Here is a 144179-nt window from a genome sequence, read left to right as displayed (position 1 = left end):
CCCTTTTGGAAACAAAGAACAAACAAATCCAAGTAACTATTACATTATCAACATTCTTCACAGATCACAAATTAGAAACCCCAACTTTGTTGTGGTTTTTTTCTGCAGGTACACATCAGTGCAAATTCCTGGAGCAATATGGTTTAAGCTGCACAGTGCTATGAAGTAGACAGTGGAAGCACTACATAAAATTTGCTTTTCAGATTTTCTTATTCTCATAACGTCATTGTCCAGTTCACTGGGTCTCCAGGAAAGTTAAAGCAGCTGCTTCAACTTCTGAATCTTCAGTCTTTCCTGAAGTCAGAATAATGCTACACTAAAGATATGTTTAAACATGTATTCTTATCACAGGTCTTTTGGAAAAATCTTAAGATGTATGAAATATTGCTGAACACTCATTTTTCTCCATAGGCTCATCTGTCCAAAGTCACAGCAGGCTATTTAAAATTTCAGTTGCTTGTAACAGAATGGTAGTTCCTGCACCACTGTGATGGAAACATCTGGATTTTATTCCAGAAACATTCTATGGTTCCGGCTGCTAAAACACTTTTTCTTGCTGGAAACTAGGCTGTGAGGATTTAATTCTGTTCACCTGCGAAATTCCATTCATATGACCTTTTCATTGAAACGCACAGGCAGCATCCTTCAAACCGAGAGGAACTGGCATTAAAATGAATCACAGAAGAGAGAGTACATCACTGTCACGTTGCAGACACTTTGAGACCTGTTGAGAACTATTCTCTTTCAAAGCAAAAAATACAAAATGCAGGCAAAAGCAAAGCAAAACATGAAGAGTTAAACTCTTAGAATAAATTGAGTATATAAATACATGTCCTGAAGTAGTCCCCTACTTTTCCAGAAAAAGCTCACGAAGTATGTCATACTAGTACTTACATCAATTTAATGCAGAAGGTAAATGCAATACCTTAGCCCCACACACAGATTAAATTGATGCCAAACAAGAAACGTAAAGCACATGCTTCCCATTTTGCACAGGCAGAACAACATTTTTATGTATGTTCCATCTCCAGGGGCACTCAGGGTGCGCAGGAAGATATGCACTGCCTGTGTGGTGTTTTTAGCGTGTAAAGAGTCCTCAGTCATATTAAGGGATGGGGAGGAAAAAAAAAAAAAAAGGAGAGGGCATTTTCTGGTGAACTTGCCACAATTTTGGCTGGCGCCTGGGAAACAGGCAGCCGAGAGGAACCACGTCCCATTACACTGACGGGCAGGCAGGCAGCTGCCAGCCTCTGCAGGGACCCACTGCCGCTCTGCGCTGTCCATACCCCTTTGCACATCCGAGGTGAACACTGCAATGGCTCCTACGCCACTCACAAGGAAGCCGCACGCTGCTATCGCGATTAACACCGCTGTCACGACCAGGGCCGCCATGCCACCCCTGTCGGCGCCCGCGCCCGCTCCCCCCGCGGCCCTTCCGGCAGCTCTGCGTCACTTCCCGTGCGGGCCGCAGCGAGGAGAAGATGGCGGCGCTGGGAGAGCCGGTGCGGCTGGAGCGAGGTGAGCGCAGCTGCGGCCGAGGGACGGGCGCTCCTGACCGCTCTCTGCTGCGGGCGAGCAGGGGTGGTGGAGCTGCTGCCCGGGCCCGGCCCTGGGGCGCGTTGCCGGGGGTCTGGCCCGAGCCCTTGGGACGGCGTTCCCCGGCCCCCCCTCCCCCGGCCTGAGGCCTCAAGGAGCGGCGCACCGCTGTGCCGCGGCCGCGGAGGAGGCGAGAGCGGGCAGCGATGGCGGTACTGCCCTCTCCGGCCCGCCGCAGGGCTCCTCTCCCCTGGAGACAGCTGGAGAGCAGCCGTGCGGTAGCTGCTTTGAAAGCGTTTTCCTTCGCTTCTGGTTCTCTCGGTGTGTTGGTGGGACTTGCTTTTTCGGCTTTTCTTTATGCAGCCCCCGAAGATTTTTCTCGCGTTTCAGTTTGTGGCTGGGTTTCCATAGATGCGCTCGCCCCAGACCTTCTGTAGATGTCTCTGCTTTGCCTTCGCTAGTGTCAACACTTCTGCCAGCTTTTTGCTCAACCTGCTAGCGCCTTGTGTCTGTTTCTCTCCTGGGCAAACCTGCTCTTGAACACAGCTGAATTCTTAGCTTTAAGTTCAGTCTGTTAGGCGGTGTCTTAGCAATAATGATTTACTTGTTTTTATAGAAGACAACTGACACATGCAGGGGTTCCTCTACACTTGCTCATGGTTCTGCCTAATTCTGTTACCCTCTCACATTTATGTTTTCGTCCTGATTTTCCAGTTTATAGTCTTAATTTGTATTGTTAATACTGTGTAGTGTATAACTAGAATTAGTAGGGAAAGAGATAAAATACAAAACCTGGTTGGGTATTTTTTCTGTAGTATGCTTGCGTCTTTTATCCAGGGCTTTTACGAAACAGTGATAAACTTCCTTCAGGGTGCTTCTTCAGAACTGTGCCAGGTCCGCGGTAGCTCAGTGAACACATGCTTGTATAACAATACATATGATTGGTTTATTAGTGTGTTTTTAGGAAAATAGGGATCGGAAAATGGAATTTAAATTGGAAAAGAGTACTGAGAATGAGAAATCCTGTTTTTTAAAAGGAAAGCAACTAAGTAGAGTGTAGATGATTGGATGAACCAACTGTTTTCCCACTGCCATTCCCATTGGGACCACTGCTCACAGTGCTAGATGCTTTTTTATAGATGTATAACACGCTGTATATACCCACTTTATTGTGTTTGGTACTATCACGTGTTACCTACCACTGAATTCAGTTTTTCTGTTTGCCTAACCCTCCTTCCCATGCCACAAGTGAACCACTTGTGTGAGAGAAGGCCTGTAAATAGTGACTTATGTAAGGACTTTGCTTCCCACTCTGCAGCTCATCTGCCCTCCCTACTCCAAAGCTTGTTAATTAGGGCAGCTGCTTTGGCAGTGGATTAGTTGCTCTTGGTAGGTCTGCGGAGTTAAACCTCAGGCAGCATCCTTCTCCACCTCATTACCCTGCCACTATGCTCTGTCCATGAAAACAAACAAATCTGCAGAGTTACTTAGGGATCAGTCGAACAAAGGAGCTATTTAGTCTTCTGGCACATTGGTCTTTTTAAGAAAAGAAGAAAAAGGGAGCACAGTGTAATGGACCTACAAAAGCAAGAGCTTTATTTACAGAAATAAAGAACCTCTGTTAATTGTATGGGGTTGACTGCAGATAACCTGATGATGAATCATCATCAGCTTGAAAGTGAACATCACTAATGTTGTTGGCATATAGCATAAGAAAAGAGAGAACACTGTAGAAAATGAGCTGATTTAAAATGGTTACCGTATGCTTACCATCAGGGCAATTGAAAATTCTCCCCATCTGTTCTCTCCTCCAAGCAGCATTGCAAACACCAGTACCCAAGTTCACTGGAGGGCAGGGATGAAACAACATTTAACATTTCAAAGTTATTCTTCTGGTTTGGTGGTGATGTGTGATAACTCTACATACATCTTAGGAATCCAGACTATTTGAACATAAGCAGCGGAGGTGGTTAATCAGGAGTATCTATGAGGACGCTGCATTTTTCCTCTTTCTGTGTTTTGTTCACACATGTGCTTGGAGTGGTGGCATCTTGCTGGCTTTTTTTCCACATTCTTTTAGTTTAAATGTATCTTCTTTTTCAGGACTTCAATCTAGTATCCTGTGATCACAAAAAATGATCTGTGAGGAACAGGCAACTGATATAAAAAGGATGAAAAGGTTAAAAGAAAATCCATTTTTTAGTTATGTGTGGATTCCATTTTACAATGAGTTTAATGTTTAATCACCTACCTCTGGAGTTATTTCTGCATCAATCCTTGTTGAAATCCATCACTGAAACAATTCTGTAGTGTTCATTTCAGTCTCTGGTGCTGAACAGTTGGGTAAACTATTGTGTTAATACAGTGAGGAAGACAGGTTTCAGCTGATCATATCCTGAGCAGTAGTTCAGGAGGAAGAAAACTACATCAGCAGAGCAGTCAAAAATCTTTTCTTGAAAATGAAAGCAGATGTGTTTTGTCACTTGTTCCCAGCCAAACTAGTTCCTTTCCAGAGCAGGATTGCTGGGAGAGATTGAATCTTCAGCTGTTGACTGGTAGTGTCTAGTGCAGTTCAGTAGGAGAAAGTTATGCTCATTTCACTTTCAGACTGGTATAATGATGTCCTGTCAACAGGGTAAAACAAAACAACTTGGAGAAAAAAGTGTCCTGGTAATGGGATCCATTGCCTGTATCTACCTGAGCCAGAGGTGCAGCGTGATAAAAGGAGATCTGTAGAGTGCTGAGGACCCAACTTTTATGCTGTGTTTGTTTGCTTTGGGTTTTTACTTTACAGCAGCAGCTTGGTCCTTTGATCTGAAAGCCCTTTTTTATTAAAGTGCATCTTCTGCTTTAGTTTCATCTAAAAGGAATCCAGTTCAGTGTATCCCAGTCCCTTTTTGACAAGCTGATTCTGTGCTCTTAGTCTGTGCTTTATGAAAGACACAGCTGGTTCCCAAACTAGCCAATTTTGCCTTAGGGTATAAAATGCTATGTAGTTAAACATTTTGTCTGTTAGGAGATCCAGGTAGGAAATATATCTAGTTTATTGATGAAACATGGAGGTCAAAAAAAGTGGAGAAATTAGCAAATGGAGTTCTGGGGTCTTCATTTCTGCAGCTACTCTTTGGATCAGTAGATTGCTGTCACCCTTTAGAATTTCCTGCAGTATCCTAATCAAAGTGTTAGATAACAAGTTCATGCACCTTACAGCTCAACATGGTTCATGGACCACAGACTCGAGAACGGCTGCGTAGAACTGTATTCTTTATGAGCACGAAATAGTCATTTGTCTGCAAACATCTGCGAGTATTTAAATGATAGCTGTATTGTAATTTACATACTTACTGGACTTTTTTTCATTAATATATGGAGTGTTGCGGATTGGAAGTGCTGCTGTTGCCATTTGTTCATCATTCTACTTCAAGCTGTTCAGTGCGAGACTTCATGAAATTAAGATAATTTGTACTGCTGTTGCTGAACACAAAGATTACTAACAATGTTGGTGATTTTGAATCATAAAAAGATTGAAAGATTAATAAACCATTACATCTAGAATCTCTTTAATTTCACCAACTATTTTGTATATTAAATGAAATACAAAATGCGTGTTAGGAAATTAAAAGCCTTAGAAGCATTTTTTTCATTTTGTAATTGTACAAATAGCAAATACACATGCTTGTGTGAAATGAGTGCTCTGTAGACTTGGGACTAGTAATAGCTAAAATTTAGGGTTTGATATTTCTTTGCTTTAGATAACTGATGCTTGTAGAGCTTGGAAATGCTTGCCAAAAACCGCCAAGTTCTCATGGCACTTAGAAACCTCAACTCTCATCTTAAATAATTTGTGTCTTCTGGCTGTAGTGATAATACTTGGATGTTCTTCCATGAAGGATTTGTTTCCAGTCCGTGGACGACCAGTCTGTGAGGTTAAGTTGTACCTTGTTTAATTGACTGCACCACCTGATCTCAGTGTAGTAGTCAGTAAGAAGTCTGACTGATAATTCACAGAAGTGGACAGAACATCACTGTGGGTTGTCTCTTGCCAGTGCACTTCACCTTAATTTCAGAACATACACCCCACTGTCTTTTCCTCTTGTTACGTAAATTCTCTCTTCTTACACTTGGCCTTTAGGAGGAGTTCGTGGCTATTGCATGTCTTCTGTGCTGATGTGATGCCATTGAGTAGACGTTCATTCACATGAAAAACGATTGCCTAAAGGTTAATTACAGAAAAAAGGAAGTAATGCATTTGGGATATAGCAGTGTCCCAGACTTCATCCTTTTCTAAAATAATCTGTGCCTTATTTATATAGTAGATTAATCACTGCTTCTTTGCCTTTGTGATAATGAAGGTAATCATTTCTATCTGCTTTTCTGAGAGACTGTTCTACTTCTGTTCAAGGACTTGTGTGATTCAGAATCATCACTAATGTAACACTTTGGAAATATAAGTGAGGGATATGAATGTATTCTACTCTTTCAGAGCTGCCGGGAGCATGTCACATAGCGTTTGATGTCGTGTTTGATGCCTGTCTTGAGTCGTACTGGTCTGGAATCAAATCCTTCACAGGGAGTTCATCTGCATTTATGAGACTATGGACAATGTAAATTCTTAGGAACAAATTTCTAGGAACTGGAACAAAGAGGTTTGGGGTTGAGGATTCTGGACTACAAAGATATTCTCTCTCAACTGAGAATATCAAAAGGAGTTTGGTTGTTTTTCTGAGCACTTTGGAAAAAAAAGATAGGCCAGATAGTTCTCAGCCCTGTTGTAGGGAAAGCATTGAGTGTACCTTTGTTGAACTAATTTTTTTAATATAAAAGGAATGTTAGCATATTTGACAATATTCTAGCTGGTTTTAACAAAATGTTATCTGTGCAGTAGATAAATGATAAAGTTGTGCATATGAAATGTTGATAGTGTGTATATATCAATGAAATACTTCAGCCTGATTTAAACTTCAAGGAAAAATCAGATTGCCTTTAAAATACACATATGGCAGTGATACCTCCAGATATGTTACAGGGCTGGATTGCTGTGGTTGATGTAAAAATAGTGGGAAAATGCAGTGTTTTATTGTAACATTTTGTAGATACATAATTTTATGCGAGAAATGAAACTAATAAGTAGGTTTAAGGTGTATCCAAGTGCACACACACACAGACTGCTCCATTAACTTAATTTAAAACAAAACAAAACAAAAAAACCCAAAAAACCCGACAACAAAAAAAAAAAAACAACTTACATTTCCTCAGGCATTCCTCTTTACTAGTGCTTTATTTTTCTGTAGACATCTGCAGAGCAATTGAGTTGCTGGAAAAATTACAGAGGAGTGGAGAAGTACCACCACAAAAGCTACAGGCTTTGCAAAGAGTCCTTCAAAGTGAATTCTGTAATGCTGTAAGGGAGGTAAGTTAACTTGACGTAAGCAGTTACCTTGAGTTAAAAAACAGTATGCTTTACTCTTTCCTTTTTGTGTTCAGTGCAAAACTCTGATTTTGTTCTTTCTAAAAGCTGAATTTGACTCACATAGCTTAATAGAAAAAGACTTATTTTTAAAAGTCCAAAAGAAAATAATTTGGGATAGTACAGGTGTATTAAATAATGACTCAGGAGCAAATCACTTTTTAGATGTTATTGGCTTCACTAAGGGCAAATCGTGCCTGACAAATTTGGTCGCCTTCCATGACGGGGTTACAGCGTTGGTGGATAAGGGAAGAGCAATGGATGTCACCTACCTGCACTTGTGCAAAGCATTTGATGCTGTCCCGCACGACGTCCTTGTCTCTAAATTGGAGAGACATGGATTTGACGGATGGACCACTCGGTGGATAAGGAATGGGCTGGATGGTCACGCTCAAAGAGTTGCAGTCAACGGCTCGATGACCGAGTGGAGAGCAGCGACAAGTGGCATTCCTCAGGGGTCAGTATGGGGACCGACGCTGTTTAACGTCTTTGTCAGTGACATGGACAGTGGGGTTGAGTGCACCCTCAGCAAGTTTGCTGACAACACCAAGCTGTGTGGTGCGGTCGACGTGCTGGAGGGAAGGGACGCCATCCAGAGGGACCTTGACAGGCTTGAGAGGTGGGCCTGTGCGAACCTCATGAAGTTCAACAAGGCCAAGTGCAAGGTCCTGCACATGGGTTGGGGTAATCCCAAGCACAAATACGGGCTGGGCGGAGAATGGATTGAGAGCAGCCCTGTGGAGAAGGACTTGGGAGTATTAGCGGATGAAAAACTGAACATGAGCCAGCAATGTGTGCTCACAGCCCAGAAAGCCAATCGCATCGTCAACCTCATCAAAAGAAGTGTGGCTAGCAGGTTGAGGGAGGTGATTCTCCCCTGCTACTCCGCTCTCGTGAGACCCCACTTGGAGTACTGTGTTCAGCTCTGGGGCCCCCAACATAAGAAACACATGGACCTGTTGGAGCAGGTCCAGAGGAGGGCCATGAAGATGATCAGGGGGCTGGAGCATCTCTCCTATGAAGACAGGCTGAGAGAGTTGAGGTTGTTTAGCCTGGAGAAGAGAAGGCTCTGGGGAGACCTTACAGCAGCCTTCCAGTACTTAAAGGGGGCCTACAGGAAAGATGGGGAGGGACTCTTTATCAGGGAGTGTAGTGATAGGACAAGGGGTAACGGTTTTAAACTGAAAGAAGGTAGATTTAGATTAGATGTAAGGAAGAAGCTCTTCACTGTGAGGGTGGTGAGGCACTGGAACAGGTTGCCCACAGAGGATGTGGATGCCCCATCCCTGGAAGTGTTCAAGGCCAGGCTGGATGGGGCTTTGAGCAACCTGGTCCAGTGGAAGGTATCACTGCCTATGGCAGGGGGGTTGGAACTAGATGATCTTTAAGTTCCTTTCCAACCCAAACCATTCTATGATTCTCTGATTTTGAGAGTCTGTCCTTACTGGCTGCTAGCAGGCTGTTACCCTCTTGGAATGTAAGAACGAACAAAGTACCGATTGCCTCTGTTTCTTTTAAGCCAAATCCATGTCACCTTGTGCATCTCCTTGAGGTGGAGCCTTGCACCACCTCATCTTCTTTCCTTATAATCTTTCGGAGATTTTTAGGTGATTGAATATGGCCTGCTATTGCTATTGGTGCTACTGCTGACAATAACACCTGGAATGATTTAAAAGATCTGTTTGTAGACACAGGTGTCATCTTAATGTTTTCATCCTATTGAGGACAGTGTGTTTATTGCTTAGCAAGTCCAAATGATTGGCAGGTAGATGTGAGGATGTGGGTTAGTTCTCAGTGTAAGCACCTCCTTAGCATTAGTGTTCTTACTGCCTCTGTGTTTTCGATACCCTTTTTTTCTTAAGATATTCAGTCAGTTGCATCAGTTGAAGGAAAATATGGGGGTTTGGGGGGAGGGCTGGGTTGTTGGGAGAGCTTTGAAGAGCTGTCCTTAAGTGATGTTGCATGCATCCTTATTGAGGAGTTCCAGCTTGAATCAAGCAAGAGAAGGTAGTCATCCATGTCTCCAGTCAGGTGTGTTAGACTGGCCATAAGCATTTCTAAATTCATGATGAGGTCTTGAATGCTGTGGAAGGAGAGAAGATTTGGGTTGAGACCTAGATATGCATGGATTAACTGAACAATAAAGATGCTGAGAGAGTTGTTTCTTCATAGTATGGTAGATTGTCGCTTGACACCTTGTAGTGAATCAGGGAGTAACTTCTTATTAGAGGTGTGTACTTTTTAATTTAGACATTTTTGAGTTGTACCTGATATTTTGTTATATTATCTAAGCAGAAAAATACCTGTTTTCCCCATACTTAAACTGTTTTGTCTCTAAAGGTGTATGAACACGTATACGAAACTGTGGATATCAGCAGTAGCCCAGAAGTTAGAGCTAATGCAACAGCAAAGGTAAAAGCCAAACTATAACTTGTGTAAAATACAGTAGTTTGTTACTTTAGAAGCAGAAGAAGATTATTTAAAATTCAGAAGGATATTATCTAGATGTCTGATAAAATAAATAAGCTTAACGGGTTGTTAAAAGGTATAAGAAGACTTGTTATTTTTCTTTCGTTTTAATTTTATTCTTGGAGTTCTAAATTTTTCATACTACTGTTGGTATCTAGGGAATTAATCTCATTTGTCTTAATATTTAAGTACTTTGAGATGATAATACTTTTTCAGCCTGCTCACTGTGTCTAGCTAAGGGGTCTATATTTAATTTCTTATGAATAGGAAAATCTTGTTTCTTACAGGCCACTGTAGCTGCATTTGCTGCTAGCGAAGGTCATTCCCATCCCAGAGTGGTTGAACTACCCAAAACCGAAGAAGGTCTTGGATTCAACATTATGGGAGGCAAAGAACAAAATTCTCCAATCTATATCTCTCGAATTATCCCTGGCGGTATAGCTGATAGACATGGAGGCCTGAAACGTGGAGACCAGCTGCTTTCTGTAAACGGAGTGGTAGGAATTGGTTTTCACTTTATGTAGCAGTAACTACTTGTTTCCACTTGGGGGCATACAGAGAATATACATGGCACAAGCTCGGTGTCGTCTTTTAATCTTGGCAAAATAGTTTCTTTTTGTCCTTGCAAGAACAACTTGCTTAGGTTTCTACAGAGTTGTGTGCATTGAGAGTTCTAGGATTATGCTTTGGTTATCTATTGCAACTGGGAACTGTACTATTTATGTCAGTATTTCAGATTCTGCGGGGTTGTATAAATTTAGTCAAAGTATTGTTTTGTGAAATAGTAACTGCTGTTATGGCTTCCTCTTTCATCCAAGTTTCATGATACAGATTTTAATTAATATAGTTTTCTGCACCTTCTAAGGTAAGTAGTAAATTATGCTATGTTGCGTTAGGGTGACCAGATTGTCATTATCCCAGTAAAAATGCTACTGCATAATGAAAGATATAATAAGATGGACCTACAAGGTGGTGTTATCTTCAGTTGCGTGGTATTTTTTTTTCCTTCCGCTTAAGTGTACTGAGCTTCAAAAACAGACGCTCTTTAGCATATTTTAAGGAGTATATGTCTAAAGTGCTGTTGTGGATATTTATTTTTAATAAGTATCCTATTCTGAAGAGCTACAATACAAAAAGCAAAACACGTGGTGACTGGAAAGAGGAGGCTATGGACAGGCTTTGACTTAAGGCAGCTGCTAGTCAAATGCATGCAAATATCTCTCAAACCCTTGCTTTTATTTACAGAGAAGCTGTATGCTAGCTTAAAATTAATGTTTTCATCATTACATCTGCAAACCCAATTTTATTTTAAGACTGAGGGTCAAAGTAAATCCTGAGCGTTTTAACCTGAGTGGGTTTTTTTGACACATGAAAGGGATAGAGACTTACTGGGTGTCTGTACTCTGGGAATTCCCTGCTAGCACAGATGTCTGACATACTTGGCTCCTGACTATTACCTGGGAGTCCAACTGTCCTTTTCAGGAGACGTAAGAGAAATCATGGCCGTAGTGATGCAACTGTCCTTGGCCTAGCCTTCCTGTAATTTTGAAGCATTGGGGGACAGGTGTAGAACTGTCTTCAGGTGAGGCCTTCCTCACCCACAGACCCTCTTAAAGAAAACAAAACCACCACTCCACCCAAAACTGAACCTGATCATCAGACAGTTCGTACAGCTTACAATGACTGCGTGTGTGTGCATGCACATGTATAAATCTATATAGCCATTGTAAGAATACAGTGAGTGAGTGCATAAAATACTGTTGAGGATGCTAACATGGTCTCAGAAGAATCTTCTTCTTCTGATGTTTACAGATGGAATCCTGTCATCTTAATACATGACAAGCATTTTCTTGTAATTGTGATTTATAATTTAATAATCAAAAAAAAAAAGATTGCCACTGCCAAGACTGCAGAGAATGTGCCTTAAAACAAGTTGGTTTTTTTTTCAGCTGGGAGATTTTGAGCGTACTCCAGAATTTTAGGTGTTTTGAGATAATTAAACATAGAACTTTACAAAACTTTTATTACCAGTTTGAAACAGAACAGCCTACACATCCACTTGAATAACAAAAATGAAAACATTCAAATGTATGTGTTGTCTAAGTCTGATAGAAGAGAAATAACTTGGGTTTTTTTAACTGTTGTCTTTCTTTCTGTAAGTAACTTTATAGTAACGGGGAAACCCTCCAATCAACAGGTACATCACCTGCCTTCTAGCTTCTAATAGCACCAGTGGGAGGTAGGCTTGGGGTAGTCCCATCATTGTGTTTAATAAGTTTGGGAGAAATAAAGTTTTGCTGATAAAATGTGTGCTGTCCAGGAATGTATATTTGGATGCAGTTGTTGAGAACCGTTGCTTAAAATTTGTAATTAGATGAATCTAATATAACCCTAATAAATTTTGAGAGTTGTTTTAGGAAAGTATTTTTATTCTGTTCTTACTGAGTTGGGTCAGGCTATTCTTAATCAGTTTAGAGGAAATTAACTTGAATACCTTGCATTTACTGAGAGACATGTGGAGCACTAAGACAAGCAACACACTACCTGTTCGCTGCTCTGTTGCAGGTGCCCAGTATGCTCTGTTTTGCCTTGTAACACAGGATAACATCAAGAAGGCAGCTATCTTGCAGTTGTCTCTGGCAACTTATGAGGCAAATTGAGGGTGACTGCTGAATTTAAAATGCATGCCAAAAGAAGAAAAACAATCTTGAATTTTAAATAAGCGTCCTCCTGAAGTTGTTGATTTTTAAGTGTAATTTCATAATTGCCTGATGTTATCCTTATTTCATTTACTGTATGTAAATACAGAATTTAATTATTCAGCATAAACCTAACCAAAAGTTTTGCACTACTCTTTTGTTAATACTAATTAGTATATTTATCATCACCTCTTATTGATTTGCTGAAGAACAAATCCTGAACTTGGGTGGCGTTGTCCTTGTGCAGTCTTCAAACTAGAATAATTCAATATTTGATTATATAGAAGCTGTACAAAAAATGGAAAAAATCTGTTTTCAGTGTGTGTCTTTACTAATATTATACTTAATGCTTTATGCTTTGCAGAGTGTCGAAGGTGAACACCATGAAAAAGCCGTAGAACTGCTGAAGGCAGCTCAAGGAAAGGTTAAATTAGTTGTGCGATACACACCAAAGGTCCTGGAAGAAATGGAGTCGAGATTTGAAAAAATGAGATCGGCAAAACGCAGGCAGCAAAATTAACATTGTATGCAATAACTTAAAGAGAAAATATATTCCATTTACATGTTATAGTTTGCTTTGTTATTCAGCTGACCCAATGACTGGGCTACAGAAGACCCTGTCCTTTTCATAGAATCACAGAATGATTGAGGTTGGAGGGACTCCTGGAGATCATCTAGTCCAGCCCCCCCTGCTCAGTGGAGGCTTGGCTAGAGCAGGTTGCTCAGGACTGTGACAAGCTGGGTGTTTAAGCATCTCCAAGAATGGAGACTCCAGAAGATCTCTGGGCAACCTGTTCTAGTGGTTTGATTTCCCTCACACTACGAAGGTCCATTCTTATGTTTAAATGGAGCTTCCTGTATTTCCATTTGTGCCCATTGCCTCTTGTCCAGTCACTGGATGCTACTGAGAAGAGTCTGGCTCTTTTTTTTACTCCTCCCTGTGCAGCATTTACACGCATTGGTAATATCACCCCTGAGCCTTCTCTTCTCCAGTCTAGATAGTCCCACTTCTCTCAGCTTCTCCTTGTCTGTCAGATGCTCCAGTCACTTAATCACCTTTGTGGCCCTTCGCTGGACTCGCTCTTGTGTGCCCATGTCTGTATTGAACTAGGGAGCCCAAAACTGGACCCAGCACTTGAGTTGTTTCACCAGGGCTGAGCAGAGGGGAAGAATCACCCCTCTCAATTTGCTGGCAATGCTCTTCCTAATGCAGACCAGGAGACTGCTGGGCTTCTTTGCCACAAGGGCACACGGTGGCTCACGGTCAGCTTGGTATGGTTCTCTGCAAGGCTGCTTTGCAGCTGGGCGGCCCCCCAGCCTGTACTGGTGCATGGGGTTATTCCTCCCCAGGTGTAGGACTTTGCACTTTCCTTTGCTGAACTTCATGAGATTCTTGTTTGCCCTTTTCTCCAGCCTGCTGAGGTCCCTTTGAATGGCTCGCTGAGAGTGTGCTCTGTCCCGTCACCTGTGGTGTTTATGAAAATGCTAAACAGTATGGACCCCAGTACAGACCCCTGAGGTGCATCAGTAGTGACTGGCATCCAGCAGGACTTTGTGCCACTGATCACAGCAACCCTCAGCAGTTCAGCTGGTTTTAGAATGTTTTCAGTCTCGGTGTGTTTCACAGTTTAAGAGGAATGTGTACTTTTAAAATGGCCTGAGATACCCTGAAAAAGCATATATGTTGATATTTCTATTGATTTTTTTGATAAATCTCTTCTGTGTCAGACCTTTAAGCATGAAAGTGAATTTACAGATTTTTCAAAGGCATTTAATAAGACATACTTGTACAATTGGCATCCCTTTTTTCCTGTTTTCTTCTGGCATTACTTAACATAGAATCTGCAGGTTTTTTTGCCGAATGATTTTGGAAAAAAAGATTCTTATGTAGCAGTATTTTGGCACTTTTCTTAATATGTTGTATATCAACTACAAAACCTAATCATGATCTACTGTGTAGCTGATAATGATACCAGATTTTGTAATGTTTTGGTGAGTACATTATTTTTACACTTCTGCTAAATTGTAATTCGTTACTCTGGAAATTGTATTACCTCGCCTGTAAATAATTTACAGTTGGTGTTCTCATATAATGATTTTGTAATAGCCGACATTTACAAATTTGCAACAATCATTCCTGTAACTTATATTATTTTGTACTAATTTTAAAGCAGTTAAGGGGAAATATGTAATTGTGTATGCAGTTCTGGATTGACTCTCTAGATGTATTTTTATATTCAGAAACAGAAGATATATTAATGTAGTGCAAAAGAATTCCAGATGTTTCCCTGACTTTCTGCTGTTTAAAAGAAATATTCATCTTAATTGTCATACCTCTCTTGTGTTTTCAGTATGTTCTATTGTAGTCTTATCTACAGACTGACTGTATTAGTCTTGGAATAGCTGGTACCTAAATTATTGATTATTACATTTATAAGAGTAAAATGTTCTGAGGCTTATATGCCAGGTTACCGTGACATGTGAACTTGTCTGGGGTTTTATTACTGACTGCTTCTGACTTGGAGGATTCTTGTTTGTACGACAGCAGTACTACATCACCATTGCTATAAAACTTCATGTGGAATGGTGCTATGGTGGTGGTAATAAGGAAATCTCCAGCTATAAGCGATTAGTGTCTTATCTCAAGCGTGGTTGATGGTGGCACGGTTTTCGTGTGCCGTTTTGCAGAAAACTTCTGGACAGAGGTCCACTACTTGGAATCTACCAGGTTTGAGGCTGTACTTGTGTGGTTTAGGTTTTGGGGGTTTTTTGTTATGGTTTTTTTTTTTAAGCTTCACCTTTTGGTATATATCTAGAATTAACTTGATTGTCTACTGGGTGTCTGTTCACTTGTATGGCAGCTATGAGTGCATCCTAATTGACTGTTAGTAATTTCATTCTTAGAAGCTTAAACTGAAAAGTACAGTTCTTACTATGGGGCTAATCCCTAGTCTTTTCACATGGAGCAGTATGATCCGTTGTGAAATAATTCAGTATGTGAAAGAAAGGAAAAGGTTAGCAATCTAAAAATGACAGCATGAAGTTTGTGCTTTGTCAGTTGATCTATTGGAAAAGAAAAAAATGTGATTGCTACAGGCAAGTGAGAAATGTGATTGCTTTCTGCATGTTTGTAAGCATGGTAAGCCTGCAAAGAGAAATTTGGATTTTAAAGATACTGATAGTTTGAAAATGCAGTATAAATATTTATCAGTTAGATGACATTGAGCACTGAATTGCGTGGTTGATTATGTGTCATAGGCCTCTTTCAAAAGGCCTCATGTTACTGATACAACCATGTTGTTGAATTGTATATTTTTATGGAACAACTGATGTTTAAAGTGTTGAGACCAAAATCACTAGTTAGACCAATTGTGGATGTGCTTTAATTTAATTGTAAAATAGTAGAGATTCGTTTTAGAGCTATATATAAATATATATATTAAAGAAAGGTATGGATACAAGATAGAAATGTGCATTTTAAAACCTGCATCCCTTGTGTTACTGAACAAAGCGGTGTGTTTTGTTACTCTACGGAAATATTTACTCTAGTGCAGCTAGAGCTGCTAAATGCAGTAGCATTTTCATTCTGAATTGTAGCATTTGGATACAGTTTGTCAACTACAAAATGTGGGGAGGTGTATCTGGGAATATAAATTGTACATGTAGAATTTAATAAGTTTTTAAATTGCAATGACAAAAAAAAATCCAATAAACAGACAACTCATTAACAGTCATCTTTAATACTATGAAAACCCTATAATATTAAGGGAAGGATGGATTAAAATATGCCAAGAAACTTGATCTCTGTTACTACTGAGCAGTGCCTGTACTGTGTTAATATGCAGTTCCTACACACTTGGCATACTTGGGTATGCAAACAGATTAAGAAGAGGTATCATTTCTGCAGATAACTTCTGCATCTATTGCTGCTGTGAGGGATCTTTGGGTTTTATCAACAGAAAAATAAAAGTTAAATTTCATGTGTGTTGTGTTTGTGCGTTTTTCTTCTGACTTTCCATTTTGAGTACTGTTTTCAGACTGCTATAATTGGGTGTTTATAATCTGTAGGGCATAACATAAACACCCTGCATGTGTGTGGGCGTCTGAAGGGAAAAACTTTAAATCTGTTATTAGTTTGTTCTCCTGATTTGCTTACGGATCTTCCCTTTTCTACCCCAATGTTTTGTGATTTGTTGGAGAAGAAAATCAGAATGCTATACAGTATCTATAATACCTTGGACCTCCTGCAGTTTTGAGACCTCCTTAGTCTCAGCTGCATAAACTCAAATGATGCATATTATTCTGAGTCAGATATTATCTTTTAATTGTTTGAAGCAAGTATCTCAAGTAATGAGATGTTGAATTTCTGTAATTCCTTGTTTAAAGACCTTGTAAGGTTGTCAGCTCCTCAGAAAAATGTGCCTGGAGTTATAAACTGAGATAAAGGTAGGAGAAAATGCTTCAATTCTGAATGTAAAAAGACTTTTTAAATGTAGGTAGGCTGGACTGTGAATTGAAAATATACGCAAAAATATTTATGTTAGTATTTTTATTTGATGTAGAGGATTGCTAACACATGAACTGGAAATAAAAACACATTTTCAATTTTATTTTAAAATCAATTTCCATGATCTGGCTTACGCAGTGGCTATCTCTGTTCTGCTAAATATGGTTCAGATTTGTAAACTGAATTTCAACATAAGGCTTGTAACACTGAACCAAAGACTGACTGAAGTTAATGCAGTTTCATAACTTATGAAGCAGTAGTTTACCTCATGTTTTTCATTGCAATTACAGGCTTAACTGATTTTAAAACAACTGAAAAAGTTTGTGGAACATACTTTATTTCTGACTTCTGATTTCAACTGTGATCTAGCAGTCAATATCCAAACAAGCTGGAAAGGTATTTTGTCCAAGCTAGTATCCCACCTTAAAGATGCGTGGACTGAGCAGAACCAAACTTAAACTAAATAAAAGAAACAACTTCAGTGCTTTACTGCAAAATTATTTTCATTTCTTCTGGAGGCTGATGCTGGATGCAAAAATGTGTTTTCATCTTAATTTAAAACAAAAAATGCTAATTTGAAAAAGCAAAATTTCTGTGTATCTGAGGCTGCCTACATATTGGCATGAACTGATGAAATTTGGCACTCCTGTCGCCCTCTTGTCCTCAATTATGAGTACTTGCTTGTGCTGGCATTTGCTGGTTTTTGACCACGTACGGAGCCATTTCAGTCCAGTAAGCTAGCAGAAACCAATGAATTGTGTTGGCAGATTTTTTGAGTCTATTCCCATTGACGTAAGCGAACTCAAAAAGCAAAGTGCATGGTCAGAGGAATTGCATTGGTGCAAGGGAAGGGTGAGACCATGGTAGACAGACAAACTGATTGGAATTACAGGGAAGCCCAAGATACAGAGCAGTCTGGGTTTCTGTGATTCTCTGTCTTGTAAAATCCTGATCAGAAGCTGGTTTTAGAGAAGAGCCTGCGTTGCAGTGCTCACTTTTATAGGGAAGTTGTCCTTTGCGTGGAGAGTCTGAGGCTAAGACAGCACGCTCAACAAAAGACAACTGAAATTCAGAAGTGTGCCTCAGGATAAAATTGGTAGCTAGTTCTACTTGTTAAAAAAAAAAAAAAAAAAGGCAAACCAAGAAAACTGCAAGAGAAGTTCCAGGGAAGCCGTTTAAAATTAAGTTAGCATTGCATTTGAAGTTTTGATGTGCTGCTATTTCTTTTTGGTTTAGAGACCCATCTTAGGTCCAGAGTGACAAAATCATGAAAAGTAAAACTCTTTGCATCCCTCACCTTGTTTGTTGGGTTTTGTTGGGGTTTTTTGTTTGTTTGGTTGGGTTTTTTTCAGTAAATCGGGTATTTTATTGGTAACAAAGGCTTAAAAGGTTTAAAATAAAATCTTCCGCTCGGACACATGCTAATAATTTCTTCCCTACTCCTCGAAGAAAAATTGCAAGACTGAGGAAATGGGATCTATTCATTCCAAACTGAACAATCCTCAGATACCTGTAAGACCTTTGTATCTGTTTAATTGTAGAGTTTGATGTATTGGTAAACCTTGCCTATACAGAAAGGCTTCTGTTAACATAAAAGTTGGAGTAAGATGGATACATTCCAATATTGCTGGGCGTTCATGTTCAGTCTTATAAAACCTTAGATTGAAATGATGTGTCCTGTTGAGAAATGGTGATACTTAAACAGTCATTTTCTCTCTCTAGAGTAAATCCCCACCCTACCTCTTTTCACCAGTTTGTTTTTTTTTTTTTAAAACAGTGTATTTTCCTGGCTGGTTAATCTGATATGATAGCATAGAAGGCAAACTTGGCTATGTAAGAGTTACCCAGGTTTTTGTATGAAGTTACTGGATTTTTTTCCATCATATCGTCAGTTTTAGGCACTCAGACATACGTTCTTCCATGTTTCTTCTGATTTCTCCCTGGCTATCTAGACAATAGATCTGTAGAGGGAAAAAAAAAAAACCAAAACACCCCACCACCACCACCAAAAAGTTGCCTTCCCGAACCGTGCAAGACTCTTGAGTTGTGTACTTCCAAAGGTAAGTAAAACCACCTGTACCTGGTTCTTATCTAATCGCAGCTCTGCTTCTCTGCTCGAGCGGTACAGTAGCATTGTCTGAATAAAATCTAATCTATGTTGGAGACTGGATGGCTAACAGCAGGGAAATAAGTCATCAGGCCTTTCACCTACTTCAAGTGGCTGTAAGTAAAAGGCAGAAGTTAGTGATTTATTGTATTACTGGCATTGCAGTAGCGCCTGGAAGTCCTGGGTTTGAATCGGGATCCTATTGTATTTTGCAGTGTACAAACACAGAGCAAATAGTTTGGCTCCAGAGAGCCTCAATCTGTTGCTAAGAAATTGCAGGTTTTGTGGCTGGTATTGTAAGATAAGTGTTTTTGAGAAGTGTGGGGGGGGGGGAAATGCAGTAGAAAATGAAATAAGACTTTTTGCAGTTTCCTCTGCGATTTCATTTGGGGCAAATTTTTTTTTCTTTTCCCCCTTCAGAGGAGTACAAAAGTGAGCCTGTCCACGACCACACAGCTTGAGGTACAAACACCTGCTCTGGTATATGTATTAAAACTCGCTATTTTTTTGGCAGGCTCCTGACTATAATCTTACTGAAGCTGAGAGCCTGCAGTAGCCGTGCTTTTTTTCAGTCATCTCCATGATAAATGTGGAGTCCCTAAGAAGTTGTATTTGTGTTGCTGTTTCATGAAAGTATTAAATGTGTATAACATATCTGTCTGAGCTGGTGCTGGCGTTAGACATGGGTCACCCTGCAATTTAACCACGTACAGCAACAGCTTTAGATAAATGTGAGGACATATTCAAATGAAATAGCAAGTGTAATTCTAATTAGACAAGCAGAATGCAACTAGGTAAGTAAAAAAAAAAAAAAAAGGATCATGATGATAAAGGATTGCAGTTACTTATGAAAAGTGATGGTTGTGTCTTTGATGTTTCTGTCATATATTAAGCATTGCCAAACAGGTATGTTGCTTCGTCCTAGGTGTCCCCCAAAGTTTTCACATTAATTTCCATGTCCTGTCTGGCATGCTAGGCAGTAATACCGTGTTGTTAGGTCATTCTTGGTGTGGTGGCCAGTGGATATATGTCCCAAGTAGCGATTCAGTGGTGGCTGGTACGTTTGCTCCCTTCCATCAGAAGTATCTTTGAAAAGTACCTGGCCCCCTTGGAGAGCATCAGTGTCAGCGTGTGTCAGTTCTTGAATCGGGACCAGCCCCTCCGCAGTGGAAATACATGCTGTGACCTTTAGCCTTGGTTGTGATTTCAAAACTTGAAGAATTTGTTTCAGCTTTTATATACCCTTCTCAATATCTAATGACAGAGAAGACATCATAAAATATTTCCAAAAATGAGTTGGCTGCCTCCAAACAAGCCAATCCCCAAGGCGGAGAAACGCTCATGGCTTCTAAAGGATTTATTTGTCTGCATTTTGTTCTGTGGCATACGCCCCATCTGCAAATACTGAAGGCAAGCTTTGGGTTAAGCCCGGCTTGGAGAGGGGTGCCGCCTGGCAGAAGAACCATGACAACCCATCTCCTGCGAGTTAAAAGCAGGACTGTTCTCTGGGCGAAAAATAGTGCTCCGGCATTTGCAGCTTTTCAGTTTGTTTTGCAGGTGCAGTCATTTTTGCATTAACCTCATGCTACAGAACAAAACTGGAAGCTCTCTGCATGGCAAGCCAGACAGAAATTATGGGGAATGACTTAGGAGTGAGCAAACAAGACAAGGATAAAAGACTGGCAGGGAGGATAAAATACGGTAACGTAGGCCCAAAATGACTAGTGTACACTTATGTCCCAAATTTTGAAGATAGCTTAGTATGCAATAGCTTAACTTGATGATAAATCTTCATTCTTAGCAGTTTGCTTCCCTCCTTCCCCCCAAGATACAAACTACTTAAAATAAGGCTGGGATTCCTCAGTTACTCTGGTAATAAGGACTCTGCCGAAGCCTGTTGAGTCAGTTGCCTTGTAACTATAAGAGCTTTTGAAAAGGACAATCTAAAGTTAATCCAACAGAAACTAAGGCACCCACAGATTAGTAATGTTTATACTGCTTCAAAATATGCACAAAAAACCCCTTTCTGTTTCACTGCAGCGTTCGAGTGAGTGACAAAGAACAATACAGACAAAAGCGTTAGATAGAGATGAGGAATCGCATGCTATAACAAAACCAAACCAACGCTTCTGTTCATCTTCAAGGCTCCAGGTACAGGAAGAAAGCAGCCTCCTGCAGTCACCTAGTTATTTCAGAGAACATGCCAAAATAAGGTATTTGGCATGTGCGCAACATGACTTCGATCAATACATTACACCCGGGAATGTTACTGGGTTTATACTAATAGAAAAATCCAACTCTGAAACCTATGGGGAGTGTATCCCCTAGGTCTTCATCAGGGATATTCTGATACCTATGACTTAAATATAAATCATTTAATTTGTTAGCACTGCAGAATTTTTGGTAACGAAAATTGTTCGTTAACAAATGGTTATGTTACGTATGTAATTGTTCCCTTATAAGAGCCCATGTGTTTCTCCACGCATATTTTTTTTTTCCAGAGCATTAGAGTTATTCTGTGGTGACGCTGGGTAATGTATCAAATCAAGTTTTCTTTGATAAAGAACTTAAACAAAAGGATTTTATTCACTCTAACACAGGAGCTTTAATAATATTTTGCTAAACAGCTTAGGATCGTGGGCATGTTCCGGGAATAATTTATCATTGAAGTTAAGTTTACTCCTTTACATTACTTGGGCTCCACTATAATTCTTCAATATAGGGTTTAAGTAGGATTTAAAGCTACATAATCCTTAAGCTGGTCCTCTGCAAAGGCAGATTTCACCCTTAAAGCACTGCTTTGTTTGGGTTTTTTAATTCCTAGTATAATGTCCTGCCTTGAATTTTATACCGGTCAGCGCTTCAGTGGCTTATAAAACAAGTTAGAAACAGGCTGCGTGACTTAAAAAATAAACCTCTTGTTTCCTATGGAGGATCTCGGGGGCAGGGCTATCGGCAGGGCAGTAGCTGTTCGCCGGGCGGCGGGGCGGGCTGGGCGAGCGCTCGCCCCCGCTAGATGCTGCCGGAGAGCCGCCGGCGGGGCTCGCTGCGATCCCTGCCTGCCCCTGCCTGCCCCCGCCTGCCCCCGCCTGCCCTCGCACCTAAAGGGCTCTTGCGGCTACTTCTCAGCTGGCCACATATCGTGAAACATGCCAAAATGCATAAAATACGTATCAGTGGATACGGACGTTGCCTTTTCAGCAATTGAATTGGCGGGCACGCTTGGCTTTGAGCTGTTAGGTTTTGTTCTTGCAGGTTGTTTTCACTATTCAGGTCTTAATAACAGTAGCTCTGTCTTCACCGAATTAGGTGTACTTCTTTGTAACCCCTTCCTTGCGAAATATTTGCTCATCATACATAAACCGTCTGGTCACGAGCTGATTTCACTTTGGCTATCATCATTCGATTTGTCTTAATGTTAAAAGTATTTTATGCTAGAATGTCTGTAGAAAATCTTGATCGTGCCATGCTTGTAAGGAATATTTTATAGAAGAAAATTAACCTTTAACACTAGAACCACCTGCATTTTAGCACCAATCATTCCCATTTCTTTAAAATGAGTGAGGGTCCATTAGCTCAGTCTAACTCGGAAACTTGCTGAATTACTGCAAAGTGCACACAAAGTTAAATGATGCTCAAATCTAAACCAGCGTATCAGGGAGGAGGCAAGTGGCTGGACAGAGAGGAGAGGTGCACAGTGTCTGCCCCATCGGGGCGTTCTGCCAAAGGCCTGCAGTTTGGGGGGGATTCATCCGAAAGCAGGAGAAGCTGGGATCCTGACCAGGAGATCAGGCTGCCCATTGCTGCTCTAGGTTGGGTGGGAGTGGGCAGGAGGGGAAGGTGCCTGAGGGACAGGTACTCGATGCTTCCTGCCTCACGCCTGCTTTCATACAGTCAGACAAAGATGTGCTGTACTCTCTACTCAGAGTGGAATATCATACTGCCTTTAAAAGAAGATGCACAACATGAATTAAAGCCGGTTTTAGCATCTTTTATTACAACAACTGTCTAGATGGAATACAGATTGACATGGATATTGGGCTAAACCCTAACCCTACTTCCTAGTTATTTTGTCCTAAATTGCTTTTTCATTCCCGTATAGTTCCCTATTTTCAGCAGATCATTGGCTAAGATAAAATTAATTTGTTATGTTATGATGCTATTACATTATAATGGGAACTGCCTCCCTTTTCTTTCAAGGGGAATACATAGTACTGGAGAATCTCCAGAGCTAATTCTAGACAGCAGAGGAGCTCACAATTCTAGGCTAAAAAAACCCCAAACAAACAAATCAAACAAAAAACCAACAAAAACTCCCACTTCTGTGGGCTGTCCTCTCTTGGCTTTGCTCTATCCAATTTACTGAAGGTGTTGGAATAAACTGCCTGGTGTTATTCGGTTGTATTTATGTATATTATGGTGTAACATCCCTTTTCTGCCCAGCTCACCGCATTCTGGAGGCAGCTTTTGGGATAACTGAGCAAGGATGGAGTCACCAGGCCAGACTGCAAAATACATTACGCTCTGGACCATCTAGGCAATCCATATACAGAAATAGTGTTAGAGGCACTGTACCATTGGAAGTTAAGTATTGTTTACATATAAAGGTAATATTTAATTATGAGTGGTTTTAAAATTCATTTTCTCTCCTGTTTTTATTCAATATTTAAGTTGTATATTTCTTTCCTTTACTCTCCATGTGCTGTTTTTAAACTACGGATCTTAGTGGTCTTGCTTGTCCTCATTAGTTTTTCCTGTGTTACAGAGGTGTAAAGTAGGTATTGACAAAGTAATTTTCTGGGCAAGCTTTTGGCCCTACCAAAATAATCCTCAATTTTTTTCAATCCAATCAGTTTTCTGAAGTCTTAAATTGTTTCTGTGTTTCTGCTACACCAAGGTTTGGATCTTTACCTTCATTTTCTTAACAAAATCCTGAACTCAGTTTAGCCTCTCTCTTTCATTTGACACTTGCTTGCTGAAGCAATTTTCACTTCTACTTCAATTGAGTAAAAGTTTCAGCCTATTTTCTGGGAAAGAGTATACTTTAATTTTTAAGAGAACTTGCTTTGTCAGTGCAGATATTCCAGACTTTGTTCTTTTTCTACTCACAGCAGCTCTTATGTGATGTTCTCTGGCATACCGTTAATTTCCTTGGAACTGGAATCAAAGTGTTAATTGAATTTCCTAGCAGTATGGCGCTCAAATAGCATCAGCAGCAGCTTTTGCTGATGATGCTTCTGTACAGCAGGCTTTGGATAAATCCTTCAGATCCATCTCTAGCCTATTGGAGTGTAAACCTTATTTTTATCACTAGACAGAGATAAATTAACATTTAAAGCTGTTCTAAACTGCATATGTTTGTGTGTTTACATATGCACGCTACGCTGGGCCTGGGCAATCCTCAGGGAGGGGAACAGCCCTTGGAGCTAATCTCTCCACGTTAGCCTTTCTGAGTGAGGATAATTTGGCCTGTGTGAAACCAGTGGTGATAGCGGGGATGGAGCACCTCACGATGCAGGACCAACACACCGCCAGCATTTTACCCCAACGTATAAATGGAAACCTCCAAGCAAATCCCATTAGTTGGCTTTTCAGGTTAGCTTTGAGAGTCAGCATTGATGTTGAAGGTGAGAACGCTGGCGCTGGTTTTGCCTGTGTCAAGTCATGGACAGGATCGTTTATCCCAAGGGTCAGCGTCAGTCCTTACCTCCCTCTGCCGGACCTCTCACCCCCTTCGGACCAATATTAGCATTAATCATTTGCACAATTCCATCTTAAATCAGCGCTGCTTTCATGGCATCAATTGGCAAAGGCAATGTTGGGGAAGAAAAATCTGAGGATGGTGTTGCTGGTTCAATACTGGTAAGCTACCTGTTTTATAAAGACTAATCATTTCTTAAAGCAAAACAAAGTTTTTATCGTAACTGAGCTTTACATTCTTGCCATCCTCCCATGGCACAGCTCCAGCCTTGCTCCAGTCAAACTTCAAATTGTATTTATTTTTGTGTCTGTGCTTCGAGTCTTAATCTGCATGCTCTTTCACATCAAACTCCCATCAAATCCAAATGAATTCGTGTCTTTGAAGTGGGGTTTTTGTCAGACTTTTGTCAGAAGCGGTTATGTTGCTAGACAGTTCGTGGCAATAGCAGAAAAAATCCAATGTCCAGATTTTTTGTAATTTTTTCCTATGTCTTTCAAGCTTTCCTAATGCCTTTTCAGCAAATGCCTGATAAAAGTTTCACAAACATCTGCCTATACATTGGGCTCTAAATCCTGAAGATCTTATGCAGTGATAAACCGATTTATGATGCTTTCCAGTTTCCCTGAAGAAGACAGAGCGTAGTTTCTCCACAGCTCAACCGAAGTGAAGCTTTCATTTATTTTTTTTAATTGACTTGATTGTTAGATCCTCATCTCCTTCACCTGGTTTAAAGCACACCTTGGGATTTTTCTCTCCTTTGCAGCTATTTTTTTTATTAAACAAGCTGATTGCTGCCCTATGCTGTATTTTGGAGGATGCTCCTTGGAATTTGTGGCATTGAGGATTGTTTCAGACTAGATTTTTAAACTATGATAATTTCAAAGTCCATGGGTACAATTTTTAGTTAAATAGGTCATTTAATAAAATGTACCCATTATTTTTCAGCTTAAAAATACCTTAGCATGTAGATCTTCGTTACGTAGATAAACTAGCTTTGCAATAAACATTACGGTTGTCCTTATAAAGGAAAATAAAATGAATAAATGCCTGCATACAGGTGGCTGCATAAGAACAGAGAGAGATAAATGTGGGCTGTTGATGGAGAGGAGAGAGCAGTGCTCCAACGGTACTAGCAAGGGAGAAGCAGAGATTGAAAAAAATAAGGGAAGTATTGAAGTTAATTTGCCAGAACGAGTTATGGACTAACTGGAAGCAGCAAAGCAGTATCATCTGGATGGAAAGGACAAGTGGATTGCTCCTAGGAGAGGAGTTTGGAAGATGGAAACTTGAGATAGCTCCAGTAAGGAAAAAAAACACCTGAAGCAGTGCTGGTAAAAGAAATTGAAAGACTGAAACCAGGCAAGGATTGAGAGGAAAAGCTAAACTATTCCAGTGTTTCAAAGGATGAAAAAAAGTGCTTTGTTATTCTGCTTTTACGAGCGATCTTTTGTCCTTTTTTTGCAGAAGGCGTTGCAGGTCGCCACTACTGCAGTACAAAGTATGCTCCGTGCTACTATTCGTCTTCCGAATGCTGTGCAGGCACCGAGGGCCCTTTCTGCTCCCATTATCTTTGGTCAGTGAAGTGAGACTATTTGCAGAGTGAATATAAGTGCTTTGCTATTTTTCTTTGCCAGTTGGGGGGAAAAAAGGTCACTTTTTTCCTTATCTGGAATGGTTTGGGTCTGTTTTGTAGAAGTATGTCTGGAAAATAATTCCTTTTAATTTTTTCCCCCCTGCTATTCTGGTTGCTACTCCTCCATCGCTGTCCCTGAGCGCAGGCACAGAGACAGTGACATGAATGTGCAGTGTCTTTGGCCCCGACAGTTGTTCGAACAACACGGTTTTGACTTAACGCGTTTCCCCTGCCAAGATCAATCAGGGAGAAGGACAAGAGATAACCATGTGTCTATATACGTATGGCAAAGCTTTATCATACATCGGTAAATTCAGTTTTGGTGAGAACTTTGTACTGCTCACAAGGTATAGGACAAGCACACAGCGAGTTATTAAAATGCCCTTATTTTTGCAGTGATGAATGATGATGTTCATACGAAATCAGTGCATCAGGAACAGGATTCCCAGTATGCAAGAGAATAATATTTTTAGTAACTAGGTAAAATAGTGTTAACATTTTTAGAAGGAAATTAACAGTTGAAAAAGCGATGAGGAGAAATGTAGGAGGTGGAGGTGGTGGCTGGAAGATCTATATTTCTAGGGTCCTCAGTGTGTACTCTACCTTCTCGAGCACCGATGATTTTAAATCTTTAGGTCTCCACTATTTACATGCCTGATCTTACAATTTCACCAGACGACCACTTTTAAGCCGACACTTTTCTTCTTTCCCCCACCTCAGTCAGCGCAAGGAAGGCGTGATTAGCCCAGACCTCAGCCCAGCGTGGAGAATGTCCTCTGCAATGTCCGTGTCCGTAAGGGCAGCCCTTGGTAAGGTCAAGTGGAAGGGCCCCTCAACTCCTGATGCCCCTGCACATGCATTGGAGAACCGGTGCCGGGCGAGGGCTGCTGCAAATGCTGCCTCTTCACTGCATGTCTGCTGGGAGCAAGCGTGCCTCATCCCTGATGCGTTTGACTCGCCATGCACGTGCAGGTATTTGGGATTTTTCAGACGCGACTGCAGCAGCTTCAAGTAAGTGCCGCCGCGCTGTGTGAAACCCTTGCATGGTTGCTCTTGCTTTGGACCGACGGTTCAGTCGCCATTGCAAATCCGCTCCTGGCTTCGGGGAAGTCGGCAGAGCTCGGCGTGTGCGTGGCGGTGTGGTTCGTCCCATTTCCCTGCTACAGTGGAGGCAGGTTGTCAGTCACTTCCCTGTTTCTGTGCTCCTCCATCATCTATCCATGAAATGAACAGAATGATACCTACCTACCTACCTACATAGCGGCAGAAGGGCTTAGGAAAGCTCCGATCTTTAGTGGGCTTTCTGGATATCTATGCTGTTTAGGATGGGCTGTGCAGGCACCTGCCTGGGTGTGATTCAGGCTGCAGCTGGGGGCTGTGCTGGCGGCAGAGCTGGGCAGGCAACTCCCCCGGCGGGTTCAGAGCATCCAAATGACACATGTAAAGTAGAGGGTGTGAGTGTTTGCCACCAGGGCAGGTGCCGGTGCCTTCACAGTGCTCGCTTCAAGCCAGGTCTGTCGGCTCAGAGCCCGTTGTGGGGTCTGGACTAGACGGAGCCAACAGTGAGAGGTCCCAGCTGGTGTTACCTGAGTGCTGCTTACCCCAGTAGGATATGGTGATTGCATGGAGCACGGTGCGTGGGTGAGCCGAGCTGAACACGTAGCAGGCTCATTCCTGGTGGTGGCTGCAGGTTAGAAGTGTCCAAAAGAAAGCATCTTAAAAAACCCAACAAATTGGCTAAAGAGAAAAGCAGCACACACGGTGATGGAAGGTCCTAACCACAAGGATAGATGTGTTTTCAGTTCTGTTTGGGTTTTTTTGTTGGTTTTTTTTTCAAGGCAGTGAGGAAAAGAGGACACAGACTGGCTGCTGGCGCAAGTTTGGTTACTATGTATAGGCTTTATAAAAGCCAGACACCATCAGTGGTGTTTTGGGTGCCAGGGAAACCGTTCCTTAAAAGCAGAACGGTTTTGAGAAGAGTTGGTGATGCGGTCGCTCCTGCTTTGGCAACAGGAGCATGAAATGCTTAAGGTCTATGAGGAAGAGAGGCGGCATGGCACCATGTCTTCGCTCCATGAAGATGGACGTGCAACGCCAGTTGGGATCCTCTTGTACTGGACGCCACACGGGGCACAGGAGCCGGCTGCTGCCTTTGTCACCTCTCACTGCAAGTCCGGGGAAGCAGTTCATACCGGGGCTTGACGGCTGCGGGGTGGGGTGCAGGTCTGGGAGCGGGCACGGGTGCCGTCGCGGCAAAGGTCGGGCTGGAAATGGTGCCCGGGGGTGACGGGGCCCGGCGCTGCCCTCGTTCACAGGGCCAGCCTGGCCCCGGCCCCACGCCCCAAGGCTCCTGTGGTCATTCAGCCACGTTGCCGTAAGCAAGAGCACCCCAACGGGCACCAGGGCGAGGGGCCGGGGGGTGCCCGGGGGTGCCCCGGGGTGCCGGGGGGGTGCCGGCGGCGCCTGAGGAGTGTCCGCGGGGGCGCGGCGGGAGCGCGGGGCGGGAGCGGCCCCGCCGCCGGGCGGCCCCGCCCCCCGCGCCCGTTGGCTGCGGCCGAGCTCCGCTTTGCATATTCACCAGCCCCGCGCCCGCTCTGCGCCAATAGTGGCGCGGGGGCGGCCGCCTCATTAGCATATGCACCTCGGCGCTGGGCGCAGAGCAGTCGCCGCCGCCGCCGCGGCTCGCAGCGACCGAGGGCCGGGAGGGGCGGGCGGGCGCGGAGGGCAGCCCCGCCGCAGGCAGCCGCAGGGACCGGGGCGCACGGCCGCCGGCGCGCTCCCTGGGGACCGCCACCCGCCGGCAGCGGCGCGGGCGAGCCGGCCATGGCCGCCCCCGCGCGGTACCTGCTGGGCTGAGATGAGCGGCGGCGACGGGCGCTGCGGGCGTTGGATGGGGCGGGCGGGCGGCGGAGGGCTGGCTTCCCCGGCGCGCCGCTGAGGCAGCCCCAGGGCCGCGCCGCGCCGGCCGGACGCGCCTTTTTTTTTTTTCTTTTTTTGGTTGTTATTACTATTTTTTGATATATTTTTCCACCAGCCGGTGGGGGGGCTCGGTGCGCAGAGGGCGCCGGCGGAGAGCGGCAGGCCGAGCCGAGCCGGGGGAGGCTGGCCGGCGGTCGGCGGGGGCCGGCGATGCGGTGCCTCGCTCTGCTCGGCCTCGTCGCCTGGGGCCTGGGGAGCTGGGCCGGGCCCAGCGGCGGAGCGTCCCCACCGCCCTGCCCGGCCTCCTGCAGCTGCGACGGCGACCGCGGCGTGGACTGCTCCGGGCGGGGGCTGGCCGCCGTGCCCCCGGGACTCAGCGCCTTCACGCACGCCCTGTGAGTCGGGGCGGGGGCCGGGCCGGGGCGGGCAGGTAGCCGCGGTGGGGCTGGGTGCTTTGTCCCCCTTTTACTTAAGAAAAACCCCAGTAATGGTGCGTTTATGGTTTTGTTGTCGTCGCTGCTGCGGGTGTAACACGGCCGCCCGTGGGGCGGCCTGTGGGCAGCGACGGGGCCCGCCGGGCCGCACGCAGGGCCCGGTCCCGCCGCCCCGCAGGGGCAGGTGAGGGGGCGGCGGGGGCCGGAGGCGGCACCTGGCCCCGGCCGCCGCCCCGCTCCTCGGAGCCCCGCGGGGGCTCGGCCCGGCCTGGCGGGGGCCCCTGGGCTCCGGCGGGCGGAGGTGAGCCGGCCGGGCAGACGCCTCTGGAACCCCGAAGGGATCGGCCTCGGAGATTTAAAAGGCCGGGAGGGTTAGCGGAGTGAGGCGGAGGGAGCTGCTCGGGTCCTGTGGCAGCGAGAGCGGAGATCGCAGTGGGGTTTGGTGGGGTCCGGGTCAGTCCCGGTGCCGTCCTGAGGCGGGGGGAAGAACCGCTGCCTGCACATGTGTGTGCCTGTACGCGATGTCCTCGCACTGAAGCGCTTTTCTATTCAGTTTTCTCCAGAAACTAGTTCCCAGGCTAGCCGATCTACTCCCAAAAGTCAAGGCATTTTCAGTCCGCAGCATGCATAAATCCAGTTAAATAAGGATGCCTTCGCTTTTACAAAATGTCTCAGTGTGGGATGCACAGCTGAACCTTGAAAAAAAACAGCATAAGCAAGCCTCGGTAGCTTTGTTGAGTTTTGCTTGTGGATGGAAAAAAACCCCAACTCTTAAAACACTTTCTCCGGTATCCTATGATGATACTGTAAAGTAGGCACAAACTGGTGGCTCTTGCATTGAGTTTTGGTGACTTTAATAATAAAATTTTAATTGAGGAATGAACACTCTGTTCTGTAGAGACATGATCGAAGAGGGATTTGCAGCTTTCAATATGGTAGTTTTGCTAATCCACAAACCTGTTAAGTTTCACAATATAACCTGTCAGTCTTTCCCCACTTCTCAGGAAAGATTTCGCAGGTTGGAGCGAGGTCTTGTATGGGCCAGTGGTCAGGTCTGCTGTTACTAAAGCTTCGCTGCGTTTACAACATATAATAGAGAGCACACTACAGCAAATTACGGTGCGTGGTTTCAGATTGGAACTGAACTGCTGCGTTGTCAAAATACAGTAGTGGTGTATGCCTTCGAAAATGTCACTTCTTTGTTCCCTCTTTGTTTGCCTACACTTACTTAATATGCAAAGTGAGTCTGATTCTTAATTACTGGAGGTTTTGTTTACTGAGCAGGTTTCCAATTTCTCCTACCTGTTTGGATTATTTTGTTGTTGTTGTTCAATTGTTCAAGCTGGGTGGAAAAAGATTACTGGGCCTTTTGCTTGCGTAGTACTTGATGAATGGCAAAAGTTACAGGTCTCGGTTGCTACCTGCGCTTAAGTATTTCGTTCCCTTTTGTGCTGGTACAGTGTTAGTGGGAGCTGACTTTGTGGTGGTTTTTCTGTGGCAGGAATGGTGTTTTGTGAGTGTTTGGGGTAGGGAGTCTGGAGCTGCTGTTGTGAAGCCTTGGTCTTGCTGGTAAACTGTCTTCTCTTTCCTCCACAGATGAAAGAGGGAGGTTACTCAATTTCATAAAGTACTTGAAGCCTACCTGGTAAAAGCTGCATTTAAGCACAAGGTTTTATGGCTGCTACATTGTCTGGCTGTCTTGTAAAATGGACTTGGTACATCCCTGCATGTCTGCAACATGGCATTCGTTGTCTAATGGGTGCAAGTCGTCATAGCCAACACCCATTAGAGATAAGGTTGCCAAAGAGTTTCAGTTTGTAAGTTCCTCCTTACTGTGCAGGTAAATTTCCAGAACCCAACTTAACACTTAGAGCAAAAGTGAGAGGAGACCTGCACGCACTTCAGCGTGTTTTGGGATGACTTTGTGTCGCTGTTGGTTTTGCGTTCTTTAAACCTGAGCAGAAACTTTTAGCTATCTCCTTCTGTGGCAGTGAAGGATACTCTTGGTCCCCATTTGTGTTTAGTTCCTGTTTCCTTATTTACAGAAGGAAAAAAATGGGTGATTTCTTGGCACTTCTGTGCTTGAATAGTCTGTTGTAGTGAGGGCACTGGAAGTTTAGGGTATGTAGAAAACAGTTTTGTAGGCAATAGAAAACTCATTTCTGACCTGCTTGGGCTGGGCAATGTATAGTTTTGTCAGAGAAGCTGAGTTGGCTTGTGTGGAGGAAAAAAAAAAAGAAAATAAAATCACACCCCCTAGTTGACATGTTTGTGTCATGGCAAAGCGTCTTAGCTACGTGAAGAGAAGAAAGCTTTTCTGTGCTTCGTGTCAGGCAGCATAACGATGCCAGGAAATCCCCTTAGCATTGCTACAGGGCTTTTCTTGATTATAGCCATAGCAGCAGAGAGTCTGTAGCGTAGAGATGGCTGAAAGAGTGTTACAAGCGATGTTCTGCGATACTAAAGCAAAGTTGTACCTACATTTTTGCTTTGGCCAGGAGAGAGCAACTGAGGAAAAGTTGCTCACAATTAACCTGAGTTGGCAGTGAATGAGTTTCAAGGGAGCTGAGAACCATGGAAGGGGGTTGATATTTAATTTTCACTACTTCTGTTTTCCTGCAGTCTTAATTTCTTTGCATTAATTTTAATAATTTAACATAACTTCCAAGGTGTATTTTTAAAATACAGCCATGTTTCTTGGGCTGCCACGAATGGTCAGGCAGTGACTTCTGTAGAGCCTCAAAGGCATATCCCTTCAGATTCCCCTTCTCTTTCCTTATTTCCCCTTTCTTCAGCTCTTGACTGATCCTGTGCTCATTCCTTGCTTACTGTGGTGGTTAGAAAGCTCCTCCAAACACAGCAGATTTTTTTTGTGGAATGTGCATTGAATAGACACTCCACTGCATTCATACCTGGCTAAACGCATTATAACCATAATGCTGGGGTGCAGGGAGAGAAGGACTGGGGTCATAGCAGGGGGGTTATATGGTTACCAAAGTACGGTGTGGTCACGTGAGGGTAGTTGCATCAGACTGAGCAGCTTGGAAAGACAGGGTATCTGCTCATTACTTTTGAGTCATCAGTGCACTTTGAGAGAGGGAATTTGAATAAAGAAAGGTGAGTGTGTCGTCCCAACCGCAGTCATCTTGGTGAAGAGATTTTTGGGAGATACACAAGTGCTCGGAAAAGAGAGAGGTGGCAGCACTAGATCCAAACTCTGAGGGACGGGAGGGGAGGGGATGGGAAGGAATGCAGAGGGAGTCAGGAGGACACGACCAGGGATAATTACTTGATACTTTTACTGTAGGCGGCCATTTGTTCTGTATAATTTAGGTAGGTGTTTATGTAACTCTTAATTACCAGCTGCCTGTTTTTCTGTTTATGAAGGTTGTGATTTTGCTTTGTTGCAAAATAACTGTCGTCTAGCAAGTTGAGATGCATATGCAAGAATGTGAAAATGTTGTTTGTTTGGGTTTTTTAATCAAGGCAGTGTGCTCCTCATCTTTGCTATGATATTTCACGTGCCATGTGCTAGAAAACGTCCATGTTAGGGAAAGAAAGTTATGGTAGGGCACACTTCTACTTGTGTTTCTCATGGGTGTCAGGTTTGAGAACTCAAATTCCAGTTCTGGGGGTTTAATACTTGTTTGAGTCTTGTGCAGGAGACAAAAAGCAGATAATTCTAGGTAATGACTTTGGACACATCTTACATGGGCCTGGCTGTTTTAGGGGCTTGCCTGACAATCATGAGGAATGTAGTCCCTTCTCAGTGCCTGCTATTATATTTTGGGCACTTGAAATACGAAAACAGCACAGATAATTTTCCTTCTAGTGCTTCTTGCTTGTATTTTCAGGGAATGGCAGGGTCCCTTGCTTTAATTTTACTTGCTTCGAGTTGTGAAAGGAAGGCTTGTGAGCCCTGGCTGCCCTAGAGGATAGACCTTCAGGATGAAATGGTCATCTTGGTCTTTTGTTTTTTATTACTTATTTAACCTAATACTGGCTGTCTTTCTGTGTGCTGTGTTATGTACTAGCTTTATAAGATCAAGATGTGGCAGTTGAGAAGGATCCTTTTTTCACGTGTTTCATACCACAGGTTGTTTCAGCAATTGCAGAGAGTTGATAGTCTGCATACTGAAAAGAAGATAATCTGAAGTACCTACACTGTCTCACGTTTGAGTTAGATGTCCTGCTCTGTTTATGTATAAATGGCAAAATGATATGGTTCTGTTTGGATTCAGCAGAGCTTGCACATTTTTTTGTCTTTTCATCTGGCACTTTTTTATTTTTTGTAGAGTGGTGATGAAACGCAGTAGGTAGATGTGAGATGTCTTCTAATACGTCCGATATGAACACGCAGATATTTAGCATCCCGCTATGGTCAGATAAGCACAGTAAGGACCTGGCTGAGGTTTTGTGAATGCTGTCTAGCAGAGTTGTTATGGTGAAAAGTAAAGATGTCCAGACATGACCTTGAGTCTGGAAAATGTAGCATAATTGCAGTCCTCCTGAGATGGAAAAGCCTTATCTAATTAGAGGTTTGAAGGTTTTACAGTTACACCGTTTAGTTTTTCACTTGCCTATGCCACATGCTGGTGATGTGATGGCAAGTAATAAAAGACTTATTCTGTCTTTTTAAAAGCATGCTTTCCATACTTCTTTTGGAAAGACAGTCATGTCATTTTAATATGAATACTCCTATTAGTTGGCAGAAATGTTGTTATATTTGTACAGGCCTGTGAAATCCCATGGGCAGGAGGGGAACTTGAGTTTGCTGGTGCAGCATCCAGTGCCTGGTGACTGGACCAGAGCCCAGTGGCTCCAGTGGCAGTCTCTCCAGCAGATTTCACCCAAGGATTGGAGTCTTTATGTTTAATTTTAAATGGACTGATTTATCTGTCTGTCTTGTAAAAAAAAAATAGACACTCTTAGGTAGCGCATAGAAAAGTGAAGTTGTTGTTTCAAAGTTTATTAAATATTTTTTACCCTTTTTATGTTCTCTGTTGGCAGCAAATTTAGTGTTTTCCTCTTTTCCTTTTATTGCTCCCCCCAAAAAACCCAGTGCCCTGCCATAGCACGTAATTTGCCAGGTATTTGGCATTTATTTTGTATGTTGAGCTCATTTGTATCAGCAATATGTCATTTCTTGTTTGATGCTTACTGGCAGAGGCTTGTAAGTGTGACTTTGGGGAATAAATACTAAGATAAAGTCTGCAGCATGGAAAAAAAAGTTGGACTTTAGTGTAAGCAAGTTTATGCTAGTAAATAATTACCTTTTCGCTTCTTGAGAGAAACTTACTAGTAACTATCTGCTTGAGATGGAAAATATGGAAGCTGTAATATAAGGACTGAAAAACAAAACAAAACCCAAAGAAACCTCCTCCGCAAGGATCTTTATTTGTTTTGTATTCTACATCTAAGCCAGCAATTTTTGCAGAACACAAGCTCTTATTTACCCAGAGAAAATTACTGGCCTAGATTTCAGAAGGGCTGAGCACCCATATCTCATTTTAGAGAGCATGGGAGCTGCAGGGCTCCGGGAGCATCTCTGACTGTCAGAGACCCTCCTCTCCCTTCCCTCCTCTCGGCCACCCTTGCACTTTTCCTAAAACCTTGTTCCTAAAGATGGTCCTCTTGTTGGGAATGGGCAGGAGCTGATGTTGTGTTTATGTTCTTGAGGATTTGCCAACAACTCAGGTTTGCCTGCTCCTTGTTTTGCAAACAAGCACGGGAGTGAAATGGATGGGGCTGGTTAGCTTCAGCATGGCCGCATGGGACTTCATGGCCAGCAGTTATTCTATTAAGGGATGAATGTGTTTCAGACAGCAGCTCTGTGCTGCCAACTTGTGGTTTTGGGGTTCTTTACGGAAGAAGCAGGAAGTCAAAAATAGCTTGAGGAAGAATTAGAGATATGTGTATGATCCTAGAAGTGGGAGACAAAGGTGAGAGAGGGTACATAAGAGAGGAGAAGAGGAGAAGCAGCCATCCCTGTTTGAAGAAACCTGTAAATTGAGGCAACAGAGATGTAAATGTTACCTCTGTTAGCAAAGGTCTCGTATCAACAGCATTTCACGGGTTAGAGGTCCCTGGCCATCCTCCCCACCTGGTAGACTCACCATCTGCTGCAGCGGTGACCTAGGATTTTGCTCCAGGGAAACACTCTTCCATAGTTTTTCATACCTGCCTTTCAGGTACTGCTGCAGTTTTCTGATAAGATGTTCTCAAACTTTAGTCTGAAAAGAGATTTCTGGTCATGTGATGTTGGTTCTTAATGCTCTCCCACCGCCAGCTTGCCCTGCACAACCCTTTTGGAAATGTGGAGGTAGCTGTTGATATTTCCTTTGCTGGCAGACAGGCAACTGGTTCAGTTGATGTAGAACTGCACGGAGCGATGGGTGTCACAGTAGCTCACACAGGGGAGAGGAAGATCTTGACGTTACTATATAAATACTGTCCTCACTATAAACATGTTTAAAAACCTTTGTTTCAGAATCAGGCCCAGATTTATTCCATTTTGTGTTCCAAATAAAGCTGGTATGTCCAAATCAGAAACATCTAGCACTAGATGTATGAGTGCCTGGAAAGCGTAATTAAATCATGCAGAAACGGCATGTGATCTACCTGGCAAAACAGTTGACCTTTTTGCCTTTTTTTTTTTTTTTTAAAGTGCCGAGTTACTGCAGCTGTCAGTGAGTTTCACTGAAGTTGCAAGTTTCCAATATTTTCAAATCGTATGTCATTTATTTTAAAGTACATAGTTGAAATAGCAGAATGAATTTCATTTTGCTCTTGAATGATTTAACTGTTACAGGATTGTGACAAGGTCAGAACTTTCCACTTCCCAGAAACATGTTACTGTCGCTGAAAGATTAGGGGAAATCTGTATTTCAGCTTCACCCTGAATTTGAAAGCACATTTTGCATACAGCCAGTCAACTTACATTATTCATGATATACATCTTTTACAGAACAACAGAAAGGACTGTAGTGATCTCAAAAGTAAGTTTAAAGTAGGTGTCTGAAAACTATTGTTGAATTTGAATATATAACAGTTAACTGATGGCATTATACAGAATGCCAGTCAATATGATAACATGTTTTAAAAAATGCAGCTAGCTATTTTTGAACAGGTGATATCGATATGTATTCCCTGGTGGACTGGGGTCTGACGTCTGTGAGGGATGTGTTTGTTTTTGGGAAGTAAGAATATCAATGAGTTTTGGTCAGCCTCATTTTCCTGGTGTGTTTTTTATATTTGCTGTTGATACTTACTGAGTTATAGGGAAGTCATATTTTTCTTAAGTGGCCTGTTCCAGTCATGCGGTGTGTTCTGGAGTTAGTAAAACTTTGTTGGCTAAGCTGTGGACATTGATTTTTTTTTTTTTTTTAAAACCTATTAAAAAGGGTATTATTCAATATATTTTGTTGAATTCAATGTCTTCTCAAAGGAATAACGGTCTCTATAGCATGGCAGAAATAAAAATGAGTTCCTTAGGCTTCCCTTGGGTGCTTTTTGCATTTGTACTTGACGAACGCAATTCAGTAAGGAAACTTGTAAAGTAATGAGCATGTGGAAGATAAGAGCAATACGTTTTTCACTATTGAAAAAAGTTTCTCGTGTTTCTCAAGTGACAGCAGTTTTAAATGTAGCCAGATGTTTGTTGGTGTAACATAACTCTAAAACATGTAAGGTCTGTTGCTGAAATTTGATGCTCAGTGTGCATCAATGTTGGGTTGTTTTTGTTGTTGATGTTGTTCAAATCTAATATTGATAAATACACATGTAATTAAAACTCTTGTTTTAAAACTTTGTTACCTGTAGGTAATTCAGACAATGGTTGGTGATTTTTGACAGTTCAACCTCAAGATTTTGGCACAGTGAAGATATAATTGAAGTAATTTTTGAGTCTGAAATTTTTTTTGGTATTTTTTGACTGAAGTTAAGAAAATATTAAAGTTTATTCTTTTCTTCAGGGGTAGGAAAACTATTACAAAGCTTAAGAACTCTATCACTTTTTTAAAAATTTAGTAACTAATTCTTGTAAGCTTTGCATTAAAAATGCCGGAGGAGCCTCAAACCGTCCGTGTGGTCTGGAAGAAGGGATAGAAGTTACACAGAAAGTGCTGTCTTTGGGGCAGGAAAAAATATTTTTTTTCTCTCCAAGACAGCAAGTGCTAATTCTTTATCTCGAGGAAAAGATGAAGAAAAATCCAAAGTCAGGTGAAGTTGTTGAGAGCACTCTGAAGAGCACCTTGAGAAGTCAGGCCCTCAGAGAGTAAACAGCTGCCTTTGTCAGCTCTCAGTTGAGCATTTTCTTACTAAAATATAAAGACTTCTTTTTTTTTTTTTTTTTTTTTTTTTAAAGTGGTGTACCTCCTCCTTTTCTCTCTCCAACCAATCCTGGAGGAATGCTAGGTCTTGCAAGGACTTTTTTCACCCTAAAACTTTTGAGCAAATGTGTTTGGACTTTTAAATGGTACGCAATTAGCAATGAATCATAAATGGATGTGCAATTTCAGAGGTATGCAGGGAAGGCCTAAACCTGTTTAATTTAGCTTAATAATGCTGCAGATGCAGTTGTGTATTTTATAACCTCGTTCTGTGAAAATGTGTTTTTGTTTGGGAGTTTTCCCATTACCTTCTTGACATCTGCATGGTTACAGATGAATAGCCTGACCCAGTGCCCCAGCAGGGAGAGCGGCGTGGCTGTGCTTTCAATAGGCATGTCACTGACAAAGGAAACATATGGAATATTTCATTCCTGTCTTTGCAAGCGATGTACGGGGCTGTAAGGGCAGAGGGCTGGGGGCTTCAAACTTCATGGTAGATTGGTAAGCTAGCCACGAGGTTTGCTGTGAGCCATCAAAATGCTCTTGCCAAAGGTGGCGTACTTTGCGTGGCGCTGTGTTTTGCTGTGGGACCAGAACCCCAGATGTAGAGCAAAGCCATTTTGGCGTTGCAATATTAATAATGTGACCATGCAGTAGAGTTCACTGTGGTCACGTTTCATTCTTCCTGATACGTGATACTAAGCGATGTTTTTTCTCAACCATTTGGGCACTGTGGTGGTTGGTATTTGGTGTTCAGTAGGTGCAGAAGATGTGAGCGCAGATGCGAGGGTCCCGCTGGAACGTGCCTTGGGATCTGTCTCCCCCTATGCCCATTACTTCCCCTTTCAGAGCACAAAATGGGACCAACTGTTCCCTGTTATCCAAACAGGACACCACAGCGTGTTAGCTTGTAAAGTGAGAGTTCATTTTTCCTGCACTCAGGGCTTTGGGGTTGCAGCAGGAAAGCAGGGAGGGTTTGCTCCTGTTGCAGCACCACCTTGGAGGAGAAGATGGTGCGAGTCAGGAAGGGACATTTGGGGAAGCTTGCTGCTCCATTTCTGTTAAAAGGACTTGGTGGTGTCTAGCTTCAATCCTTTCTTCATTACTAAAATTTTATGTAAGGGGTGTCCTGGCTGTCCTCTTTAAAATTCCGTTTCATATGTTTTTAAAAATAACTTACTTCAGAAGTTTCCTTTATTTTTCTAAATGCTGATGTGGAGCAGTAGCGGATATAGTTGGTTCGTCTGGAAAAGAGAAGGGACTCTGAAACCTGTGACTTTGGTGTGCAGGCCCCTCTCTGGGGCAGCGGGTCTTTCTGTGTGGAAACCTGCCTGGTGTTCTTCACTTGGTGGAACTGGTGGATCTGGCCTTCACTCGATTCTTGCACGCAAAAGCTGTGAAGGAGCCATCTTCTTTTTCAGATGCTATGGTTGAAAGCCCTAGAAATGTGTTGGGTTTTTAACTAGGGGAAACCTTGCCCAGACTGGGAAACATGCTTGTAGCTCTCTCAGCAGCTCTCTGAGCTGCTCCTGCAAATTAGGAACCCTTGAACCTACTAAAGGGAGCCCTGCGCCCTTTGGAAGATTGATGCATTTAGGCCCAGACTTACATGTTCTTTAAGGGGATTTTGCAAAGCTGCCGCCAGCAGCAACCTACAACTCTTGTTCATCTCTTTTAGTTGCAGTTTCACTCAAGTGACTGCCTTCTTGAGGCACTAAATGCTCACCCTGCTATCGTTCCTCTGGGTGTCTCCTTGGAGTCTTGGTGGTCTTCATGGATTTGGGGGGCGAAAGCTGAGCTGGGGAGAGAAAAGGATATGGTCCTGTGTAAGGGGCCCTGCTCTGAGAATGTAGTTGCTGGTGGTTTGGACCTGGACAGGCTTCTGCCTTTTGGTACTTTTTTACTGCTGTTGGTTTTAACACTTGGGTTTTAAAAAAAAAAAAAAAAAAAAAAAAAAAAAGTATGTGCTAATATTGACCAAACTGTTAATATTTTACAGAACTAGTGAGAGTCTTGCTAGGTGTAGAAAATCTGTGTCTTTTCCAAGGGCAAATCTGCTGGCTCTGTGCTAAGTGTTTAGTGGAGGCATTAAATCTCTTCGATATCCAGGTCAATTAATCATTTATTTAGAATTGACTTGCTCTTCCTTGACATCTCGTTTTCAAAAATTTCAACTAGTTTGTTTACATGTTGCTTTTTTTTAACCTGTTTCCTGCAAAGACAGGTCTCTAGTTTCCAGACCAAGAATGTACAGTGTCTTGATGTTTAGGAGTTTTAAGCAGGGTTTTGGTTTGTTTTGAGGATAATAAATGGCAGTTGTTTATTGCTTCAGCAGAAGCTTCTGCAATTGTACAGCAAGGCCAGTTTTTCCTCAAAAAAAAACCCCCAGACTTTTTCAACTCTCCTAAGTAATTGTGCTAGTAAAATAAATCTACAACGTGTTCAAAAGGGAAAGCTATTGTTTAAACAATAATATCAGAAATCCTGCTTAAGAGTAGGACTGCTTGTACTGTCATTGTCTCTTCGCTCACATAAGAAATTTTTTTTGCCCTAATAACTAACTGCGTCTATGGGAGAAATTCTGTAACATACATCAAATTGATGCATATTTCCAGATACCCTGGGTATTTATCTCGCAAAATATATTCCCCATTTCCTTCAGGTAAAGTGCATCACCTAGTCTCAGTTGATTCAGTGCCATTGGGAATAGAGAATAGTGGAATAGAGAATAGTGGAATAACAACATAAACATAAAAAAAATATTCCTTCTTAATGCCATTTTTCAGTGAACTGGGCTCAGCGAATTTGGTGTCCGGTCTGATTATTTTATTATGAAAGGGTCAGATTGATATCGTAGGCCATTTTGCTGTGTGAATTGCTCTGCCCACCAGTTTGTCCTTTGGCGTCTTGAATGGGAATAGACAGCTTCTGTTTCATCTCTGTCCTGTGAGTGCCCGGCAGGCGACACGGCTCGGGGCGTGCTCCTGGCTCGCAGTTTGTATGGAGCCGCTGAGGCCCTTTGGGCTTTTCTGTATAAGGTGTTTGGGAGGGCTGGGGGCACTTTGTGCAGTTTGATCCTTGGCTGCTTGCTGTCTTAATGTCCATGCCAGACTAATAATTTTCTGCCTATGTAGGCTTTGTTACCATAATAAATATGATAGAAGCAAATGCTTCAAACCGTAAGGAATGTAATGTGCAAGTAATCACCAAGTTGAGAAATTCTGCCATACCATGGCATGAATATGAATATCTTCCTCCATGAACTTCAGTTGTGCCAGTGGAGAATACGTAGCTATAAATGTCTCACAATATGGAAGGGCAATGTTTAGCTCATGTGCTCTGTTTCCCGGTGACTGTGAGATGTGTACTTGACCACTTGAGACTTGGACATAACGCCTGTACTGTCCAACAGCCTGCTTGGCCAGAATACACGTATACAAGTACTGCCATAGGTTCCCATTGCCCTTCTGGTTTGGGGCTGTTTTATAGAATACTGTGCAAACTGGCAAACGTTTGTGCATGTCTGTTTTGCTATGTCTGATAAAACCATGTTATGCTCGCTGGAGTCGCCCCCATTTGTTGAGAGTACAGCTGGACTGATCTTTTTTCTACCATCTTGGAGTAGTAAATATTAGTCATGGCAAAAATGGATATGGAGCCACCTACATGGAGCTGGATCTGTTGAATGGCTAAACAAGCAACAAGTACTATTCTGAACTTTAGCTGGCTTTTTAAAATAAGAGCTTGTGCCTTTTTTTCCTGCCCTGTTTGTGTATTGCAACATTCAGGACTGACAGCATCACTGAGGAGTTATCCCTGTTCCAGAGTACTTCTCTTCAACAGGCCCTAGTTGAACACAGGAGTTTCACTGATAGCTCCTGCGTGACCAGTCCCTGCTTGGTTTTTCACACCTTAGAGGTACTGGGAAGACCATTCTACATGGTGTTTATGATATATGTATGTTTTTCAAAAACCCCCGCTTCTTTCAAAAGACGATACATTAGTTGCATTGTGCTGTTACAGAGAAAAAGGACAAGAAGTATGTAGTGCCTACAATCACTCATCCCATGTGCTAAGTAAGTTTTAATTGTTGGTCCCCTTCTTAAACTATGTCAAATTGAAAAGTAGCTTCTGATTTTCAGAGAACAGGTGAATCACAGTGTGAATTAACAGTGAAGATGCAGAGGTGAATGACCATTTTCAGTATTACAAAAGTCCTTCGCATCTCTGATTTAAAGAAAGAAAACCCATTGAGTAGTAGCACCCTGCTTCAGGATTTGAGCCCTGCCCGTAAGTTTGGATTGCAGTTCAAGCCTTATGTATGATAGTGATGAGGTTCCCTGCCCAGACACTGTTCTGTTTAGTTCTGTTGTATATTGATGGAAATCAGTTGGTATGTAGAGATATCCAACCTTAAAAGTTAATCTAAGGGCTTTGCTAAAAGGGTTAAGAGACAAGTTATAAAGTTTTAAAGCTTGGTAAAGGAGGCAGAAGGGTTCTCGCAGCAGAACAGTGCTAGCAGACGCTTCTTTTGAGGCTGATAGCAGATCTCTTAACAATTCGTATCTCCGAAATTATTGGGAAAGCCTTAAGGTCTGTCTATGTTATACATTTTGCTTCTCTCCTTTTGGAGCTCAAACACACAAGCATGGCCTTAAATGGGATTGCTTCTTAACCTGTCATTATGAAGTAGTCTCTTTTTGGTTTAGATCTCCCTGAAGTGCATAGGATGTTAGAAATACGGAGTATTGCTCCATATTTGCTTTATATTTTAGAAGCCGTTAGCGCATAGTATATTTTCAGAGAGTATATGCAGATCATCCAAGAAGCTTGAGCAAATAACAACCAAGAGTGTGTGTGATTAAAACCGCAAATGACCCCATTCTGCTGCCATCTTGTCAGCAGCAACAGTGCATTGCTGATCTCTTAGGCTCTTTTCCCCAGATGTGCAACTCAGAAGCTCAGGAGGAGGAGATTCTGTTACAGCTTTTCTTCACCAGCTTTTCAGGGTTGTGCAAATGACTTTCATTAAGTTTTCACACAATAGCCCAAGGCTTTTGAGGAAGGACTAGACTAGAAACTCATCACACTTATTCCCATATGTTGCATTCATTTAGACAAGGCAGTTTCCAAAACACTGTGGCGGTTGAAGCACAAGAGGCATCTTAAACACTGAAAATCTTGGTCATATTTTAAGCATTTTTAACTGTTAAAAGATACTATCTGTGGAGAGATTAATGAGCAATAAGTAAACTATGTTGGATCCGGGCTTGCAGAATGCAGTTTAACTGCTTTAAGTTTCAGCATACTCATTTAATTACTGGGTTACTGAACGTTTTCTCCGCTGTAGGGGGGTATGTGTGCGTGTGTGTAGGGGAAATGTGTACATTTATACAAAGAACCATGAATGAAGTTTGGGGATACTGCCTTCGCGTTGCCTAAACAATCCCACTTTAGATTACCCCCTGCCTTAATTTCCTTTCTAGAAGATTGTAGATAGGTCTTGCTATCGCTTACACTCAGTTACTTCAGTGTTCACTTCCCCTATGTGATTTAACATGCACAAGCTTAATTATTCTTTTCTGGCCTAGGGAGAGATTTCCTTCCAATAATTACCTTCACTGCCCTTTACCCTTCTGCACATTAGTTTGTTTGGAGAAACGTAGTTGCTCAGTAAGCAACTCCAGACAAGGCAGTGCCTGGAGCTGTCTTGGAAACATAATTTATACCTTTTACATAGCACGTTAAGCTTCAGTTTGCTGAAACTCAACTACTAGATGTACTGAATTAGCAAGCTCTAAACATTTCTCCCTTAACTAAAGGCGGTATGAGTTCAGCAGAAAAGCACCAGTTTACACTGCACTTTGATACTGTAGTGGGGCGATACAGGTAAAAAGGAAAGGACGTTTAAGTTAGCAAATAACATCCATTAATTCAACCATTTCTTTCTACTAGCAGCTGTTGTTTAGTCATACACTATTTAAATGTCAAAAGAGAATGACTCCTTATGAGATGAATATGATGCAATGCTGCCAGACTGATTGCTCCCGTGATAGCAAAGAAATATGTATTTAATGTTGTGGAAGTTTCTCAGGATTATATCCTTCTGATTGCTCCTCATGCTGTCCTTCCTAATACATAGTATGGAGGAAAGAAAAGAAAATACAAATAGTAAAGACCAACAGGAATAAAGTGCATAAATTCTTTGTTAAAATCTTTTTTTATTTTAAGTCGGTGGTAGTTAGAGGAGGTATGACTGATTGGAATGGATGGTACAGAATTAGTTCTAAAAACTTTGTCTTCTGCAACTTATATTAATCTGTATGCTATACAAAATACAATCTGATACGTCAAAGGGATGGGGATGCTTCCTTTTCTACCATGTTTACTGTAAATAGTCCTTAACATTATTATAACTATTATGTGGTAAATGTAATGAAAAGTAGCAAAAGGTTCCATTTGTCTTGGACCTCTGAATATTTAGTGCTCTTATTAAGATGGAATAATTATTTACTATTAGTTACGCAGTAAGTAAATATATTTGTAAAATCGACTGTCTTCATGTAGGTGGAAAAAATAAACTGTTTTGGACATGACAAAGCTATGTATGTTTTTAAATTACACTGCTGCCTTCATTATATCCTGATGTTTGTTTAAACACAGACAAAAAGTGATCATGTTTTTAATGTTTTCTCACCTTTTATTTTAAGGTAGTCTCTTAAAGCTCTAATCTCTGATCTGTTGTGGGATTACTTGTCCCTCAACTAAAAGTTAAAATGAATTACAACATCTGCCTTATACTTCTCAGATTTGCTAGCGAGTATGAGATGTGTTGGTATTTATTGTGGGATCTGACACCATAATTGCAGAGCACTACTTCATTTCTGGTAGCTTAAATATTGATGTTAATAGGTGTATTGTTATTAAAACTGCAAAGAGGATATGGTTTGCCAGTTTCAATAAAAACCTTTTCACCCTCTCAAATTTCAGGGCATTAATTTTTTTTTTAATAATATCTTCACAATTTTGCTGGTGATAGATTGGAAAAATTGATGTGTTGATGGTAGTAAATGATGAGATTAGTAATGGGGAAAACAGGGTGTCCATAGCACTAAGGTGTCCGTATTAGGGGCAGGTTTCGAGCTGCATGGCAAGTTTTACTGGCCCCAGTTTACTGATTCGGTAAAACCCATAGTCTTTCAAGGCAGAAGAAACCGGACTTCTTTGAAACAAGTGAGAACAAGAAAAACCAGATCTTTTTATTAATGGAGCTTGGGAGGGGTATTCTTTGTCCACCTTGCATCCATTATAGTTGTCTTCACTGCAACATAGGTTTATACATCAAAAAGGAATTTACATTGACCAGTGGCCTTTAGGTAAGAGCTAGAGTGTATTTCCTTGCCTATAGGATAGCTATGATGAAGTAAAAATATGCCCGTGTTTGTTGTGTGGAGATAGCCAAGGAGACAAGCATTCACAAGCCCAATTTTCTTCTTGGTGTTCATCTGTAAAATGCATATTGCTGGAAAGATGCATGTGCTATTTCTGTCTACAAGCAGGCTAGAAATACAGGTGAATTACTTGATTGCCTTCTGTGGGTCGCTTGCTTTTCCATCACACATGCATTAGATGTGTTTATGTAAAAAATTGATCCTATGTACATGATGAAACTTGACGAGCCTTCATCTCTGTTGCTAAGAGTGTGGACTGGATAGTTAATGTGGTAGGTCTTTGTTTTTCGTGTAAATACTTGTAATGTTCTGTTTCATTAAGTATGCTGTTTTTTTTTCTTGACAGTTTAGTGATTAAAATCTACTTGGTTTTAAATAGGTGTAATTGTATAAATACTGAGAACAGAGTTAAACTGAAGAGAGAACCTTTTCAAGAAAATTACTAGTAATAAGTGCTTCTTGGACCTCATTTATAATGGTGATGGCTATCAGGTTTTTTTTGGCTGAGGGTTTCTGTGAAAGATTTCATTTGCTTGTATACATTTTCCTTAAAAATTAATTTTTTATGCTAATTTTTTATTGGTTTTATATTCTTGGGTCAGCAATGGTAAGTATTACCATTTTTATTCATGTTAGGATGGAATCCAGAAGTCCAGAGCTGTACTGTTAATTTGGTTAGCACAGCTATCCAGTTTGGGATGCGATTCCTAACAACAAAGTCATGCTGGTGAGCACCTCTGATGTCTGGACAGTTTTTTGGGGGGGTGGTTTGGGTTTTTTTTTTGTTTTTGGGTGTTTTTTTTGGTTGTTGTTGTTTCGGGTTTTTTTGTTGGTTTGTTTTAAGACCATAGCAGTTTAGGTACTGAGATCCCTGTCCTGAATGCTGAGCCATGCAACTAGTGAGAGGCAAGCCTTATGGTATATACCTTTGCGTGTGCTACTTGGAGGGGTGTCTGGGGCTTTGCAGGGCATGGGAGGGGCTGGGTCTTGTTTTGCTTTTTTACATTATATTGCAGTGGCATATTTCCACATTATATTGCAGTTTTATCAGATACTCCTTGTGAGATTTTTCAGCACGACATGAATTTGGATTGTAGGTGATGCATTGGATGCACTTAGGATGACATTTCATGCTCGTTTTCAGAATTTAAATTACTTTTCTTGCTCTTTGCTGCTGGAGAGGAGTCCCTCCTCAACTGCTGTGGTAAATAATCACAGAAATTGTCAATAATATAACAGAACTTGAGAGCAAACTCCTGCTTGATCGATGTTGAAGCTCTGTCAAGGTCAGTGATACAACACGGTCTGATAAAGGCTGGTGAACAGGCTTTCCAAAAATGTGTGCTTGGAGTTAGGCCTTCAAAATGAAGTCATGCAGACACTGTCTTCCCGCGGCCTTGCCCCCCCCCCCCCATCTTTTAGTACAGTTACATCATATTTTCGTGTAGTAAGAGGAAACAACACTGTGTTGAACAGGTGATAGTCATGTATTATTTGTTGGGGCCTTAATTCAGTGGTCTAAGGGAAGACTAGAAGAGATTTTGGTGTATAATACTTAAATAGGCAGTCTGATTTTTGAAGAGCAAGATTAGTGAGTACTGCTGCTAGATTACCGTTCCTGAAAGGCAAGTTACTTCCTTGACTAGGTGAATACTGGTACAAGCAGCTAACTCTTTAGTATCTTTAAAAAAAAAAAAAAAAAAAAAAAATTAAAAAAAAGGTCTAAGCTGATTTCTACCCAGTTGCATTTTGCTTAGACGCATGCAGTCTTTATAGCAAGTGGTGCTTGTTAAAGAATGGCTGCTGGATACGTAGGTAGTGTAGAGAGGAGGATTTTAAATCGTTGCGTTTTGTGTTTGCTCAGATTGGTGTTGGTAATAAAAAAAGTCTTTGTTCTGTTCTCTCTTTGTGTTGTGTGGGGTTTCTGTCAGTCATAAAAAGGCCATTCCCGTTTTCTTGCTGGGGAGAGAGCGTTTTGGAGATTACCAGAGCCTCAGCCTGTGGTTCTTTGACGTGAAAAATACCCTCTGCTAATGATTTTGGTAGTTTTCGGCGGCACCTTCTATTGCTGGGCTGGTCTCCTGCGAGGAAGCTGCCCATATGCCGCCTTTCACAGACTAAGGGCATTTACAAGACAATGGAGAGAGATGGCAGCACGCTGGAGGGGTTGGACCATCTCTGGCCGGGTGATGGCTTTGTTAGGTGGTGCTTGTACCTGGTACTCCCCGCTCGCCCCCGCACCCGTCACGGCCCGCTCTGGGTGCCCCACGAAAACCAGCGGCCATGTTAGCCTGCTGCTCGAGCTGGTGTGGAGCGGGAAGGGACTGGACGACTAGCTTTCCCCAAACTAGCCTGCAGCTATGAGGATGACATTTCAATGGTGTTTTCTTAAAACTGTTTTGTTTCCTGTTCGTGGCTGGGGGAGGAGTCCTTCAAGAAAAGAGCTGCTGTTGTTTGCTCAAATATTGCAAGTTTCTGTAGCATTTCTGATAAGCGGAGACTGCCTGTGCTGCTGAAAAGCAGCGGTAGTCCTCAAATGTCCTGTTTAATGTACAGACATGGGTATTACATCAGTTTGGTCGTAAATAATGGAGTACAGATTACCTTCACGTATTAAATGCAAGCAGATATTTAATTGTATGTGAGGCCACTAAACCCAGCAGGGTATATACCTTAGCCTTCGTGAGCTCTGATTTTTCAGACAATGCCAGCGCGTCATGTGCAGTCTCAACAAATTAGTTCCCGGCGTTACCCGGTCCTTTCTCAGCTGTCTGCTTCAGGATGCCCAGGGATGTTTCATCAACATGTGTTGTTCCACTTGCCTTCGTTTTGGGAGCTGCTGGCTTGCGATGGATTTGGGCGAGCTGTTGCAGTTCTGCCAGATTGACCACCTGTATTTACTTTTTTTCTTGACGTAGCAAGGGATGTACAGCAAAGAGCGGGCACAGTAAGCTTGAACTTCTTTTTATTGGTGATAATATTTAAAAGCTAAAATGTAACAGTATTTCAGTTGTGAATACATGGAAATTGTGTGTACTGCTTAATGTGTTTCAGAAATCCCTGTTACTTTTCTTCCTTAAATACAAGAAAACAGGCGTGTAATGCCTCATTGAAAGAAGCCTGTAGGGGTGCTTTGTGAGGGTCTTAATTAAGGGCTTTGAAAGACTAAACAAAAGGAAAAAGAAAATGCTACAGGGTTATTGTTATTCCAGCCCATTGGCTCAGCGAGCTGACCATCCATTGGTGCCTTCTGTCCATTTGTGAGCTGAATGACACTTTTGTTCGTGGTTAACAGAGGTGAAAGAAGCCAATTATTGGCTGTCTTTTCCACAGGGCAGCTGCAGACGGATTTCACTGCGGGCAAATATGGACTTTTCTGCCACAAGGATGGTTGTGATGACAGTTATTTTTGTGGAATTGTATGAAAGAAAACAGATTTTTTTTTTTTTTTTCTTCCCCCTCCAGTGACTTGTGTAGATGTTTATTGAAAACTACTGTGAATAGGCTGGTGTGGAATGGGAATGTGTAAAGGGCTGGATTCCCCACGCTAACAGTGTACTCTGGGCTTTTTCTCTGGGCGTGTGAGAGAGTGAGGGTTTTTGGGTTTCTTTTTCTTCTCTTATTTTCTTTTTTTCTTTGCAATTGCAGTTAATTTTAACTATAGGGTTTTTCTAATTGGTGTGCAGCGTGCATTAACTCTCTTACGGCTGCCAGCTCAGACTGTGCTGGCTGCTTTGTGTGCGGTAGTGACGGAGGGACAACCTCTGCAGGTTAGCAGGAAGTCCTGCAACGGCAAAATAAATGCATGCCATTAGAGACCTCAGAAAGTGTCTCTGTGCCTGAAACTTGCCACCCCTTCTCACACATCTCTATCGGTTGGTCCAGTACATTATGAAATCTTTTCCCACAACTCTTGCTTTTATAATTCAAAATTTATTCCTTTCCCCCCAAATTTTCTTTGTTTGAGCCTCTAGTTGTAGTTTAAATGTGTGAAAAGACTCGGCTGATGAAGAACCAGGTTGACCGCCTGTTTTGATTCTGGAGAAGTCTCTTCCAGTTTGGGGCAAATTTTGAGTAAGGACCCATGTCTCAGTCAGAGTTGATCCATCTTAGTTTGTTATGCTGAAAGACTTGTCGGCCTGTTAGCTGCTCAGGAGGCCTGTCGGTGGTTGTGGTAGGTTGCTTGTGGTGGCCTCTTTGTGTAGCCATCTAAAATCTGCATTTAGGCATAGTTCATAATAATAGTATTAAAAAGAAGGAACAAGGCGGTGTTCCTCATCTTATGTGGCTTTCTGCTGCAGGTGAAAGGAGAGCCTGCCTTTTGTCCTCCGACCTTTGGAGGTGGAGGTGCTATGAGGACATTCTTCCTTCATCTCTTGGTGCATAAAGAGGAGTTTTTGTGCTTTCAGTTGGTTTCTCTTCATCCAGACTGATTATTTTCCTTTACAGATTTTTTTACTGAATGGCTTGTTACCTGTAGATGGGAGTGCTCCTGCCAGTTTCCGCTATATTGCCAACCCATATTGATTGAAGTTAGTTGTGCCCCCCATGAGCTTACCATGGTGCCGGCAGCCTTGCTTGAGGCTCTCGAACCGTCGGAAGATGCGGCTCTGCGGGCACTTGTCATCCGTTGGCCGGTGTCAGCGGTAGGGCCGTACCTCTGCCAAGTTCCTGAGAACATGCGAGATGCATACGTACGCAGGGCTGTGAAGTTGCCTGCACAACGCTGGCAGCGATGGCTGCGCACGCAGATGCATCGGCAGTGACAAGGGTGACTGTCTCCTGGGTGCAGGGGCCTCGCTCGCCTGTCAGGAGGAGTGAGCGAGCAGCCCGGTTCTCGGGGAAGCAATGTCCTGCAATCTGATGTTCCAGCAAAGGGAGGGAGGTCTCTAGGTGCGAGACGCTGCTCTGTCTGGTGGGAGGCTGGGGGACGAGGCTTTGTCTGAGGGTTACTTGCAGAAGTAGAACTAGTTTGTCTGTCTGCTGGGAGAAAGGACCGGTTGGTGGCTAAATTTGGAAAGCAATGGAGTAATGACTTGTCTTCTTTTTTTTTTTTTTTTTTTTTCCCCTTCACCAAAATGCTCATAACACTAGCTGGTTTTTTACTTGCAGACTTCGGGGGAGAAAACCCACCGTTATGTAGATGCACACCACTGGTGCTGCTGTCACTGTAGATCCTGAACTTTGATGCATATTATGTTGCTCTAAGATGACAGCAAATGCAGGTTGGGGGGGGCTAGGGAATAAAAGCTACACGACTTTGACCGCCAAGGAAAGAGTTGTGTTTTTTCATAAGACAAAGCATACATGAAGTTTTGCTTCTTGAAGTGGAATAATTAGCTCTGTTGTAAGTCAGATAAGAACGAGATAATTCCTGACAATCTCATTATACAAGAAGAAATAAAATTGGTTTTGAATACTTCCTTGACGTCCCTTGTTCAGTCCTGTACTGTTGAAGTAGAAGCTGAACCCATAGCTCTTCTTTAAGAGTGTCCTGGCAGACATTTTGGGCAGTTTTCATTTCGATTCGTGTCTGAGGTTCACTGGAAGGTAAGGTGGATGCTCAACCCATGTCTTCATGCATGTGAGGGACTTGGCCATCCATCTCAAATCAAAAAGAGGAACATAGCTGAAAGCAGTATAACTCAACAGGTCGGGAAGCTTGTACAAAGCTAGCGACGCTGTTTGGATTCTTGTATTTAGCTGCACGTCTTGTCAATAGGCAGCAACCCTCGCTTTACCATTTGTTGAAGGTACCGGTTCCTGAGTGAAACGCAAGTGTTGTCTGTTAGCACACATGAACGCTGCCACACAGGAAACTTCAGAAGACTTCAGGCAGACTTTAATCCTTCAGATGTCATAAAGTGGAAATTACTCTTCTGTTAAACTAATGTGCGATAATTGATGATCAAGAATTTCCAAAACCTGAGTTTTACGTCTTATCAAAACTGCTTGTGCTTCGTTGGCTACTTTAAGATGCCTTGAACATTGCAATGTAAAAGCATGTTTGGTTCTATAAAGGCCATTCCAGATGCTGCCGTGAAATCTATTTTGACACTAGAAAGCTGTGCTGTGTGCTTTTAGTTTTCCCACAGTATATAGATAATTATAGCGCTGTATTGCAGCAAAATATTTTTTTGCCAGAAATAATTTTTAGTTGCATCCAAGTTACATGTTATATGTAAGTGAAAAAAAAATCTTAAATGCTAAAGCTGTTGTATATAGGTTCAGATTGATTGAGATGTTTACATTTTGTCTTCTGGCTTCATTGTATCAGTGACTGTGTTCATACACCAATTTTGTTTTGCTTTTTTGCTTTTAGCCTTCTAAAAATGTAGGGCTTACCCAGACTTTTGAGGCTCAGGTTGCTTTCTAAACATTGGGTGGGACAGAGTAGGAGACCAAAATAAACCAGAAGAAAATGAATAAAATTCAAAGTACTTAGCGTTACTAAAGTTGGCGTTTTTATGAAATTGGATTTGTAGCTGTTTGTGTTCTCTTTTTGCAACAGAGCAAAAACACAGAGTGAAAATGCAGCAGCAGATTTTTGTATGAATATATGTGTGTAATGATAGTACTGCTTTTCTATCAGTGTAAACAGATTTAAGTGCTGGGCTCTGTCTGGACAGCTCAGAAACACCAGTAGCTTTATCCTCCTCCTTCCTCGCAGAGATGCAGAAAAGATTATTCTCCTTTGAACCTGGGGTTTGGGAAGGGGAAGCAACCTGTCCAAACCCACAAAATGAGTCTCTGCTGGGGCAAGGAACTGAACCTCAGCGGGTCTGTGTCCAGAGTTGTAATGGGGAGCTTTCAGTGTGAAACGTTTGTTGTAGTAAATACTGTGTTGCTAGGTGGAGAGAGATGTGGTGTCCTTGGAGTCCAAAGGGTGAGCGTGGCTCCCTACGCCCCTGTTGAGGCAGTTTAAGTTTTATGGAATTGCCCTTGAAGCTGTTAAATGGAACGAAACGTGCCTTGTAGGTGTTTGTGGTTATGCAGCAGGGACCTGAGACTGGAGGGTGTGAGGGGGTGGACCCAGATCTCATTAAACTGGTTAGATTACATAGTTTGGTGATGTTCCTAGTGTTTGAGCAATGGTTGTTCACAGAAGTTTTCAATAAGGAAAAAATGCTTGAGAACTTCCTCAATAATAATGAACAAAACATTGGCTTCGTCATGCATGAAGTGTCTGTGTCGGGTTTAGCAATATGTGCTTTAAATTAAAACTCAGATATGTGTCTAACCTGGGGCTGACTTAACTCATTAAAGAAAAATAAAAGTTAGAGTCATTTAAAAATGACATAGTTACCTTGGTGGTTGATGGTTCAATATGACTCCGCGACGGTAAGGACAAATGTTGCAACTGCCAATGCTGCCCTATTTTAACTTGGTTGCAAACAAAGTGCTAAACTTTATTTACTTAAAACATGACAAATACCTTTCTGTAAAACTCCTTTAGGGAATCTGGTGTTGATTTCATTGCAGGCGTAGCTACATGTTATATTTTCTTCTAGTGCGAAGTTCCCACTGTCTCCTTCAGTACCTTTCCTCTTTCCTACTACCATAGGAGTCTGCTGCGTCATAGTTGTGCTGATACAGCTGTCTCTGAGGCCATGCTATATAGAAGGCAGCTAACCCCATCTGATTTAAAAAAAAAAAAAATAGGCCAAAACCCAGAAATGTTTTTGTTGAAATCCAGATTATTATAATGATCTGATTACAGAATGTTGCCCGTAAACAGTTCTACTGTGGAGGTGGAAAGCAATGGGAATATAAGCCAATTTCCTTCGTCAGAAGGAAAACACATCGTGCAACTACACCCTGGAGGGTGTAGTAGGTTGAAGCCTTAAGCATGTAAGCTGTTGCTGCGTTCTCCTTTTCCCTTTATGTATGGAGATGTATGGATTAAAAAAAAAAAAAAAATCCTTCTGTTTACCTTTACTGGCTTTTACAAATAATCTCAAATCTTGCCAAAAACAACGGTTGCAATGAATGGTTTAGGCACATGCGTTTTGGGCTAAGATGATCCCAGGTTCAAGCCCCTTACCTGGAGAGTTGTTATTCCAGCCAGTTTACTGGGACTGTTGTTAAATGAGATGAAGGCATTAAAGTATTCCTCATAGTTCCCTGTATCTGGAAGACATATCAGTGAAATGCAAAAGTATCGCTAATGGGAGGACAGCATTTTGAACACTTACACCCAAAGGCTCCACCGCCAGATTTACAACTTGCCATGGCTTTGCGTGTAGCCTGAGCCGTGATGTCTGGAGACAGGAGACAAGCTGGATATAGTGCAGAAGACATGCAATTGGCATAAAATAATTACATAGCTTAGATTTGATCCCCCTCAACAACTGTTGTGCTGGTTGCAGGGCATGATGAGTCTGCCTGGCAAAGATGCTTTGCAGTGGTCCTTTGAAAAATGTTGGTCCTTACAGATTTTAACCGCTCTGCTGCTCTCCTGAAGTCCACCTGTAGTCTGTGTTACCACAAGTGGCTGTGAATCTGAGGTGTTTATCACCAAATACTTAGAATGACTTTTCTGATGTTTTAATCTGTAGTTACTCTTGGAGTCTGGATAACCATGTTACTTTTTATAAGTGATTTTTAAAAACTTTCAAGTCAGAGGGTAGCTGTGATGTAACCAAGCTGAGAGCTTCCCTACCAGGAGTTTGGGTGGTAGCAGGATGTGGGAGGTTGATTACAGATCAGGGATGTGGATGATCTGAGTTCCCACTCAGTTTTGTCCATGGACTTCTTCATGGTCTTGCACAGGTTGGTTATTCGCATTCTGTGATGGATACTCGTAGGTATAGGAGGAGTATCTCGGCACAGGCTTGCCCTCAGACTGCTTGACTAACCTGCCTGTCACGCTCACGGCCTGATTTTTTTTATACTCAGTTCCCTGGCGTTACTGTATTCTGGAGAGTAAAAAATTATAAAACCGTGATTAATGCATAATTTTACTCTCTGCTATAAATAATCTCTGACTATGTAAGGGAAATACTCTTGCACTGACAGATATTTTGTTTCCTCCTGCAGCTTACAATAAGTCCTTCCTTCAGCCCGTAATCTGCACCAAACGTGTGGCTCTTAAAAATTAACCGAAGAGCATGTTAACTTGCGCTATAGTCCTATTCCAGGATATGATCTCTTTCATAATAATGCAGTGGAATTTTTTTCTGGGTTAATTCCCCACCATGTGTCAACATAGGCCATTAACCGTATGTGTGATTGCTTAATGGCTGGCCTGCAGTGACTCAAATAGCAGTTCAAAATAGGTCTTTGCATACAAGTATTGTTCTCTCTAAGATCTTGATGATGGCTTGATTGGCACATGAATAGGGTACATTAGAGCTAGTTACTGTGTCTGAAAGAAAGCTAAGACATCATGTTGGAAGAAAAAAAAACTCAACAGGTTGATGTGACATGGGAAGGAGGAGGCAGGAGAAATAACTTACAAATATGGTAGGGGAAAGAGGGGGATGTTACTTCTCTTGCAGGAACAGACCTGTCTGAAATTTTTAAGCCTTTCTGTGGCTGTCAGTGAAAGTGTTGTAGGTCCTGCTTCAGCAAAATGCTAAAAGCTTACTAGAACCAACAGGATTTATATGCTTTTTTCGTATTTGTACTGAAAAAGGGCTCCGTGTACCTCTATTTCCTAAAACTTCTGAATATCTCAATCGCCTCTAATAGCCAGGATTGGCGAGTAGTCTGAAGTTTGACTGCTTCCATGAAAAAGCAGGTTAAGAGCTTCATCCCCAAGTGAGCGGTCACACAAATGTTCCAGTTAGTTTGAGCCACTGAAAAGTGGATGGAAACATTGCATATAAGGTGCTTGCATAGCTGTTAGAACGTAATTTCTTTCTGCCACTACCAAATGGAGTGAACCTACACATCTAGCAAACAAGAAACTGTCAGAACAGTCTCCTGTCCTGTTTACCTACTAAAAAAAAAAGGGGGGGGGGGGGGAAATAAAGGTAATTGATGTGTTTTGAAAAGGACATGGTGGGTAATAGCTGGGCATAGCACATGAGAGCTGCATTGGGCAACTGGAGAGGGCTCCAGGCTCTGCTGGTGACTTTGGGCAGGTTACTTCACTTCGGCGTGCCTGTTTTCCTTCCCATGCTGTTTGTCTTGTCCATTTAAGCAGCAAACTCTTCTAGGTGCTGAGTATCTCCAACTGCGTATTTGTACAGCGCCAATCACGTTGACATGTTGAACTAGGGCCCTTAGCTTCTTGATGCAATACAAACAACAGATGATAAGATGTTGTGCTCATTAGAGAGATAGCATGGGTACTTAGGAAATGGCAAGTGTATTTGCTGGGTGGGAATGCAACCTCTGTCTTACTTAGCCAGTCACAGCAGATGTTGACTAAGGCTTTAAGTATTTGGGTATTTCCTTTCTTACAAGAATGTTTCCTAGAAGTGGAAAAGGAAACATGCTCATAAATGAAAAAATGGCATGGCTGATAGGCTTTTTGTGACTGCAAAATGGGCTGTGAATACAGAACAGGTTTCTCTGCTTTTTCAGTGTTGGAGGTCTCTGTGATCATGTCAGAGGCAGTAGGACCGTACTTAAGATTGTTGGGGAGAGATGGAATCACAAGGAGAAAAATCTACATTAATGCAAAAATTGGTTTCAAATCTTCTATTTTGGTTTATCATTAACAACTTTGTCCATGTTAAAAAGGAACAGTAGGTGAAGATCAGAAGGAGAAAAACGTGTTGGGGCATGGCAGTAAGGATTGGAGGATATGGAATAGTTAATACCGCAGAGTCCTGGCTGTTGGCATACCCAGAGGTGCCCTCAAGCTGGGCCCTTCCCGCTGGGAGATGGGCACTGGTAGTTGTGCAGACCTTGTCAGAAATTAGGAGAATGTAAATTTTAAATACAATACCAGTCTAACATATTGGGGCATTGGTGTGCTATTACCATATAAATGTTAGCTAATAGTATAGGCTGAGGTAGCCAAACCTTGCAGTAATAGATGTAGGTAGTATATAAAAGGTAAGAAATTAATTACTCAGCGTATTACTTTAACTTTTTTTTAAACTCAAACACTTTCCAAGTGTAGGCTCCTCTGTAAACATCATCTTTCATTTGCCTGATATTTGTTTGCCTCCTGTTCATGATTTCTAGCTGTTGGGGTTGGCATGTCTGCATGTAACATGCGTCCTTGAATTTTAGCTGCACTCGTTGGATTCACAGTGCATGCAATTACCATTCAAAGCAGTAATTGTGAGGTGGTGCTTCTGGAAGAGAATTGTTTACTTGTTATCTGGAAGATACAGTAAAACAAAAAAACCCTAAACTTCTTTCTTTTTAATTGAATGAATTTAATTAGAATTTCCTTGCTGATCCTCTAGGCTTTCAATGCTTTCATTACATACCAAATACGATTAAGACATGGGACAGTATTAATGCAAACTCATTTACTCCATCCTTTCAGTGGTTTTATGTTCATCCTGAAGGAACTGGCTAAATGGGAAAATAGGTCTAAACCAGGGATGTAATTCAGCTCCTGGTCTCCCCTGGGACTGGCTGCTGAGGTGTGTGATTTGGTTGAAAATTACGTTGGTTTTCATCATGTGAGCGTGTTCCTACAAGGAGTTCGGCACCAAATGTGTTTCTTCAAGACCGTAGCACCGCAGTACAACTTAGATTGGTCTAACCTTGAGTTTCCCGGATTTCTCCTCTCCCCTCTGCCCACCCTGCACTCCAGCTCCTCTGCCTCTCCCTGCTGCCACAACACCAGGCAGTTCTCCTGGTTAATGCAGATGTGACCTGGACCGAATTCGAAGCACTGACCATCGCCATACAGCTACATATACTTCGGTCCCTTTTTTTTTTTTGGATAATTGGCAAAGAATTGTTGGTCTGCTATACTTAGAAAAATATCTGTTGCTTTGTCTTGTTGATCTTCACTGATGTTAACATAATCGGGACATTATCCACATATCAATGGTCCCAGTGGTAATGGGTGGCTAGTTGTTGCTGAGTATTTTCTAGCGTCATGTTGACTTGCATTTGCAATAACTTGGCTTATTTAATGTAGTTTCTAAGAATATTAATGGCTCCAGCTTTTCCTAGTACTACTGAAGCTGCATCAGGGTTGCTACCTGGGGAATTTTACATAAGATTAAGACCTTTTACCTAATGGTTTTATACAAGTAGGTGGGAGGGCTTTATTCAAATACAGATAGCTCTGCCTAAATCATTTTGTAAAGTGTTATAATTAAATAACTCAGTGGCAGAGGGCCCAGACCTTGGAAAAGACTGAATGGAGCCTACAGTATTACATGCTATTATCTATCAGCAAACAGGTTAAGCTTGCTCAGAGGGAGTATTCTATAGGATTTTAAAGGTGCCTTGTTGAAACATGATCTTCTTTCCTTCAACAAACACTCCTCCCTCCCTCCCTCCCTCCCTCCCTCCCTGTCTCTCTCCTCCCCCTCCCCCCCCTTCCCTTCTAAACTTCACAAAAGATGAAGATAGAGGTTAGGTGGAGAGCCAAAAAGAAGTTAGCTATTAATGAAGTGCAGGGGAGCACAGGGGAGTATTTTGATTTTATTTTTTAAGCAGCCGATCTCGGTTGAGTGTGGCTGAGATTTAATTTTCCTTTTCTGTAGCTAGATATTTCATGTTTTTCCGGTTTAAGATCTTTTGTACAAAGTGGAGTATTTTAGGTCGTTAGCGTGCCTTCGGATGCAGTGCACGAATGTGGTGGGAAGATGCGTGTGCCCCCAGTTCAGTGCAGATCCAAGTGTTGATAGCCAAGGCTGCAATGCGGGATAGAAACCGTACCACCGGCATCTCCTCTGAGTTTTAGGAGACATGCCGGCACACCAGAGCTGGGTAGTGAGGAAGGTTTCTGTGCCTAAAATGTGCGCCCCTTTTGGCTGGGGAGATGCAGTGAAGAGCAGTAGCTATTGTCAAAAAAAAAAAAAAAAAAAAAAAAAAAAAAAAAGGCTGTTGTGGCTAAATGTCCCTCAGTCCAGAGAGACCAGCATCGTTTTCCTTTTCAATGCCCATCAGTTATTGTGGGTCGTTAGCTTTCATTCTCTGCCTATATCTTGGGCTAATTTATTTATCATTTTTGCCTGTCCTTTCTGTAGCCCTCTACAGGAAGTCTGTGTTTCCCATTTTGTGGTCCCTCTTTGTTGTTGCAGCTTTTCTTCTTGTGCAAGAATTATTGTCCCCTCCTCCGTTTCCATCGTCTCTAGTCAGCTGTCCTTTCTAGCCAGAATCCCGCTCTGGCAATTGGTAAGAAAGACGTTTAGGATAAATCTAACAAGAGTCAGGCTACTTTATGGTGGAGGCAGTAGTTTAAAATGAGAGAGAAAGCTATCTGTGCCCTGCAGGAGACGCTGTGACGTGCTGTGCATTTTATCTAATTCTCTTTTGCGTGATACCACTGACAAAAGCTGTAACTGAAGCCACTTTCTAAAGATAAGAGTTTCTTTTTTTAAAAATGTGAGAAAATTAGTAAGTTGCCATTCAAGATATGAAGTATTTCTGCTCATCCTGAAGCCTGGGGAAGCTTGACTTTGGTTAGTGGTAGAATAAAGAATCCTTAAAAAAAAAACCAAAACAAAACTTTCCAGAACTGGAATTCTTGCACAGAAGGAGTATAATAAAAAAGTTTAAGTGCATTATATTACCTAGTTCAGGTTTCCAGAATCTCCACTGCTGGTTGCTTTAAGAGTAGTTTAAATCTCCTGCCTTATACAGAGAGGAGATGTGGTACTGTGTGTTTTTACTGTGTCCAGTAAAAGGTGCTGGACACACCAAAGGTGCTTTACTCTCCCAAGTTAATTTGTTTCATTTGATGCCTGTTTTCAACAGAGGGAGTTTTTAGTAGCTTTTGGCATCCTTGCTGGTTACCAGTATTTTTAAAGACTTTAAAGTGTGTTAAAGACTTTAAACACTCACTGTGTTAGGTGAAAGCAGGGGACTTTGCTAAACTAAGCTGGAAATAAAGATTAAAGTAGTTGTCAGAGTAACCTGAAGGGATCTGCTGAAGCAGGCTGAAGACAGCAAATGACTGCTGGAGTACTGTGGCTTGATTTTTCACCTTTGGCCTGTAAAAATTAGTCTCTGCAGTAGCTGGAATAGTGAAATAACATTTTCAGTAGGTTTCTTCAAGCCACTTGTTTTAGTTGGGTTTTTTTGTTTGGTGTTTTTTTTTTTTGTGTGTTTTTTATTTTCTGTAGTACTTTCCTGGAAGAAGGACAAAACTTCTGACTGAGTGTGAGCACCTTATTTATCGTTCAAAACTGCAGCCACGGCAGCAATGGCGCTGTAGGAGGGAGCACGGTTGTGTTTATATTTTGGCGTTACATCTCTGCTACCTGAAATGGCAAAACTAATTGTAACTATAAGGCTGTGATTCATGTTATCCCCAAGATGCAGCCTCTTCTTGCTAAAGAGGTTACCACCTTCGGCTGCTCATCATTTTAGTTTCGATGCCAGCTCCTTGCCTGATCACGCCCTGACCTGCCTCGGTTAGAGTTGGTTAGCGAGCGAAGATTTAGCCTGGCTGCTTAGTACAGATAAGCCTGGTTAATGGCTAACTGCTGAAAGGTGCAGGCCTACCCTGGCTTCTCCTTCGTTTTCCTGACGCATCTACGGTGTAAAACCATGACATCGCTGTCCTTATCTTTTCCCTCTTAAAGCTGTTGTGTCCATTTTGTGCTTCTCGGGAGAAAAGTCCCAAATATAAGTGTGGGACTGAGTTTAATTTCAAGACAGAGCTGTAGGTTGCTGGGGCTGACACTTCATACTGTGAAGTGATGAAAGAACAAGAAATTTAAGATAAGCCTTTCAGATACTGAGTCTGAGCTTCAGTGTACCAGTAAAATTTAGGGCAAGTGTGGGGTTTTTTGGTGTTCTGTTTTGTTTGGGTTTTTTTTTGGGGGGGAGTTTTGGTGGTAATCGAAAGGTTTGTAGGTGTTGTGCTGGTTTTAGGGTACTTATGTCTGAACGTAATAACCCAAACCAGAATGGGTCCTTCAGTGTAGTGCTGCTGAAATGGAGCATTAGGCAACTGCTGATGTGATCCTTCTGTTGTGTGATAGCATCATTCCTGTGGACACTGCTAGAGGTTGGGAAAGTACTATTAGGTATTTGTTTTGTTCATTTGTAGAACTTTATTTTGTGTTCTTTATTAAGTGTCTGATTTTGGCTTCTAGAATTCCTTGTGTTTTTTCCCTTCTATATTGGTTGCACTTCAGATAAGATTAGTGCTTTTTCACCTTCTCATCTCCTATGTTGAAACTTAATTTTTTCTAGCAATTTTTCAAAGTGATCTACCCAAGTCTGTTGATTGGTGAGGCATTGGCAATCAGTTTGTGATTTCTGCAGCAAAACTGCTTTTACAGAATGTTTTTATTTAAACAAAAATTCATTTAAAACTTGTATGGTGATCATTAAGAAACTTGGAAAGTTGGTGGCTTGATGTTCCCTAAAGTCTGTGAATCAGTGCTGTGAAGATTGGCTTATTTACTGAGTAGGAGTTACTATTACATGTAATGAAGGCAAATACAGAAACTTCATGATAATTCCACCTTTTTAGCAAGGCATCGTGATAAGCAGTCCCTGAAGATTCACATGGTAATGCTAAAGACAGAATTGCAATGCATCTCTGTGCCTGTTTTTGTTAAAAATGCAGTTTTGCTGAAAACAAATTTCAGTAGAATTCGTGGATATTGATGATGCTTCTCAAATCTTCATTATTAAGGTGTTATGTTTCATGCTTACATCCAAAGAGTCTGGTCCCCATATTAAAATTGTAGATGCTAACACTTGGAGCTACAGGCAAAAAACATTCTTTGGTAATTTCAGATCCCAGAGAAAGCCAAAATTACGTAGAATTTGGATGTCAGCCATGCTGTATGTCTACATGGTTTCCATTGATTTCGTTTAGGATTGCATACGACGCTTCTGAAAATCAGATGTTTATAGCTCTGGAAACTTCAAGACCATTGCTTTCAGATGGATGTGATTTCTTACTTCTTCTGTCCTAAACAGCTATCACGTAGTGCAACAAATGTGGTTGCAGTCAAAATCCTTGACAAAGCGATGTATAGCCATTCATAAAGTGCTTTCTGATGATACGTACTGTTCGCTTATTTTTACTACCACCTTTTAATATGGTGTATACGATAACAGGGTTTTATATCACCTGGACAGTCTTTTGAGAGTTGTGATTTTTTTGCACAGGTTACTCTTTCTTAGGATTCATGTAGGGTCTCCACTCCCTTCCAACTCTTCTGCCCTATTCATAAATGCTTCCCAGTTGATACTGGAAGGGGACGTGTAGTCCTCTGGAAAGGAGAGGACCAGCCTGGGTGTGTGAAACGCGTGTATTCGTGACAATTTGAAAAATGTATATGGGGGTTAGGCAGAATAAAAGTTGCAGTCTCCCGTGGAGCAGACAGCTGACGATTCATGTGTCTGATACTTTTATTTACTTTCCTGCACAAGAAGAAAAATGTCCCCCACAGCAACTGCAGCATCTCACGGTACCCAAGCTGCTGCTGAGACACAAAGCACCTCTTGAAGCACGCAGGCTGTAGAGTTCAGAAATAAATCATCTCCAGTTCAGCTCCTTCTGGAGCTTAGTGAAGGACTCTGTTGTGCCATAGTGGATTTTCTTGGTCTTCTCTCACAATTGGGTTTGTTTTGTATGTTATGAACCTTATTTTGATCTCTGTTGCTCTTGAGTTATGTTAGTGTACTCTTAACAGCTGCTGAGGAATAACTCTCGGTTTACACTGGGGTATGAGGAATCAAGTTTTGGCTTGCTATTTAATAAACATTTAGTTTAAAGAAACAATTGCATCTAGATTTAATGTGAGAGTGCAGTGTTCACGTCGGTGGTGGCAGGGGGCCTGTGCTGCTCGGTCAGGGACAGCAGACCAGTTGCCAGTTACTTGTTAATCTCAGCATAAATTCACTGACATCAGTTGACGTTGTCAACTGCTGTGGGGAAAAAAAGTATTTTTTTCCCCAGTATCTGTGGGGTTTTTTTCATATAGTGCATTCTGTTGTCAGTATAAATAAGGAAACTTTTTTTTAATGAGCTATGTTAGACATTATGGTCTGGCAAATGGAGGAATAACGTGGGCACTCTTTGCAAGAAGTGGTTTAATTAGCTGCTATAACACTTTTGGTAGCTTGTATGGTACTGAGGTGGCATTTGGTTTGTCACAGCATGAAAGAAGGCACAAATGTCCCGAGACACCATTTCTTCAGAAGCAGCACCAACCCCTCCGCATGCTCCTTGCTCCCCTTAGGAGGTTCAGAGTCAGGCCCCTGAGGGGAGCACCGAGTCCTGTCATGAGTAGGAGCCATGGAAGATATCCTGAACCTGAAACTTCATAATTTCTCAATGGGGTTGTTTTTGCTGCTACAAAATAGTTCTTCAGGGATTTGTGCCCTTCCAGTATAGCAGGAAGAGTCTAAACTGACCTTTCTGTGCCTCCTCAGAAGAAGTGATAATTCCAGTCAAGGCAGATGTTTGAAAAATAGTGGTGGCTATAGATGGGCTAAGAACGTCTGCTGCAGCAGTAGACAAGGGCTGGTACTTTATTCTGAGGTCGAGCTTTTTAGGTGGCAAACAAAACCTGCTGTCCTGCATGCAGTCACCAGCCCTTCTGATCTTCATGCAGGAGTTTCAGTGGTACTTGTTGACTATCAGTGAGATGGAGGAGGTGGTTTGGTTTCGTTGGTTGTTTATTTTTTACCTGAAATACGCGGGGAGGTGGCACATAGATGCTAGAGAGCAACGTGTGGAAGACAGCAAGCAGAAGGAAGCTGGGAGGGCTGTACTAATGAGTCTCACTGAATTGCTTGTTAAACTACATATTATAAAAAACTAAAGCAGTAACCAAGTGGAAAGTAAGAACTTGGGTTATGTCATGAATTGTTAGGCAGTTATTAGTTTAATTATCAAACTGAATTGTTTTCGTGCTACTTTTACTCACATTGAGTAATAACTTGCTTTAGGACTGGATTATCTGTGATGGTTATGTAGGTGTGAACTGAGGTGACGGCACCAAGTTTGCCACTTACTGCTCCTTCGGAAAGAAAAAAGCTGAACAGGTCTGCATACCTATCATGTAAGCACTTGCTACTGCCCTGTCTCTGCTCATGGACTGAGAATGAAATCTGCTTAAAACTATTACCTCGAGGACTTCTATAGGTTTTGTAGAAAAAAAAATTACTGTGGTAGAGCTAGGACATGTTTCTGCTATTCTTGTCAGTTGTTCCAGAAGCTGTGTTTGCCAGAAGCTCTTTATGAAGACCCAATGCATGTATTCTTTTTTTTTTTTTTTTTAAAGACATTGTGGGATGAAAATTTGCGTGGTGGGTGGTCACAATCTTTTTTCTTTAATTTTTTCATATGCTGTGGTTTTAGGGCAGTCTTAATCATCTGTGTTAAAATTGTATGCATGTGTAAGTTGGTAAAAATTAGTACTGGGGATAACAGTACCATAGAGCCTCTTCCATAAATGCATACCCTGTAGCCTCACTGTAATTTTTTTGCTTAGAGGTGTCAGAAAACATTTTTATGAACTTTCCATTATATAGGTCTTTGCTGCGTCTGGATTCTCAAATTACTGTGCTTTGAAAGTTTAGCATGCAAATTTCTAGAAAGAGTTATTACTGTGTGATGCTAGAGTATTTTTTCCTGTTATCATACCACCTGATCAGGCTTTCTTTTTCTCCTCCTTTTCCTAGAGTGTAAAAATCCCTTACTGTTTATTGATAAATCTGTATTTCTTCTTCTCCAGAGATATCAGCATGAATAACATCACAAGGCTACCAGAGGATGCGTTCAAGAACTTTCCCTACTTGGAAGAGCTGTAAGTATTTCACACACTTTAAGGTTTTGCTACAACATCAGATGGCTGTGTAAAGTGGAAGATGGGTGGGGAAATAGTGTTGAGTTGAGCTGTGAACAGAGAAAGCAATTATACTTTAAAAAAAAAAAAATAATCCTGTACATGTTTGGAAACCGGAACAGTAAATGCTACTTACAAGGGACTTTTTACGGTAATTATTTTAATCATGGCTAGAGTGATGACACATACTAATTACAGTGTTATCCAAAGATAACACAAGAGGTGTGTAATTACCATTGTTTCCGAAGGAGCTACAGTATAGCTGTTGCGTAAGTCCCATAAAATATATGTTGTTTCATTTACTGAGCAGCTTGGTCCCATTGCCCCTGTAGGCTGCAGATGCAGCGCTCACAAGCCCATCCTGACCTGCATCAGAAATTCAAGTGCTGTGGTACAGGGCTTCTTGTTCTTAGTTTCTCTGGCAGAAATTCTCTCTCCGGTTCCCATCTCCTTCTTGTCCCACTCTCTTTTTAGCTTTTTTTTTTTTTTTTTTTTTTTTAGGTTTTACTTATGTGATACTTGCACTTCTGAATCCTCGAGCTGTGCTAAGGCTCATGTGCCTAGTGTTTTGCTGAACTGAAGTCTTAAGTGAGATGCCTTTGCAAAGTTGAAGCACCCTCTCAGAGCATAGCCGTAAATTAGATTGGGTTTCAGAGTCAATAAACAGGGAGAAGGCTTTGACTTTCAATTACTACTTTAGTAAGTACTAGTATGTGACAAGTGACTTCTGTGTGCCTTAGTTTCCTTATCTATGAAGAGAGGGTAATGGTTCAACCTTTGCCAGAGAGCGTTGAGAACTTCCAGTAATAAGCAACAGATAAGACAAAACCACTGCAATTTGCTTTGCTTCTCTTGTATTTTCAGTGTCAAAGTAGTATTTCTCATATCAAAGAGCATTTAAAATACAAAGTAAGGCTCTCCTTGTTGGTGACTTTGGCTAGACTGGAACTATGAATGCTGTGTTGAGAGATTTTTCAATAAATGCACCTTAGGGAAAGAACAGCTCATTTCCCCAAAGAGGGAACTTATGAAGTAGGGAAGCATTCTTCCGACTTTACAGATGAAACTGAAGCAAAGAATGAAAGCCATTTGCACAGGGCAACAGGATAAATTAACCTCATAGCAAAACTACAGATAAAGTCCAGAACCTTTTGACTCTGGTTATCTGCTACAACCAAGACAACCACTGCACCTCACTGGAACAAAGATATTGAGAAATTGATAAGAGATGGATCACTTGGTCCTGAAGAAAGGCTTGCCTTCCTGAAAGCTTCCCTGTTTTACTTCCTTGCACCCCAGCTATGCTGGTTGGTCTAATAAGGTGTTCTACCTCTCCTTACAATTTTGGTCCCTCTTATATCCTGATAATGTAGCAGCTACCTTTTCTAATACACTTAAATAACTCCATTTTCCCTGGTTCTTAAGTAGTTTTGACTCTGGTCAGTACAATTGTGAAGTGCAGTTGAGCTTGTTTATGTCAGATGAATTGTGTGAGATATCTTCAAGCTTAACAGGTTCTGGTTTATTCCCTGTGATTTTAGGTATTGCTTAAATTTGCAATATAGTCGAGAATACCTCATGAAGGAAAGTAGATTTACCGGGATTTCAGATGGTGCATGTGTGTAATTGACACAATTTACAGAAGGCTCTATGGCATGAGTAGTCAATTAAAAAAAAAAAAAAAAAAAAAAATTTAGAAGCCTAGAAAGGCTTGCTTGGCTCAGAATATATACTAGCCAGCATTCCCTATGTGCTTTATAATATGCACTGCTGTATGTCTGTATGTTTTGTTAGACTATATTTGTAGTCCAGTTTTTCCAAATTCTTTATAGTCATATTTCACACCAGAAGTTGAAAAAAACCAAACAATTCTGTTTTCCCAACTTCAGATGACTGTGGGAGACTTCATTTTTTCCCTATAAGTAATTAAGCAATAAAACCTAACTGGTGGGAGTGCATATTGTGTAACTTCCATAAACCATGGGGTGTGTCAGGAGGTAAAGAGAAAAGGCAGAGCCTTCAGCCATCATCTGTTGTGCTTATTGCCTAAGAGCCATTTGCTACGTGTATCTCATTGTCCCCCTAAATTCCAGTATTTCAGTTTGCAAAATAATAGGCTAGCATTAAGCTCAGAATTATATGTGAACACCCAGAAGCTTTAAATCATTCCTAGCATGCTTGCTTGATATGTTAAAGCAACTTCGGGGGGACGGACGGACGGACATCAACAAACCAAAAACTTTACAGTAAAAATGATACTTGCTAAATGTTTGGACATATTCGAGTCACTCATAATTCCTTAGTACAATAGAAAAAAAAAATATAATTTTCATTTTATGTTCGAGTTACCTCCTACAGCTGCAGAGGTAAGAGAATCTCCAGAAAGATGAAAAACGCTTTCCAATTCAACAGCTGTCACAGATGCAGAAAGACATGAAAAGGACCGTGAGAGCAGAGCCATAAGTAGACAGTATCTGTGTACAGTACTTCTCAGGTGAAAACCATTAACCGAGACTTGTGCGTTGTTAGTAATGTTTCTCAGCAGCATCCTGCTTTGAATTTGAAGCCTATTTGCAGAGGCTCTGGCCATGCCCACCAGCAGTGAAATGGGGAAGGTTTCTTCCTTTTCTTTAAAGACCTGGTTATGGTCATCCGTGCACAAGCCAACTCCAGGTTCCCTTGCTTCAGTTCACGTTCTTCCTAGGGGGAATATAATAGATTCAAACAAAAGCAGCTTTCCTCCTTAATAGAAATGACCAGCACCAGACATGACACGTTTTTGCTTCATTCTGCCCATTCCTTTTTCTCTATGGGACAGGGTACAGAAATTTTTTCGGTCTTTGTTTTTGCTAGTTGTGGACAGAAGAAACCAAACTGTTGCACTTCCCACTGTACAACCACAGTTTTCCCTTTCCACTCTGAGATGACTTTCAAACTTTCTTCCTGGCTTTTATTTATAGTTGAACAGATCCAAATTCTGACTGCCAGGCACTAGCAAAGTTGCTTTTTCAGCACAGAAACCTGGGTGTGAGTCTCCATGCCAAAGAAAAAGAGACCGAGTTAAAGCAAAGTGGTGTTGAAATCTGTGCTATAAGTGACTTTTCCATCTAGAACTTTTCCCAAGAATTACACATCTAAAGCAAATGACAATCCCACAAACTAATGGGAATGCATTAAGTACCCACACCACCATGGACTCTAGTAGCTCTTCATCCAGGAGACAGCCCCAGACACTTTTCTCTTTATACCATGCTTTAGCCCTGCCATTTGTCAAATGGTCCAGGAGATTAGCCCCTGACAGAGTTAGTTAATTAATATTGCAAAATAGTATCACAGAATTTAATTGAATGTAAATGGGAGGCAATTAGATGTATTATGTAGGCAACTGAGCCTTGCACAGTGCACATATGAAGAGGATGGGATTAAAAAATGTAGTAGGAGCCATTTAAAATGGGGGTTGTCATTTCCTTAATGCAATGAATTATTCGGTAGTCTGGAGAGACTTCAGAGGATTGTTTTCCAAATCCTGAAATGAACACTAGTGAGTAAAAGTGAAAGAAGCAGCGTACCAGACTTGTAAGAGCTGGCTGCTCAATTAAAAGGTGCCTTCTACGTCACCGAAGGGGGAGTGACCTGGGTGCTTTGATGTATGCATCCCATGCCGTTTTTAGATTGCTGGGTTATCTGAGACACCCACACAAGACTGGCAGATCTGATGCAGATGGGAGACTGATGGCTGCCTGGAATGGCAGTTGGGGTCAGGTGGAAGAGGACATCTGAAATGGCACTAAATGGCCATGTTTAGGGAACTGACTCCCCTGCGAAGTATCAAATTTGCAGGTATAATCTGAGGTTTTGTACCTCTGAGATAGTGTCCTACCTGAGTGTTACTCACAGGTACAAGCAAAGGGATTCCAGCTTGTCCGTGGGCAGAATCTGCCTGTTGGGTTATATGCTCCACATGCCCCTGTTCACAGCCTCGTCGTATGTGTCACTGCATAGCACGCTTATCATATGTCTGTAGGATTCTTGCACTATTTATAAATGTTATAAAAATTCTCCATCTCTGTGTAACTGATACCCATCTGGAAGTAATTTGCAAATGATTGAAACGGCAATGGTCAGAGTCAGCGAGGAGCAGACCACCAAGGGTTTTGCCACAGGAGTTAATGAAGTGTATTCTCCAGAAAATGTTAACGTAAATATGCTGCAGCCTTGAACTTGATATGGAAACTAAAAATCCTTGAAGAACTTGGCCACAGTTTTCTAACCACACCTTAAAGTATTTATAGAAAGCTAGAAGAGGGAAATATAGTTAGATAATGCAGTGTTTTTAGAAAGCAGAAACCATTTTCGAGTGTGAATTTTTAACTAGAAGAGCCAGGCTATGTTTTGGTGCTCTTCTAAACGGTTGCAGTTCCTTCTGATATTTAAAGTTATCTAAAGGAGTCTGAAGGATTTTAACTATATGGTTTCCATTCACTATATTTGTGAATGATCTGCTGGATTAATTAAAAAGGCACTCTCTCATCAAGGAAGGCAAATTGAAATGATTTTTATTCTTGGCCAGTTTTCCAGTCTGGCTTCAGAAACTTGAACCACTCGAATAAAGTAAAAGTTTCCTTGACTAAATGACCTTTTAACTTTGTTTTGATTTCCGCTCTTAACCCTTTAAAATACTAGCATCTTATTTGCCCTGCACTGATGGGTGAGGTTTTGGTTGTCTGGCTGCTGGTCCATGTGAGAGGCAGTAGGGAGACAGAGCACAGCAAGCTGTCCTGCTGTCTGTCTGTAGGTTGCCTGTGACACAAGCATGTGGTTGTCCGAAGGGGAGCACCGGTCACCTCCCAACGAGTCAGCCTTGGGGCAGGGCTCTGACCTCCAACGAGGGTTAGGGAGGATGCTCTGTGATGTTGTGTTTTTGAAGACCATATCGTGCCCAGTAATACTGCAAGGAAAATAATCCCTCCTGAAAGCACCAAGAGACAGCAGTGCTCGATTACCGTCCAGATGTGTGCTGATGTCAAGGTCTGTTGTGTTTCTGGTTTTTGTTCATATATGATATGAAACAGTCTCTCTTCCATGACACTACCTTCAGATATGTTTTTTTTTTTTATCGGTCCAGGGCAAAACTTTATTAAGGTTTTATTTAATGGCTGGTGAAAATGGTTAGGGAAATAAAGTGATAAAAGGAAGATTTAGATCAATAAAAGTTTTCTCTTTTCTGAAAGACAATGCTAATCTGCTTTTTGAGAGATGAATAAACAGTGAGCGAGAGACAGCACGTGTGCAACTGATTTTTCAGGAAGAGAAGTAGTACAACTGAGAATTTGCTTGACTAATTATATCCATGCTGATTACAGCACTAAGAGATCTTGCTTAAACATCTCAAACCCCTCTCCCCCCCTCAGCCAGAGTCTCTGAACATGCTTTTAATTGACAAAGTGTATTTTAAGAACATAAGGATTAATTAAAATGCATACTGGCAGTGAAAATGAGGTGGTTTAGCCATAAGGTTGTAATCAGGAAGTATCTGCAAGGGAAATGTCTAGAGTTATTTTTCCTCTTGACTGCAGCTGAAGATGACCACCTGGCTGAAATGTCACAGCTGCTTGCTTTTGTAGTATCTATTTCAGTGTGTAATTTACATGGTCCCCTTCCTTCTAATTTCTGCATCAGCACCAAGTTGTATTATCCTTGGGGAGGGAGGGGGAGTGTCTATCTTTTTTATTACTTCGGTTTTATGAGTAAGGCATGTCTCGGAGTTCTGCCAAGGCCACCAAGGCTGAGCTGTTAGTTTGGGATGCAGTATCTTTCCTCACCTGGCTCTGGAGCATTTGGTAGAAGGAGGTTTTTTTGTCCTTCAGTGCTAGATCTTTTAAAGTAGTATTTTCAAGGTAGTGTGTGAACGTTGATGAGATGGTGCAATTCCTCTCCCTTTCATAAACATGAGTCGTCCCAGGATTTGTAGTGGGAAGCTGGAGACGAAGGGCTTGTTTCGAGTAGAAAAGGTAAGGATGAATCTTCATGAGAAAAGTTGTCCTGATGCCTTGTGTTAGCTGACATGTGATAACTGAGGCTGTGGTTAAATATCCTCTTGTGAAGCTGGCTGGTACGATTGGAGATGTTACCAAGCCATATCTGTCCATTCAGCCCCACCAGCAGAGACTGAGGAATGAGCCAAGAGCTCTCTTCAGCTGATTTGTTATAAAGGCAGCCAGTGTAGAAGTTCTCTATTGGTATTTCAAAAATAGCCAGCTGATGTGAGGTTGGAAGCCGATGAGTGCTCTTCATCCATATGCCAGCTCTGAATATTTGAACAGCTGGAGGAGGTAATTTCCTCAGTTGCTCCAGCTTGAAATCCAAGAGGTAAAGTTCTAATGAAGAAAATGCAAGGTGTAGGTTTCACGTGTGGTAGCAAGTTAAGAGCCTAAGCTTCGACTTGACCAGCTAGCATACATTAGAAACGTTTGCTGCCTTATGTGCGCTGGAGCTTTAGAAAGTGTGTCGGCGTGTTGTAACTTGCACCTTCAAATTCTAGTCAAGACAAACCTTTAGGCAAAGACTCCCAAGTAGAATTAACCACAGTCAGCTAAGATATTTTTAAACATCACCTACTTGGTCTGCACTAGATGCTAAATGATGTTTAAAAACATGTTGGCCAACTTGTGTTTAATTAATGTTTTCTTATCTATGCGAGTCCTAAATCAGTTTGATTCTGGATGAGTTTCGGTCCTGCTGATACAAGAATAATATTTCTGTAGCTTAGAAGGTTCTTGCTGTGCTTAACAGTTGCATATTTTTCCTGTTTGTGGGGAGAGATGCTAGTAGGTTGAGTAAATTCCATTGTTTTTAGAAGATGAGGAAGTTTCTTTCCAGTTTCTGTTTCTACATGTTAATTTCAAAGGTTGGCATGATAGTGTATAAGGATCCCAAGACTAGTTATTCTGCTGCAAGTACTTTAGAGGGAAACGAAACTTTTTCCTTATCTTTTGTCTTCGAGTTTCAGTGTTCAGCATTATTTTCACATGCGCACACACACAGAAGCTGGCTTAGCTAAATGGCCTGGAGGCTGAACTTTGCGGTGTTAGGCTTCAAGACCTGTCTTACGAGCCTGAATTTATTATGCTGCCTGAGCTGCCAGGTTGGGGCTGTCTGAACATATAAACCAGATAAGAAACTTCTGGAGGCTGAGCAGTAGCCTCAGAAGCTCTCAGGCTGGGTCTCTCCAGGTAGAGTCCCCCAAACAGTGCTCATACCACGCAGTCCATCTCCTCCTTTTGGTTTCAGGAATTGGAGTGTGGGACAAAGGATGTACATGTGCAGGCGAGCAGATAGCCAGTTCCAGGCTCAAGCCTCAAGAAGAGAGTCACATGTAGCTCTGTAAAAACCTTAGATAGTCAGACAGAAAAGCAGAAAAACCAAATCATATATGTTGGAGGTAAATGCATTATCCCCATACTCTGAGAAAGTACTTGAGTGCATTCTGTCATCATAGTGTCGCGGTATGACACTGTATGTTACCATAAGAAGACATGGTGAGGAATTAAGTCATTCTGTTACCTCCTTTCCTCCCCTCCTCTTGGGTGGTTGTATTTTGGTATATTTTTTGTGAGTACTGAGGTACTCTTGCCTAATTAGCATTGGCAGATCTTATCCTGGCACAGCAGTAGTAACCAGTACTTATGTAAAGTTCTTTTCCTGCCCTTCCTATATAAAAGTAAAATTCTAGATGATTCTGATAAAACATTTGCCTTTTTTTTTTTTTTTTTTTTTTTCCCTGGGAGAAAGTAAACAGTGGACCTAAATCTGAAACAAAGAATCATATTGAAAATTAGTCCAGTTTCTCTAAGGTCATTTATTATGAAGGTATCTACAAAACCTGGGTCTTGTATTTACCCAGTATGTGTCTGAAGTGGTTAGAAAACTGGTAACGGAGGTTTAATTGCCAAATATACGTTGATTTAATCCACTTCCACATTTTGCGGTGTCACTTGCTAGTTGCGTGGTCCTTCAAAAGATCCCATGCCTGGAAAGCCAACAAATGCCAGGGCAAGAGACAGGCTGCATGGACAGATCGAAGCAACTTTGAGGATTTACTATCTCAGCAGTCATTTTTTCAACCCCTCTTGTCTAACCATCAGCATATTGTATGATCTTGGAAACCTGAGCATCCAAATAGCACTATCTGCTAAAAGCACAGATCTGTAGTTGATTCAATTGGTGCATCCCAGTTGATCAAAACTGAGCTTGGTTACTTTCATCTCTGTGTCTCTGCTTTATAGACTAGGTAAGTGAAATGTATTTATAGCTAGGAAGGAGCGTGTTGATGCTGGAAGAGCTCCTGTCAGTTCAGTGTAGCAGCCCATCTGCTGATCTGCACGGGCAGCACAGAGCCTGTTTCCCTCGTGTGCCGTGCTCTGCGCTGGCCCGTGATGAAGTCAGTATCAAATCCACAGATCCCCCTCAGAGTGGAGTCCTCTGAACTGGAGCTGTCAACCACAAATCCCCCCCTGCTTTCTCAGCAGCCAGCTCACTGCTATGGAAGTCGTTCCCATAGCACAGCTAAGTGCCCCCGATCTCTCAGCATCCACAGCGAAAAGGAGAAGTTAGTATTAGACATGGCTTTTTGAGGGGACAGGAAGAAGAAATAAAATCCTGAAAACCACCCAGCTCGCCCCTACTCTACTACTAAAGTATTTAAGTTTGGGCATCATGATGAGGAACATGGAATATTTGTCTCGGTTAGCTCCTTTTCGAGTAAACACGATGGCGTCTGTAACGATTGCTATTTGTGCAGTGAGAAATTAAGAGGGAAATAGAAATCCAGAGTGGCAGAACCTGGATCAGCATATGCAGACTCACCCGAGTGCTTTGAGATAGGAAAGGTCTACCTGGGCTACGGTAGAGCAAAGGAAAGTTATCACAACACAGTGCAAGATGTGCAAAGGCAATTAGGGAGAAGAAGGTGCATTTTATAAACTGTATTCTGCTTTCTGCTTTGGAGGTGAGGGGAATCAAAGTTGCTTAGTGCAACAACTTGTCATTACTGCTGTAGACTAGGTGTTACCAATTTTCAAGACAACACGGTATTGTTGCTTATTTTTAAGATGTGTCCCTGTTAGAAAATTTGTGCAAACTTCTGTTGTTTGCTGGAGAATGCTATTCGGGAGTACAAAGACAGCTTGCTTCAACAGCTCATATTGTATAATAATTGTTTTAGGTTATATGCGTCTCCTTCGGTGCATATGTGTTGTAGCCTGTGGGCTCTACTTCAAGGAGGTCTCGCCCCAATACAGATACTGCTTGCAAATTGAATGATGGAGCGTATTTTGCATGGATGGGAATGCCTGCTTTCTTCAAGATCCATCATAATTTATTTTCCTGTTAACAAGAAAAAAATGTAGTTATAAATATTCTTTGATAGTGCACGAGAAGCAATATCATAGAGCCATATTTTGTCTTGCAGTGGGTGCTGGTGACTCTTGCTGACAACTTAACAGTAGAATTTATGGACAGGCTTTAGACTTCTTTTAATCAATCAGTTTAGTTTACTTAGACATTTTAAATTTTTAGACCAAGAATGCATTTTGAAAACAAGCTACTACCTTGAAGTTCAGTATAACTTTGAGAAAGCTGTAAATGCTAGAAAGGGAAGGCTCAAGATGAGAAGTGCCTACTCAGCTGGATGGAGTTGGTGCAGTTTCAGTGCTGGTTATAGTTACAGGCTTCCTTTTTCAGTCCTGATGTGTCTTGGCTTACATACTCACGATTTTATAAATAGTGGTTGAGGTTGTATAATACTGAAACTACTGCAAGAGAAGGAGAAGGGGACAAATGCGTTTTCCATTAGCAGCAGCAGAATAAAGTATCCATTTAGTTATGCTAAAGTGGCGTGGAAGAATTGGGAGTAATCTGTAGGTTATTGATTGGCTTCACAGCAGTGCAGCAGGCTGCAGCTGACAAAAGTCCCAAAGGGGCTGTTTGCTAGTCACAGATAAGCAAAGCGAAGTTTGGTCCGGTGATACGGCTTCCATTTACCAGCCCGTCCACTTCTGCAGCTGCCCAGCTTGGATAGGAGCTGTCTGCACAGGCGTGTGCCCTCGCCAGGCAGGGGATCTCTGCAGGGGGGATGTGGCAAGCCCCTGGCATTTTCCTGCAGATGGCTGTACCTCTTGTGTAAAGCTTCAAACCTTGATGAATAAATTGTAGCACATAACTATGCATTATCTGTTAGGAAAACTGACTTCTCTTCCAAAGTGGCTGCTTTTCTGGAATAAGTGCAACCTGAAGCTCTTAAGTTTGAGAAAATTTAATCCATGATACCCAGCAAGTGTGTCTATAAGGCATTTTCAAAGTTTACTTCGGTTGCAGGAGAACATGAAGTAAAATTCAGGTTTGTGTGGGAAGCACGAAGAACCCTGAAAAAGTTGATGTTAGGGACAGGCATGTAAGGATGGCAGAATAGTTTGATGTAAGACAGCAAAAAAAGTAAAGAAATTGCAAAAGTGCAAGTGAGAAAGCAATGGAGTATTTTCCAATGGGATGAAAATAGGTAGGTAAGAGTTGGGGAGCTAAAAGGAGATATTGTGTGGGCAACCAGCCAGTGGTGGATGGTCTGAAGGCGACTGTGGAATGTTCAGCCTTGACTAGGTCTTGGGTCTTACCAGAAAGCAGCCAATGTAGAAATAAAAATGGTAAATGAGGTGGTTTATTATGCCATGTCAGCATTGCAGTCTGTGTCAATATTTGAATTTTCAGTGAGGAAGAAAGATTACAGTTGATCCGTGGAAAAATTAGCCAATGTATTGTTATCAGAGACAAGATGGACAGATAAAGTTACGAGGATCCCAGAATACCACCAAGAGGAAAAAAAAAAAACCCACAGCAAAAACACTTTGTGTATGTGCACGAGATTTTCAGAAGGACAGAAGGAGACCTAATTCTTTGCTCAAGTAACCTGAGGTTCACCACCAACTCAGATGCAAGACAAGCGGAGAGGTTTCCAAGAAGTTTGTATTGCATCCTGTCAAAATGGGAGTGATGGTTTCTTATTGTTACAGACAAAAATGTATCCCTGGGACATCCTCCCTGATTTTGGAGTGACACCAGTGATTAACTTGGCTTGGTTAACATGCAGCCAGGTTGCCAGACTCATAATTGCAGAAGTTTTAATTTCCCAAAAGAGAGAAAACAGTCTTTGCTGCTTTCAGAAGAGTTTCAGTGCAAGAAGCTATGCTTGCTGTGTACTCTGGGAATGAGATACCGTGCAAGATTATTCCCCAGTCAGATTGTATCCTGATTTCTGTAATAACAACAAGGTGTCCTCTACGTCTGGAGATCGTTTACTGTGTCACTTAAAATAATGATTAGAGGGTATTGCTCACCTATATATGACAGGATAGCAGAACTATTTTGTCCTCCGTATGTCCTACTCTATTATCCTGTTATGCTGAAATTAATTTTGTCTATTTGAATTTGTCCAAATTTGCAGAAATTTTGTCCCATTGAAACACTTGATTTTTATTTTTATTTTTTAAAGTAAAAATAGAGGACTATGAGGTTCAATACTAAGCAATTACAAGGCAATTGCCAACCTAGAAGAAAGATGCTTAATGTGGTCACACATTACATCTGTGATTCCACCCCGGAAACCTCCAAGGTGTAACTTGGATGCACTAATTCAGAATACAGTCCTGGGCAGAGTTTCCAAACAAGGGGAGTCGTGATTGAGTTAGCAGGAAAACTCTTGGTCAGTGCGATACACATTTACACCCCACTTCAGATGATGCCTGCTGCTGTGTCTGTGTGCCTTGAGAAGTAAAAGACAGCAGATTAAGTTTTTGTGGCCTATAGCATAGCAGGGTACTTCACAATGGTCTATTAAATTAAGTCCGTACTGTCTTTGTGGATGAATCTGTTTTACAGCCCTCTGCCTTTTGGAGGAAGAGCTCTAATTAATGGTGATGCACCTTGGCTCAGTAACAATAGATGGACTTTCGGACCAGGTCTGTGAGACTGTTTCCACTCAAAATGAAGGGAAAGATAGGTCCTCAGCTCTCGATAGCATAAATGTAGGGCTGCCTTCAGGTAGCTTTGTAGCAGTGTTGCTGCAAGGAGATGAAGCTTCCTTCCTTTCTGTTGTGCTGGAGTTTGGGGCTTGGTAAAGCTGCGATTTTCCTTAGCCCATTTACAGTGTGTGCAAGGGAGGCAGGAAGAGAGAAACAGAGGTGCTTTTTAAATATTTAATTGTTTTAAACATTATATTTGAAAATCTGAATGTGACTGTTTTTGAGACATGCTGAAAGGAGGTAGCGTGGAAAACCTGACTGGACAATTTCAGTGACGTCTTAATTTATGCTGTACGTGTGCTATATTATATGCTATTAATTTTTCATTTCTCTCTTTAAAATGAACCTGGTAATGTAAAGAGAAATCTTTCCATCCTCCCAGCTGCTGCATGCTGCAGCAGAGGGAAGCGTGTTGAGAGCGGCGTATGATACGTTGGTCTTTGCCTGCTGGAGAGCTGCAGTTGAAACCTCCTAACGAGCAGCCATGCTCCCCAAGGCTAGGACGTGAATGATAAATGTCTATTTGGCAAACTGATTAGTAAAGCCTTTGCACACTTGGCTAGTTGTATCCTGTTTCCTGGAAGGTTGCCAGATGGAGGAGAAACGGAAATGTAATGGATTGCAAGGTTTTTTTTTCTGTTGGTTGGTTGCAAAAAGGCTGAATAAACAGGAGTTGCCTTGAGGTAGGCGAAGTCTTGCTATTTGAAGTCACGCAAGCCTTGCTCTGGCTCAGCTGTATTTTGTTTCTAGTGCTCTGTAGGTTGCGTTAGTGACACTCAGTGAGGTTGGGGGAGGCAATTCAACTGGATTTAGTTTAGCTTTTTTAAAATCATAACCCCCAGCCTCTTCAGGGGGAGGGAGAAGTTACAGCAGATGGCTGACACGCCAGCCCATTTAATGGGGAACCTCGGCGGAGCTGCAGCCAGAGCTGCCTGACACACATGTACCAGAGCTGCCGCTTCTTGAAGCGTGTGGTAGGTAATCAACATCAACTAGTAGTGTTTGAGCGCCAAACTAATTTGGTGCTATAGTCTCAGTTAAATTTCGCTTGATTTAAGGATTTCTATTTTGATGTTTTGAACACTTCTTAAAATAAACATGTGTGTTGCAGATCACTGGCTCCCTGGTGTAGAGACCCAGCATGTTTCATCAATATTTCTTTCTGTTTACAATGAGCTGCTTAGGAAATTGTTAAAAAGAAAGCCATGAAATATTGCAAACCTCCCTCCATGTCCCCCCAGATAAAGTTAATACAGGTGATTTGGGCAGCTACTGACAACAAAATGAATTTAAGGGGAATATTTAGTTGCCATCTGGAATTTTTCATTCATGTTAAAAATTAAAAATATTTGAAAAATCATGTCACAGCTCTGAAATCCTGAGGTTTGCACACAGGAGACTTCAAGAATAAGTATACATTGACTCTTTTCATTTTTCTTCTGGTTTCAGAGCTATTTGATTATACACAAGCCGCACGGACAAACTTTTCTCAGCAGTTAGGCTATGATGATTGGGGTGTTCATGAGAATACAAGGACTAAATACCAAGGTCTACTTTAACAAACGATAGTAACACAGTTTTCTAAAATTGAGTAGTATCTGCTGCTGCTGTCACCTTCCTGTTCATGAGAAATCATCCTCTTCTCCCTTGGTTTATAAATAAAACCATCTACCTTTTGACAAATGGATTTGATAAACATAACCAGCATCCTCTCTATCGGGCAGTATTTTATGAATTCATTAATTCTGTTGCAAGCGGCATCAAATGCTTTGGGTAATATCTTTTATGTAGTTAGAAATAGAGACTAAGATAAAAACGTAATCACGTTGCTATGTTCTGGCAAGCTGATACTTTAGGTGATGCTCTCGCTATTTCCTTCATTTGCTTCTTCGAAATAATACTTTCCCCTTAGTGTGGCTGGCTTGCTTCACAGTGCCCTGTAACAGCAGAGGTGGATTTTGATATTCTGTAACCTTTGTTAAAGCACATTGACTGTTTTTTAATTAACAACACTTACTGCATTGTACATAGTATTTCCACCAGATGATTTTGTTGTACAACCTTCTCCAGCATTGCTTTTGCTTAGCTTGGATATGAAACCAAGTCTGAAAGCAAGTACTTGGGCTGAAATGATGGCATCTTTTGCCAGCTATGGATTACCAGGTGTTCTGCATTATTGTCTTTTACCCTTAATAAAATACCTCGTGTCACAGCTATTAGCAGCTCAACAAAGGTTGGACCACACAGGGTCTGCTGCTCAGGATAGAGGTAAAATGGTTGAAGAAAAAAAAAAGAAGGGAAAGGGGGAATGAGCTATTTGAAAACAGCTGTTTTGGCTGCCGTTTCTGCTTGCCTGCTTTGTGTTCTGCAATGTCTCCTATATTTATTACTTTTAATATCATGGTGGTTTTCACAATTTACTTTGTGTTAGTGTCTAGCAGTCCAAGTTTGAAACCGGCTACATCTTGAGAGAGAGTGAGTACAGCTGAGGATCCTGTTCCCTTTCTCCCTCCCCCAAAACAGTTTTCTTTACTGAAAAGTTTGTCCAAATAGCTGACCAAAAAGATGAAATATTACCAAGATTATGTCTTGGTAATGTCAGCAGGCGTCCTGTCCATTGTCAGCACTGTGAACGTGCCGCCTGCTTGCGAATATTGTCTTCACATTTGGGATTCTCATAGAAACTTTTCCTGCCTCACGCTAGCATCTAGCTATTTTTACTTAACTGCATAGTTGCTTTAGAAACTGCTGTATAGATTAAAAACACATGGGTACCAGAGCATGTGTTTCAGCAGGGCAATGCTGAAAGCCGGAGGATCATGTTAATAGTTGGTAAATGTACTTTTCAAACCTAGTACCATGAGAAGATTCTTTGTCATTCTGGGGTGTGTTTTTTCTAGCATGTTTGCAAAAGTATATCCATGAGGCTGAGTAATGCATTCTCATCGTTAAAACTGTGCAAGGACTAAAATAACTGTTGCAAACTTGGAGGATCATGAATATGGCATAATCGAATGCAAAATGCGTAATTGCTTGCAAGATTTGAGGTATCGGTGATTTTCCATGTTAGATGGTTGTAGAAGTACTGTATTTTGTGACTGAAATTATTATTGCAATTTTTTTCCAGGCGACTGGCTGGCAATGACCTTTCTTTTATCCATCCAAAGGCCTTGTCTGGGTTGAAAGAACTCAAAGTTCTGTAAGTAATCAGGTTTTAGAGCTTCATAGCTAGCTGTATGCTTTCTTAGTGCACAGCCAGCCTGTTCACTGGTAGGCTGGAAGAAATTTTTTTGCCCCCCCCTCCCTTATAGCTCTCCTACTTTTTTGTTTTTATAAAGCCTGCTGTAACTGGTGATGATGAGCAGTGAACTTGACTAAACTGTAATTACTGCATTTAATTAGAACACTTATTTGCTTCTGAAGTATATCTTGTAGCAGAAGAATCCTAAGAAGGAAAAATCCTAAAAAGAACATGTAAAGCTTTTCGTTGTTCTCTACCCCCTCAGCTTACTCTATCAGGTGCCCCGACATTATCAGGTAGTACTAGTACTTACAGAGATTTAAAACACTGTTTGACCTTTGAATCGTCCCCTACCGGTGATAGAAATAATTTCTATAGTTTGATGCTTCTTAGGTGAAAATGACTTACTATTAGGAAAAAAGTTTTAATAAATAAAATTAGAATTGTGTGCCCTGTTTCCCATATCCTGTTTTCCTTTCTGAGATAAGAATATTCATTTAACTGTTTTTCCATAGCCAAGGATAAAAAGAGCTTTCTGTTGTTTGTGGTTTTAAAAACCTGTATCCAGAAATTGTAGCATTTATGCCAATGTAAATATTTCCAATTGCTAGTAGGGTAATAGATAGTTAATTAAACAGATATTTAAAAAAAAATAGTGGAAAAGGACCCTGAGGTTGTAAAGAAAGAAGCATAAACAGACAGCATAAGCAGGGTACAGATTAGGAAACTGCCCATCTGCAATACTACTTAATATGATGTTTTGCAAATTGAATGCAGAGTGTCAAGGCTCTTGAAGGTATCTCCATCAGGATACTCAACACTGGAGGTGCCTGAAATTCTAGCAGTTCTTGAAAAATTTGGGACTTCGATATTAATTAACTAACAGTTAACTTACTTGTCCACTTGCATTTTACCCCAGTATGACCAAAATCTAATAAGATTTTATAATGTGTGAGATCTCAGTTATTTACATTCTCTTTATAAAAGAACTCATCGTGCAATAATATGTTGTCCCATAAGAGAAGTTCTTAAAAAAAAAAACCCCAGTATAACTTAATTCAGCTTGGCTCTAGTTTCATTCTGTGTCTTTTTAATGTTGTGCCCAGAGGTGCTTTGTTGTGAACACACTTTGTAAATTAGATTGTTAATGCATTGTGTATTGATGCGGCTTTAAGAAAAATTAGAGGTTTGTGTATTTTGTAGTATGTATAGGATGATTTCACAAGAAAATAATAAAATATCATCCATTGTAGCAAATTTGTACTTGTGTTAAGTTGTTCAACCTCTTCAGTGAGTTCCCAGGGGAATTTCAGCGTATTATGTCAGAGGCTTGTTCTCTGCAAATTAATGCAGTTAATTAATGAGTTGTAAATAAAACTGAAATAGATCATTTTCTTGTTTCATTGTTGCCTTTGGGTATCTGGTCTTGATAATTCTACATGCTTTTATGTACGCTAGAAATCTGTGAAACCATATCAGGACCATGGGCTCTTCTGTCACCTCTACGGTTTGATAAAGACTATTGTCAAATTCTGCTTTACTAACACAGTGGATTTTTACAGAACCCTACAGAACAATCAGCTGAAGACTGTACCTAATGAGGCCATCAGAGGATTAAGCGGTTTACAGTCCTTGTAAGTTTTGTTACTTTGCTTTTGTTCTTGTATTGCTCTCCAAGTTGCACTTTCAGTCACTTTGTACACGTTTGCTTCATTCTGTAGAGTTTTGAAGTATAATCATGTATGTGTAATAACGTACCTTGACTTTGCTCCAGTTGCAATTGCAACTGGAGCAAAGTTTCCCAAGGAAAGTTCATAAGGAATTCTATTTGTCATCTTTGGCGGGGTGACCCAAATCCAAACTCTTTCAAAACCCAAACGCAGGTACAAGATTGTGGTATAAATGCAGTGGTGGTGGAGTTAAACATTTATCATCTTTCTTGCATGTCCTAAGGTGTTTAAGCAATTTTAAAATGTTGTGCAAAAATGAATCATGCCCAAGTCTTTTGTATCCGGAGGAGGAAAAGGGGTTTCTGGGAAGGACTATTGCTTGAGACACGCATAGTATTGGTTTTACTGGAAGGTGTTGAAATCACACAGACAGTTATGAACACCTCAGCCATTATTGTCAGTTGCTCATAAGATATTTCATATGTGCTTATACTATCTCATGCCTTATTATGTTTTATAAAGCATCTTAATCAGACCTTAATAGTTAGTTACAGCTCTCTAGGTGGTAGATGCTTATCACTGTGATGAGGAGGTGGAGGGGGGAAGGGCTTCAGAATTTTTCCTCCTTTGTGCTTACCTACAGACAGAGAGGGCAGATTATCTATTCCCTCTGTGCCAAAACTAAGGTTTCTGGCCTAAGATCCTGTTTCTTTCAGTGTTGCATCAGATTGTGGAATAGTTTTGCAAAAAAAAAAAAAAAAAAGAGAGAGAGAGAGTTTTGCAAAATTGCTTTGCAAACTGTTGCGCAACTTTTGCAAAGGTGCTTTCTGCATTCCCTAAACTTGGATCTTGGCCACTACCTTCTCATAGTTGCTCGGGTATTCCCGCCTTTTCCATCTGAAGAAAGCACAGTAAGCAGCACGGGACAGAATAACATTGGCTGCAGATTATCCCTCTGGGGAGCGGGAGCCTGTGCAGTGCAGGGACATGCCACCTCCCAGTGCAGCCACGGACCTGCTTCTGCTGGGCTGCTTACCAGCGAGGATCTCCTGCACGCGATGGTGAGCATGGGAGGCACACAGCTGGTAACAGGAGAGAGCAGCGAGTTTTGCTGCCACGAGCTGGTATGGACTTTTCCAGGTTTTTGGATCCAAGAGTAGGACAGATGCAGGTTTCCATTTGCAGCCATTTTGCGAATTTAATGTCCACGTTTCCCTCTTGTTTTAGTGTGTGCGTGTGAGAGAATACCTTAGTCTGAGGGCTGCAGTCTGCTTTGTGCAAATACTATGCATTATAATAAAAATCCTTCAAATTACATGATGTGAATAACCCTTTAATAATTATTTTAAAAAACAAAGCAAAACTCCTTCCTGGCTTCCAGCATTTCTGTGATGCCAAAAAAAGAAACTACTTTAGTAAATACTTTTGTTGTCTACGAATCATCCATTTCATTTTAAATGAACATACTTTTTTCTCTACTTACTTACAGTAATGTTTGTTCTCTAATTAAAGTTTAAAATATTAAATCTCCAGTTGCTGGTTTGATGATAATTCTACATGCAAAAGGGAAGGGACAAAATTAAGGGAAAAATAATGAATGTATAAATTAAGCCAGCATCTCTCTCTTTTTTTAAAATTCATATATATTTAATATGATTAGAAAGAAGATTGTTAGAGCCATTTAAAAAAGCAGACATTTTAGTTGTTGATAAAAATCATGGAATGATTATGTAATATTGTATAATGTAACCAGTATAATTGCTTGACATGACGTAGAATCATAGAATTGTTTAGGTTGGAAAAGACCTTTACGATCATGGAGTCCAACCGTTAACCTAACACTGCCAAGTCCACCACTAAACCATGTCCCTAAGCACCACATCACATCATTGTAATTAAAATATAATAGTAACAATTTAAAGTGTGATGAGGTTTCCCTTTCTGGGAGCTTCATTGTTCATAGGCAAATGATAAACTGTATCAATTTTAGGAAGGTGAAAAAGGAGGAAATTGGGTTAATAAGTAACAAGCTACTTGTTACTACTTTTTCTGAGGAAAACCAGATTGAGGTTTCAGAATAGCTGTTAGAAATATGGTGGACAAATCCAGTCTGGAAGTCCTCAGCGTCAGAAGCTCAGAAAGATACTTTCTTTTTTCTTCCACTGATGTGGCTCAGGCTTTGGGTTGTCCCCCAATCTGTTCCTGGGAAGGATATCTGTCTGCATTGCAAGATGACCATAATTTGTTAGAATTGGCAGCAATTTGGGAATAAATTGGTTTTTGAGACAAGTGTAGTGAGAAATGTAAAGCATTTTTCCTATGCAATTTGTTTACTTCACCAGAATGCATTTCTGTCATTTTAACGAATTTCAGGAAAACTTTCAGTTTATTGCATCACTCATAAAATTACAGTGTAATTGTGCGTATCCCCTACTAATGTAGGGAGCACCTTCTGGCAAAGGAATGTAAGACTGGTCCTCTGAATTTTGTGTGTGAGCATGGAAACATAAGTGTCAGCATACTACTTTATCAATTAAAAAAAAAAGGGGGGGGGGAGGGAAGGGAAAAAAGTGATTTCCCCCCCCCCCCCCCCCCAAGGAATTTGTGTCAGAAATGGATTTAAAGCTCCTGAGCTGCTGTGACCTTCTTCTAAACCAAATAACTGTTTGCAGAATATATGTTAGAAAGCCTGCTTCTACCTTTTTAATATATAATCTCCATCCAAAACCTGCAAGTTTAAACATCACTTAACTGACTCTCTTTTGGCAGTTTCCCAGTTTGCTCTGAAGTAGGCTTTAGGGGGATTTTTTTCTTGGTGAAGACACAAATTACTTGCTCATAAAACTTTATAGTATATTGATAATCATTTGGTTTGCAACTCCTGTAGAACCGTCCAATTTCTCTCTTAATGTGCTCCAATTTCTAGCTGCGTAGGAAGACGTTTGCCACACTGTGTGTATTAACAAGCCCAGTAAACATACCTGGGTGGAAATAAAGATGGTTGTTACAGGAGCTTCATGATCTCTAATGTTTATATTATAGCTGGCAAGTAGCCAGCCTGGTTCAGAATACTAAACAACAGCTCTTTATTTTCTGTTTACATTGGATATTTTCCCAGCTCTGGCCTCCGAAAGAGAGTGAGAGTAGAGTCCTTATTTCTGGAGGTGAAATTTAGCAAAATGGAAGAGTTTTACTGAGTGGAAACTCGCTGTCTAGCACCCCAGAAAAGTTTTATCTGGCAGGATGTATTCTCATATTGCAAGACGCCATGATATCTGGGACCGTGGGACTGCACTACCGAGACAGAAGGCACCAGTTGCCCAGCTTGTGCCCACAGCTTTTGGTAGCAGAAGAACCTGACAAATAAGGAACTTTACAAATGTAAACAATAGTCTTGATGCATTTCAATTACTGCAAAGCATCAACAGTCTATTTTTGTTATCACAAGGTAATGAAGTAGCGTACTTCGTACTTTAGATCTGGAAATGGTGTCGGTGAGGTTTATTGGCGATCCAAGGGTCATACGGAGAGCCAGAGGCAGTGAAGCGATGCGCTTCTCCAGCAGCCTGTGCAGAGCCTGAAAGGACCGGGAAGCCATTTCAGAGGGTCATTTCTTTAAGTGCCTTAACGTATTGGACTGCGATGACTTATTTTGGTGACACTGCTTATTCTGAGCTTTGACCCAGAATGTGGGGGTTTGTAAAATGGTTCTGTAAACTACAGCAACTTCTAGAGTTGCTCTAATTCACCCCAGAAACCCAGCTACATATGAATTTAAGTCACAGCACAGAATATTCTAGTACAATCCTCAGTGTTTAACGAATACTGGAACTACGCTATTTAAACAAAGAATTTCAGGTGCTTTGGAAAGGAGAGCTGTGTTCTATTTAAACTCAAAACCCCCTAATTGCTGCTAATTTTAGTGGCCATTTGCCATCAAATCCAGGAGTCATTTTTGAAAGCTTGTCAATAGCTGCTAACGTATCGGAGATGATTTATTATAATTGTAGTTCAGGAATCACCGAGTTACTGTCCCTGCACATGTGCACACATGCCCACATGCCGGGAACATTAGAGCGTTCTGCAGCAACAGTTCAAAGCACTGCAGCTACGCTGTTATGCCAGATTCCCAAATTGTGGGTATTGGGATCATGCCAGTGTGGTACTCAACTGTGATAGCTCCTGCCTTTCTCTTTGTGTGGGTGTTCACCTGAGCTGCAGGGTAAGTGTCTTCATGCATGTGGTCAGCAGTAATTTTCTGCGGTACCCGGTAGCAGTTCTGGCTCCCTAGCCTGGTCTGCTCGCAGCCTCCGCTGCAGGATCATAACCAGTTTTGCAGTCTGCCTTCCTATCTCAGAAGGCTGGAGCAGGTTTGAGGCAGGAGGCAAGAATGTGCTGAACTGGGATGTGATTATATTTTCTGGGAGAGGGAATCAGCTAGGCCCAGGTGGGAAAGACCGGGGTCCTAGTGTGGGATTGAAAGAAATGAAAGCAAGATCTTGCTTTGCAGGGTAAAGATGTACAGCAGAAGGGTGGGAACAGAGGATGGAGGCATATTTCAGTCAGTCAGGACACACTTAAAATATGTGCTGTAGCACACATCTGCTACAGCCTTGCATTTCTAGCTTTTTCTTGTTTTAGGAAGGATTCCTTATACAGATCAAGTTACATCTGTATTTATAAAAAGAACAAAACCCAAATCAAATCTAGAAACATTCTGCTGGTAGCGTAATGAAACAGCACAGCTTTAAGCGGTAGTTCACGTTGGTGACAGTTTTAGTAATGTAAACCATAATCACATTGAAAAGTGTCAGAAAGGAAGATCCCTGAATTTGGAGAGGACAATGCAAACGCTGTCTTGTATCAAAAACTACACAATTCTGTTCTAATTCTGCTAATTTTTTTCTTAAAGAGTGTTTTATGACTTCTGTTGATAATTTTGTGATTGTGGATTATGGAGTTTTGAAGGACAGGGGTATCTGTAAGGATAGTCTTGTCTGGGAGGCTATGGAAGATGTTCATTAACAGCAATGACTAGATGAAGTTAAGAAGCATTATATGGTCTTATATGTAGTATGCACCTTTAACAGTGGCAAATGGTTTTTCAACTAACAAACTTATAATGGGTTGTCTTCAGAGGTTTTTTACTTCCCTGCTTTGCTGTTATTAAAGGGTTAAAGGGGACCAGCCCTCAAGTGAGTCTGTGTTAAGCTATAGGATTAAACTATCGGCACCAGAATGGGAAAGGAAGAAATTCACACACGTTTTAACTGCAAAAACAGTACAAACTTAACTACGCTAAATATGCTTTTCTCCCTTGCATTTTTTTTAGAGTAAAGAATGTATAAGAGCTCTCCTGAGCATGTTTGTTTGTGCTGAAAAATCTAAATATGCAGCAGTTTAAAAATACTGCTCCGTGAACTTTACATACTTGCTGAATGATAAGAGCCTCATTTTTCTATGCCATGTTCACCTTTCGAAGCTGTTCTGGTTTTCTTGAAAGTGAGGTATGAGTATTTCCTGTGAGCTTCAGGAATCTGTGGGATTTTTGTAGCCTTATGGTTTTTTTAACTCTCTGAGCTTGTTTAAGGAATTGCTAATGTTTAAATAAAAATCAGGAAATTATTTAGAAACGGAATCATCAGGAACTTAACTGGGATGGTGGAAGTTACACAGCACGTAGGTAAAGATCAGCTGAATCCTCTATGGGTAATTTGCAGCAAACTTTGTATGATCTCTGACTGGTACCATCTTAAAAACTAAAATGGAAGAAATAGATGCGCTGGCACATCAGTACTGGTGGTTGAAATAGCTTTGGCGTGTATCATTAGTTTCCGAGAGCTGCTGTAAATTTGTCTTTGAATAAAGCAAATCCTTGTATTGATGTTCTCAACACATAAGGTACAGAGAGCTGCTGCTTGATACGGTGAGCAAACGTGCTGAGTATTTTAAAGTACCTCTGTTAACATGATGGGTTTATTGCCTTGCATTGTAGCAGAATTTCCTAGGTACCAGGCTTATCAGTACTCAACTTCAAAACCTAAAAATCTGCTCCAGTGTTATTTGAGTGATTTCTTTGTGGTTTTTGAAGGAGCACTTTAAAGAGCAAAGTTCTTTAACGATTGCCATTGAGCAGAAGTGGTTTAACACAAGAGTTGGGAGTGATTTTCCTTTTATTAACATCAACGTTAAATTCCTGCTATTAGTACAAGGCTGTTAAAATTTCCCAGTTGCTGAAGCCTGGAAGGCTGAGTGTGGTCGCAGATGAGAGCTGGTGGGGCTAGGATAGTAGCTGCAAACAAATCTGCGATGGTCCCCTCTTCCCAGGCAAGTAGTGTTATCAAAATGTGTGGCAGTACATTCATAATGAATATTATTAGTAAGACGACGTTTGAGGTGTATCTTGCATCCGCAACACCCAGGTGGGCTTTGCAGCGAGGAGCGTGGCTGGCTCCTCAGGGAGCATCTATAGTGATGGCCACTGGCATGCTGTTGGTGGTTTGTCCCAGGAGAGCAAGAGTTGATCATAACATGCCTGGAGAGACTACAGGATGAGAGCAAAACACAGAGGTTTTTTTTTCTCCCTCTACTGAGCTTTGTGCCCAGCTGTCCCCCTCGCATTCCTGAGTCCTCTGGACTGGCTGGAATCATGCAAAGCTGCAGATTTCGCAGCCTGGCTGCGCCGTGACCCTACCTGCGCAGCCAAAGGATGTTCTGCCTTGCCTTCCTCTGGTCTGGCGGGGAGATACCCTCACTGCCTAGCACCTGATGTCTTTTGGAGGATGGGAAAAGAATAAACCGGAGAAGCAGCACCGGAGGAACTGGGTAGCTGGAGGAGATGTGCGAGCATGGTCCTGGAGGCCTCCCTGGTGCTACCCACAAGGGACGCAGGCTGTAGGGCGCCTGCCCTAAGCAGTGCTGCTGGCCAGCCCAAACGGGGCCTTTCCTTGGTGGTAACCTGGCCTTTTAGCCTCTTTAACCCTGTAAGTAGACGCTGTGCCCAGTAACAGTGCTGCTGTGCCCGCTTCATTGGCAAGCACCTGCCTTTGTGCAAGTGTCTGGTACAGCAGTTTCTGCTGCAGTCTGGTGTGGTGCAGGGCTGCTTCTGAGACCAGCGGGGAGGGGGCTTGCCTGGCTCCTGGGAGATCCCGAGGAAACACTGTGGAGATTTGGTGATTTTTTTTTTTTTTTTTTCTTAAGGTCCCAATGCTCCAGAAATGAATAAATTTATCAATGCTTTTTCCTACCTTTTTTCCCCCTCCCCCCACTGTAATGTATTTTAAAAGCTGGATGCCATGCCGTGCCACCTCCCAGGTGTCTGCTCTCCATACACTAGCATACTCCTGGCAGGCATGGCCTAAGATTTGTAGTGAAAAGCTTTATGAAAATTTGAAACATGCTGAAGTTGGAATGGTATTTTTGTGTGTATTTATATTACTATATAAATATAAAAAATTCATATATATGTGTGTGTTAGACTTCAGAACTTTTATTCATTTGAATTGAGGTAGGAGTTCCTATTAGTTTTGTAGTTTCCTTAAAGCCGAGTTAATTGTTTGAAGACCTTCAAGTTGCTACATTCTTTACTTTTTTAAACAATATGTCAAATACTGATACAAGAGCTGCTGAATGTATAGGTTTCTATCATCCTCCTGCTCTTTCTTCTTGTAGAGTTGGAGTTTGGTGAGGAGGGAACATGACAGGTAATAAAAGTGAAGATGACAGCTCTGCAAGTGAACTCTGAATTTATAGACTAAAATGTAAAGGTCTCTCACAAGCCAATGCCTATAGGGAAGCTGGAATTGGAGTAGCTTCTGAAAGATTAAGGAATTTAAGTACATGCTGCAAGCTCTAATTTAAAGAACATAGTCTTATCTTTAACACTTAAATGGAAAAGGACAGTCTTTGTAAAAGTTCAGTCCAAGTGAAGAATATTGCTTGTACTTTGCTAGTTATTGGAGCTAGTGAATACTCTATTATCCCATATTAAAGAAAAGGTGTGTTCCTTAGTTGTAATATTTTGTGGAAGTTGTCAAACATTTTCGGTTTGCTTTTCAGTTGTTTCACAAAGTACTCCATTATGTGCGTTTCGCACTAAATAGAAGCATTTCAGCTGTGTTTTGTGCATTGAACGTAATGTGGATAAGCTTTGACTGTTTGGAAGAGAAAAAAAAAAACTGTAGCACATCAGGCTTACACTAAGAGGCATGAAGGAACACAAAAAATGTGGATGAGACAGAAATGGCCGAATTAGTTAAAAATAAGTCTTGAGGTATGACAACTAATAACAGAAATCCAGCACCAATAAATATTTTTTGTGTAATCATAATAATACCCCCTTTGGTTCTTTTGATGCTGTGCTTATTGCTGTAACATTTGTAAGTCACAGGTTTTCCCTTTAAAACTGTAAATGCAGGTCAATGAAAACTCTGGGCAAACTGTCTGTTTTCAACTATTTTATTGATATATCCATTGGCCTCTGGGAGAACCTTGGGCTAGCACAGTGATCTTCAGCCGTCGAGATCGGGAAGTCGCTATGTAAATGGAGAGTGAGGGAGACACAAATAATCACAGCATGATGTCCTGTCCTTCTGCTTGACTTTGGCTTTATGATTTGGCATTGCTAATTACTTTCAGCTCTATTCAGACATCACATTTGTTAAGATGATGCCAAAAGTTTGCAAAGAAGTGACAGAGAGCCAGAAAAGCACCCTCTTTCACCTTCCGTACTTCCCTGCTCAGTGACAACGGTGGGTAGTGTTCTTCTTTCCCCCTCTCAGTTTTACTGCTGTAGGCAGGAGAAGGTGAACACAACGGACTGGATGGCTGTGGAGAGCCATCAGTTTAAGATGCAGAATTACTTGGGTACTCGATCTGCTTGCGGTGGGGGACAGAGGTCTTGGCAAAGCAAGCTAGGGATGAAGGGTCTGTCGTCTTCTCCATGACCCTCTTTGTTCTCCCTGGCTGAGAGTTTGACTCCCTCGTTGCGTGCATCCATCCTTCCTCTGGTCATCTTCTGCTTTAATGGTGGGAGAGGAGGAGCAGGGCTTGGGGCTTCATTGTGTGTTTTTGTTTTCCAAAGTCTGCTAGAGTAAATGAAATTTAGTAAGGAACACAGTGAAAGTACAAACATAGGCATAGACACGTAGTGACAAGGACTGAGGCCTGCCTCTCGAGTATGCTGCTTCTCCAAAAAACCCCAAAAACCCAACCCCCCCCAAAACCCCAAACCAAAAATGGGGGGAGGGGGGGGCAGGGAGAAATTAGTTGTAGGAGACTCGGATATGTTTATTCCACTGGAAAATAATTCTTTTGATCTTCAGGGAGGTGTGTGAATTTAGGAGAGAGAAGAAAGACAGGTAACTTCTAGTGTTTTGGGTTTTGTTTTTTTTTTGTTAAACAGAGCCGCAGGCTTTTTTCCTCCCCGCCCCCCCCCCCCTTTTTCTTTATTATCATCAGATGTTTAATTTCTCTGAAACGTTCCAGTCTCAGTGCAGCCTAAAAGCATTCAAACAGAATAGCGTACACACCTGTCAGACCATGGGGCAAATGATAAGTGGATGCCAGTATATGAACCATAGGAATTAGCTCTTTGATGTATAGCTTTAGAGCTAATGGCACCTCACCCATCTTAGGAGAGAACCTTTGACTGCAGACAGTTTTGTAAGTTCCCACTTGTATTGGTGTATTTGTTGCTTAATTTGATGTATTTCTTGACTTTTTATTACTTGGAAATTCAACTGCTGACTTTTTTCCCTAATAAATTGAAATATGTAAACCATGTGCATCACAACAACAAAACTGTCTTTTACGGAAATAGATTAAGTGCATTAATTCTTGATCAAGCTTGTCTTCTCTGTTTGAATTCAGCACATCCTATAAGTGTTGGTGTCCAGAAGCACTTTCACTACTGTTTAAGCTGTCGTGACTGTGCCTAGGGACAAACGCAGCACAGTCACTTGGTACACTCTGCCAGCCCAGAGAGGGATGGGATGAATGGCTGGAGGCAATGACTTCTTAAACTAACCCAGCTAGACTTTCAAGAGCATGTCTGATCATGGCTTTAGAAACACAGTGAATGCTTAGTATAACTCAAAACCTGTGCGGATTTGTATTGTAATGAACATTGATGCTAATGGAGGAGGGTATATGTGTTTTGTCTCCCTGAACAGCAGCATACATACCACGCCTGGTACACCAGTCATTTCAAAGCAGTTATGCAAGGTGTTTTCTTCCATGTTTGCAGCAAAGTCACCATGGTTCAGCTGTGTGTTGACCTAGAGAAGACAGCCTCTAGGTCAGAGGACAGTCAAACATTGCCTGTTGCTCTCAGCCCTACACTGGCTCGGATCGGTTACAGTCCATTTTTTTTTTCATCTTGTGGGCTATCACTGCTGACCTTTCCTCTCATCTCCATATGAAGAATAGCACTTTATTAGCGTTTTGCTTCTTCCTGGGTCATTCCTTGCCGCTGCCCATTCCTGGGGCTTCCATCTGTGTATAATCCAAGCTTAAGCTTTCGGTATGGGTGATCTTTGAGTTTTGTCTTTGACACATCTGGTTGCATTATGTAGTGTAGACAAACCTGAACTGGTCCCTGTCTGTGTCTTTTGCCTGCCCTGATTGCCAGTGATGCTATCCAAGTAACTACGCTGCTAGTGTAGGAAGATGAAAAAACAAATTGGTTCAGAGCATATTGCATGAGGAAAAAGCACATGTCATTTTGTATGAGAGTTTCTGTTGTTGCTACCAAAGCCATCAGACAAGAAGTTGCAGTATCAGGTTCGTCAGTTGTCGTGGATCAGGATTCTGAGGCAGACTCTGACAGTAACACCTGTGCCTCCCGTTGTGAGGGCTTCACATCTGGAGCCGGAGCTGAGGATGTGCATTTTAGCCTCCTAGGTTTCCAGGTGTGGAGTTCTTTTTTTTTTTTTTTTTTCATGCTTTGAAACCTGAAGAAGTGGTGAAACCCTATAGCATAGGTGAGCCAGTAACTGTAGCAGAACTAATTGTCACACGTGGTTTGACTTTCTGTATGAAAGACAGTTAAGTTGCTTTCCATGTGTGTTACTACTGCTAATGTTTGCGATCGGAGTTCATTTGGGGAAAAAGTGTGATGGCAAATCCAGTAATGTACAATAGTCAACAGTGCTGATGTGCTATTTTGCATTTTGTTGTGGAGCATGTTAGAAAGGATCAGGTGCAAGAGTGAAAGAAATTTCTCAGTTTTAGTTGATATAATGTTTTATTTGTCAGGATAATTCATAACTCTGTTCAAGAACTGCTTTTAATAATCTTTTTCTCTAAAGTAGTCACTTAAGGTGTATAGCAGTACCACAAAGCAAAGCATGTAACAGTGTACGATGGTATCGACAATGTAGCTATAGGGATAATCAGTTCAAATGAGTAAATGCCTCTGCAATCTTTAATACCCTATCAAGCTACCATTTTAAAGACTTGTTCCAGTATTAGCAGCTGGGGGTTTTTGGGGGGGAGGTGTCTATAAAGTTACCAGTTCGCTTTGTTAAGCTGATTATAAGCATATGAATTTGTTAAAATGTTTTCTTAAAAATGTCTGAGAAGAAGTTTTTTATGAAGCTTTCTTTTATGGGCTCTTCATTTGCCTTGAAAGGGTGTTCATGCGTCATTCAGCAAACCTTCAAACTTTCCGATATTAAATTATTTCAGTAAAGCATATTTAAGCTTAAAAAAAATACTCAGGAGTAATAGGACTTTAATTGATATTTTTACTTATCTGTAGTTTGTGAGTTTGCTATGTGAATTCTTTCTGTTTTAATGTAGGCGTTTAGATGCTAACCATATTACTGCCATACCAGAAGACAGTTTTGAGGGTCTGGTGCAGTTGCGTCACCTTTGGTTGGATGACAACAGCTTGACAGAAGTTCCCATCTATCCGCTCAGCAATCTCCCCTCTCTGCAGGCGTTAACGCTGGCTCTCAACAAAATAACGCACATTCCTGACTATGCATTTACAAACCTTTCAAGTCTTGTTGTTCTGTGAGTATTTGTAACTGTATTTCATAGGTCACTTCGATTGTTGTCTCAGTTACAGTTTTGATTAATCTAGGATGGCACTGAAAATGGTATTTTGCTATGTTTTAGCTCAGTTGTCTAGTAACAGGCTATACCGCCAACGTGAGATGATACCATGATACTAGACAACCCGCTGAAGGTTTGCTAAAGACTTTCTCCTAAACAGAAAGTGAAATGGGCTATGGTTAGTGAGATTGACATATATTTTCCTGACGTGTCGTTTTAGTAATGAATATTTCAAACCAATGGTTGTCAGAGAAAGCTTTCAGAGATATTAAAAGAAGAAAATATTATCTGCCATAGACCTGTTTTTGTGTAGTCTAAAATATCTCCAGGGATGAATATGAAAAATTAGTTTGATTTATATGTTTAAATCATATTTTTATCACACTTCTGGATAGTGAGTAAAGGTTTAAAATAGGTTGTCTTGACTATGGGCAGTCTATTCTGTTCCCATATGAGGATGAAATATTTCTGTCTGGAGGTGAAAGACATTCTTCTGCATAATCCACCCCATGCAATGGTTTTTCTAAACCATTCAACTGTCTTGATTTCATAGAAATATCTGCTAATTTGTTAACTTACATGAAATTATTCACTTGTTTTCATACTTGTTTTGTTTTTGCTTTTTAGACATCTTCATAATAATAAAATAAAAACTATAGGAAAACACTGTTTTGATGGATTAGACAACCTTGAAACCTTGTAAGTACTTAAAGTAATTCGTTGTTCAGTGTTTGTCTCATTCCCAGCTTAATCAAGGTTACCTTACTGGTATGGTGAAGATTTTGCAAGTAAGGCATGTGTGCACCGCGCAACACATAGCACTGACACTTAGGTCCAGCTCAGGTTTTGGAACTGAAGGCTAGTATCAGTGCAGTGCTCCACCAAAACTAATTAACTATGTTGAGAAGCAGGTAAATATTAGCCTGGGTGAAATGTCATGCTGGGTGATGTGGCTCTAATGTTTCTAGCCCTGATCTAGCTGGTGTATCTTTGCATAGCACTCCACTGAGTCAGGTGGATATATCAGAAGTGTTTGAGCGGCCCTGTGGGTGATAAGGGACAAATATTTGTTTCTCAGATTTACTGTAGGATTAGACGTATTTAAGATACACTGCCAAAACTGTTGTGTGACAATAGGAGGTTTCTCAGAGGGCCCCGGCAGGCTGTTTCTCCACTGCTCCTCCATTACTGGATGGGCACTGCTGCCTGCCAAGGAGACTGTTGCTCATGCGTCCCCGCAGCTCCTGAACCGATCCTCTGCAGGCTGATAGAGAACAGCCCAGCTCCTGGTTCCCAGCCTCTCGTACAAGAGATTCACCTGAGTTCACTTCAAATACCAGCAAATGTTAAGATGATGGACTGGTTTATCTGAAACAGTGAGCCTTATGTTCCTTCAGACAGAAACAGGGGGTGAGAGCGGGAAGCATCACCTTCCCCTCGCCCCGTGTCTGTTGTCCCCGCTGACAATTCATACTCCCCCCAGAACTGGGTGTCCGTAGTGGCCGGATCCTAGCTCCACAGTACTCCTCAACCTCCAGAGTGCCTCCTTGGCAAGGCATGGCTTTCAGCTGCTTGGGTTACATTCCCCATTTCCCTTCAGCTCACTCAGTGAATGTCTAATAAGCAGTATATCCTTCAACGATGCATTTTGTTATGTTTAAGAAAATGCTAAGTAAGTAAAACAAATGAAGGAGAGCAAGGGCAAGCCAGTGACAGCCTCTCTTAACATGAGGAGTTTGGATGAGTCCAGGAATGCTGCTTACTCCAACTGTCTTGTCATACTCTTAGAACCTCAATTAAGTAATAATTAGATGCTATGTAAATATGCACAGCTGATGTAAGACTCTCAAAATGTTTTTGCTTCTCATAAGGAGTCCCTTTTGCAGAAAAAAGACTGTAGCAGGTCCTGACATTACTGCTAGAACAGTGACAGGTTAACTGAGATTTCAACCGATCCCTGTCACCAATGTGTACTGATTCAGTGTGATGAGATTTCCCTCTGCTTCTCTTCAGTGTTTATAATTGTTTGTGCTACAAGGTCTGCTATTACCTAATGACTTATTTACTGTTTGTTTTATAAAACCTGAAAGAAAAGTTTTCTTAGTAAGCTAATAAAGAGTAGTCATTTGTATCTACTTTTTTTTTTTTTAAACTTTGAAATCTTAGTTCATTTCCATTTAAATTCTGTTGAAGAAAAATCTGTGAAGTGTTGAAAAATACTGAGCTTCGCTGTAAGGAAATGTCATTTGACTTAATATGAATAATCCTCTGGATAATATTAAATATCTTACCTAAGTTATTAGCTGGTTATAAAGCATGTAAAACATCAGAAGACTAAATCTAAGTTAAAGTTATTCTATGGTCTAGTTAAAGATGTTCTGAGAACTTTTTACTTTCATTGAATTGTCTTAAACAAAAACTGTTTGACAACTCATGACCACTGTTAAGAATTTTATAATTTTCCTGCTTTGTTTCTTCTAGGGATTTAAATTATAATAACATGGTAGAGTTCCCTGAAGCCATAAAAGCACTCCCAAGTCTAAAGGAGTTGTGAGTATTCTCCCTTTTTACCAGTTTTCTTTCTCCTTTCCATAAATAAAAAGAGAAAAATTCCTGGATTTAAGAATGCTTGTGTCATTATGCAGCAACCTAAATCAGATTAAGTTATGCTAAGTGAAGCTATAATTAAAGGAAAATATAATCATCAGCTAGAGAGGGAACCTATTGAAAATGATTTTGGAGTTATATAAGCAAGCAATTTATTCAGGAGAACCATTAGCATAGATCTTAATCATGAGCTGGTTTTGGCCTCCAGTAGCAGAATTAAGTATTCACTGATCACACATGTTTTCCTTGTCCCCTCCTTAAAAGAGGAGGAAGAAGAGAGAAAGCACAGGATCATGTTTTGGACAGAATAGTTTCTTTCTAATGAAATATTTTCAGTTTAGCTGATATGCAGTAGACAGAAATCATACCTTCAAAGTTATTCCTACAGTTTGACTTATTCCTGTTTAACTACAATCCTGTTCTTGGCAGGATTGGGAATTGAGTAGGTGTGAAGAAAATGACTATTGGTTGAATCTACTGGCAGTATATTTTTAAATGTTGGTTTTCTTCTTTGCTAATATCTTTAGGGGATTTCACAGTAACTACATTTCCATAATTCCTGATGGTGCATTTGCAGGAAACCCCCTTCTAAGAACAATGTAAGTAATTTTCATGCATCTATTTTTAGTCTTTAGCAGACAGTGACTGTACGAACAATGATTGAAACGTGTTTTTCATTTCCCAGACATTTGTATGATAATCCTTTGTCTTTTGTGGGGAACTCAGCATTTCAGAATCTGTCAGATCTGCATTCCCTGTAAGTATCGTCTCAGCTATCCAGTACAATAAATGGATATGGATATGAAACGTTGTGACTAAGAACTCAAAATAACTGAATTTTCTTACTGCCTCTTACCTTACAATTTTTTTGCAGTAAGCTTTAATAAATATTGTTATTGTTGGGAATATCCAGTGTCTTAAGAAGCTCTAGTGAATACGCTCTACAACCTTTTTTTTTTTTTTTTTTTTATCTTCATTACCTTGCATAAGACACATAACCTCAGGCCAAATGCTCAGGTTCTTACTTAAACAAACTGCAATATGTTCTAGGTGGTTTTTGAACAGGGATGTACATTGTGAGAATGTTTTGCAGGTTAGTGCATGCATGCTCTCAAAAGATAGCAGTTCTGGGGGTGACAAGTAAGCAAAATGGAGTGAGACTTCAAACTTTGAACTACAAACTACCTATGAGTTTATGCCCTTTTCATACGTGTGTTGATATGACTTTTTCCAGCTTGATGAATTCCAGTTGTTTGCTAATGGAGGAGTAATTTATTGAGCAAATTACTAGTATAAGAAGCAGTGAAAAGACTATCTTTTACACACTGTTCATGTGTAAAATTTAAACAAAAGCAATAAGAATGTTAGAATGTCTCCTTAGGGAAAATATCTGCCTGATAGCAGGATTGAATGTCACAATTCATTTGCATAATAGTTTACAGCTAATTTTCATGGGGATTTTTTTAGGGTCATTCGGGGTGCCAGCATGGTGCAGTGGTTTCCTAATTTGACAGGAACCGTTAATCTGGAGAGCTTGTAAGTATCTTCTACAGAAATCATTTCCAATAATTTCTTGGTTTTGTCTCTTGTGAAGTGATTAAATAGGATTAGTGGATCTGGAGAGCAACTGGATGTATGTTCTCTTCCTGTCAATAAATGTAATAATATAGCTTTCCTTACTGTGATACCTGGGTGCCTCTTAATTAGGGTAAGCTGACAACAGCCTATGAAAAAGGCCATTGATACTAACCCCCTTCTCACAGAACTGAAAAACAGAAAAGTTGGCCTCTTCCAAAAAACCAAACCAAAAAAAATTTGGTGGGTGAATCTAGCACCCCCGATAGCTGAGGCACCATCCTTATTCTGCTTTTACATGTGCTTGTTATGCCATCTACCATCAACAATGCAAACATTTATATTTGTTTGGGTTTTTTCACAGAACTCTAACAGGGACCAAGATAAACAGTATTCCTGTTAATTTATGCCAAGAGCAAAAGGTGCTACGAACTTTGTAAGTATACACATTGTGCTCCTATTTTCATCTACATCAAAATGTTTTAAAAGAAACTTAAATCTCATTTAAAGCAAAAGTATTGCTTAGAATTGGTCATCTTAGTAGTTCTATCAAAGTTGGAAATCTGATTCTGGTTTCTCGATTCTTCAAATAAAGACTTATGGTAGAGTTGATGTAATGCCTTATATTCATGAAACAGGGTCCCCTTTATAGGGATGCACTGTATTTCTTTTATATGTTATGAAAGATATATAAGGTGGTGCTGCAGAACAGTTTGCATCTTCAAATTCACTCTGCCACCATTCATTCTTAACACAACAGTAGTCATCTACATTCAGAGGTTAAGGAAGAGTTCAGTTATAGTGCTTTGACTTTTTGTGTTCGGGAACACAACAGGAGGGAGCATCAGGAACCAAGAGAAATGGAGATGAGGATTAGGAAGAGGATAGTAGTATGAAGGCAAGACAGAAAAAGCAGTAGAGGATGTGTTAAAATAAATGCAAAAAACCCCAACCTGGTAGATGAAACCATTGGGAGGGGAGAGGCAAAGCCATGTTTGCAAAGGATACACACAGGAAAATTTGGAACAAAAGCAAGTGCTGAAAAATGGAGGAGAAAAATATGTTCTGTTTTATAGAAAAAAAAAAAAACTGGGGAAAAAGAATGACGAGGTAGGATTTACTTTCAAATAGCAGTTTATCTTTTGAACAGAAATCTGAAGATTATTTGCAAGTTTCTGGTATCCTTTTTTGCTGCGTAGTTTCGCAGAAAATTCTGAACTTTCCTACCTCTGCTTAGGGAGGTACCAACACACTAAATCAAAATTTGCACCAAATTCCTGCATTGCATACCATCTATCCAGTTTATTCTAAAAAAGCAGATTATCAATAAACCTTTTTAGAGTACAACTCTCAGAATTCAGGGAATTTGTATAGTATGGGTTTTGGGTATGCGTATATCCAGATGCAGAGCTGAAAGCAGTGAAATAGAATATAGAATATACATAGAAATAGAATATAGAATCAAAAATACTGGTTGGGAGGGATCTCGTGAGCTGTTGAAGCCACTACAAAAGGCACGGCCTGTCTCTCCACTACTTTCCAGTTACAGAGCACTAGTTTCAGTTGTTAAAGTTTGCCAAATAGAGAGTTTTGGGACGACATTTTTTTAATGCTTGCTTGCTTTACATCACCGGTTGAATATTTCAGGAAAGTAAAAAAATAAAATTGTTCACTGAATTCAGAGGCAAAAAGGGGGAGAGAGAAATGTAGCTTTTGGAAAGGTTACACGAATAGAGTGAATGTAAGGCAATGAATCAACATTTTAGAGTTATATGGACAGCCTTATTTCTGCTATTTGCTGACTGTTGCAAGCTTGACATAGCAGTTATGTCTTTCTACATCTTTGGGTGTATACATGTATCAAGTGGATAGTGGGGCTAGTTAGGACGATTGTGGAGAGATCACACTTGTGATTCCCTTCATGATTTTCTCTAAACTGCCCTTAGTTTTTCTGCAGAATGTTACTAACAGGAAGATTTTTCTGCCAATCCATTTAATGGTTACAAGTGATGAGATGTTTCAAATAGAAAACAGCTGAACTAAGCACCTTTCACCCATCTTCTGTTTTGAAGGGACTTGTCTTATAACAATATAAAGGACCTGCCAAGTTTTAAGGGCTGCCACTCTTTGGAAGAAATGTAAGTAGAAATACATGTTGTTTATCTTTATTACCGACTTAGTATGCTGAGTCCCAAGTCTCTAGAAACTTTTTTGCTTCATGTTTGATAAGTTTCTAAGATTAAGGACAGAGAGAGATAATGTGACCATCTCATATTGGAGGAGTGTGGACAGAGCACGTGAGGAGTGTGCTGGACAGAGAATTCAACCACTTGTGTTCTCCTCAATTACCTAAGGTTTAATTGTTCCTATGGCACAAAAAAGAATGAAGGACACCTTAATCCTGCATTTCATAATAGTACTGCTATACGCATAAATGGAATGAGCATTTATGTGTTTTCCTTCCTGCCTCTTATCTCTTCCACTCTTCTTCAGTTCCCTCTAACCATCAGCCTATGCTTGTGTAAAATCTTTTTTCCTCTAGTCCCTGTAAGACACATTCAAAACCCATCTTTGCTTTTCCTTACTTCATTGCTTTAAAGCATCTTAGGCTTAATTTCCGGATCCTACACAATTTTTCTGCCTGCATATGTTCCTACTTCTCCTACCTCTACTACACTCAAGCTTCTTTCCCCTTAACCAGAGTGGGGCTAATAGACTTCTCACAGGCCTTTGCTGTTATACTCTTGACATCTTTGGGCTCGTTGTACATGTGGTTCGTTGTAAAGGGAGCTAGTGAGCTGGAAGTATAATTTGCCCATTAGCTCTTGAGGTGTTTCTGAACATTTTCCTCTGATAAATCCATATTTTGAGAAATGAAAGTGCACCCAGGGTTAGAATGTGCCTAAAGATTCCCTGCAGAATGAAGTAGATTTGTTTTAAACTCAGTGTGATTCCTCAAAGTTCACAAAGTGTTACTTTTAGCTTGGAAATAATTCAGTCCACACTTAACAGTTGTCTCTTCTAAATTAAATGAGTTGTGAATTGGGATTGGGCAAAGTTGCTACAAAAGAGCTGCATGGTTGTATTAACATGGCTAATGCAAAATACGTGAACAGTTTGCCTACAAGGGGAAATGAGAAAAATCTTGCCATTGGTAAGGCTAAATCTATGTATTAGCAGGCACCGAGCTATCCCTTGGTTTGAAGTCAGCCCAGTTAGCCAATAAAGTTCCGTTTCTACTTCTTCTCTTTGCAGTTCCTTACAGCATAATCAGATCCATGAAATCACAGAGGATACCTTTCAAGGACTGTCCTCCCTTCGTGTCCTGTAAGTGCACATAGCTGCATACTGAGTAAAACAAGATAATGTTTTTGATTCCCATGTAAACTGATGTCAGGGTTTGGTGTTACAAATCTGACTGATGGCAAAAGGCCAGGTATGCTGGATCCTAAGGTGAAGCAAACCATGTACAAGAGATACTAGCAGCAGCCAGTTTCAGTCCCGTTCTTTCTAGTCTCCATTTTGTTTTTCTAGCCTATAAAGATATTTTTATATATATGGAGATAAAAAAAGGAGATTTTTTTTTTTTTGGTAGTCCACTATTTTGCATTATATTATTCCGTTATATAGTATTTATTGGAGAGATCCTATCTGTTTTCCTCAGGAGGAGCAGACCGATAAACAAAATTACCCCCTCCCCTTACATCCCTAGCTATATGAAGATTATATAGGAACATTGAAATTATCAGAAAAAAAATCCACAAAACGACAGGTGTTTTTAAAAGGAATGTCATAATATAAGTCGTGGTGGTCCAGCGGGAGCTGGATCTGGATTTTGAAATCCAACAAAGCAGATGCCCTTCTGCTTGTTCTTTTGTTGTCTTCCCCCACCCCTGCCGACGTGCCCTGCCGCAGGTGTGGTTGTCACCGAAGGGATCGTCCTGGCACCTTCAGCCTGGGAACGGGTGGTGCCAGAGCCGGCCTCTGCCTTGGGAGCGCACGCTGAGCTGCTAGCGCCAGGAAGGAAGGGAAAGGGGGCAGGAATGGGAGATGGATTCTACTTTGGGGATGAGGTGAAGCAGGGTACAGCTGCCTTACCAAGGGATTTGGCTGGTACTGCACCTGGCTGACTGGGGAGAGAGGGGAAACGGGAGGGTTGTTCAGCTTTTCTGACAAAGGCATGCTGTGTTTGTCACCTTAGCTTTTTTCTCAGTACAGTGGCTGTTACAAAGTTTTGATGAAACTGCTAAAATACTCTCATTTGGCATTCATTGCAGCGACCTCAGTAGAAATCGGATCCATCAGATCCACAAGGAAGCTTTCACCACTGTTGGAGCTATTGTTAACCTGTAAGTAGGCCATTCTGTGCAGCGACCTCCTCTCTCTATCATTAAACTGCTGAGATAGTAAATATTTTTAGCTTAAAATTGATATGTGCCCATCGTGTGTTTCATGTCTGTGAATCGCAAAACCTCTCGCTAGCTGAACGTATGCAGGGCACACTGCCTGCTGCACTGACGGGCATTTGCCAGACCACAGCCTCGCTATAAGACTTTAAAAAGCCTTCCTACTTCAATGAAATGTATGCTATAGGATCTTCAAACTTACTTTGTTGTAACACTGTCTTAATATTCACATTTCAGAGACCTAAGTTTCAATGAACTCACTTCAGTTCCAACTGAAGGATTGAGTGGACTGAACCAGCTTAAACTTGCAGGCAATTCTGAGTTGAAAGAAGCTTTGGCAGCAAAGAACTTTGCAAAGCTCCGGTATGTTGGTAAATAACACCAAGAGAGTGCCTCACTTATTTTGACAGTAACAAGCAAAGTGATAATAAATGAAGCCAGTTTAGATAATACTCAAGACAAATGATCAGGCCCTTTGCTGAGTCCTGTAGTGCCTTAATGTTGGCATATATGAAAGGGCATCTGACTATTTTGGTATAGAAGCCATTTGCAGACAATTTTCTTGGAACCTTTTATATTTTTCCTCCACCACTTTTCAGGCAGATATCATCTGACTTTGGAGTAGTGGTTTGGGTGGATTCCATTTGTTATTGAACTGAGCACATCTGTCTTTCAGAGTGTGGAAAATGGGAGCAGATGCTCAGGTGTCTGATCCCATAATCACCACGCTTTATACATACGCCGTTTATTCTTGGAGGCAAATGATAAGAGTAATCATTCAAATGGAAACCTGGTACCAATTTCAGTGGGAGGTGGATCAAACAGTGATTAACTGCTTTGCATTTTCAAACGTCTTTCTGCACATTAAAAAGAAGCAGTTAAAAATTGTTTCTCATACTGTCCGATGGAAAAAATGGAGATGAAGACACTGTTAATTTGTCTAAGGCCAGCGAAGGAATCCATGTCACTTTTAGAATCAGGCCTCAGCAGTCCTGTGGAAACAGCAGATTGGGTTTTAGGTTTTGATCTGTGTTTGAGAACTAATGCATTGTGGGATCCTTTAGACTGATGTTCTTCCTAAATATTTACAAGAACAGAATTCAGGAACAATACTGCAGATAGTGGATATTGTAGCCTTGAGTCAGAAAAATTAGCTTCTGGTCTGCTATTATCTCATTGTTTATGTGGACTTTTTAAAACTCTGTATGCAGCTGTACTACTTCTCTACCAGGATTAGTAGTATGTACCATTTCTGTCAAACACGCAAAAAAAAAAAACCCCACCTTATTTAGGGGCCACAAAATGGAGTGAGAAGGAAAGATGTAATTTTTAACATCGTGGTCATCTGGGAATTAATTAAAGAGTAACTGTTTTGTAAGAAAGTTAACTTGCTTAATTAGTTTTCAGTTTAATTTGTACAGCAACACCACAAACACTGATCAGAATTTGGTTTGTATATGGAGTAGAATGAGTAGTAAAGAGAGCTAAACATCGCAGAATTTTCTTTGTACTCCTTTGCAGCAGACAAGACTTGGATGTGTCACCTATCCTTTACCTCAGTGCAAAAGTTCATCAGAAATGGTTACAACTGATCCAATTTGAAATAGTTTTTTATTAGCAACCATGACAAAAAGAAACTTCAGTTTTAGCACTGAAGGGTGCCTCTTAAATATTTTCAATAGATGGTAATCTTAACTTCGGTTACAATGGGTAACACTCTTTGCTGTTCTGCCTGTATTTCAGGTCACTCTCTGTACCATATGCTTACCAGTGCTGTTCATTTTGGGGTTGTGATTCTTATTTAAACTCTAATGCTGAAGATTCCAGTCACCAAGATCAAGGTGCCTTGATGGATCGTGAGAAGGGTAAGTGTTTCATTGTACTAAACCGTTAGTATTATTTTGGGCCAGACTACACTGGCATGTTGTCTTTGAATAAGGAAATTTGGAAAATATAAATCTTTATAGGGGTACAAAAGCTGTCTCTGAAAGTGCTTAGCAGTTGCTTGCAGCTCAGCAGTGCAATGTTCCTTCTAAATGTGTGAAATGGATTTATCTGACAGTGTAAGATTTGCCTGTTTAAAAAAAAAAGGAAAAAAATCATCTGTTGTTTTTTTTAAATTCTAAAGTGCCAGTATTGTTTCTGTCACTTTCTGCTCCGGCAGAAATGGTTCTCAGTATTTTGACCTTCCTGTTCAGAAAGGGCGTGTCCATCCACTGTCTACTTCAAGGCCCATAGATCTTTCCCCGGTGATGAAAGATGTTGCTGCTTTGTTATAAAGCATTGTGAGTAGCTGGACAGGCAGTAGTAACTCAGACTGCTGCAGTGATTTCTGCACTGAGTGTTCGACCTTCCGTGACAAACCAGAACAGCTCCACTTGTTAAAGGCTTGAATGTTGGTGAAGTGTTAGGCCTTTGATCTTTCAAAGGACTACTTCCATCCTAGGCAGCTTCACTGCATTTCACTTTTTTTTTTCTTCTTACAACTAACCTGTTTTTAATTTTTACTTGGATACAGCTGATGCAGATGTTTTAAGAAATGAGGAAAATGAGGAACTGGGACAGACTATTATTCACTGTACACCAGCAACAGGTAAATCTTATATGTGCTTTAGCCACATTGTGAACTTCAGGCACGGTGTTACGCAAATAGCTGTCTGCAGAATTACGTTTCATTCCTCGTAGTCATTCTGTACACAGAAGATTAAATTCTACAATGCTTGGGTGAAACTTCATTTGATGTCGATGTTGTTTTGGATGAGCAATCACAAAGATTTGGCTCAGCTTTAGACGCATAGCACTATATTGGAGAACTATGCTAGGAAAAAACCAGAAGTTTGTTTCTGTAAGCGGAACAATCAAGACTGTAATACTTACATTTGGAGCCTGCTGTGTTTAATGCACTGCCCCCTAATTCTGCGTTACTCTTGCCAAAGAGATGTCTGTGGAGCAGACTACATGAATGCTCATCTGTTTCAGTAAGAAGTCAGCCTGTGCTTTAAAAGCTTAACTCAAACTGCTGTTACTGGTGGTTTTCACTAAGCTTGATGTCTTTGCAGGAGAGAGGATGAGGAATGCTCATGTGATCTGTTCCCCAGCCCTGCTATAGCCGCATTAACTGACAGCAGAGGGCTGTTACAAGTAGCTGGAGCAGGCAGTAGCATCTTAAACTGCTACAGATATTTGTGCAATGAGTAGCCTTATTGGCATACCAGAACTACTCCAATTCAGGCTTGAACAGTCCAGCAGTGTTGAAAGTCTTTGATCTTGCAAAGGAATATTTTCATTCTAGGCAGCTTCGTTGCTGCCCTTCTGCTTACCTTCCTCGAACTGCAGATTTCCACACACGTTTTCACTCAGCTCCTAAAGCGCTTGCTGTGGTGCCTCCTACTTCCTTGACTTTGCCATGGGCTCTCCAGAGGATTCCTTCTATACATCTTGTATCCTCCTGTTTGCATAAACAGGAACACATAGATGGGGGGAACAGTATGCTTCCAGTGATGTTACTTCTGGATGAGAAGGGGTTTTCTAAGTCTTGTTTCATTCTTAAACTGGTATTTTACATCCATTATGAAAATCTGTTCACTCTTCATCTTTTGGGCTAGCTCCAGCTTTAGTATACAGAATATCACAAGGATTTCTTGATCACAGCCAAAAAAAATCATGGTCAGAAAGTCAAATATATTATTAATGTGACTGTATGCGATCTGAGAGTTAATTTGACCAATGCTGCTTATTTGCTTTTGATCTCCTGCTCACAGAATGAGAATTCAGATGGTGTGTTACATGGGTTAAATCTTTAAAGCCTTTAGCTCTCTCTTCTTGCCCATACCAGAGATGCTGTAGCTCTAAAAGGAACGAAGAGCTTGTTTTACAAGTTCACAATTTGCCTTGTTTTTCACCAGTCCCTCCCATTCTAACAACTTGTTTTCTATGCCATGCTGTCGTCTGGTCATAAGTAGGACACTCCACCCACCATGTAAGTTCTGAATCATTGCTCATCTCGTAGATCCACTTTCCGCTTTGCCTAATGGCAGGAACGGATTGCTGAACAGTGGCACTCAAGTAGCATAGCACTGAAAGCCGTGAAACTCATCCTTCAAGCATGAATTTCCCCCCGGTGGGCTGGGAATATTAGTGAGAGAGGGGGTAACTTTTAACTCTAAGGATAGTTAGACCTTGGGAGAAAGACAGGAAAGTGTGCTGGGTTTTGTTTGTCTAAAGATACCTCACTGTACAGCTACTAGAAAACAGACTTCAAATTGCTTTTGGAAGCATGGCATTGACATTTTTAAATTTCCTAAGTAGGAAGTTGTTTCTATTTTTAAGTAGACTCAGCAGGTATTGTTGCGTCATGTGGATGTACTGTAAAAGTAATTATTCTGGCGAGGATGTCTTACTCAGGAATAGCTGCAAAAGAAGGGATTTTACTGCTGATTTTACTGGTCTGATAATCCAGTTAGCCCCATTATTTCGTGCCCAGAAATGAAGCTTGCTCGTTTAAACAAACACAAAGATTCTTTTTTGACTTGTCAGTTCAGTAATTTCTGGAAGTTGCTTTAGGCCTTGGGAGATTTTTGCACTGACATTTAATCATTCTCCGCAGTTGCTCCAGCCCGCATTAGTGATGGGTTGTACTTACCTTTCACCTGCCTAAAGGGAAGGCATGAGCTGCACAGAGCCGCGAGTCGCGGGCTGAATCCGGCTCAGAAGCTCCAGCCCGAGGTGGCAGCACAGTGTGCCATTTTTCTGCTCTGCCTCCAGCTCCCGGAGTGCCCGACTGCAGGGAGAGATCCCCGGCTATTGTGCTTTGGACAATTAGCAGTGCCTAATGGGAATGTAGGAGAGGTTAAACTCTTCTAATTGTTACTTAAAATCAGTAGGATTTCCCTATGGAATAAATAGCAATTAGAAGGATTAGAAGGGTAAGCAATAGTAGTGACCTTTTTTCCTTGCCTTGCCTCATGTTATTTTCCTTGTTGGATGTTTTTTTATTATTTAAGCTTTTTGAAGTGGCAAAATAAGAAGAAAAAAATCATTTTTCCCTATATGATTTTCCAAGCTCACAGTGCCTTTCAGTGACGAGGGTGGGGGAGAGGGCTTGTGGTGAATTCCTGTCCCTATTAAAGCTGATTAAATTGAATTTGTCGGCTGTTTTACAGATGTTTCCTTGTGACCAAAAGTTACTCCAGAAGGCATGTTTGTGAATCATTTTTTGAGAGAACATATTACTTCTAAAAAATTCTTTCCCCTTACAAGTTGGTTGTGAACATTTGCTTTTATTTTGTTACCAACTTTTTTTATGAAGTATGAAATCTAAAGAAAATAAAAAGTATTTAGGTGGCACTAATGAAAGCTATTTTGAGTAGCTAAAAGGTAATTAAGTTTGTTTAGCTAGCTTGTTTATACAAAGTATTCTCAAGTGACCATTCATCACAGTAATTGTTATTTCAGGCATAATTAATTAGTAAATAGCTTCAGCAGAATAGTTTACTTTCAACCGACCTATTTAGCAGTTCAGCTGTGTACTCTATTCATGAATTAATGAGGAGTGCTCTTGTAATACCTTTTGAAAATCTTGCTTATTAAGGCACGATTTTTTTTTTTCTAAATTGGTTGTCCTTCTGTGTTTTGTTTTTCTTCTAGGTGCTTTTAAGCCTTGTGAATATTTACTGGGCAGCTGGATGATTCGACTTACTGTCTGGTTTATTTTTTTGGTTGCTTTGTTCTTCAACCTGCTTGTCATGTTAACAATATTTGCATCCTGTACTCCATTGCCATCTTCCAAATTGTTCATAGGCCTGATTTCTGTCTCTAATTTATTTATGGGAGTCTATACTGGTATTTTAACTTTCTTGGATGCTGTCTCTTGGGGAAGATTTGCTGAATTTGGCATATGGTGGGAGACTGGCAGTGGTTGCAGAGTTGCTGGGTTTCTTGCAGTCTTTTCATCAGAAAGTGCCATTTTTTTCCTGATGTTGGCAGCTGTTGAACGGAGCTTCTCTGCGAAGGAGATCATTAAAAAGGGGAAAAGCAATCGCCAAAAACAATTTCAAATTGCGGCAGTTTTTGCTTTCCTGTGTGCTGTGGTAGCGGGATGCTTACCACTTTTTTATAAAGCGGAGTACTCGGCATCACCCCTTTGCTTGCCCTTCCCCACTGGAGAAACACCTTCGTTAGGTTTCACAGTAACTTTAGTGCTCCTGAATTCATTAGCATTTTTGCTAATGGCTATTATCTACACTAAACTGTATTGCAACTTGGAAAAAGAGGACCTCTCCGAAAACTCTCAGTCCAGCATGATTAAGCATGTCGCTTGGCTCATCTTCACGAACTGCATCTTTTTCTGCCCTGTTGCGTTTTTCTCATTTGCACCGTTGATCACTGCGATTTCTATCAGCCCTGAAATCATGAAGTCTGTTACTTTGATATTTTTCCCATTACCTGCTTGCCTGAATCCAGTTCTGTACGTATTCTTCAACCCAAAGTTCAAGGAAGACTGGAAGTTGCTCAGGCGCCATATGACCAGGAAGAACGGAGCGGTAGCAATTGCCGTCAACGCTCAAGGGGGCTGCGTGACGCAGGATTTCTACTACGACTGTGGCGTGTACACCCATTTGCAGGGTAACATCGCCGTGTGTGAATGTTGCGAATCGCTCCTTTTATCCAAGCCCCTGCCCTGTAAACATTTAATAAAATCACACAGCTGCCCCGCGCTGGCAGTGGTGCCTTGCCAAAGGCCGGATGGCTACTGGTCGGACTGCGGCACCCAGTCAGCCCACTCCGACTACGCGGACGAGGACGACTCCTTCGTGTCGGACAGCTCAGACCAAGTGCAGGCCTGCGGCCGTGCGTGTTTCTACCAAAGCCGAGGATTCCCTTTGGTTCGTTATGCCTACAACATACCGAGAATTAAAGACTGAAAAGGCTTTTTGCCATCAGCTGTTCTAATAAAGAGGTATAATGCTTCGTAGACTGTTGCCTGTTTTGACCTTTCAAGCAGGAAGCACTTTTGTAATCACCATTTAGTGTCGTTTGTAAAGAAGGGAAGCGGGCAGTAACTTTTTGAGCCATACATTTAAAAATAATTAAACAAATAAATCAATTGCCCTGACTGTAAATAATTGGTAAACCAAATTTGTTACCCAATATTTTTACTCTTTCCGCGCAATAGTGGTTTCTTTCGTACAGTTTTTTACACGCTAATGGTGTGTTTCCACGTTGTACTCCAGTTGTACTTTACTTCTGCTGTTGGCAAGGTAAGTTCTGTTGATTTTTTTCTTTTTTTTTTCTGCCAAAGCACAATATAAAGGACGGCTGTTTAATATTAAAGAAATTATTTTTAAATGTGACTTTTCTATAATTAAGCAAAAAACTCTCTTGCTAGCTTTGTATAGTGTATTCAGCATTGAATCTCAGGATGAATTTTACTGCAGGGCCAAAAAAGGGATTAATTCTCCCATACATAACTGTGACAGCAATATAGGAATACCATGTTTGTTTTGTATTTCAAGCCAACGTTCAATTTTAAAAAAAGGTTTTGTTACAATAAAGCACTTGTAATCCACACTATCTGTGGACTATGAAATAAGCATATTAACGGCTGTCAGGAATAATAGGGTTGAACACATTTTTCCAGTGGTGATGCATTACTTCAGGTGAACCACAGCAACTTTCTTCAGTATTATGCAGTCAGGTCACACTATTGGAAGGAATATCGATGCATCGGGGGGGTGTTAGCAGTGCTGTCGATGTATACAGCTCACGTCTTTGCAGAAAGACTGGCTGATACTCTGCAGCCTGTTGAATGTTACAGCACCCCAATAATATCTACAAATAGACTGAGATTTTAGCAAATGGAGGGAAAACAAAGCAATTTTGCAATAAAGAAAAGCATTTTTCCAGTTATTTTACTGAGAGTAAAGTACACTGTGCAAAGTCACTGATTTTCATGTAAATCAGTGCAATATTTTTAAACCATTCAAGTCCTGAGACCCAAATGATTTAAGTACAATCAGTGATCCATTTATCTGTGTTTAGTTTGAAATCTGGTTGATACAAAGTTATGAATGCATGATTAAGTAATTATGTATGTTTCCTGAACAACACGCTAAATCAAGAGCAAATCTACTGCCATCCCACTTACTTTGGAGACATTCTCGTTAAGATTTAAAGCTAGATTGCTGTTTTGAGAATTAAACTGTATATACTGTTCATACAATGAATTTTTATCTTTGTATTGTAAATTATTTGATAGAACACGTGATGGGAAATGTGGCTTCAGTTCATTTTGTTAATTAAAGCTACCTCCTAAACAATAGTGGCTGCCAGTAGCAGAATGTTTAAAATGTGGTTTATATACTTTTTGCATTGTAAATAGACATGGTTGTATATTGTCACTGTAATAAAAACAGAATCCTTGTATATCAAAATCATGTAGTTTGTACAAAATATGGGAGGACTATTTACTGTATGCTGTTAATTTTGTAAGCCAAAATATTCACCTGTAAAAACGAAAGAGAAGAAAACCAACCCGGAGTTGTTAATTCTTATATTTACACTCATGAATATTACACATCTGCAATTAGCATAGAATGTTACACTGAAAGCAAATAAAGGGTACATGAATATTGATTGTTATTTATCTCTGTTTTTCAAAAGTTAAGGCTGAAAATGGTGCACATGTAAAATTATTGAGCATGAATAACATGTGATTTGCTCTCCGCTACATGTGGTAAGAGTTTCAGGAAAGAATTGCCAGAAAAATAAGAAAGTTGCCAATTTACAAGTGGATTTATGATCTCAGACTAATGCTGATTCTTGGCATGCAAAAGGTTGAAACCTTCAGAGAAGCGTTTGCCCTCTTAGAAAGCAATCTCTTTAATAAAGACGTTATTACGTATTGTATTGGAGTTGAAATGTTTTTAGTATGGCTTGGAAGATCATACAGATGATGATTTTGGTTTTGATACTATTTCCATGCTGACAGTTGTGGGGGGTTTTTTAGCCATAGTTTTGCAAGAGTCCCAGTCTGTTCCACACTCCCTCTGTTGGCCAGCCAGTCACAGGTAATGAGAATACTTCTAACGAGAATACTTCTCAAAAAGGACAATAAATGTCAGATGCCATTTCATAATCAGTAGGGAAGGAAATCCAACTATCAATTTCAAACAATGTTCTTGAGTATGGATTTATTTTTTTTCTTCTGTCTTACAAATGAGTCTTCAGTGAAATGCTATTAAAATGGTCAGATGCGATCCATTTGGAGTTGCAGTGTTTAGTTGATACATCGATATGTTTTTGAAGTTACAGTTACGCTAACAGTTAATATTTAATGCAGTCAGCCTGGTGTCTTCGAACGCACACAGGTTTTATCTGCTAGTACAGGTGAAAGAATACAGGCACTGGCTACTAAAATCAACCTGTCAAGAAGCAGTGCTGCAAAATTTGCCTGTCTCAACATCACCAGGTGCCCAGCACCTATGGATGATCACATAAGGAGAACCCGGAGAAATCCAGCCATCAGGTACTTAATATCTCCTTTGTTGTGTCTTTGCTGGACAAGCTGATCTCGGTAGCAGGGCATAATGGTCAGATGTTCACAGTCGCAATAGGACAGCCATCCACTGAGAACTCGCTCCCTCTCGTCCCCACTCCAAAAGCGGTATCAAATACGTGGAGACAACTTGCCTTAAAGCTGTGCTGTGTTAGTAATGTGCGAGGTTTTTCCCTTACCTTTGTACAAGTGGCTTTCACCCAGGCAGCCATCTCCTCAGCTAAGCAAAGTTTCCTAATTTCAGTTTTGATACTCAAACAACTGAAATTTTACAAGTTATACTCTTCTGGGGTGTCCGCAGGAAATTAATCTTCTGATTTCCTAGATTCTAAAGCTAGCTGAAACTGTTTGTAGAGTGACAATGTCGCATACCTTGCTTCTAAACCCCTCTAAACAACTGTTGTACTGAGTTCCAACACTGGATTTAGCAGACAAAAAGAATTTGCTGTTGACTTTAAATAAAGGAAAACTTATGGCAAGAAGAATGTTTGTTTGTTTGTTTTCCTTCCTCATCTTCTGCTGTTGTGAGGAAGCAGCTTTCTGCAGGGGAACAGAGTCACAAATAAAGTTGCTGAAGTTGTTGCTAAGATGTTCCCTGCCTTTCCCCCCATTAAGAGTAATTTCTTAGGGACAGCTATTAGCCTGCTCTGTGGCAGTATGCTGGTGAGACCTCTTAATTTGAAATGGGGCCTCTTCATTCTCTTACAAAAATAATACACCTACTTAGTAACTTCTTGGTCTAGATCCCTTTTGTCCTTTTTCATTTCTTCCCAGTAGAATTTCCTGTGTTTAATCATAAATTTATTCAGAAATTTCAAAGTTACACAAAGATACTTTTCTCCAATAATTCTTTTGACCTTGGTTACTATTTTGAAGTCTTCAGTTTTAATTTACAAGGTAATATTTTTTAATTAAAAGCACAATGCCGAGTTTGTTTCATACATACTCTCAATTTAATAATTTTTAATTACATAGATGCTTTTGATCTTTTACTGCTAGCATAAGTTTATTTTTAGCACTTTTTTTAATATTACCTTTCACATGTCGTACAGTAGAATCTGACCGATTTAGCACTAGAGGTCTGTTGAAGATAATTCAATAAATAAGGAAATTAATCAAATCTGAAATGGGATAATCAGAAATTACTGTTTTCTTTACTGTTGTATACTGTAAGAACTTGGAGGGTGAACAGACACATTTCATATGTTGCATTCATGGCACTACACTACTATAAAATATCATAATTTGGGTTTTACCTAAGAAATACTAGTTAATGGTTACTGTGGCATTTACTGTAGGGAAATGATTTAGATTTGAGGGTAACAAAATACGAAGTGTCTCACTGGTTTCTGGTAACAAAAGTATAACCTCTAAGTGTCTCTTGAAAATTTCAGCCCAAAAATGAACAACTAAATCTGTTGTTAACTGAAGCTTTAAAAGAGATAAAGACTTTGTGCGGAAGCGTAAACTAGCTGAACAAGCGAAGGCTGTTCAAAATCAGCAGGGCTGTGATCTCCAACAAACGTAAAACAACCGAGTTGAGGAGACCCTGCTATTGAGTCAAGAAAATGGGATTTGAATATAAATGTGTTTCATAGAGTTCTTGCACATTCCCCTAACCAAGAGAGAAATTCTCACCTTCTCAAGGCTGCGCTCCTTGAAAGCAGATGGCTCCGCATCTGCAATCAACAGGATCTGGACTGGGACGAGCAGTGGGTACAGCGTATTGCAAAGATGAGAATACGCTGTACCGTGAAGGAAAACTGAAGCAATCCAAGACCTCTCAGATTTCACAGCCTCTAACCAAGCAGAACTACAAATGCAGGCACAAAAATAGCCAGTAGACAAGTATAGGCAGTGCTTGTTCAGCTCTGACACCGAGTGTGGAGCCAAGTAGCTTTCTTCTTCACTCCTGTGCCTGGCGCACCGTTTTTCCCCACACTGGAAAATCTGAAGCCTTGGGAAGACTTCTTAAGTTTGACTTTATTTAGTTCAAATTTCCTTTTTTTTTCCCCCCAGGTTGCAAGTAAAATTAACATATACATTCTTTTCTTCAAGCTTAAGGCATGTTGTCTAAGCCTTAGTTTGTGCCTAAATTTAGTAAGTTGGTTTTTTCTTCAGTAGGATTATTTTTTTGGTTTTTCTGTGTTCCTGAATGCAAGTGTGGCACTAGACATTACGTCTGAAAGCAATCTTATCTGATTCTTTCCATTAAATCTGGCTAGTATTAATCAAGTTGAACTGAGAGGTTTCCTTCTGATGGCTCTTCTGTTTTCGGAGGCTGAGTTGATCAGATCACAGTTGGATTTCTAAAATTCAACTATTTCATAAACGAGAGTTGGCAAGTTCAAATATTTCGGAGAGTTGTCAAGTCAGGGTAGTTAGTGATTCAGGGTAGTTGATTTATGCCTGGAATTTAATTCATTTCTATGTTTGTTACCTGTAAAACTGCTTTCTTGACATCATTTTCTATGTAAAATACTGAGGATGGCAATTAGGGATTACTTGTGAGCAATTTGTCAGGAGCATTTGGATGTTCAGACACGCTGATTGGCATGACTGAACAAACAGAAGGTATAGATCTGTGAATATATCACTCTGTGTTTACTCTGAATTTAACTCCCCGTTGCTACGTAGCTTAAAGTACTTACTCCACATTCTATGATGGTGTTGGTTCAGTTAGCACTGAGAGACTGAATGCAGTTTTTGTCATTTCTTTGGTGAGAAATTAGGCTGATTTTTCACAATGGTAACAACCATACGGGTGCGTGTATATGTATTTATTCACTACGCTCACTTGTTTGCGTCAACTTTTGTGCTTCATTGTGTCAGTTTGATTTTGCCTGTAGGCTTTAGCAGCATTGGTGCTTAATTCCTGCCAGGGCAGATGCTTTTTAGAGGCAGTCTTTCCTATTATGGCACTAAGTTGACAGAACTAAGGTTTTGCCATGAAGCATGTCCTTGTAATGTGCCGTTTGCCTGCCAGTCCTTCTATGGCCATAGGAGTTGTGTACCTGAACCTGCAGGATTGTTGTTTCAATCGTTAGTATTTTACAGAATGACATTGTTTGGGCTCTTACCTTGCCTGTATTAACTAGGGTACAGTGGCTGTGGAGCTGGCTTGACAGGTTGGGCAGAACGGTAAGAAGAGGGATAACAACAATATTATTTTATACTTTCACTTCTCTTCCAAGTTGGATGCTTTTGCCATTCTAGTAATGATGTTTTAATTCCCCAAAAGGTGAACTGGCTTTTGCCGCCCTCTGTACAGGCACTCTCGATGCATAAACTCTGGTACCTTGTCACAATACTAAGGTTTGTTAATATAAGCTATTTGCCCAATTCCTGTTCTTGAATCCCCAAGGAATTATCTTATCTGTATAATAACGTAGGGAGGGAAGAGAAAGACTCAAATGTTTGTGTCTTTGGCAAGATTGCAGCTGGCTGCTGCCTTGCCTTGAGACATCCATTTCATAGTTTCTGGCCATCCTGGATGAGCAGCTGTGGGGCTTCATCAGAAGCGAGAGATGCCCAGTGCAGTGAGCTCCAGAATTCCTCAATTCAATGAGACAGGATGGGGTTTTTTTCTTTTTTTTCTGTTCATTTAAGACTGTCGCCAGTCTTCGCTATGAGATGGGCTTTAAGGTTGGGGGAGGTTTTCAAGCCTTCCTAAGGTGTTTTGAAATTACCTTGGTCTGCAGCCTGTTGAAATACTTGGAAGTTTTCATGCCTGCCGTGATGCGGAGCTTTGCTGACAGTGCTTGTTTAGCCACGTAGTAAACAACTTCTATACTTCTTTTACTTCTTAGCTGTATGCAGCACATACACAGACATTCATGTAAAACCATAGGCGGTTTGTGTTTAACAAAGCTGAGGCATTGCATTGTGCACCTTGTATCCTAAGAATTCAGTCTGATTTGAAATTTTCTTGTTTTTGTAACTTTACTTGGCATGCAGTTTAGGTTCTAGTGATATTCTGTTGTCTCTAATATTTGAATCATCAGCTGAAATTATTTTAACAGGTGTAATTTGTTGTCTGTTAGACACTGTAGCTAGTAATACTTGAATCTTTATTTGATGATGATCAGCTTAACAATCTACTGCAAGTGGGTAGAGTTATTTTAACATCATGAGTATCAATTTGCTGCATAGTGATGTAGTCAATATTATAGGAGTGCTTAGATCAGAGGTGCATTCAGGCCTTTTTTGTATTTTTCAGCTTGCTGGAAAACCGTTCCCGATGATCAGCTGGTTATCAGCACATATTATCAGCGGTAGGATAACATTTGTTTTCCCCTTACAGGAACCATAATGCTGCCAAAGCTGCAGTTCCCATGAGAAGGTAAGCCAAATTAAGAAGCTCCGCCACTGAAAGGGGGAACTCCCTCGCAGCTCACCTCTGCCTCTCCCTTCCTGCCGCGCTGTGGCCGTGCGCTCCTGGCGCTTGCCTTGTTTTGGCCTCAGCGCTTGTCAGACGTCTCCCTGAGCTTTAACTTGCTCAGACCGCAAGTTGCTTGGCCAAAGAGTTGGACGGTTTTCTACTACATTAGTAAGGTAATGCGGCTCGGTGAAGGGTCCGGTGAGCAAGAGGGAGGGAGAAGTATATGCTCCTGAGAGACAGGAGGGATGCAGCCCTTTCGGCAGAGAAATGATGGATTCATGGGTGCCCGTGAATCTGCAGCCCAAGCACCAAACAGCCCGTCTTAAAATTCCCAAGTACGATCATTTGGGCGTTCTTAGGACTGCTAATGATGGCATTGAAATGTCTCCCGCCTCATGGCACTCATTTTTGGTGGTGTCTAGGCGCACATAATGGTTGTGTAGGTTTGATGGCCTTTTTATATCATTGAGCCAGTGAAATTCAATTTTTATGGCAAGTCAGTTGTCTCATGTCACAAATGACTTTCCCATTTTAGACAAAGCATTTTCAATACTGTTGCTTATTTTTCAACTTGCCTATCTAACTAAAAAATATATTTCTTCTTTAACTCACCTACCTGCAGAATCTTGGCAAGAGCAATTATATCAATATAGCAACCAAATTTGCAATCACTTTCAAACTTTTGTATCTCGCCAATATCAGTAATGCTTCTGCTTAGTCAGCCACAGCAAAATGACTGAATGAAGTTACAAAAAGCTACACACTGCTAGTCAGCGGTTAGCTCCTTGGTAGATGAGATTCGAAGGCAATGAAAAGCTTTGGTGATACGTATGATTGATACTGATCCTCCTGAAGGATATGGCTAAAAAGGTGGTCAAGGTGGCCCAACATTGGCAGTGAAGAGGGACTGTGTTCCCAGGATTTGGAACCACGATGGAATATTGATGAAGTATCTAGTGGCAAAGAAGAAAGGACAGGAATGTATTTAAAAAAAACAACCAAACTTTTATTTAGAACAAATAGTTGTAGACTCAGCAGAGAATTAACTGATAGGAGGGAAGGGAAAGGACACCGTTAGCCTAGCAGAGGTGTATGAAAAACAAGTCTTTAGAACTTTAAATCAGAAACAAGATTCTAATTGTGAGGACTGAAATGGGACATTGCAGTTTAGTATAAGGATAGATTACAGACTTTGACTTGGCTGTTAGAAAATGCTAAGCTACCTTCTTCTGATGTACTGGAATCATCTGCGGATGAGGTTGCTGGTTCCTGTTTATTGAACTGGTAAATGTGCAAAAATGTTATTAAGTAAGAAAGAACAGCTGTAAAGAGTTCATATAAATTAGCATACGAGAGTGTTAGTGATCACCGTGGAGATGACCAGGGCCAGACACGCAGGCCGTTGCAGGGCCCGCTGCCTTCCCTGGGCCGGGGTTCCCCCCTCATCCTGGGAAGGCGTGTGCTGGGAGGACTTCACTGGTCAACACAAAACCTGCGGCCGCCGGTTCCGACCCCGTATTTTCCCGGTGAATCTTCCCAGGCGCTGCCTCAGCCCCCGCCGCACAGGAAGGCGGCTGGGAAGGCGAGGGGGGCCGGGGGCCGGGGGCCGCCCGCCGCTCCCTCAGGTGGGGGTGGGAGGCGGCGGCGGCGGCTGAGGCGGGCGCAGGCGCGGAGGGAGGTGGCCGTCCCGCAGGGGAGGCGGGGCGTGTGCTGCGGGCGGGCGAGGCGATTGGCGGCGCGGCGTCCCGGTTGCCATGGCGGTGGGGGCGGGGGGGAAACGCGGGGGCTGCCGGGAGCGCGTGTGGTGCCGTACCGCCTGCGTCTGCCGGAGGCCGCCGCTCTGTGGTGACGGGCGGGCGGGAGGCGGCCGTTAACGGCCGTTAACCGCCGCCCTCTCCCTCAGGTGCCACCCGCCGGCATGAGCAGCGTCTCCCGGACCCGCGTCAGGAGGACGAGGGCCGCCCGCCTCAGCCCACCGTCCTCCCCCAGCTCCGAGGGCGAGGAGCCCCTCAGTCCCTCCGGCTGCTCCCCGCTCTCCCCCGCGTCCCGCCCCAGCTCCCCGAGCGGCGAGGAGGAGGAGGAGCGGGCGGCGGCCTGCCGGAGCCGGCGAGGCGATAGGTAACCCCTGCGTCTGGGCCCAGGTTCGAGCAGGGAGCTCGGGGCTGCTCCTTGCGTGAGGAGCCGGACTCCTGTACTCGCCTGCCTCCGCTTGAGGCCTTTGTTGGGGACGGAAGATTATTTCACATAAACATAGATGCACAGATATCTTGCATAGATAAGCGCTTTAGGCACCTCGTTCCCTTTTTATGATCTCTTGGGAAGTCGCAGGTTACGGCAGTCTTTTCTATGGGCAGTTGAGCATTTTCATGGGTTCGTGAAATACCTATAAGCTGTTGACCTAAGCCTCAGGGTCTTTGCAAGTTAAAAAGGTAGAGGCATTCCTGTCATCCTTTTAAACGTTCTTAGAGACTAAAGGGCTATTTTGCCTAGAGTATATAGCTGTATCCAGAGTCAGTTTCATGTGTATGCATTGCACAGTTCTTGTTCCTGTGGCTTAACTTCATTCCCTTTTAATTATATGCAAACTTAATATGTCTTCTTTCCCTCGGGATCTCCTCTGTTTGACAGGAGAATAAATAATCCTTATTCCTCCCTTTAAAATAGAAGGGGGAAGAGCAGGGAGTGCCTGGAATATGACCTTTACAATGGAAACTTCACAGATCTGTGTGGTAACTGATGGTGGATGTAACTAGCAGGACTGAACTGAGCTAGAAGGGCCAGTGGGTTAAGGGAAGGACAGCTGAGCTTCACGGGAGTGCAGCGTTCCAGTGTGGTTCTCAAACTCCCATGGAGAGCAGGGCACGCCTCCCGGATGGACTGAAATAGTGTGGGCCACACTGAACTTTTCTTACAAGCACTTCTTGATAAAGGTGCTAAAAGTCCAGGGAAAGCGTTCAAATGTAGTCAGAAATAGAAGCGTCAGAGTGAAAAGAATATTAGCCTGTTCATGGTCCCTCCTGTTTCAGGTTTTCTGTTACCTCTCCTTTTACTCCTTCCCAATAAGCAATTTTGTTCACATACCTTGAAGTTCTGTAGCACTCAGTTCAAACTACTATATGTCTTTGCAGCTCAAGATGCTGCTTGAAACAGCTCTCAATTTTTGGGCCTGTTGCTGCAGTATTCCCTGGCAGTGGTAAGATGCAACTGAAGACGACCTCTGTTAGGGCCCGAGTTGGAACCATCTCATGAAACTCTGCGGTCACAATATATACTTCACTCGTGCAGACACTGCATCTGAATAATACTGCTGCTGAGTTGTAATAAGTGTCTACCAAATGTTCATATAGCAGCTTCCGTGTATAACTGCCAAGATCTCAAAAGTATAATAATAAAAAACACTTCTTACACAGCCACTACCCCCCACATGTGCACACGCTCTCTCAAAGAGTCTTTTTGTTGTTGTTGTCCTCTTAAAACTACACAAAAATTAGCCAGAGGCAGACATTTAATGTGGGAAATGCAATATTTGCAAAAGAGAAAGGCTGAAAACAAGGCCTTGTGAAATTGTGTTAGGCATTTTCATACTTTTGTTATGGATCAGTGTTTTGTTTGATGGTGTGACTTAAGTGAATATATGGTAAATGATAATCACAGTGTTTTCTGTTAATCGGACTTCGGTTCCAATGCCAGATGTATCTAATTTGATTTAAGATACTTATTTAAAAACAAATGTGCACTTGAGAATGTGGTACTTTAACAAGTCTGTTATTTTAATTATTCTGAGGAAGGTCATAGCTGTGAACACGCTAGCATTTCAGAAAATGGTCCCATGAAATTCAAGGTCTGTGTGGCTCAAAATATGTAATCAGTGTGCCAGGGAGAGTGCGACCGGTGGCTGGGATGCACACTGAGAAGGATTGGGTTCCAGTCTGGCTCTGGTGCGATCTGAGAGCTTTAGACACAGTACTGCAGAAGAGGAGAAATGTTTCTCCTAGCAGTTCTTCATATTGAGCTTGTGTTTTCCTCTGCTTAACATAGAAGTTATTTCTTACTTGTATACAGTAAGTTTTTAATTTTTTACTGTGAATTTTTTTTTGAGAAGTTAACAGCTTGAACTTTATAATTACTGATACAAGAAAACACATAGTAAATATTGTATTTCTTAATTAATTCCTTCTACTAGTACTTTTTCTCATGTTGGTCTAATATGTCAGCATTATTCTAGTAAAAGGTGCCATAATGCAAATCGTGCACAGCAAAAGAATGTATTGAGGAAGTATCCCTGCCCAAAATGTCAAGTCTGGACAAAGTTGCATTGGTTTCCTGAATTTGAATGCATAATACTTTTATCCTTATCTTTAATCAACTTTCAGAGAGTTATTTTATATAACAAAATATTATGCATTCTTAAGTTGCATCCCTTATTATATGTACCTGTTTAAAAACTGTCTCTGTTAAATTTTTGGTCTTTGTTAATGCTGTGGCATAAAAGCCCTAGGGTGCAGCAGAACGTGTTGGACAATGCTGGCCTTGGGAGTGCTTGGCCTGTGCTGCTTCTGTCCGTGCATTGTCTGTGTGTCAGGGTGTCCTGTCAGTTCTGTTGTGCTACATCTCCGTGGCAGCACAGTATAAAGAGGGTTGGGGGCTGATTTTTTGTGGGGAAGACAACCCTTTTCCAGGTTAGTTTCAACATGAATCAGTTCCCCGGACATGTCACGGCTTGACTAGCGAATGGTCGTGTTAGCGCACATACATGTGGGTAATGACGATGGAGAAGAGTAGGACAAAACTCGTTAGCACTGATATTGTCCCCAAATGCTTTCTATCACAGAAATATATTCTAAAGATTACTGGTACATAAAATGTTTTGCAACAGGGTTTTGCTGTTTCCTATGAATATGTAATACTTTTATATTGATAAAAACCAGATATGCTTAAAAGATTTATTTCAGGAGCATTAACATAATATGCTTGTTTGGCTGCCTCTTCTGTAGCTTGAATTCAGCAAACAGAATTACTCACTGTAGTGAAGTATGTATGTAGGTACGTATTTCCAGAGCCCATACGTCCATATAAAATATTAAAGTGAAGTCTAGTTTCACTGTTTTGTTGTTAAGAAAAAATTCTGTATAAGATAGAAGAACTCTTGTAAAGAAATCCGTTGGCACATTTTCAGTTTTTGTTGACTTAGAGCCTAATATACTGTCTTACTTATGAGATAGTACATGTATAGAATATTATAAAAGATATTTCTGGCCTGGGGCTAGGATTGCTGCATTATTCATGAGTAAAGAAGTTATGAATGAGTTATGCAAGGTATCCTATTAAAGATCTAATAGAACCTTGTATAATATCATTAAGTATTGTATGCAAGCCATATTTCTTAAGTATGTTTCCTTTGAAAGCTTTTTAGGGTGGAAAACCTTACCTATTAGAGTGAATGGATTCTTAACGCTAAGGTTGCTTGATATCATGAAACCAATTCTATAGGACTTGAAAGAAGAAAAAAAATTCTTGATTATCCTTTGCTCGTGCTAAAGGCCACTTGATACATGGAGCCTCTCTGTGACCAAGGACAGGATGTTAATGTTAAATGTCTGGTTTCCCTCGGTTTCCGTATATGAGAAGGAAGGTGACACACTGATGTTTCTGGTGTTAGTTTTTGTTTAGTTCATAAAAGGTAATGCTTGAATCTGTTCCACAGTTTGGAACAGGGGGGAAAAAAAAATCACTAACAAGCTAGAATTTAGTAAGTAGAACGTAAAGGGGATGGTCAGAGGTGCACTATAAATGCCATTTATGCATTCTGGAGATTCCTAAGCAAGTAGAAAAATGATGTCATTGTTGTCACAATATGCCTTAAAAGAAATGTCATTTTTCAAGGCAGTAGCACTACTTAACTTTTCAATCAAATATATTACGGATAATATTCTTTTACATTTCTTGTTTTTAATTCAGGAAGGCTGAAGACTCTGAAATAGCAGAGGGGGAAGAAGAGTCACCTTTGAAAGATAATCTTTCACCATGGGAAGAATGGTTCATTGGCAAAGAGAAGGAACTACGGGCCCGCTTACAAGCTAGAACTGCAGAGGTGAATACATCCGATTGGCTTGATGTTAAGTCTAATAGAAGATAGCAAGCACAGGAATTTTTTTTTTTCTTTTGGTTGTGGAAACACAAGTAGTTTTGTCCATTATTTTTTAGTGTGGGCCTCCATAGTGTTTGTATTTGAGAGTGCTGACATGATTCATGCTATCTGCATTCTCTTTTGCTAAATGTTATGCTTCATTGAAATGGCGCTGTATAATATTTTGCTTATCCAACTGTCAGGCAATGGTTCGAGTTTAAAGGATTAAAATGTATTTATATAATTGGTACCTTGATTTCATCATGGGTACATATGCCTGCATGTAGGTAGTGAAACACGACAGGGCGTGTTCTGGGTGTAAGTATGCCAAGCTACTTGGTTAGATATGAGGCACAGTGTTGTTACACACTTAGTGTGTAATTATACAACTGTTTGGTGTCCTTTCCCAGGATAGGTTTCCCTGTCCCAGCATTTTTTTCCCTCCTCCTATCTTTTGCCCCCTTGCAAATGAACAGTTCTTGAATACTGGGGCTGGGGCAGAATTAAGTGAGAGCACTATATCTTTTCTTGATTAATACGTTTGTAGTTGCAGCTGATTAAAATTGTTTTAAATCCAATTGGAAGTATTGAGTAGTGGTTAGAACAATCACGTGAAAGTTAGATCATTTCTCACTTTAGTTACTGATTTACTATTTGACCTTGAGCAATGTCCTAACCTTTCCATGATTCACTTTGTCTGTAAAGTGAATATAACATACAGCTGTTTTATGTGGGCTACCTCATGTTGTTTATAAAACACCCACTGCTGGAAGGTTCTGGAACAGTCTTTTAGAGGTCAGCATAACACCAAAATAGTTTGTTAAACTTGAGGAATATGTTCTGATCTGTTAATATTCACCACACATTTCATGACTTCCCTTTTAGATTCCAGTTTGGTAATCGTCTCTCCCTGTTTTGATTTTTAAGTACAAAAAATGAGCCAAAGTAATTTCTGGTGTCATGTAGAAAATGTGGTTTGTGTATGGACTTCTCATGTGGTGTTGATGAGGAATCAAAGCAATTTATTCTTTTGTATTACACAATAGCATTTATACAGTACTAAACGTAATCTAGAAGATGTCTCTCTTAAATATATATTAGGAGCAGTTATAGGACAAGCATTACTTAAAGCCGTGTAGAAATTGGTGGAATAGGTAAATGTTTTATTTTTAATTTGTAAGATTTTGAAAACAGATGTTAAACTGCAATGTAGGCAACTCAAATAGCTTATATCAGGGGAAAAAATACAATCAACCTTTTTGTAAGATGCCAGAAGAGAACAAAGTATGTGATTGTGATATAAAAATTTATTACTACATTTGCATATACAAAGTATTCTAAACTGATATCCTAAGAAACAACTGTGAAGTCCCAGATCTTTCGCTGACAGCAGCACCGAGTGTGCCCCGAATGTCGGAAATGTAGATAAACATTTGGAGTGGATAGTGGATGGGGTCTTCTAAGGTACTTACAGTGCCATCACCTTTTACAGAAACCAGGATCCCTGCAATACAGATGTTTCAGAACTCAAAGGAGGTGTTAGTTGCTGTAACTTTGCCTCAATACAGCAACAACTATATTTTCAAACTATGTCTGTATTGTGAGTGTTTTCTTTGAGCTCTCTGTAGGCTCTTATTTTTTCTTGATGTCTTACTAAATTCAAATTCAATATCATAAGAAGAGGGAGTTCTCTCTGAAACTGACGGCAATGTAGGGACCATAAAATCAGTTTCATGGAAATAATTCCATCTATGTTTGAAGGTATGAATTTTCATTGAAAAATAGCACTTTGTGCTAATGCTACTGTTAGAGAAGCTAGGCATCTCAAATTGTCATCTTAGTCATGTTTTTTCTTTATCAGTTCGTTTCCTTGGAGAGAGATAAGTGATTGCATATATACTGTATGTCCTATAGAGATAAAATACTTCAGAATTTCTTCTCTCATCTTCAAAATAAAGCTCCTGTTTCAAAGTTTGCTCAAATCTGTAATAATTTTGGCTTTAATAAGCTTTTATTGTAAGGGTTAAGCCCTAAGGTTCCTGTAGTTCTGGTACTAAACATCACAAGTGAGTAATATTTTACTTAGCTTTTGATGCCTCCCTGAATGCAGAGCAGCATGCTATGTAAATTTTAAGTATTGTAGAAACGTACTGCTGCAAATTAAGATTCTACTGACTGAAAGAGCATTTAAATAAGCTGAGGAGTGATTTGTTATGTTGAATTGTTTCCAAAGCCTAAGTAAAATACGTATTTCCAGTTCATATTCTAAAAATTACACATTTCCATTGATTGTATTTCATAATATTTCTGTGTTGACTGTCATCCATCTTTTCCAAAATCTTAATGAAGGAAAAATTTCAAAATCTAATGCTTACATTGTTTTAACTGCAGCACTGTTTCCAGTAATGAGTGTACTGGTGTAGGTCATCACCACAGATTTAAAATGTGTACTTTTTCTTTAATTAGGAAAGGAGTATACAGCTTGAGAAGATGAAGCAAAAGCAAGAATGTGAAAGGAGGAAAAGGATAGCTGAAGAGAAGCACAAGGAATGGGTCCAAAAAAAAAGAGAAGAGGTAAATATTGCTTTGACTGCAAATATTCTAGCACGTACCATGCTTAAGTAAACCTATGTAAAATTTACTTACACTGTTTGGACAACCATGTTTTTAGTTTGCTGAATGAATGGCTGTGTTAATTGAAAATTATAAAACCATGCCAACACAGTTAAACATTTTTCCACAACTGATTTCTTTTTTTCCATAAGGTATAAAGAGATTTGTTTTCTGAGTAGTCAGATAACTGACAATTGGCCTACATCTTGTGCAGTAGCCTTCTGCTAATTATAGCTGGGGTTCTGGTCTTCAGTATACCCTACTCTTTCTAACTTCCTAGATTCAATGCCCAAGCATTTTGGGTAAAGTGTACATCTTAACTGTCTGCAATGTCTTGTACACCAAGTAGAGCCAGAAGAAGGATTTAGTTAAGTACCATTGTGGACACGCAAATAGTATGGTAGAGTTTAGAGGGATAATTGAGGTGTGAGGCCAGATTCAGGAAATTCTCAGTAGACCACAGTTAGCAACTGGGAATTCCTTCATCCAAAAAGTCACTTCTGAGTGGGATCAAAAATTTTTTTAAGTTCTCTTGAGAGGGATGCCTAAGTCCAGGGTCAGAAGCAGACAGAATCCTGACCTCAGTAGGACACTGTACAGCTCCGTGTCACACAAAGCAAGCGTGTACTGGGTGGCAAAAATGGGAATGTTTGGGAGGCTTGGGCTTGTTTAGCCCCTGGTAGTTCGTGGGCATATGCATTCATTGTTTTATGGTCTGTAACAATACCAGTTGCTTACTGTTCTGTACTTCTGGTTCTGAATAAAATTGGATGAAAATTGATTAAAAATATCACAATGGTACTAGCTGGGCTAGATATGCAGACCTCATACGTTTGTCTTCACCATTTCAGAACTCCTTCTTCAGATTCAGTCTAGAACCACTAGAATAACCTGTGTTTGGCTCTAACCTAATTACTCTTAGTCTCAGTGCTGACTGGATGATTGGCATAAACTCGCTTCAAAACCAATCCTGCTCTAAGCATTTATTATGATGTAGAAAGTGCACAGCAAAAAGTAGAAGATTTATTATTCAGCACAAACAATGCCATTTTCCTCTTCTAAAATGCAAATTAAATTATAGGTGTCTGTAACTGTTCATTGGCTTGAAAGAGTTTGGGCTGCTTGTTAAAATAGTTCACAGTTCAAAACAGTGAAAGTTCTCATTCTCATTCTCCCTCCTCTCCCCTTCCTCCCCCCTGCTCCCCCACCTTCAACTTCTGTGAACTTCTACCTATTTGGGTCTTCCAAAGACCTTGGTCTTTGTGGATTTACAGGATAACAACTTCTTTTCTGTTGTCAATGGGAATAGGAGATCTTTTTTATGGTAATCACATCAGCCCAGAGGACAGGGGAAAAAACATATTTGTGTCTGGACTTTATCATATTATATTTTGGAAGGATAAGGTCATCCTTAGGCCATGTCCCAAGCTTTTACCAAAAGTAATCTGATTTTCATTTAAATCAGATGATTCATTGGCTAGTCTTTTCTGTAAACCACACTCAAATCAAGAACAAACTGAACTTAAAAGTTTAGCTGTCTTTAGGATATTAACATTTGTGCTGCATAGACCTTACCAGTTCGAGTTTCCACAAGATTATCTGTGGATCTGGACACAGGCTGAAGGATAAATATGTCAGTTCAGTGACTAAGAAGGTGTTTAAAACTGTGTGAAGATTTCACATCAAGTTTAAGGTTAGATTCATGAGCACTGACAGTTGCTATGATTTTCTTGGGGAGTGTGTATACATCTCATATTTGGGAACGCTCACCTCATTGCCTTCTAGAAGCATCAAAAGGTACTCCTTGAGGCGAAACTTGCAGTGTTCTTCACTGAAATATGCATTAAGCACTCACCTTTTTCATACCCAGTTACTGATTCTGAGCCCCTGTGTCTAGACTGCAGAAAATGCTTTACTTGACAGGAGGCAGTACTATCGGGGATGTTACCTCTGTGATCTCCACCAGTCTGTATCCTTTCCCATTGCTGAATACTGTACTGATGAAGGAAGTAAGGGATGGTTGAGCGTACATGAAACTTTTTCCTTCATCTTGAGCATCCAGCACTCAGAGACACTGTTGGAAGAATCTTCATACCGTGAATGTGAGATACATTTATGTCAGAAGTACAATGTTTGTATGTGCGTAAAATAATTCCGCTGTTTTTCTGTATGCCAGGCCAGTTTTCTTGTATTTTGTTGCATGGCAATGTCAGTTGTGATGCTCTGACTGTTAATATACTCCTTTAGGGTCAGGTTAGGAAGCAAAGTGCGAGCACTATTTTTGTTCACTGGCAGTTTCATTTTTTATTGTTTAATATATATTTAAAACTATATGCTGTGAAGTTTTTTCTATGCTTCCAATCATTTTGCATAAACTATTTTTGAAAATAAGGGAATCATAACCATTTAATATTCTTCCATGTAAATAGCTTTTGTGATTTTAAAGGTTGTAAGTGATCTAGAAGAAATATATTGAAATATGAGCTATCAAAGAACATTCTAAGCTGTGAAATATGGTTATGCAAATATGGCAACATTTTGCAGCTCACTAGGAATTAAAAGCTTAATAAAATCAACTGTCAGGCACTATCCTGGTTCTACTAATGCCTTTACAGTTTTCAGTAAGATACTAGATCTCTACTGGACAAAAAGAGTCTTACTTTCTCTCTCTCCTAAGGTTGAGTCATTTGTGGGCAAACAGTAAATTGTCTACTTGACTTGTTTTGTATTAGGTGTAATAGAGCTCTATTTTTAACAAGTAACAGGAACATTAATAAAAATATGTTAACTCTAAAATATCTCCAAACGTACTTTTGATTCCAGAAGAAAATTTACTTGAACCCAACATGATTTTGTATGTAACTAAAACTTTTATTTTTGAGTTACTGTTAGATTTATTGATAAAAATGAGGAGGGCATGATTATAAATTCTGAGCAAGCAAAGTTGGTGTTCAGTGTCATGTTTTCATTATTAAAGTAGCCTTGATTTGAGTGGTATGCAGAACTGGACATAGATCAGCAAAGCCATTAGAATCTGTCTTAATCCTTCTGGTATGTTAAAATGTTTGCTTGATTGCTAATTGCTGTATTTAGACTCCAGTTTGGTAAGGAGCTCTGTGTAGGCAACTCATAGCTGAACTGTGAAGTTTAAAAAGAAAGGAATTGATGTCCTTGATCCCCATCTCGTCACAGAACTAAATCTTAAATAGGTATTGAAAAATAACTACTGTCTCATTTCTTCAGGCTAGAATTAATGCTTGTGAAAGCTTATTTTCTCCATGTCTGTTCATTCTGGCACTTTATGTGGTTTTTTTCCTTTTTTTATTTTTAAAGTTACATTAACCACAAATGGGTAAATCTGTTAACAGTATGTGGAGGAGTAAAGCTGTTAAGAGGTGAAATCGACCTATGTGTGTATCATTTATTTTGGATTGAAATGGTGTAGCTCTGTTGAAAGCTTATAATTCATTATGCCAAGTATAAATGTTATTAAATTTTAAGTACAAAGATGTATTTTTGTGAAGTAATGTAGAACCTGAGCTACTTTTAAGCTGGGGTGTGGTAGGTATATATTTATGTAGTTGTATTGGCTCCTAAATCTATTCAAATTTGTATTGATTCTATCAACTTTTTCTTACTTATGGTGCTATTTTTAAAGTCAGCCACTGCTTTTGTTATATATGCTCCCATATGTGTACACATAAAGATCCCATAGGGAGCTCACTTGCCTACTTTTTTACATTAATAAGTAAGCTGTTTTTTCCACTGTTATTTTCTATTTTGTCAGTAAAATCCTGAAAAACTAATAGTATCCTTCTAATAGTTCTTTATTACCTCAGGGGGAAAGGTATTTTTCCTTTAGGGAAAATTACCTGATTTCACTGACTCACCACGTTCTTCCAAGTTCTTTGAAAATATATGATTCTTCTGTTCAAATTCAAGAACTATTTAAGAAGCAGTAGTCAGGACTAAACTCATACTTTTAAAATACCGGGACTTAGTTTAAAACTTTGAAAAATCTCTAAAATGTTAGACTGTAAAATATTCAGTATTGGACTGATTTTGAAAATCCATTTGTATGTAGCTCCTTCTGACATTGTCTACAATGATTTTGTAGCTGAATGTTTTCTTAAAAGTTGGATATATTTAGTGTAACTATGTAGTTTAATATGCTGATACGCTAAGTAAGCACTAAACCTGAACAGTTTATGGAAGCATTCTGAACTAATACACAGCACTCATATATTAATGACAGACAAAAAGGTAAAGTATTTGAAGGGCCAAGAAAGGACCCATTCTTAGTGGAATTAAGTTTTTTATTGAAAATAAAACCAAGAGGTAAAGAATGGCTAGAATTTATCATTTAAAAAAAAAAAAGAGACCTTCAAAGTATCATTTCATCATTTATATGCTGACTCCCTGCAGATACTGAACAGAACAGTTAACTTCAGTCATTTTCTCCACCACTGAATAAGTTTAAAAAAACCCAAACAACAAACACCACCACCCTCACCTCAGCCCCCCCCAACTGTATCCTGGAATTATTTGGATTGGGGCACCTACATGTGTGATGTATTTTGAGAATCTCCTCTCCATAGTGGCATCTTTGTGACTTCTGTCTTGTCAAATGTGTTCTTGCTTAGCAAATAAAAGTTTTGTGACTGCTTGGCTTAGCAGGCTGTAGATGATACCAAGACTGTTTACAGATTTGGGTAAATAATAGTTTAAGAAGGAAGATAAAAAGTACTGCTTAACATCTTCAAAATATTCAGGAATCCCATTTCTGGTCCCTCCCAAGGATTTTTCTCTCTCATCGAAATCCTGATGGATTAATATGTGATGAGAAAACTCTGGCTCAGTATAAAATATGCAAAAAAAATGTGATAGGTGAGGTCATAGATGTTCAGAGTTGATCACTCACTCATACTTTCTTTTTTAGTGTTTCCTTTGAAGACCACCACTATTCAGAATTTGTCCAGTGTGGTTCAATTCCAAGTTCTTTCACACTGTGACCAGGCACTGGTTCTACTGCCTGATAACTTACTGTGTTCTACTCAGTGGAAGTTTCTGGAGATGCTAGTGAAAAGCTTCTCTTCTGTTTTGGAAAATACGTAAGCTGCTGTCTGAAGCCAGTTTAGGTTTTTTGCCCTCATTTGCCCTTGAGTTAATTAATTCAAGACATATGTAACCTTCTTCCAGGAAGAAGAGTTTACCCTGACAGCCTCATCTCCCAGGAATGAGGTGCAGTATGGAGAACACCTTGTTAGAGTTTGGTTTATAAAACCTTTGTCTTTCCAGACTCCCTTTCTTCCTTATTCTGTGCTCTCTTACTGGTATTTCTCTAAAGAACTGAGGATGGTTTTGGCTGTGGACCTTTATGTAGTCTCACGTGAAATGTTGTTATCTTCATGTAAACAGGGAGCCAGCCCCTGCCTTTATAGTTTGTAAGCGCAATTTGGGTTTAAGACTTGCCCACCTATCAAGACTGCTGTGTTTACAAGACTGTATCTGAAGAACCCCGGTTATATATGACTTAATTCCTAATGTTTTGCCATAGAATAGGAAGCTTGTTGACAGTAGCAAGTTTCTTTTTCTTTTCCTGTGTTACATGAACTTTTGATCCTGAGATGTGGAGTCTCTTTCATTCCTATCAATAACTATGGGATTGAACACTTAAGTAAGGTACATGTAATTGCTGAATTCCTGATTAATTGCCTTCAAATCAAAGTACCAAAGGCTTTGAGAAATGTATTGTGGTTGCATAAACTGTGAAGTGTCTGTGAACTGATGTGACTGTTTAATTCTTTAGAACGTTGTCCTAACAGTCAGAACTTCTTATGAATTGATGCTGAATAAAATACTGGGATTAAAGGTCAGGCCTAATGACAACAGCTTTTTGATTGAATATTTAAAAAATCAACACTGATGCAATGCACTCCACTCTCTATGCTTTATTTAATATGGTATCTTCCAACCATATTTAATCCACCTTTATTGACTCTGCAAAACTACTTCATTCTTAGAATGCCAATAGAATATGAACTTAGAAATATCTAGAGCATTCAATTCATGTATATGCATATGTGTACATATAAATATTTATATTGTATATTGTTGTGGGTTAGCCCCGGTAGACAGCTAAGCCCTACACAGCTGCTCGCTCACTCCCCCACAGTGCGATGGGGAAGGGAATCAGAAGGGTAAAAGTGAGAAAACTCGTGAGCTGAGGTAAAGACAGTTTCATAGGGAAAGCAAAAGCCATGCACACAAGCAAAGCAAAACAAGGAATTCATTCACTACTTCCCATGGGCAGGCAGGTGTTCAGCCATCTCCAGGAAAGCAGGGCTTCATCTCCCATAACGGTTACTTGGGAAGACAAACTCTGTAACTCCTAACATCCCCCTGCTTCCTCCTTCTTTCCCCAGCTTTTATTGCTGAGCAACATGTCCTATGGCACGGGATATCCCTTTGGTCAGTTGGGGTCAGCTGTCCCAGCTGTGTCCCCTCCCAGCTTCTTGTGCACCCCTGACCTACTTGCTGTTGGGGCAGAGTGAGAAACAGAAGAGGCCTTGAAGCTGTGTAAGCCCTGCTCAGCAATAACTAAACCACTGTTGTGTTATCATCACTGTTTTGGTCACAAGTCCAAAACATAGCACCACAGGAGCTGCTATGAAGAAAATTAACTTCATCCCAGCCAAAAACCAGTACATATGTGTAATATGTATATTTGCAACAATAACTGAAATCTCAAAAGCAGAACGCTTGCATCCCAAAATAACTGTAATTCTGAAATTCATGTTGTTAACATCCTTGTCTAGTCTTTAACTTGCGTATAATTCTTTATGCTATATTAATGTGCTATCTAGCAAAGTTGTAAAAGCACAAGTAGTGAAGTTACACATTTTACATTGGAAAAACTAATTCTAATACCAATGTTAACTTGACTGTAGCATTTTAAATACTTTCTGCATTGTTGAATAGAGAATAAGGCATCACTTTTTATTTTTTCTTAAAAGTAAATATGAGCAAAGCAGGCGTTAATCATAGAACTTTGATGTTCAACTTCTTTTTATTGTTCATTTTTTCTTTCAGTAAGTCCCCATTACTTACTGAAAAATACAATTTTAATGGAAAACAGGTGCAGGATGGGAAAATTCTGTTTTGATGCTTTTTCATTGAAAATTTTGTTCTTATAATTTACTTTGCTATTTGCTGATAGTCTTTATAAGAAGGAAAACGCAGTAAGAAATATGAAAGCCTAGAACCAACACACTATAAAATAATGAATGACAATGTTCTTGGAGCAGACTTCGCTTTCTTGGTGTGCTGCATGATTCCTCCCAGAAGAAAGACTTAGATGCCAACTCTTACTCAAAAGACTTTGTTTAATGCATACTTTATCTCACCATTGGTAATACAGAACACAGATTGTTCGGCAGCTTGAGCATGACTTTCAAATTAAAAATTCATGCTCACTCATGCTCTCTTTCTTTCATCCAATGAATTGTTAATTATTTTGTGAGGAATGGTACAGCTTCAACAGAAGGGATGGAGAGTCCTGTCATCCCAGCCTGCAGCCTGGTAGATGGAGTCTTCTCCCCACAGGGGGACATGTTAGTTTGAATCCCCTCAGGCAGAGAGGTAATGAAATCCGGATCTTCCCTGTCCTAGGTTAATGTTCTAACAGCTGGACTATTGTTCTGAGTCAAAGCTGTGGTTGCTGCTACATTTTATATAGAGCCTGATGTGCTATGGTTTTTGCTGACAGTTTAGACTTGAAAGAGATGCTGAGATGTTCACCTTTTTTGAGAATGAACCCTTTCAAGAAATGTATTTGTGAGGAAAGCTTAAATATCTAGCATAAATGCCTTCCAACCTTGAGAACCAACATCATTTAAGAATTCAAATTTTCTGTTTAGGTGCCCAAGTCTGTCTTTACATATCTAAACTTTTTTTTGTCACTCTGGGCTTAATTTCTTAAGGGTTTTTTTTCAGCATATTGTGGGTTTTTTAGCATCTAGACCTGGAGTACTTTACAAGACAGTCTTTTTTTTTTTTTTTTTTTTTTTTTTTAAGTACAGTGTTGATGTGTCTTTACACAAAACTTTTCTGTGAGGTCGTGCATGGCCAGTGCCATGGGTATAGTTTTAGGTTGTACCTGAATCTTAATTGTGTCCAGACTTACCTTTAGATTTCTGTAAGTAGAATGAACTAATTTCTCATGGTTAGTGTTAGAATGAGTTTCAGATAGACTTGTGGAGGAGGAATTCAGGGTGGCAGATGATTAAAATATGAGTGCTCCTGTATTTCAGCAACATTTGTGGAGTCTGCATTCTTCTGAAGACCCCAGGAGTGTTCAGGGACCAAGTACACTAAGACTTTCTGCTTTGTCACATACGTTGAGTACCCACAAGAAAGAAACACAGTTGGGGAGAAAGATCAGTGTATGTAACCATCTTACAATTCTCCCGTTACTAGACTGCAGTGGGGTTCACATATTGACTTTGTGTGAACTTGAGCAGTAAATGGTTTTAAACCTGCCTGTCAGTATACGGCTGCAGCTCAGTGTTGTTTCACTGACCTCCTTTCTAGCCTCTTGTTCTTTTCACATGCCAATTCTGAAGAGATTAAAGAAGTATTTCTGTGGGCTAGGCTTGGTGACTGAGCTGTGTAATAGGGCTAAATTGAAAAGATAATAACAATTGGCTGAACAATCCAGATTTTTGAGGCTGTTAAATGTGATTGACGTTCAGGATTATTATGAGGATAAATGAGGAAATTTGGATGTATGTTCTGATGTTGGCAGTGTGGACTTTTCCTATATTTTGCCATCGGTCAGAATGAACTGATGCTAGAATATGGTAGCTAAGATGTCAGAGCAAACAGCTGTGAAATAGAACCATCAGTTATGTATGAAAAGAAAAATGTTGTCACATTCTGCAGGCCAGAAAATGGGAAAGGATTGCTGTGAGAAGTATCTTAAAAATATAAATCACAACATTAATTTCTGGAAATATTTCTGTTCAGTGACACTCTACATAGAAAATGCAGAACAGAAGGCAGCTCTGCACTTGACCCTTTCCAGCCTCTCATTTAATCGTTGATATGAAAATACAGAAATACATATTTTATTAATTTTCTTCCAGTTGGGTATAGTATCTCTGTTTTGATGGCAGTTGGGCTGTTTTCTGCCTGGAAAATCATTTAATATTTCTACCTTCTATCAGGAAGAAAGTGGGGTGCTTCTTCAAATTTTAAATTCCTTTGACAATTCTCCACATATACATAGGTCTGATTTTTCTTGAAAAGTTAGTAGTTCTGCTGATGAGACATTGGTTTGGTACTGACTCAGTGAGACACATGCTGCCTACTGAGTCACCATCACTTCTTTGTGGGATGGCTGGATTTGTTTTGGGTGGGGGATTTCCAAGTATTGACCTAGCCCAGGCTTCATTAGGTTCCGAGGCTTGATAGGATCGCAGCCCAGAGCAGTGAACCTGCAGGGCAGATTTGTATCCTTTCTCCTTAATAATGGGCTTGGGTGGGGTGGTGGGAGAACAAGCCTTTCTTGCAATGAGTAATTGGATGTTTTACAATCAATACATTAATTTGTGTAATACCTGTACTCATATTTTAAAGTGTATGTAAATTTGCTAGTGGTTTAGTGAATAGATCATGTCTGTTTTGAACACAAGATCAAAGAGGATTTTTAAAACCCAATCTGACAACACCAAGCATAAACAAATTATATAATTTCCCTCCCCCCTTATATACGTGGAAGGAGAGTGAAGGGAGGATTGAAGAACATGTACATTAATATGAACATTCCTAGCATTTTTGATAGACTTGTATAAGGGAAAGTAATGAGGATGGGGGGAAGCTGGGAAGGCCAGGGTGACAGGAGCTTGACATGAAACAGGTTATTAAAGCAGCTGGGAATGTGGTGTGCACTAACTTTATGAACGAAAAGCTGTTCTGTGCACGAGAGAAAGAGGAAACATTTCTGATTTGTCTGCAGAATAATTTCTAGGCAGCTGCAAACTCTGCAATTCTGCAGGGGCTCTCCCCATCTTAAGGATGTCTCACTGGAAGTAAAACTTAACAATAGTTGCAGCTTTCATGGTAGTGCGCATGGCATATCATTGTTTATATAGGACCTAATTTAACTTTGCGTCAGCCTAGATAGTGGCTAAACTCATCTGAAGTATTGTGATTAACGATACATAATTTAAGAAGCTTCCCTGCCTTTTAATTACAGTTGTTAGAAAGATTTTTAGTCTATTTTTTACTTATAATTGTTGTTCATTATTGAACAATTCCCCTAGGTATGGAAGGGCCCCATTTTTTTCATTTTCTCCTATATTTATTTTCATGCTTTTTATATGATAAGACTCTTAGCTAAAGACTGTAGGTTTGGAAGATCCTTACTTTTGTAACTTACTTTCATGTACAATAAAGATAAGCCAGCAAACAACAAAAGATTTGAAGTCTTTGTAAGCCTTCTTCACCAATGGTTTTAACTCACTGTTTTAGCACTTATCTCTCATCTACGCTAATGCTTTTTATGCGTCCCAGACTATCATTGTTTCAAAACAGGAGTTGTTGAGAGATGCATGTGGGGACTATTTGGTAATGAAGGGACAGAGGAACAGCTGTGAATAAAAGAGATTAAGATGAATTTTAGATGAAGAAGGAAATTTAGATTTAGAAGGAAAAGCTTAGACAATTGGTTATTTGTTTTTCAGGCAGGTGAAACTTAGGATCTGCATAATTTGCCAAAAATAGATTATTTTTCCTTTTTAATGTATTTAAGCATGGAAGGGTTTGTTTCATGTTAAGAAAGATCTTGTTTCCATTCTTCACTAGTACAAAAACGTTTCAGAATCTCAACTTCTTTTTTTTTCCAGAATGAAACTCTTTTTTTCATTGGTCTTAGTTATAAATAATAATTTTATCACATGTACAGGCCTTACAAACAGTGTTGTGAAATCATATTAATAAGACTTCCATTATTTTGTAGTTCTATGGAGTTTCACATTCCAGAATATGCACAGAAATTGGAGTGTATTCATATCTGACCATTTCCCCTGCATTGCAGAACAGATTCAGCTGATGTTCGCTAGAATGTATGAGAAGTGAAGTGAAAAAAAAACCAAACCAAGGAGAAAATATAGTTAATAGCTAATTGTTTTGTGAAATTGTGTGCAGTGTGTACACAAATAACTCTTTGTCATCAGATTAGAATATTTGTCAAGAGTATACCGAAACAGTGGTACTGAAAGTATCACCATGGTTTAGGTGCAGAAACATCCACCTCAGAGATTACGGTAAATACAGTTAATAAGGCATAGCTTGTAAAAGGTGGGGAAAAAAAACCAGAGTTAATGCATAATTTAGCTGCCAATGTTAAAATTGTAGTAATGCTTCTAGTGTTGGCAAACACAGAGAGGGGCACACTAACTCAAACAATTCTGTAAACTGGCTTCTTCTGATAAGTCTGCGGTTTAGCATTATGACATGCTCAGAAAAAATGAATGCCAAGAGTAAGCTAGATTATGTTTAGAATGATTTCTTTATCAAGACAATTTCATGTAGTGTGGATAGGGGTTCAAACATGAAAGTGTCTATTATCCAGTATTATGTCTTACAAAAAGTCGGCAAATGTTTTAACCTGAAAGTAACGCACTTTCTCTTTATTGGCCCTGTTTTTGCACCTCGCCATCTCATCCAATAAATGGCAGAAATGAGTTAGTGTTTTGCAGAGCAATATAAGCTAAAGTTTTTATTCTGTATGATGCTACTATATTGGATTACTTGTAAATTTTGGTAAGGAGAACAAGGATTGAACCAGCAGATATCTCGTTTAGACCAGACTGAAAGAATTGTGCTGGTCCCCAGCTCCAGTATTATGGCTTCTGCTTCTTTATGCATAATTGGATTTTCCAAAAGTGCAATAAATCTGGAAAAAAGGGGGGGGGAGGGGCCCATGAAGGGAGCAGGGCGGAGCTCTAGCTTTCTCCCTTTTTGTGCTTATAAGAGGTAACATAGGAAGGGAAGTATATTCCTGCTCTTCTTCTAAATGTGTTTTTCCTCTTTTCCATGAAGAAGACAGACCCAATTTATTATACTTTGCAGTTGTAGTTCTAGGCATTTGACATCTATACTGCCAACTATAATAATTCTGAGTCAGCGTAAGTTCCTTCTAAACTATACATCTCCTTTGTTCAAGAGGAGTTTGCAGGGGAGCATATAAGAAAAAGATTTCTTAAAAGAAAACCAACATTTTTTTATTCAGCAGTTCTTTTTTATGAAGTGGAAACTGTTTGATCTCAAGTCTTCTGCCTCTCCTCCAAGTCGTGTGCACAGCTTGTCTTTTTGCCTCTATGTGTGTGTGCAGGTTCTTCAGAGCTAAGCAAGCTAAGCAGAAGTAGTACTCAATCAGTAGAATCCCAAACATTTCATAAAGGTTACAGGGAAGGGAAGTGAGAGCTATTGTTAGTCTTCAAATGAAAATACCTTCCTCTGCAGATCAAGAAAAGGCCATCAATCTGTGCTTGTTAGCTTAGAGAATGGTCCCCCAAAACATTGTTGTGTACCGTTAGATACACACACCCCAAAAAGACATAGAAGTGGATGACACCTCTGTGTATTGTATCTTCCAAATTGTAGAGGTAGCAATTTCACTTCACACTCAGTTACCACTTTTTGCCTACCCTAGAATGTGTTTTCTCATTTTCCTTTTCATCATTTGAAGTGGAGAAATGTGTAGACTGATTCATAGAAGAAGTCCATATGCGAATAAACTAAAGAATATAAAAAAAGCAGAGAATATCACAAAACATAAACTGGATTCTCATGTGAACTTTATTTTCATATCAATTTATGCTTAAGTGTGCTGAACAATCTGCATATCTCAATGACTCTTAGAAGGGGGCAGTTTGCCTGACCTCCATTTGGAACTGTAGTTTGCTCTGGATTCACTGAAAAGTAAAACTAACACACCATTGTCAAGAATTGCAACATATATTTCTTTCCCAGAAATATTGAGAAGTGTCTGAAGTGTTTTTAAAAAATGTCTGAATAAATAAAACAGAGTGGTAAACATAATAGCATAAGGAGTGCTGACAGTAAATTTTTTATCATGTTTTCTGACAAGTTTTTATGTTTAAAACTATTTTATCTGAAACCTGGCGATGAATAGGTTCTGTCTTCAAAGAGCTTGCAATATGATATTTTTTCAGGGTTATGATAGTTTTATTTCTAATTATGTAATAAAATTAACTGTATCCCTCAAAAGAATTGCCCATTGAAATATACTGAAAAGTTTCTGTTCTGTTTCTTTGATCTGTTTCATGTAGGAAAGAAGGGAAAGGGAACGGAAGCTCAGCAAAGAAATGGCGGAAAAAGCCACAAAGGAACTAGAAAAAATGCAGTTACAAGAAAAGGCTGAAGTAAAGTATAAAGAATGGTTAAAGAAGAAGAGAGCTGAAGAGGCAGAAAAGAAGAAGAAAGAGAAGGTATTAATCAACTAATCATTTATTTGGATGGGGTTACCTAATCTGTAATTTATATTAAATATATTGATTGATTGAATTGATTAGAATTTATCAAATGGCAGTGTTGTACATGAAAAAAACTTTCAAAAGTTGTCATGTTAGTGCGTTGAAGACATTGAGGCATGGTCAGCAAAGCAAGATGCATATTAACGCATTTTTGTTAATAGTCTTTGCAAACCCACTGCAATTGTGATATGGTAAGGGAAAGATAAATGCAAACCACAACGGTGTACCTTTATTACTCAGTCCTTTGCAGGGTGACCCAGACAGAAAATAGACAGTATTCTGGGCATTTTTCTCCCAGCACCACTATCATCATTATATTATCATTACACTTGCACATATTTCTAATTAAAAGCAGTTTTCTTCATATCTGTCTGTACCAATCTGATGGTAGGAGTTCTAATTTTAATGTTATTTCGTATTAATTAATCACCTATGTATTTTTGTAGTGAGCTTCAGAAGACCTCTTACTTGTTGTAAGCCTCCTAAAGTACGGACTTTGAGGTCCTCTAGTTCACTAGAACAAATGCTCTAACAAGGCTATGCTTGCAGGAATCATCTAGAATTCCTCTGAAATATCACATATTGGTAATGATTATGCCTGAAAACTATGAAATGTGTGACCAGATGTCTTATCTGTGAAGCTGATTGGTTGTATTTTAATTTAATTAACATTACAGTATAATTTTTCAGTAGAATATGTAATAATATAGGAGTACTACACTACTGTTGTAGCTAAGTGTGAGGGAGGATTGTGGTGAGAAGAATTTATCTATATTCCCCCTGTAATTAGAGCAGTTGTTCTTAAAGTGCGGAACACATTTGTAAGTATTTCACAAGTACATATAATAATTTCTTTGGATTAACTTTAAAATACCGTAAGCTGTATCAGATCAATTTTCAGGCCTTAAGGACATTAATTTTACAGTCTTTCAAAATTTCCCATATAATTAAAACACCCTTAAATATTCTGTACTGGTAGTGTTTATTTCCTGCTTAACAAACTGATTCTGTGTCTCTGCTGAGCCTCTAACATGCACAGCACAAGGACCTTGAAACCCAAGAAAATGAAAGTCATCAGACAGATTTAAACCACATGCATTCTTTTAGTCATGTCTTCATTATGTAGGTTCTTATGAGCCATATTCACAGTATCAATTAAACTTAGTGTAAATCCAAATGCCATGCCTAAATATACTGTTTTTACTCTTAATTCTGATTAATGGTTCCCCAAGCTGGCTCCAGGCTTGGAAGCAACCCAGTCATGGCTGATATAGGGCTGTATGAATATGGGTAAGAGAGAAAAGTGGATGGCTGTCCCAGATGCAATAGCCTCTTTAGGCTAACTGCAGCACAGTAGGTCCTGGTCATCTGCCCATTATGTTCAGAATATCTTCTACATGTAGTCTTCCAAAAGGTTTCTCAGAGCTTTTTCTCAGAGTAACACTGGATTAATGCAGAGGTTGATTTTTTTTTTTTTTTTTCAGACTTAAAGAAAAAAATTGCAACTTTTCTATTGTCAGGAAAATGTATTTGTATTTGAAAACATATTTGAAATATATTCCCGAGTCTGGGAATCTGCAAAAGATTTATTTACCATTTTGTGTATACTGTACAGGGCTTTGTCTATAAGTATCTTAGATTTTTTTACTTCTAGGAAAAAGAAAAAGAAAGGGAAGCTGAGCTACAGGAGAAGAAAGCAAGATCAGAGAAGATCTTTAAGGAATGGCTACATAATGCTAGAAGTAAACCACGCCCTGTTTTAAATGGCTATGGCTTCCCACGTGGGAAGTCTACAGGTTTGTACTACTACACATATGTAGTGAATTAGGTTTGTGGTTCCTTCCCTCTAATCTTTTAATGTAAAATGAAGCCTGTTTAAGATTTTCATCCAGTATCTAATTTTGGCACACGGGAATGAATAGCTCACATGGTATAAGTCAGAGAAGCTTTTACTCTGAGACCCTTTGTGCATTTTTCATAGCCCTTCATGTTATTTGGGAGGAAAATGATATTATTTGAGAGAATAATGTGGCATACCAAATTATATCTGATTTTGATCGCATTTTTCTTATCAGGCGTAGGAATCACTAGAGCCAATTATTGGTTCCTGTGAAGCAAATCAGTTATGTTAGCATCCTTGTAAAGTTAGTGTTTGTGTTACAGAAGGTGTGTGCTACCTTATCGCACCTCAATCCCCCTTAGAAAAGAGGTGGTTTTTTGAGACGCAAAGATTAATAAGAGGCTGACAGAAGTCCTGTCTGAAAAAGGAGACATGGGAATCAACCTGTGTTCTGAGCTAAGATTTCCTTTCCATTTAGCTTTACACCTCCATCACAGCTTCTTGGCTTCTGTAATCCTATTCCTTTTTTGTTTTAAAGGGAAGTGTTAAAGAGAATGCTGTTGATAGTGTGGTGTTTTGTGAGTCTCACTTTATTTTTGTATTTTTTTGTCAACCCACATGGTACAAAAGCAGAAGAGCAGTAAGAATTAGTATTGTATTTTACATTTTAGTGCTTAATTAAATTTTCTTTAAAAATATATATATATACTTTTGCCTTTATTTTTTCACAGAATTAAAATCATTGTTATTATTTGAATTCACAACAGAAAATATTTTAGGACCTAAATTCCAGGCTCTGAATATTTAAGTAAATGTATAAAGCAGATGAACAACCTTTGCTCTTTTGCTTACATCCGTTTATAGGTGGTGATACACTTTGCCTTGATGTTTTGTTTTGGACCTTCATTACTTCCCCACAGCTGCAATCACTTGTTTAAGTGATTTTTGAAAAATATTTCCCTACTCAGTTGTGTACATGCAATAGAATATATTACAGACTTTGTTTTACCCAACCACATGATGTATGCACTGAAATTTCACTACAGACAAATGACTGATAGGGCAACATGTTCCTTCTGTTGCATTTTAGGTTTTCTGATATTGCTTTATGGGCCCTAGGTTATTAATTGCAGATTATTAATGTATATGTGGATAATTAGTGTATTTTTCTCCTCAATCAAATGAAGAATAACAGTTAAGCAAAGATGGAAAAATATGTGAGCTTTGCATATGTGGTGACAGGAAGTTTTATTTATAAGTGCTTTGAACTAATGCAAAGTAGCCAATTCATAGACATTTACAGCTTTTAAGTGTACAAAGGACTGAGCATTCCGAATGTTTACACAGCATTCGACCTGCTTAATATTTTAAATCGAGATGAAGAATATGCCAGTTATTGGTTAAAAAAAAAAAAAAGGTGGAAGACTTATTACTTTGAATCATTTAAATTATGTGATGTGCCTATGCTGTCTTCCTCTGAAGACGCTATTGTATCTTTGTTAGTCTAGATGATTGTTAAAACTGCTTGCATTGTAAAGCTTGTAGCGTAAATATTCCTTTTTAGTTATGTGTATTTTCTAAATGTTTTAGGGTGTGCTGATGGAAATTCGTATCCAGCTCCAGCATATTGTAACCCCATTCCTTGGAAACCTGTACATGTGCCTCCTCCAAAGGAAGACAGTGTTCTTACTGTGAAGAAGAGTAAGAGACCTGTATCTTGTCAGTCACATGTGTCTTTGCCTATAGTAATTTATAAGCCCAAGAACAACCCTTGTATTGGATCCTTGTGCAGAAAGCAGTTATAGTACAGAAAACAAAACTATTCTTATGATCCTGAGTGAACTGGGCCATAAATATGAAGTTATATGTAGTTATATGTCCAAAACAGGCTGCTTTTTTTTTAAAATTTTTTGTGAACAGGTTTTGTATTTACAGCTAACTGGCCAATCAGCTTTTTTATATGGTTTTTTATACGTTGTATTTTAGTAAAAAAAAAAAAAGGTCATATTTAGCCAATTGTAATGGGACTGTACCTCAATACCAATAAAACACACAGGATTGCTTTTTCCTTTCCTCTTTTGTTGTTGAAGGAGTTCTTTTGTGTATGTGATTATTCTTTTGTGCAACAGTATTACTGGGTTATTTTAAAGATGCTAATTATAACAAACTTTAAAACAATTCTTGGCTTAATGCAGAAGGAATTCAAGGCCTGCGTGCAGTTGCAGGGCTATGATGTCATTGGGATTGCAGAGATGTAGTGGAATAGCTTACATCGCTGGAGTGCTGCAATGGATGGATGCAGGCTCTTTAGGAAGCACAGGCTGGGACGGCGAGGAGGGGAGAGAGCAGGAGGAACGCATGAAGGTTTGCCCGAGGACCGATGATTAGCCAGCTGAGACCTAGTGAGTTAAGATTAAAAAGGGAGACCAAGGTGGGCAATGTAGTGGGCATCTGCTACAGACCACCTGATCAGGAAGAAGTATGTGACATTCTTCAGGCAGTTGGAAGAAGCCTTATGCTTGCAAGCCCTGGTCTCATAGGGAGACTTGAACCACCCAAAAATCTGCTGGAAGGGCAACACAGCGGGGTGCAAGCAGTCAAGGGAGTTTCTGGAGAGCATTGGTAACTTCCTGAACTTCCTGACACAGCTCGTAGAGGAGCTGACAAGGGGAGGCTCTTTGCTGGACCTGATATGTACAAACAAGGGGGAACTGGTCAGGGACGTGAAGGCTGGGGACAGCTTTGCCTGTGGTGACCATGGGATGGTGGAGTTCAGGATCCTGAAAGGAGGGAACAAATAGCAGGATCACAACCCTGAACTTCAGGAGAGCAGATTTTGTCCTGTTCAGGAACTTCCTTGGAAAAATCCCATGTAATATGGTCATGGAGAGAAGAGGGGTCCAGGAGAGCTGGTGATTTTCAAGGATTGCTTCCTCCAGGTTCAAGGATGGTCCATCCCAATGAGCAGGAAGTCAAGCAGGAGCAGCAGAAAGCCTGCATAGATGAACAAGGGACCCCTGGCTAAAATTAAATACAAAAAGGAAGCGTGCAAGAGGGGGCAGCAGGAACAGGTGACCCTGGTGGAATATAGAAACACTGCACGGGTGTGCAGGGATGGGATTAGGAAAGCCAAAGCCTATCTGGAGTTGAAACTAGCAAGGGATGTGAAGGGCAACAAGAAGGGCTTCTGTGGGTATATCATCAGCAAAAAGGAAATTAGGACAAATGTTGGCCCACTGCCACATGGGGCAGGGGCTTGGTGACAATGGACGCAGAAAAAGCCAAGGTACTCAACGCCACCTTCACTTCTTTTCTTTTTCTGGCAATCTGCTGATTGACCTCAGCAATCACAGGTCCCAGAGTCCAGTGGGAAAATCTGGAACAAGGAAGACAACCTTGGTGGAGGAGGGTCAGTTTAGGGAATATCTAAACAAACTGGACATACACGAGTCTATGGGATCTGACGGGGTGCACCTGTGAATGCTGAGGGAGGTGGCAAATATCACTGTAAGGGCAGCCTCAATTATCTTTGAGAGGTGGTGGTGATCAGGGGAGGTTCCTGAGGACTAGAAGAAACCAAATGTCAATCCCACCTTCAAGAAAGGCAAGAAGGGGATCTGGAGAACTACAGACCAGTCAGCCTCACCTCAGTCACCTAGAAAGGTGATGGATGCGGCAAAGGTGGCCAGCAGCCTCCTGGGCTGCGTGAGAAAGAGCATTGGCCAGCAAGTTGAGGGAAGAGTACGGCACCCCCGTAGAAGAGTGACATGGACATACTGGAGCATGCTCAGTGAAGGGCCACAAAGATGATCAAGGGATTGGAGCATCTGACAGACAAAGAGAAGGTGAGAGAGCTGGGACTGTTCAGCGTGGAGGAGAGAAAGTTCAGGGGAGGTCTTACCAATGTCTGTAAATACCTGATGGGTGGAGAGATAAAGACAGAGCAGACCCTTCTCAGTAGTGCCCAGTGACAGGAGAAGAGGCAATGAGCACAAATTAAAGTACAGGAAATTCCATTTAAACATGAGACAGAAATTTTTAAAGTGAGAGTGATCAAATGCTGGAACAGGTTGTCCAGAGATGTTGTGGAGTCTCCATCCTTGGAGATACTCAAACCCTGACTGGATACAGCCCTGAGCAACCTGCTCTAGTTGGACCTGTTTTGAACAAAGGAGTTGGACTAGATGATTTCCAGACATCCCTTCCAATCTTAACAATTCTATGATTAATGGTGAAAAGGAGAAAGCAGAAAGAAATAAGACTTTTTTTTCCTGTTATCATAGTTGTATCACTTTAAGAAACATAG

At 40.6% G+C, this 144179-nt stretch overlaps 3 protein-coding genes across 4 annotated transcripts; all 3 read left to right on the top strand.

Moving 5' to 3' along the window:
* Positions 1-1481: 1481 nt before the first annotated feature.
* Positions 1482-16151, top strand: LIN7C (lin-7 homolog C, crumbs cell polarity complex component). Of its 2 annotated transcripts, XM_050897821.1 has the most exons (6): positions 1482-1518; positions 6828-6946; positions 9344-9415; positions 9760-9969; positions 12536-12695; positions 13585-16151. In XM_050897821.1, the coding sequence occupies exons 1-5, from the start codon at positions 1482-1484 to the stop codon at positions 12689-12691; spliced, it is 594 nt and encodes a 197-aa protein (XP_050753778.1). In that variant the 3' UTR covers positions 12692-12695; positions 13585-16151. The 2 variants fall into 2 exon arrangements, with proteins under 2 accessions (XP_050753778.1, XP_050753777.1); XM_050897820.1 differs by having other exon boundaries at positions 12536-16151.
* Positions 16152-29248: 13097 nt separating this feature from the next.
* Positions 29249-111797, top strand: LGR4 (leucine rich repeat containing G protein-coupled receptor 4). The gene is made up of 18 exons (XM_050897509.1): positions 29249-29433; positions 64054-64125; positions 79363-79434; positions 81039-81110; positions 92949-93164; positions 93834-93905; positions 95688-95756; positions 96341-96412; positions 96499-96570; positions 97281-97349; positions 97753-97824; positions 99461-99526; positions 100644-100715; positions 101666-101737; positions 102032-102157; positions 103538-103659; positions 104313-104387; positions 107441-111797. Exons 1-18 carry the CDS (start codon positions 29249-29251, stop codon positions 108715-108717), a joined length of 2853 nt encoding a protein of 950 aa, XP_050753466.1. The 3' UTR covers positions 108718-111797.
* A 5852-nt stretch (positions 111798-117649) lies between these two features.
* CCDC34 (coiled-coil domain containing 34) lies at positions 117650-141949 on the top strand. Its single transcript, XM_050897006.1, has 6 exons — positions 117650-117849; positions 121690-121822; positions 124325-124432; positions 137830-137988; positions 139688-139829; positions 141464-141949. Exons 1-6 carry the CDS (start codon positions 117650-117652, stop codon positions 141676-141678), a joined length of 957 nt encoding a protein of 318 aa, XP_050752963.1. The 3' UTR covers positions 141679-141949.
* The last annotated feature ends 2230 nt before the right edge of the window (positions 141950-144179 follow it).

Source organism: Gymnogyps californianus, chromosome 5, assembly GCF_018139145.2.
Source record: "Gymnogyps californianus isolate 813 chromosome 5, ASM1813914v2, whole genome shotgun sequence".
NCBI lineage: Eukaryota > Metazoa > Chordata > Aves > Accipitriformes > Cathartidae > Gymnogyps > Gymnogyps californianus.
The sequence above is the reverse complement of the archived record's forward strand: the minus strand, read 5'-3'. Positions and strand labels throughout refer to the sequence as shown.

Bases quoted from the DNA above. Each gene is read 5' to 3' on its own strand.
- LIN7C (XM_050897821.1), top strand. From the start codon at position 1,482: ATGGCGGCGCTGGGAGAGCCGGTGCGGCTGGAGCGAG. The intron at 1,519-6,827 runs GTGAGCGCAGCT...ATTTTTCTGTAG, and splicing joins GCCGGTGCGGCTGGAGCGAG to ACATCTGCAGAGCAATTGAG. The intron at 9,416-9,759 runs GTAAAAGCCAAA...TGTTTCTTACAG, and splicing joins GAGCTAATGCAACAGCAAAG to GCCACTGTAGCTGCATTTGC.
- CCDC34 (XM_050897006.1), top strand. From the start codon at position 117,650: ATGAGCAGCGTCTCCCGGACCCGCGTCAGGAGGACGAGGGCCGCCCGC. The intron at 121,823-124,324 runs GTGAATACATCC...TTCTTTAATTAG, and splicing joins TACAAGCTAGAACTGCAGAG to GAAAGGAGTATACAGCTTGA. The intron at 139,830-141,463 runs GTTTGTACTACT...TAAATGTTTTAG, and splicing joins CCCACGTGGGAAGTCTACAG to GGTGTGCTGATGGAAATTCG.
- LGR4 (XM_050897509.1), top strand. From the start codon at position 29,249: ATGCGGTGCCTCGCTCTGCTCGGCCTCGTCGCCTGGGGCCTGGGGAGC. The intron at 79,435-81,038 runs GTAAGTAATCAG...GGATTTTTACAG, and splicing joins TTGAAAGAACTCAAAGTTCT to AACCCTACAGAACAATCAGC. The intron at 100,716-101,665 runs GTAAGTGCACAT...CATTCATTGCAG, and splicing joins CTGTCCTCCCTTCGTGTCCT to CGACCTCAGTAGAAATCGGA.